General features: G+C 39.9%; 3 protein-coding genes across 5 annotated transcripts in view; 1 reads left to right on the forward strand and 2 right to left on the reverse strand.

Moving 5' to 3' along the window:
• The first annotated feature begins 8,091 nt into the window (after positions 1–8,091).
• On the forward strand, positions 8,092–68,776 carry LHCGR (luteinizing hormone/choriogonadotropin receptor). Of its 2 annotated transcripts, none has more exons than XM_028104057.2 (11): positions 8,092–8,246; positions 26,952–27,023; positions 29,152–29,226; positions 32,089–32,163; positions 34,421–34,495; positions 34,584–34,661; positions 43,980–44,048; positions 49,057–49,131; positions 52,606–52,791; positions 63,050–63,130; positions 67,636–68,776. In XM_028104057.2, exons 1-11 carry the CDS (start codon positions 8,092–8,094, stop codon positions 68,774–68,776), a joined length of 2,082 nt encoding a protein of 693 aa, XP_027959858.1. The 2 variants fall into 2 exon arrangements, with proteins under 2 accessions (XP_027959858.1, XP_087882332.1); XM_088026206.1 differs by having other exon boundaries at positions 67,902–67,944.
• A 9,377-nt stretch (positions 68,777–78,153) lies between these two features.
• On the reverse strand, positions 78,154–120,981 carry GTF2A1L (general transcription factor IIA subunit 1 like). 2 transcript variants are annotated; one of them, XM_028104014.2, is made up of 9 exons: positions 120,961–120,981; positions 118,391–118,492; positions 118,088–118,211; positions 109,094–109,149; positions 106,975–107,059; positions 105,340–105,926; positions 86,583–86,843; positions 85,567–85,656; positions 78,154–78,261 (listed from the first exon to the last, which is right to left on the reverse strand). In XM_028104014.2, the coding sequence occupies exons 1-9, from the start codon at positions 120,979–120,981 to the stop codon at positions 78,154–78,156; spliced, it is 1,434 nt and encodes a 477-aa protein (XP_027959815.1). The 2 variants fall into 2 exon arrangements, with proteins under 2 accessions (XP_027959815.1, XP_027959816.1); XM_028104015.1 differs by lacking the exon at positions 118,391–118,492.
• A 19,435-nt stretch (positions 120,982–140,416) lies between these two features.
• The window catches only part of STON1 (stonin 1), an 11,973-nt gene continuing 8,210 nt past the window's right edge, over positions 140,417–144,179 (reverse strand). Inside the window, exons 2-3 of the mRNA XM_028104013.1 lie at positions 142,874–143,076; positions 140,417–140,675 (exon numbers count right to left, since the gene is read on the reverse strand). Of these exons, the coding sequence (XP_027959814.1) occupies positions 140,601–140,675; positions 142,874–143,076 (278 nt within the window). The 3' untranslated portion in view covers positions 140,417–140,600. The remainder of the gene's footprint in view (positions 140,676–142,873; positions 143,077–144,179) is intronic.

Raw genomic sequence — 144,179 nt, forward strand, 5'->3', positions numbered from 1 at the left:
ATATCTGGATAGTTTTAGCAGTTTCTGATGCAAAAAGAAAATTTAAGTAAAACCTTAAACACGTTTTATGACTGTTCAGGTGGACGTTACTACCTGAGATTGGCTGAAACTGGGAAAGCCAGAGTCTAGGGGGAAGGTGAAAGCCAGGAGTGAGAGAGACCAGAGGCTGATATAAAGTACAGAGGACCACAGCTGGCATCCTAAGCTCCATAAAGAGCAAGGTTTGGAAGGAAGACTTGGAAACCAAACCAGTGAGGAGGGCTTTAGGATGTTTACAGAGCTACCCTGGCCACCTAAGAACCATGTAATGGCTCAGAACACCAACTGGTATCTGAGGCTTGCTTTAGATGTCACCAGGCACACGGAGCATGGCCCCAATTTAGAGGTACGGGCCTCAGACAGAAAACGTGTCTGTTCTTCTCTCCTCAAAGGAACATGTTTACATTACTGGACTTACAATGTAAACATTATCTTGTAGTCTCACTTTTTTATTTGACTTATCCAACTTTTCTATGTCTGTAAATTAGCCAAATTATTATAAATTATAGCATATTTCATTGAGTGAATCATAATTTATTTAAATCACTGTAATTTTGCTGAATATTTAGGTTCTCTTATAGAAATACTCCTATGTTGAACATCTTCATTCTCACAGCATTTTTATTCTGTTCAATATCTTCTTTGGAAAATTCTCAGTTCTAGAATCCCTGGATGGAGGGGTATGTATGTACATATGCCTGGTCTAGATGGGAATCACCATATTGCTTCCCAAAAGCCTTAAATCGTTTTAAATGTGTGAGCATATCTATTTTACAATTATTTCTCTACCATTTGGTGTTTCCTTTTAGTGACTTTTCTCTTGGCTAATTTGGTAGAAGTCAAGTCCTAAGTAGGATTTTCTTTAGGATTCCTATCTTTAATTTCAAGGAAGAATAGACTTTTCCTTTGTGTTGACCTATCCTTTGTCTTGTTGCTGGCATGGATGGTCTATTCCTTCCATTCTGCCTTCTGCCCACCTTTCCTGGAACCTGTCTGATGGCTCTCCTGATCCCTCCTCCTCCTCCCTGCGGTAGATATCCCCGGCTGTCCCCCTTCTCTTCCAACATCCTCTCCCTGGATCTCATCTGGAGCACTGCTTCTCCGAGGGTAGATTGGGGTCCCTTCTCAAAAGAAATCACTTGAGACACTTTGTTAAAATGCACATTTCCTGTGATGACACAAAATGTACAGAAGCAGAATCTCCCAAAGTTGTGCCCCTCCGAATCAGCTTCTTAAGCAAATTGTCACAAGTGAGTGTAAGTTTGACAACCCCTGGGGCACCTGGATAGCGCAGCTGGTTAAGCATCTGTTGGTTTCTGCTCAGGTTGTTTCTCAGGGTCGTGAGTTCAAGTCCCGTATCAGGCTCTGTGCTCAGCATGGAGTCTGCTTAAGATTCTCTCTCTCTCTCCTCTGCCCCTCCCCCACCCTCTGAAATAAATCTTAAAAAAAAAAAAAAGATTTTGACAACTGCTGATGTGGAACCCGCAAATGTGATTTCCCCCCCTTTCAGTTTCCCTTGCATGGCCCCAGGACAGTTAAGCTGCCTCCCAGGTCCCTCCAGCCAGATGTCCCTCAAACCCCATGCACCATCTTGCAGAGCACTCGCAGTACCTGCTGATCCCCTTTTGCTGAAATCCGTTCTTCTGGTCTGTCAGCCCCACGAGCACAATTCCCTACTGACAGCTCCTTCCAAACTAGTCTTTGGAGGAGATTCCCTTTCTGATACAGGCCTTGCAGGCCCTAGGGTAATGACTGACCTCTCTGTCTGCATGCCACATGATGTCCAGAAAGCATAATTCAGTGTGACAGATATTATCAGACAGATATTAGCAGCTACAGGCTGACAGACGTGCGTCTCTAATGGAGCCCTAACCAAGTCTCAGCGGGCCGGAGAGCCCCACACTGCACACCCCCGGGGGGCAGGATGAATGCGGGAAGGAAAGAGAAGGGGGCTGCTGCCTCCACTTAAAGCAGCCAGGAGGTTTTTTTCACCCTCCAGGTCCCCATCTCCGTGTTCTGAATGCATCTGAGGGCAAAGCCTACGGACGGATCCTGGCAGAGCTCTGATAGGAGGAAGCTTCCTGTGGAAACTCCCTCCCCTCAAACGAGCTGCATCTACCTCCTAAACTCTACACCTCTACACACCCTGGTTCTTCACACCACCCTGCACCTTCAGAAATTATTCTGGAAGTAAATAAGTCAGATGAAGATATAAGCAAATCAATGTGCTCCCTCCCTGTGCTGTATTTTCATTTTTTAAAATGGAGAGAGGGATATATTGATAACTTTGGGATTTATAGACCTTGAGTATCCACATGAAAGAACGGAGGGAGAAGAAGACAGATAAGGGCAATCTCTCCTCTCACCACCAAATTCACACATTATATCCATGCAAAGGTAGGTTCTGGCTTCCAGTTCAGTTGAAGGGGTTCTTTGCCATAAAAGTCAGACACCTGAAAATTTGTGAATAAATCAGCTGTCTCAAGGTGTATTCCCAAATCAGTATTCTCAAAGTGTGTCCTGAAGAAACATCTATCTACAGAGAAACATCACGTATACTCTGTAGCCCTCTTAGAGATTCAGAATGCGTGTTAAAAGTTCTGAGAAATCGTCTAGTACAAAATTTTGTTTAACTTTTTTAACCCAGTTTTTCCCAAATTTCTTCAGCTTTGATACCTTTTCCCTAAATACTGCCAATTAGCATGGCAGGCGACCAGTATCCTGTGGCATACACTTCGATAAATTCTACATCCATTTTTTAAAAAATCAAATCCTGTTTCCTTGTTGATTTATTTCATCATTTCAGAAAGTTTTATCTCTTTCCTCCTGTTGGCTCTACCTAATTTGATGTCTACACCAAGGTCACAAGTTTACTAGGAGGCCCTCTCTAAAATGGAAAGAAAATGTTTGGTGAATTATTTAGCAAAGTGCAGCTTCTCTAAAAAGAAGAAGAATGTGACTCTATGCCACTACCTCTTTGTTCACTCATTCATCATTCATTCATTTGCTCATTCACCCCCTCCACCAGTTTAGTCCCAGAAGTACATCGATAAATACTGTCAATGCAAAGGAGAAAAAATCCACTGTGTTTGTGATGAGTCCTATAACGGAGGTAAGAATAGAGAAACTCTATTTCTTTCCTATCTGAGAGCAGGTGGGGAAAGTAGTGGGTCAAAGAAAGGTCACACACAGTAGAGATAAAGAGGTTAGAAATTTTGGCGGCAATTGAAACTCAACTCCAACGAGCTTAATTAAGCAAAAGAGGAAATGTATTGGCTCATTACTTGGGAAGTCCAAGGGAGGTGCTGGCCTCAGATGGTTTGCCCCCATTGGTCTCTCATCTCTGTTTTTCTCTCTGTAGCTTTAGTCACTGTCAGAGCAGATGGGCTTTTTTCCTGAGACAAGGATGGCAACCGCCAATTCATTCACATCCTCGGGCAACATCATGACCAGAAAGTGTGTCAGCTTTAGAGAGGGAGTCTCAGGCCCCAGGAAGGTCTCACCCTCCACTCCCAGACCTACCCCCAGGACTAGGGCCCAGGCGCCCATTAGCCTGCAGCTTCTAGCTAGTTCCTCCTAAGGCCACAGAAGCCCCAAGAGCAGCGCTGGAGGTGGGCACAGCTGATCACATCTCTGATTTCACACTATGTAGACAGTGAAATGGAGAACGAAATTTCCAAGCAAACTGCACAAAATTTCCAAGTGTAACTTGCAGGGTTCACCTTTCTTGTTTTGTTTGGTTTTGTTCCAGATGGCAAGGTGAGAAGCTCACAGGGGTAACTGTATTTTTCTTTCCTTACACATTTTTTTTCCTCTGCCTACAATCACCTTTTCTTCTGAGGGACAGGTAAAACTACTGCTTTCAAGAGGAACAAATATCTGTTATGATACTAACAGGACATATGTTCAAGAATCAGAAAATTTTGCCTATTCTACTTGAGGTTTTTTTATTATTATTATTTTCCTGACTTCCTCCAACTCCAATGTCTTAGTGTGGCATCAAGTGCTACTGAGTTCTGATCTATTCAGGCATAAAGAAGAATAGGATTCCCCTCTAAAAAAAAAAGAAAGAAAGAAAGAAAGAAAGAGAAAGAAAAGAAAAATAGGATCCATAATCTTGTGAAATTGTTCACTCCCCCTCCCGACAAATTAAAATAAATTTAAATTTAAAAATTAAAATAAACTGATTGCTACTTTAAAAAAAATGCCTCAGCATTACAACCAATTGAGCAATTTTACACAAACGCACACTACTATTTATATACTTGTGCTTACATATGCCATGTTTCTTTAACAGTGCATCAAAATTCTTAGGCTTCATTCAGAGTCCTTAGTAAGGATTCTTGAGGCTTGTCTTCCCGAGGTAAATTTAATTCTAAAATTTCCATTTTAGTGTTTCACCAATTATGCTCTGGGTACCTCATGAATCTTAATTACATGGGGAGTTTGTTAAAACGCAGACTCCTTAGGGCCACCTGAGTGACTATTATATATATATATATATATATAATAGAACTGAGCCCAGCCTCCAGCTCCCTGCTCAGTGGGGAGTCTGCCTGATATTCTCTCTCTCTCCCTCTGCCCCTCCACCACCACCACCACCCCCACTCATGCTCTCTCTCTCTCTCAAATAAATAAATCTTTAAAAAATAAAATAAAATAAAATAAAATGCAGACTCCTGGGGGCACCTCTGTGACTCAGTCGATTAGGCAAGCGACTTTGGATTTCTGCTCAGGTCATGCTCTCAGGGTTGTGAAACTGAGCCCCTAGTTAGGCTCCATGATGAGTGTGGAGACTGCTCAAGGTTCTCTCTCTCTCTCTCCCGCCCTCTCCCTCTGCCCCACCCCCCCTTAAAAAATGCAGACTCCTGGGCCCCACTCCATACCAGCTGAATCAGAATTTCTCTGGGGAGAGTGTCCCAGGAGTGTTTGTCCTTAAAATTTCCCAAATGATACTTTGCATCCTAAAATATAAGAAGCCCCACTCTAGAATTTGGGAGAGTTTTATTAGGATTTCTGAGTTGTGGTGTCAGATATTTCTGTATCTCTAAGGCAGGATAAACTTCTTGTGAATTCCATGAACTTTAGTTTGTCAGTAAAATATAATAGCAATCCCTGTGGGTCATGCTCTTTTGAAGATCTGTAACAAAAGTAACTCTAAGCCGAGTTATCACAGAATCCCTTCAGATTTAAAAATGTCTCCTCTAAATAGGTCACATATTAATGAGTAGGAGAGGTAAATTCCATTGTAACAAACTTTTGTGATTATAACAAACAATTCAATGTAATTTTACACTTGATCTTAGCCAAAAGGCGGAGAAGCGATCACAATTCAATGTAATTTTGTTAAAATAGGTACTTAGGTACATTGCAAGAACGGACAACAATTAAAATCCAACTGAAACTAATCACAGATAGAAAAACTTTATGAAAACTCATTAAGGTTGTGAGTTCTCTTAGAAATGAACAACTTACCCTCTTGATAAACAGGATTTTACTTTCAATCCAAGACAAGCAATAAGAAGTCAACGTACACAGTCTGACTCTTTCTACCACTAATACTGTCCACAAAGACCTAGAAGAGCTTTAGGGATTGTGAACTCCAACCCCTCCTCTTAGATGAAGAAACCAAAGACCAAGTCACACAGTTGATGACAGAACAGGAAAAAAAAAAAAATCCAGATGCCATGATGGCCCAGTCCTTCTCCTATTGGAGTATAAGTAGCCCCCGAGGATACCCAAGCACAGAATCAAATGGTTCTTCCAGGGCAAGTGGAAGCAACCACTCTTTTTACATAACAGATATGCTGTGAAGGAAAAAGAAAAAGCCACATGAAATGTAAGATTTGAAATAAATACCACTCAGCCACGGTGAGTTATTCCTTCTCTCCTACAATTCAAGCTACATGGTGGAAAGATTTGAAAACCCCAGTGCTACTCCAACTTCCCTACCAAAATCTGACAAATTAAAGAGGAGAGAATATATGACCCAAAGTAGTCATGAGTAATTACCTGATACCTATCCAGATTGATCCAGTGGGGTTGAGAATAAATCAAGCAAGGCTGTTAAGTTCTTCTCAGATGATTTACTAAACATATGCTAGAGGTCTGCACTTGGGTTTCACTTTTTCATTCCGTTACTCAATAGATATAGACTGAGCACCTACTAGAAGCTAGAAGCTATGACATGTTCAAGCAATGTTAAGATCAATAGACAGGGGGAAGGAAGGAAAACTAAAGCCGTAATTACAATGTATTACATTACAGACTATAGAATCAGGTGTCACAGCCACAAACTCAGCTAGGTTGTGTCAGAGAGGGTATTACAGTGAAAATGACATTGAGCTCAGTCTTCAAAGAAAACCAGGAGTTTAACTAATGGGATATGGAAAAGGAAGAAAAAAATCATTCCAGGTAAATGAATAGCATATGCAGGGGCGCCTGGGTGGCTCAGTCATTAAGCATCTGCCTTCAGCTCAGGTCAGGATCCCAGGTCCAGCACCTAATCACATGGCATCGCTTTGGGCTCCCTGCTCAGCAGGAGGCCTCCTTCTCCCTCTCCCACTCCCCCTGCTTGTGTTCCCTCTCTCACTGTCTCTCTCTCTGTCAAATAAATAAATAAAATCTTTTTTAAAAATTTAAAAATGAATAGCATATGCAGAAGTATGAAAGGGTGAGATCAACTAAGCAGTTGGAGAGAGGCATTCGAAAAAGAAAGACAGTATTATAGACATAAGCTTTGTTTTTTGTGCTATCTAGCACAATACGCGGAAAGCCATTTTTTTAATAATAATTTTTAAAAATCTACCTTCCTTGGGCAAAAAAACTCACAAGCGACTACATACTGGTGACTGAGTCAGTATGACCTTGAGAGTTGGTTTCAAATAAGAAAGAAATAAATCTGTTCTTTCACTTCCTATCTGTAGAGTCTTGCCTTCTAGGCTCTCAAAGTCCACCTCTTCCAGCAAGACTTCCAGGATTTCCAGAGTCCAAACAGAGTCATTGTAAAGGCAGAAGGAAAAGCATTTTTATGATGAAACTGAATAGGGGAAATTATGCGTTCCCATAGTTAACCATAAAATTGTCTCCTTTCTAAAGGAGACATCCTTCATATGCAGATCACAGAGTGATTTTTTGCACCGGTAAGATAAAGTGGGTGATGGATGTAAGTTCAAACAGGTTTCCACTACTTAAGAACTGTGTGACTTTAGGGAAGTCACGTAACCTCTCCCGACATCATTTTTCTTGCTGCAAACGCCCCGGGAGTTTGCTGTGAAGTCTAGACATGACTGGAGGGGGGGAACCTGTCACAGGGTCTAGCCTGTAAGGGGCCTCTCCTTGGGGCAGTTGCTGTACATTATCATCACTCTTTCATTCATTCAACAAATCTTTATTAGAGACTTAACATATAGGAGCCAGGGATAGAAAAATAAATCTGAACTGGATTTTGCTCTCCAGGACAACACAATCTATAGTGGAGATAGAGAACAGACTCAAATAGCTATACCATGAGGAAAAAAAGTGGTTACTACCAAGAAAAATGCAGAGAAATTACTTGGGAAGTTGAGAGGACAGAGATCACTTGTGGGGAGGGAGTTGGTGGGCGAGAAGGAGGAAGGTTTTAGGGCTGAGAACCAAGGAGAGGAAAAGCATCGGTGCGGGGTAGAGTATTCGTCTGCTCCTCTCACAGATGAAATAAGAGAAGTTCCTGGAAGTGACAAATCTCACTCAACTTCACACTCGGTTGCAGCAGGGCCTGGGTGAGAATTCAGAACTCCCCAGCCCTCGTCCGAAGCATTCACCATTACCACACTCCCCTTCCTATAACTGGAGGGCAGGGCAGGCCAGGGAAAGCAGCAGAAAGGAGGAGATGGAGGGGTCGCTGGCCACTACCCCAGGTCGGGGCAGAACGGTCTCAGCAGCCGAGGGCGGCGGGCGGGCGCGGGAGATGGGGTGGGCAGGCCAAGGGGCGGGGAGAGGGGCGCGGGCGGCACTCCGGGGCTGGCCAGGGCACTGGCGCGGCCGCCAGAGCCCGCGCTCACGCTCGCTGCCATGGGGCGGCGGGTGCCGGCGCTGCGGCTGCTGCTGGCGCTGCTGCTGCTGCTGCTGCCGCGGGCGCTCCCCAGGGCGCACTGCCCGGAGCCCTGCCGCTGCCCGCCCGACGGCGCCCTGCGCTGCCCCGGCCCGCAGGCCGGCCTCACCCGACTGTGAGTACGCGGCGCCCCGGCCCGGCACCCTCGCTCGCTCCGGGCCACTTTGTCTCCCTACTCTTTGGCCCCCTTTACCTGGAAGCTTGGAGAAAACGGCTTCGCCCTATCAAATTCCACCTTTTAAAGTGGTGAGAAGGCAAAGCTTAGGGACTGTCTTTGCCATCCCGCGCCGCGCCTTGGGTGGGGGCCCCGCCTGCCGGCGCACCCTGCAGCCCCTGGCGACCCCAGGCCCGAGATTTCCCGATATCCCCCGTCGGGGCTGTGGCAAGGGGCGTGGAATTGCCCAGAAGCCACGGGGGAAGTCCTGCTCCCTGCCGCTGCTGGAAGGGGGCCGGGTGTGATGCTTCTCAATCAGCAGCTGTCTCCGTCTTTGACCCTTGCGCCAGCCAGCGCGGTGAAGGTTACTGTGGCCTTTGGCACCCTGCGCTCCTCTAGGCGTGGGGTGGCGCGCCCTATGGCAAGGGGTGACCTAGTCACTCAACCGGGATTGCTGGCTGGCCGCCTCTCCCAACCAGTGCCCAGGCGCCCCTTAGTAAGCATACGAGCCACTGCTCTGCCCCTTCCCAGACGCACTTGCAGTTCTATCTGGTTGTCTGATCAAGGTGTGCCTTGTGTCACACCTCCCACACACCACCCAGGCCTCCCGTTTACAGAGGTGATTAAAAGAATTGCATACATCAGCAAGCAGGTGGAGGAAGTTGTTTACTGACGTGATGGTGTGGAGAGACGAAGGGCCTTCAGTGCTAGTGTACCAGAGTGTCACCCTGGTCTCTTCTCTTCGATTTAGAAAAAGGTACCACACAATGGGGCGCCTGGGTGGCTCAGTCAGTCCAACGTCTGTCTTCCGCTCAGGTCATGATCTCAGGGTCCTGGGATCAAGCCCCGCATAGGGCTCCCATGGAAGGGGGGCTGTCTGGTTCTCCCTCTCCCTCTGCCCCTCCCCCCCACTTGTTCTCTCTCTCTCTCCCTCTCTCTCTCTCTCTACCTCCTTCCCTCTATCTCATGAATAAATAAAATCTTTAACAAAAAAAGAAGAGAAAAGGTACCACACATTATATGATTCTAATTTACATGAAATGTCCAGATAGAAAGCAGATTAGTAGCTGCCGGGTAGGGGTGAAGGCCCAATGACTGCTAACGGCTGTGGCTTCTGGGGATAACAAAAGTTGCTTAAAATTAGATAGTGGTGATGATTGCACAACTCCACGGACATACTAAAAACCATTGCACTGTACACTTTAAATGGGTGAATATTACGGCATATGAATTATATCTCAATAAAGTTGTTAAAAGAAAAGAAGAAAGAAAAGTACTGTAAAAGTATCCAAAAGGCACTAGGCTGGTGGGGGCTGTGGTTATATTCTAACCATTGGCAGTGATGAAATTCCATTCTTGGGGAGGAAAGAGGAAATCCCCCACCTCTCCTTGGGCCCCAGCAGTCAGTCAGGAGTCCACTTCATGAAGGGAGTTCCCCTCCCTCCTGAGGAGCTGAGCCTCTCCCCTCAAAAAGTTAGTGGTCTATGCTCATGGGGTGCCTGGGTGGCTCAGTCAGTTAAGCATCCCACTCTTGATTTCGGCTCAAGTCATGATCTCAGGGTTGAGAGAGCCAGCCCCACATCGGGCTCCAGTACTGGGTGTAGAGCTTGCTTAAGATTCTCTCTCTCCCTTGGGAGCGCCTGGGTGGCTCAGTCGGTTAAGCGCCTGCCTTCAGCTCAGGTCATGATCCCAGGGTCCTGGGATCGAGCCCTACATCGGGCTCCTTGCTCAGCGGGGATCCTGTTTCTCCCTCTGCCTGCCGCTCCCCCTGCTTGTGCTCGCTCTCTCTCATTCTCTCTCTCTCTCTGACAAATAAATAAAATAAATAAAATCTTTAAAGAAAGAGAGAGATTCTAAATAAATAAATAAATAAATAGATGAATAAAGTTAGTGGCCTTCAGGGAATGTTTGCAGTTGAGAGATACAGTTTAAAGATTGAGGGGTTTATATTAATTAGTTTCCATTAATTACCTTGTCAGCTCATTTCCCTGAAGGTGAGGACCATGCTGATAGAATTGGTTTCAATCAATCAACAAATTCATGGACCTGCCTTCCAAGTCCCAGCCCTTGTCCTTCCCTGACAAACCTCCCGTCTTGCTCTTATGAATGATTGTGCCACTAATAGCCTTTCTCACTCGCCCAGTACTTATCATACAGACTTCAAGAAACTGAGGTCCAAAGAATTGGAATAACCTGACCAAGGTCCCCTTTTGCTATTGAGTAGCAAAGACTGTTAATTGTGTTTTTATATTTGCTTGTCTTTGTAAGAAAATACCCTTTCCTAAGTATTTCCTAAGAAAATACCCCTGCCACTATCTTGGCATCCACACTAAGAGTATCTTCTAGACATTTAGACACCTTAGGTCAGCAAGCATGCTACCCCTCACAAGGTCAGGATTCCTGAACATCAGGTAATCCTCCTTTAGGTGAGAACCATCTTGGCACAATAAAGTGACCTCAACATCCATCCATATACCAAGAGAAATACATAAGAAGGGATAGGAGGGTAGTTCCTTTAAGGCAATGTTACTCAAAACGTGGTCCTAGACCAGCACCATTAGCATCACCTGGGAAATGTTAGAAAAGCACACTCTTGAGCCCACCCCCAATCTACTGAATCAGAAACTCTGAGGATGTGGTACAACAGCTGGTGTTTTAACAAGCTCCCCAAGTGGTTCTGATGCATGCTAAAGTTTGAGAACCAAGATATTACTCTCCATGAAGGATATAATCTTGTGGAAAGCAAGAGTATGTTTTCAACTTCCTTTGCCATATACTTTCCTTCCCCATGCCCCCTCAACACACACACACATACAAAATACCTATTTATTGCAAAAGGCAGCTATGATAAAATTAAAAGCCCAAACTCTGATACATATGGAAAATATGCAGGATTGAGAAAAGGTTTTGTTCGTTTTTGTCTTCAAGGAGGAATAAGGGAAGGAATGCATGGAGGACAGACTGAAGACAGGAGGGCTGGGGGAGAATATATTTGATGGAGTAAGATCTCTGTGAGGGTGGGAGAAGAGTGTCGTCTCAGATCACAGGGGAAGGGTTAATCTGAGAGAGGGATGCTTCTGAGTCCTGGGGGCATGGATGAAGGTATAACTTCACATTGAGGCAGAAGACAGGAAAAGTGAACAGCTTCATACTGAAATCCTCTTTCCTTGACGATGAATGAGTGAAATGGTAAACCATAATTACAAGATAGGAAAAAACTGTTATGAATAACAAATTATCAGGGGTTCGCCAGAAAAAGAAAGCTGAAATTATGAAAGAAGGCACCCAGAAGAAGAGAGATAGGGTCTTACACGAAGTCACGCACAGGATCTGACTCTGCAGAAAAAAGGACAGCACTCTTGTTTCTGGGGGTTGGAGGAGCCAAGTATTATTGCACAGCATTTTAGAATTCATCATTGCCTCTCAGTAGCTGCTAGCTTGTATTTTAATCTTCCAGGCCTTGGAAGTCTGCCTTGTAAGACTTCCATATAAAGTCCACTATTTGGTTTAAAGGGGGGAAAAAGGAATATGGATTACGATTGTCATTGACAAGCCTACTGTTTGCAAATTTGGAAAATGGCACTGTTCAATCATTCATATCTTTCTACCTCTTCCATGTTTTATTAAAAACTTAGGTATTTAAAATCTAAAATGTGATACAAAAAATAGCCTCCCACATGTTCATTCATTCTAATGAGGGGGGGAGTAAAAGAAAAAAATGATTTAAAACATTTCCTTTTCCTTTTCTTATTAGTTTCAGACAACTGGAAGGAGAGGGAAAAAAATGTTTTCACCTTGCCATGGTTATATAAAGATCTTTGTCTCTATGACAACAGAAAGGTTGATCTTCTTGATATGGGAACAGCTTCTGAAAAATCTGTTAGTTAGAAAATGCTAATAATAATAATGGCAATTTATTTTTTCCATGTCGTGCCTACTGAACAAAGATTAAACTTTAAACTTTATTATAAGACATAATCCATGGGCGCCTGGGTGGCTCATTTGGTTAAGCGACTGCCTTCAGCTCAGGTCATGATCCTGGAGTCCCAGGATCGAGTCCCACATCGGGCTCCCTGCTCAGCAGGGAGTCTGCTTCTCCCTCTGACCCTCTTCCCTCTCATGCTCTCTGTCTCTCATTCTCTCTCTCTCTCTCAAATAAATAAATAAAATCTTTAAAAAAAAGACATAATCCAAAGACTTTGGAAGGATAAAATGTGCTGTATCTATCAATCCAATGTTACAGGAAGATGTTAGTCTCCTGACATCTTTCCTGAATGTATTTCTCCTTCTTGTACCTTCTGTGAAAATCATTCAATGCTGTAGAGGGATGTACAGGTGGAGGGCAGGGTCCCAGTCCTCGAGGAGTCCACAATCTAGATAGAAACACACACAAGAGAGTGCTGTGGCCAGGGAGAGAGGCAACAAGGGTCTAGGAATTCAGAGAACAAAGTAATTACTACGGACTGAAATCTCCAAGGGAGGGCTTCACGTGCAAAGGGTTATGGGGCTGAACCTTGAAAGAGAGAAAGGAAGAAGAGTCCCAGTGGAAGAACACCAGGTTAGAGTAGATTCAGATTCCTTGCTGAGAAGCAAAGATTAAAGCTGAATGGATTTGAGCTTTTTAAGTCTCTCCCAGGCTCTTAGGGGAATTTTTTTAAAGGAAAATATAAAATCATCAGAAACATTTGCTTACATTACCCAGAGGGTTGTGCAAAAACAAAACAAAACAAAAATCCCAATATATAGTTCTTAACTAATAAATTTTCAATCAGAGTCATTCTTGGACAACTGATTACAAAGACATTAAGTAAAAATCATGACTTGGAGTCACTTCCCCATGAAGTTTTCTCCAATGTCTCCTCCTTCCCATACAGGCATCCTTTGATACCCTGTACTTACCTATATTTTTGCACATACCCTGCCATAATGTAACCATTTATTCAAAATAAGCCTCTTCTGCTAGAGCAGGGTTTCTTAACCTCAGCACAACTGACATTTGGAGCCTAATAATTGTTTATTGTGAAGGGCTGTTTTGTACACTATAAAATGTTTAGCAGCATCCCTGGCCTCCACCTACTAGATGCCGGTCATACTGTCTGTCCTCCGGAATTATGACAACCAAAAATGGCTCTAGACATTTACCCAATGCCCCATAGGGGGCAACATCCACCCCCACCCTTGGTTTTGAATCACTGTGCTAATGTAAGAACCACAACCACTTGAAGAGATCCTATTCCACTTAGGAATCCCAGAATTTTATGGGTATTATGATTCACATTCAGCACATATTCAACACACATTCAAGTGTTTATTGAACTACTATGATTATCAAACTGAGTAAACAGCTGAATAGGAACAATGAGCCAACACACACACACAAAAATGTATATTAGTTAGCATGTACTGCATCTAAACATCATTTTAAAAATCTCCATCCTACAGGATGGGGAGATGAGGAGGTGCTGTGGGTCATGGAGGGAGTTCTTTGTGTTGTGTCAACATCTAGGTTCTAGATTTCGCAGACCCCCAGTCTATCCTCTGAACAGGCAGAGTAAACATATCAGCTTCAAAGAAGCAAGACTATATGGCAAATGATGCCATCCAAACTGCTTTGATTTTTGTTATTTATTTATTTTAATTCACTTATTAGAGAAAAATCAATCCTCAGCCCAGGATCCATTAAAACCAACCAAAACAATCCCCTAGGAGCCCAGATTGAGACCAATGGGTTCCCAGTCCAGGGTGCAAGGTAAGAGTTTACAAGACATGGAGAAGCCTACCAAGTTCTTGCAAGTACAACAGCTTGGCCCTGCCCTCAGCTTCCATGTAGATGGGCCTGACCCGGGGAAAAAAAAAAAATCTCCAAATTCATAAAGCTCATGTCCCAGCTCCTAACATCACCGCCCCCACACACCCAATGAAAGCAAAGGCCCAAGGTAGAGGTTGATCTTGAACCTCAGTTCTAACTCAAGTCTCCCAGCCACACCTTCAAGGCAATTCTTAAACCTGGCTGTGCCTATAAACAGACTCCGTGGGGGAAGCTTTGCAAGGACCAGATTTTATTAGTTTAAAAATCATCCTTTTGGGGACAGTGAATGATGGCCCCTAGCAGGACACTAAAAAGGCAAGCAACAGAGTTCCCAAAATCTCATTGGAAGTGTAGAGCCAAAAAGGTTCACACACCAATTCCTTTGGCATCAGACCCAGCTCCCCTCTTGGAGAGCAACAATTCCTTGGGTTTTTTTTCCTGCCTTGTTCTTTTTTATTTCAAAAGCAGTAAGTCAGACTAATTCAGGGCTCGAGTTTTGCTCCTTTACCCCCCTCTATCTTCTTCCCAAGCCTCTCAGTTTGGCTTCTTTTCATGTCTTGAAATGAGGCACAAAAGCTTTTCTTCCAAAATGTAAATTATCAGAGTGGCTGCACCGGACGGTGTCTTGGCTGTGTGTAACTGTAATCTTACATACGGAACTTTAAAGTCAGGTGAGTCATGGTGGTGGAGAGAGACCCTGCTGCTCACTTTCAGACCCAAGGGGGCTGGCTCCACAGAAGCATATGTATTCTGTTCTGGGAGCTCCCCTTGGCGTGCGAAAAATCATATTTAATGCAGATTTTAGCAAATTTCTCACCAGCTATTTTTTTAAGAGAATTAAAATAATCCCACCCACCAGGCAGGTGGGCTCTCTGCCTTGGTGGGCAGCTCCTAACAGCTTCTCTCCATGGGCTTCATTTCCTCCCAGCTTCTGCCTCACAGGGAGAGGACACCCCCTCCCACTCAGCAAACCACTTACAGCTGTTCTCTGTGTGGTCCTGAACCACAGCTCTTTAATGCCACCTGAGCCAAATTCAGAAAAGCCCAATTTAAGTAAAACTCAACTTTCAGAATGAAGGGGTTTTTTTGGTTTTCTTCCCCCCTTGCTGCTGTGACATTTGTCCTTGACCCTGATGAAATGAGGTGACCCCTGGGTTCCTAATTCTACTTAAGGAGCCGCAACAGACAGGATTTCTGAGCCCACAGGGGTAAGGCTGCTCTAGTATGACAAGGTAGGGGCCAAGGCAGCCTTCTAAGTATCTGAATTGATCAACAAGACAAAGACTGGGCAGACCCGAGTTCTAGCACAAGTTCTCCCTCCCATAACTTGCACCGTGGGTTCGGGCCAGTGATAAAACCTCTGCACCGTCTATAAAAGGGGCGGGATGGTTCCTGCCCCTGAGCGGGGCAGACTGTAGTGAAGATAAATGAGCCAAGCCGGCAGAGCCAAAAGTACCGGGAAATAAAGGTTCCACATAACTACAAAGTGTGATTGTAACAATCTGATGGTACAGAGAAGACTGCAAACCCACAGCTGGGGTATGAGGTTGAACAGAAAATACCTCTCATCCAAGGGGCAAGCCTGGTGGAACAGTTTTGTTCCTGGGAGGTGTTAATTAGAGAAAATGACCTACTAGGTCTTCTCAACCTGGAGAATGAATAAGTTAGAATCTCAAAATAGCAGAGCTCATTATTGCCTGGTGTCTGATATGCTAGTCTTTTCAGCCCAGGCTGAGCTGCCTTTCAAACATGCCACCTAACACCTGATTAGAGGCTGTTTTCTATTGTTCAATTGGATTAGTCCTGTGTATCCAGCTAGAGCACCCGACCTATTCTGGATCCTTACTTTTCCCCATTCCCTATCCCAAGGCTCAGGCTGACACACAGAAGACCTTCAGGGCAGACCTGTAGACCATCTGGGAACTACAAACTGAAGCGTACAGGACAATGTGCAGAATCTGTAGACACTGCCCCTGCCCTCCAAGAGCTTCTAGTCTTCAGCCATAGGAGAGAGAGATGACTGCAGAGAAATGCAGAAGGTGGGGAAGGTTATAAACCAAGTCTGGTAGGAGTTCAGAAAAGGGGGCCAGCCCTTCTAGTCTGAGTAATGAAGAAACCTCGGTGGAGGCATCGCTTGAGCTGTAGTTCTCTGAGCCTCGATCTCTAGGGGGCAGCCAGACCAGTGTGGTCCTCCCAAAAGCTCAGTCCTGCTCTCTGACACCAGCTTGGAGAGGCCACCGGGGAATCACTATTCAGAGCCTTCTGCTCTCTCACTGACCACCAGCACACACCCCGCACTGTGGATCCTCAACGGAACAGAGCATTACTTCCCCCAGGAAAGGTCAGCGGGGCTCTGGTTAAGGCTTTTCTTATTTGTAAGCCCCGGAAATCAACTCTGACAAATTTAATCATCAGAGGTTAACTTGATAGACGAATAAGGAGGAAGGTAGAAGGATGTGGGCAAGATCCAGGAAGCATTTGGCATTTTCGCAGCAAGAGATCAATTCCCATTTCTCTGGATTCCACCTTTACAATGAGTCGGCTCCACAGAGTCCTGTCTATTACAAGTCTGAAATCCCCGAGAGAGAGAGAGAGAGAGAGAGAGAGAGAGAGAGAGAGAGAGGGAGAGAAAGAGAATCTGACTGCCTCAGGCCCCACCCCCAAGGCAAGAGCATAGGCTCACAGTCAATGAAATGCTCCCACAATGAGATGCTTCTAAAGAAGGGGCATTTTTGAGCAAGACAGCCACAAAAATTGGTGTCCACCAGAGCTGAGGAGTTAGTGAAAAGTGAAGGCACACATGCCAGTAATATCAGGCATTTTTTTTAAAGATTTTATTTATTTGAGAGAGAGAGAGAGCGAGCATGAGCAGGGTGAGGGCAGAGGGAGAAGCAAACTCCCTACTGAGCAGGGAGCCCGATGCGGGTCTTGATCCCACATGACCCAAGCCAAAGGCAGACACTTAACCAATTGAGCCACCCAGGTGCCCCATTTCACTCACCTTAAATCCATCCTCAGATTGATTAAAAGTATGTAGTATATCAGTTGCAACCAGCTTTTACAGGCTCACTTAAAAAAAAAAAAGTTTGTAAGTGTCTGGAACTGGAGCTTGCAATGAGTTTCCTGAAGCATATCTTCAGTATCACTGTCCTGACAACATAATATTCTCAGCTTCTAAAAAATACTTTTGAGAAATGATTGTAGATGATGCAGATGTTCCCTGAGGAGAATTCAACATGTAGTTTTATTTACCACAGTTATTCTTGTCATGTTATATTATTGCTAGAAGAATTCAGTTTAGGGGGTAAAGACTGGGTTATTTTGCTTTGTGTCTTTAGAAAACTTTAAATGGGTTTTGAGTAAGGGCTTAGATGTGTTTACCGTTTTCCTCGGAGGCTTTATATTTTTAATTTAGTTGTTGCACAAATGACTTGGAAAATCCATTATCCAGTCAATCTTCTTGAAAATTTTGGTTCACGGTATAATTCATAAGCTCCTCACAGTTTCTTGGGTGCTCTGGAAAGTCTGTCTTGGAGGAGAGTCACCCAAATTGTACTTCCCTATGGGAGGGTTCCAACTGACTGAACTTTTTAAAGTCAGTGAGCAAGTGAGAACTCTGCAGAGTGGTTCTCTAGGATTGTAACATTTAATGGAAAATTTTCTTTATCGTTTCTTAAAAGGGCTATCAGATGACACCTGAAGAGATACCTGAGCCCAAAAGAAAGGTACCAAGTGGGTGTATTTACCCTCCCTCTCGGTTGTCCTATCTATAATCAGCAGAAAGTTAAGAGTCAGGGACAAGTCACAGATATTTTATAGATTAAAGCATGACTCATGACAAATAGAAGAGTCCATTCCAATGTTCTGAACCCACCAGCCCCCACCCTCACTAAACCCCTCCCCTTGACAAGGAAGTTAGAGTTGATGCTAGAAGTAGCTGGGGTAGCTTGAATCCTTCACAGTAAGCAGCTGTGAATTAGAAGTACTTACTGTGCTCTTATCTTGTGTTAGATGCTGTATTAGTATTATATAAACATTTCCTTATTTAATCTCAAAAATCGCTGGGGTAGTTAGTATCATCAGTGTTTTATGAATGAAGCTGGGATTTGAATGCAGGCATTCTGGCTTCAGAGTCTATAGTCTTCACTGCCCCACGATGCTGCTTCCAGAGAGAAAGCATATGCAGTTGGTGATGATGGCATATTCTGGAAAGTACAGAGCACCTGAGAGAGAGACCTTTAACCAAAGGTAGGAGCTAACCAGCAGAGGAGGGAGGATGTGCCAGATGGTGGAGACCGTGTAAATGAAGGCAGAAAAGGGGGAGGCAAGTTCAGGAAGTACAATAGGCTGATTTGTCCAAGGTGGCACGGTCCAGCAAAAATATAACGTCAGGCGCCTGGGTGGCTCCGTGGGTTAAGCGTCTGCCTTCGGCTCAGGTCATGATCCTGGAGTCCCACGATCGAGTCCCACATCGGGCTCCCTGCTCAGCGGGGAGTCTGCTTCTCCCTCAGACCCTCCCCCCCTCATGCTCTCTCTCTCTCATTCTCTCTCTCTCAAATAAATAAAACCTTTAAAAATACATATATAATGTCAATCGTGTGTGTGATCTTCATTTTCTAATAGCCACATTTAAAAAGCTTTTAAAAGGTGAAATCAATTTCAGTGAAATATTTCATTTAATCCACATGTACAAAATATTATCATTTCAACATGTAATTAGTACAAAAGTTATTCATGAGATACTTTATTCCTTTTTTCTTGCCGAGTCTTTGACAGCTGGTATGTATGGAACACTTTACAGTGCATCTCGATTCGGACCGGCCGTGTTTCAAGTGCTCAATGGCCATGTGTGGCTGGTGGCTGCCTGATTGGGCAGCAAAAGTTTATTGTATGGGTTATGTGAGAGGAATAGTGGGTGACAGGACTAGCAAATGAGGTTTGAGCCTTTATTTGGAGGGCCTGCAGGCTGAGACATGCATAGATAGTAGGCAGGCCAAGGGGAGGCACAGAAGATAACTGAGTATGATAGTATCATGGTGGGAGTTATCAGGAAGATTAATCTAGACCTGTTAGGGGAAACCCAGGGTGGGTTGAGGGGAAACCAAGTCAAGGACTATTCGGGGTGGAGAAAAGAATGCCCAAGAAATTTGGCAGTGGGAAAGGAATAAAGGGGCTGGAAGCAAGAGACAGTTGTGAAGGCAGGGTCTGCCAGAGAATGGGCACGCAGTAGTGGAACAGAGGAAACAGTCATACGGGGTAACTGGTAAATTCTCAAATAACAGTACAGCAGGGAAAAAACTGAGTAGTCATTCTTGCTGAGGAGGATACGGGAAAGAGAGACAACCCAGTCTGGTAGGCTCATGGAGGAACAGGAATTTGAGCAGCATCTTTGGAGTTTAAGATTGTGAGCACATGGCCTCCAGAAGCTGACGGTTCTGTCAGAAGGCTAAGTTTTCACCCAAGAACCAAAGGATTGTGTAGCAGAGTGTATCAACAAAACCTCCAAAGGAACAGCACTGATGTGCTTTGATTAGTGAAGGACACAGCACAGGACCAGGAACGAAGTGACCTATGTTCTAGTTCAGATCTGCCACGGAATCACCACGTGGTTTCAGGGAAATCATTTCTCTTTTCCTAGCTGAAGATTCTTCGTCTATAAAATGAGGAGTTGGACCAAACCACTTGCAAGCAGCCCTTTCCTCTGATTCCTTGAGTCTAATACAGTTAAGTGTTTAAAGGAGTGGTCAATCAAAACCACCTGGATGTATTTTTAAGGAGCATTCCCCAAATTTTCAGATGTAAAACTTAACAAATTGAGTGTCCATCTATACTGACTTCATATTTCAGGTAACATTGACATCTCAGCTCCCTGTAGGTAAATGTGGAAGACAAGAGGCCAATAAATGAAGACACACCCAGTAATGAAGTTGCCAAGTAGATCAATGCATTTGAAAACGCAATGATTTAAAATCATCTGGAAAGGGGGAAGCCATTTTTATTTCATTCCAAGATGAAAGCAAGTTTATTATAATTACTGAGCCACCTTGAAAAGAACACATTCTTAAGTCTCTGTTGAATTTAGATCAAGTTCTTATAAATACAAAAACATTAACATTCTGTTAAATAAGGTAATGCTTTCCCCTCCCATTTCGACGAGTTCATTAGGCAAAAAGGCTTTGAGCATCTCTGATTTCTGTCCTTTTTCCTCCCTCTAATTTGGTAGCATTTTAAAATTCAGGGTGTATAGCTCTAGCAATAAACTAATTGTCTGTGAAAGATGCATGGATGTTTGTAGCTTTCTTAAATCGATAATATAGATGGCTTTTCTAAATAATTAGAAGGAAGTGAATAAAAAATATTTCATTTCTGCTGTGCTGGGCAGGTAAAGGCTCTGACCAGATACCTAGGACTCCACCCAGTCTTTGGGGACTCTGTTTGGTGCAGGACTTTTTCCCTGGCTCTCATCTTCCTCTGGCCCTGCTCAGCCCATGCGCTTCGGTAGGTGGTCCTGCCCCGGAAACCCTGATGCAATCCAAGCTCTTAAAGACCAAAGGGAGGTGGGGAACCTACAGTTGTCATTGACTTCATGCAATACCTGTCTTTAAAAGGAGAGAGTGTGTCAATTGGAACTATATTTTCCATTCACCTAGGGAGTTTGCTATTTAAAGGAACCGTCCATGGAATCCTTTTGTAAAACAAAGAACCCTTTGATAATGCAAATGTATCCCATTGATAGGTTTTTATGAGCAAGGATTTCTAAATCCTGGATTTCACTAAGGCGGGGAGGAGGACAGCCCTCCTGACTCTGAAATTCTGCCAGCGAACATTTTCTTGAGGGTTCGTTAACCAGCCAGTGAGCTAGACAAACTGGCTCCTTCCAAGGTTTTCTGTGTCCTTAAACTCCGAAGAAAAAAGTAAGAGGTGTTCAAGCCCCACGCTTGAGTATTCAGGAGACATTAGGAACAATTAAGGAGGACCTGATAATGTGCCATCATCCTTTTCAAGGTGATTGAGTTTATGTAAATGCTAGTTGCTTATCTGTAAATTGTCCCCTGGTGCTGAGTTCTGACACAAAATGCACTGGTGGCCTGGCAATTGGGGTTGGCTGGGAAGGGGAGTGAGTCTGGGGCCCAGGTGAAAGAGTAGATGGGAAGGAGCTCTGAAGGTGGGATCACCCTTCTGACGAGTCCCACCTTGAGGCAAAGGGGCCAGGCCCTCACCCTGCATTGACCAGTCATTGGATACATGCTGCCCAGGAGAGAAGATGTGATCTTGGATGAGGTGGCGATTTTAGGCTGAGGGTAATTCCAGGAGAACAACTATTTAGGGGCTTCAGCTGCCCCCTCTCCCAGCCTCTGGGGGGATGAGTGCCTCAGTCCTGAAGGATGATTTTGGCAGCCCACCACAGCATCCTCTACAGGAGCTAACCCAACTGGGTAGCCCCAGCAAAGAGTCTCTATCTGTGCCAGGGGCCCAGTTTGAAAGTCAGAACCCAGCAGTGAGAGATACTAGGTTGAACCTAACCAGAGAGCAAGTAGGAACTGTTCCAGGTCAGAAATGTTTTTTAAGAAGCAGAGATATAGGGATCAGGATCTGGTGACTGAAGAGAAAGATGGAAGGGGCTCCACTCCTAGGTGGACTCTGGGGAGACCAGGCAGGCTACAGGATAAGGACTCAAGGCAAAAACAAGCACCAACATGGCGTCAGGGGAAGCAAGTGTAACTCAAGACACTGCAGGTGTACTCCTGCCCTCCAAATATTGTTAGGCTTAGTGTAGACAATGCAGAAAGACACAGGACTCCACCTGAGTCACGACCAATCACAGCATCCCAGAACTAGGGTGAGTGCTTAGTTCCAATCCTAAAGGGGTAAAGGATGCTTCTACAACAACTTTAGCCCATAACTGGAAAGGCTGGGGACTTGCAGACAGGATTCAGGAATAAATGGAGTTTTCATACTTGATGAAAATAAGGCAGACTCTGTCATCCTGTTTTTGTTTCAACATCTGTGGCACAGGCACTTGGGCAAAGTGGGATTTGGCCATAATCCAGGTGTCACCCGTGTTGTATCATCCATTCATTTAAAAACAAAGTGTCATATGGGAAAAGGTCTCGTCTTTTCAAAGAGAAAAGAGAAAAGAAAAAAGAAAAGAAAAGAAAAAAGAAAAGGAGAAGGAGGGAGGGAGGGGGGAGAAAGGAAGGAAGGAAGGAAGAGAGAGAAAGGGCGGAGGGAGGGAAAAGGAAGAGAAAAGAAAAGAAAAGAAGGAGGGAGGGAGGGAGGGAGGCAGGAAGGAGGGAAGGAGGGGGGGAGGGCAAGGGAGGGGAAAGAAAAAGAAAAGAGCTGTGAAATGTAATAAAAATAGTTGGAGCATCCCCCCACCATGGACTTCCGTAACCATCTCGCTATTTAGGAGGCAGAGAGAACTTTCCACCCTGCAAGCTCAACTTCACGTTTGCCCAGTAGCCTGGCTCTTTACCACCGTCTGAGCTGCATGGTTTGGGACTGTCACACTCTTGTCTGAGACAGAAAAGGCTCTGTCCCTCTTTTATTTGTCTTTGCTTTATGCATAGCTTTCATTCCTTTTTTGACCCTGGACAGCAGAGCCACTGAACTGTCCTTGCCCTTGATCTTTTGTCCCCAGTTCTCTTTGGCTGCTGCTTTGTAGCAAATGATATTGCTAGGCTTTTCCACAGGAGTTCCTCAAGTTCACACAATTCTTGGAATACACATAGGCCTAATTTCAAAACCAGAAAAGAAGGAAGGAGGGAGGGAAGGAAAGCAGGGGAGGACTCAATACATCAAAACAAAACTTTCTTTTTCTTTTTTGTCTCTCAGATTCAGAGGGCTAGGTCAATCACACTTCCTCATGCAAGCAACATCATCTCTAGTCCATTCAAAGTCGCTCTGCTTTTAGTTATTTATTTTATCCCCTTCTGTCACTTCCTTTCAACTTGCCATAGGCAACCATCCTAATATGTGCTTAGGTGTTTCCATTAAAATATCTAATGTTTTGTGTGCATGTATTTTAATTCTGCAAGTAGGATTTTATATCATCAATTTCTTACTTGTTGCTCTCGCTACCATGACTCTAAGATCCACAGAGGCTGCTCTGTGTGCCTTTAGACTCTTGCTTCTAGCTGCTGACCTATTAGTTAGGTATGTACTGTCCACACTACCATTCTCCCACTCAGTAATGGACACTCAGTTTGCATCCAACCCCCCCTGCTGCCACAATGCCTTGAAGAAAATCCTTACACAGGTTCCCTTAAGTATCAGTGTCAGAATTTCTCTGGGATGTATACAGAAGTAGAATCACAGGGTGGATTTGGAGACAGTTGTTCACGTTGCTAAAAATTTCTGGCCTCATAAAAGCACCCATCAGAGAAGGGAGCACCTTCAAAGGGAGTACGTTCAAATGGTTATTGGCAAATCTGCTTAGAAACTGCTGCCAATTGAAGATGAATCAGGAAAGAAGACATGACATTTCTAAAATAAAAATATAAGTCAGTGGGAAAAACAGCTTTGGATTCATAGAACCACATTCTGCACCTCACTTCATGAGAATACATCTAGTGGCAAAAGCTTGGTACACCTGCCTCACCCACCTGTCTCCCCATTCTCTGGCTCCCAGGCCTCGTCCTTGCCCCAGCCACATCCACAAAGCTACCTGCTATTTGCTCAGTGGCTCCTTTATGGTAAGAACTTTATTTTTATTCTCATTACTCCTGCCTTTCCTGATCTGCAGCATCAACATCAGCTGCAAAATTTCATCTTGCACTAGGGCTGTTCTGTAGTCACTGGGGACAGCCAGGGCATGATCTACAGCTTCTCTCACTTCTATCCAACCTTTGCTCCTCATCCCTCATCCCTACATCAATCAAAAGCTCAGGCAACCTCCCTGGTCAAACCTGAGCCAAACTGCTCTCCTGGGAGCCACACTATGCTCGCTTTTGGAGGAGGAGGCTGCTTGCTGAGAGGCTCCAGCTTCTGGGTTCCATTTGCATGAATAAACAGCTCTGAAGGGTTCGTTTTAAGCTTTTATGTAAACACTCTCCAAAATATGTTCTGTACTGCATTATCCCCAGCAATAAAGATTCTGGAATCAGAATTTGGCTGTCAGTTTTATTGATGTTGCATGGGGTACAGTAGAATACAGCTTTCTCTTCTGGAAATTTATTGACTTGGCAGTGCAGAGAGCAATAAAACTGTGTTTTTAATCAGTAAGCCAAGCAGACATGATTCCAGAAGAAATATAAGAAGCAAATGTGCCATCGTAAGATTTCTCCCCGCACTGTCCCTGTTCTTCTTGGATGCCCTGTTAAATAAGTTTGGGTATTGAACAATGTGCTTGGTGGGACTGTCTTCAGAAATAAAATCAGAGGACCAAGTTTGGATTACTTCCTCTAGGTTGTACCATCTCTAAGAGACTGTTGAGTAAAAGCATTTCTCTGAAATGAAATTTCTTTGCATTAGCCCCTAGAGAAGAACTGTTGGTAAGCAGCTCTGCAGGAGAAATTGCAAGAGTGCAGTATTTCTCTTCTCAAGAGAAACAAGATTACAATGCCTGTCCCTCCACCTTGCTCACTGACAAGAGAGTGGGTTACCTGTATAGACCAGAAGGAAATGAAATCACTATCTCTAAGAGCTATCTGCAACCCATGTTCACTCCAGTAGTATTCAAAACAGCCAAGATATAGAAACCGAAGGGTCCTTCAATTGATGAATGAATTTTAAAAATGTGGTAAATACACACACACACACACACACACACACACACACACACTCACACACACACAGAGGAATATTTTTCAGCCATAAAAAAAGAAGGAAATCCTGCCATTTGTGATAGCATAGATGCATCTGGAGGGCATTATGCCAAGTGAAATAAGCCAGACAGAAAAAGACAAATACTATAAGGTATCACTTATACGTGGAATCTAAAAAAAGAAAAACAGCCAATTTCCTACAAACAGGGAAGAGAATCATGGGTGCCAGGGGCTGCGGGGAGGGGGATATGAGGAGCTATAGATCAAAGGGCACAAACTTTGAGTTATAAGACTATCTTCCAATGATCTAATGAGAGTAGATTTTAAATGTTCTCACCCTCCCCCAAAAAAGAGTTAACTATGTGAGGTGACAGGTGTTTCTTAATTTTTGTAATGATTCCACAACATATGTGTATATCAAATCACCACACTATACACTTTAAGTATATACAATTATGGAACGCCTGGGTGGCTCAGTTGGTTAAGCGTCTGCCTTTGGCTCAGGTCATGATCCCAGGGTCCTGGGATCAAGTCCCACGTCTGGCTCTCTGCTCAGCAGGGAGCCTGCTTCTCCCTCTGCCTGCTGCTCCCCCTGCTTGTGAGTGTGCGCACGCTCTTTCTCTCTCTCTGACAAATAAGTAAATATCTTAAAAAAATAAGTATACACAATTATATTTGTCATTATTCCTCAATAAAGTTTGGGGTGGGGGGAGAAAGAGACTGGGTTAGGAATCACATACTTTGGCCCAATATCACACCACAGAAAGACTATTTGGGCTCAGTCTGCTTGGTCATGTTACTTTGTTCAGGCTACCGAATCTCTTTGTGATCTAGTTCTTTTGCTATCAAAGGGAAATACCCACCTCACACCATCGTTGCGTGGATAAAATAAGGTTACAGGCGGGAGTGCACAACTTACATAGCACCTTACTCCAGTAAGGTTCTGAGACTGTAAAACATCTCCCTGATTCAAATACACTCCTGATGCCGAAGGTGTTCTTTCCTGGCAACCAAAACAGTCTGCTTTGTAGACACGTGAAAAGCAAGGCAGCATCTCCCACCTCTACTCTCAAATTTCTGATACTCACTTCCCACCTGAAACGTCCTCATCCACTCCCCTCCTCTCTGCCAGTATGTGGTCCAAAACCCTGAACCACTGTAGATGCTTGATAAATGTTGGTTGGACATTCATCCCTGCTTTGCAGATGCTTTCTTCTGAGTTATCTTAAGTCTATTTTCCTTTAGCAGGTGTTCATCATCCTGTTCTGCTTTTGCTATTGCTGAATTAATTGCTCTTCTCTCAACTTTTATGTAATGGATAACCTTTATCTCAATTCAAGAACACTTAGATTGTTCCTCTGAATATAGGTGAGTGCCTGAAAGAAATGTTCTATAGATATTCCCCCAAAATGGCATGAGATGCCCATGTAATTGAGCTATCATAGCAGCCATCTGGTCTGGTTGGGAAGATACTGAAATCAACTGTCTGGGGAAGATGGTATAGCTCAAAAGAGGAACATGTTCCTAGTGAATCTTCCCTTCTCCTGCCTCGTTTCCAATTGTATTTTCACCAGTCACTTCCCCACTTTACCCAAGACAGTTTCTTTTCCCTCTTCCCAACCAGGCCTATGCGGCCACTCTAGAACTATTTATCAACTATTTACTTGGTGCCAAGCCCTGTTCTTTACATGGCTTATCTTGATTAGTCATCATAACAACCCTGTGAAGCAGTTATTATTCCAATTTTATAGATGAAGATTTATAGATTTTATAGATGAAGAAATAGAGGGCCTACATACCATCCTCAGGATTACCTGACCAGGTAGTGAGAGAGTGGGGATTTGAACCCAGGTGTGTCTGAGCCCAAAGTTTGGGATCTTACTTACAAAATAACACACTCTTTGATAAACACCAAGTGTGAGTCATGGCACATCTCGTTATTGATGTAAGTTAGAATTCTCCACCGGAATTCAGTCGTTGGAATTCTGTATTCACACACATTTGCACGCGTGCACACACATTTTATTCATGAACTTAAAAGGTACCCAGTCTTAAATATTAAACTCTTGGCTTTCCTCTCTTCTTTTCTAGGTCACTCACCTATCTCCCTATCAAACTAATCCCATCTCAAGCTTTCAGAGGACTTAATGAAGTCATAAAAATGTAAGTAAGATACTGCATACCAAGACATTCGTAATTGGAATAATAAAATTTTTGTAAGGGAAAACATAGTTGAAAAGGGGTATTGTTTCTAGGAGAGAAACTGTGTTAAAGAAACCCCAGTATTTTTATCTTTATAATACAAATAAATATCTAGGGACCTTTGAAGAAAAGTATGATTTTCAAGAGTCATTAAATTCTGGATAATTAACCTTGCTTCAATGAACTGAATGCATTTTGATAAGTGATGATAAACTTCTCAAGTAGAAAAGAAAATAGATTCCAATCACAAAAATTCTCCTGCTAGAGCAGTTATTCCCTTGTGACACATTTTTAGATAACACCCACACAGAAGAAAATGTGTTGGAGGTTTATTGTACATCAGAAGATAATCTTTATATCTAAAATATAATAAGTGTATGACACACAGTATTTATAGCTGTATTGATAAAAGGACTTTATCAAAAGTGCAAAGCAACCCAATAATACAGCGTGATCTCACATTTGTGTCAGATGTAACTTCAATCCATTCTCCCTGGGTCTCAGCCTCCAGGGCGTAAGACACCATACATGAGAGAGAACTTTGTCAGGAGCCCAGTATTCCAGCATCCTTCTTAATGTTAGTCTGTGTGAAAGGACCTCAAAGGTCATTTAGTTCCTAGAGGGCATCTCTGATCTTAACAATCCATGGGGCTTTTGAAGCCAATTTACATCTCTAAAGATGCTGCATCATCAATCCTAGCTCCTTGGGGAGACTCTGACTGTTCTTTAGGGGATTAGCAAGCAATGAGGATATTAAAAATAATCCCCAAGAATTACAGAAATGTCAGTCTCCTTGAATCTAACCCTTATTCTTCTCTCAAGTTTAAATGTTGAGTTTTGATAACTTTTAATGCATTACACTTCCTCATGAGAAAAGTAGCCATAGCTAAAGAAACAAACCATTAGGTACAAATAAAATGAATCAGTCCAGGAACAATCCATTACTGTGTTGTTCATAAAAGACATTAATTGCCTTAGGCTCAGCCTTTCTGTGGGCTAAAGCTCTCAAGTCTGAAGGCTTCAGTGAATGTTAACCTTAGAAACACTCAAACGTACAATTTGTGAATTTGAGACTTTTTTCTCAGCTGGTAGCAAATGGTAGGTTATGTTGGTATTTTAGGGTAACATTGACATTACTTGCGTGCCTGGGATGGTATATGACAAAGCTGGTTCCTTTATGTTTGTGTCTTTTAAAAAAATCCATTCACAGGTGCCTGGGTGGCTCAGCTGGTTGGGCATCCGACTCTTGGTTTCAGCTCAGGTTGAGATCTCGGGGTCATGAGATCGAGCCTCACGTCAGGCTCTACCCTTGGCTTGGAGTCTGCTTGGGATTCTCTGTGTCTCCCTCTGCCCCTCCCCCCCATTCACTCTCTCTCTAAAATAAATAAATACATAAAATCTTAAAAAAAAAAAACTCCATTCATTAATCCATTCATTCATTCATACTCTGTGCACCAGGCAGTATGAAGTCACCACAGATTCAGAAGTGAACAGGATATACTCCTTGTCCTCAATTTGCTAAAAGAGAAAAATGGTCAAATAGACAGTTACAACCCAAAAAGTATACTATGTGCAGAAGTTGACCACCTTGCAATTGCCTCAGAGCAGGATTTTGGGAAAAGGAGAAAGAGTTATGAAACAATGAAAGCAACACAAATTAAAACCTCACCAGAGTGATGGAGTTGGGAATTCAGACATCCAGATCCTGGTCCTGAGCCTTCCCATAAGCACTTTTTGACTCTCCTCTGGAGACTCTCAAATTCCAAAGCTGATCTGACTAGATTTTCTAACAATCTAACTAGAACTTCTAACAATCTGTGACTCTGAGTCACAAGAAAAAAACCTGTCACATAAACAGGGGTTACTGAAACCTGCATTTCAACTGCACCTGGGTTATAGACGCCCATCAATGCTCCTAAAGGGAGACGGTGACACTTTATGATGTGAGGACAATGTGAGACATCCCTGTTCTTTTTTAAAAGGACACACTGGAGCCCCCAGTTGTTGGGTCACACACACAGCTTATTATGATGCATGCATGGTCATTTCTTTCATGTTTCTTCTTTTTTTCTCTCTCCCTCTCCCCTAGAGAAATCTCTCAGAGTGATTCTCTGGAAAAGGTAGAAGCTAATGCCTTTGACAACCTCCTCAATTTGTCTGAAATGTAAGCATCAGCTAATAGATAGTTTATTGCTGTACACTATTACCCTTGCTGGCTGGAGCCCACTCAGTATTTGTATTCAAGCAGCCACTGCTAGGAATCCAAGAGGAAAAGACTACAGCAATTACTAGGTCTGGGCAGGCACTAATTTCTCTCACTGCAGTGGCCTGAGGGTTGCCATGGTGACAACTGCTTCTCCCTGGGAGCTGTACAAACTCTGAAACATCACAACACAAAGTTGGAAATTAAAATTGACATTGTGGAGTCCTGCCAAGTAGCTCTTACCTTATGGAAGGGAGGGAATGAAGTCCCTGGGATAGTGGGGAAATTTGAAAGGGAGCTTAGAGATCATGAATTAGTTCATTGAAGACTGTTCATTTATTTAGTAAATGATTCTTGGAAATCTACCATGTAAAACCCTGTGCTGGACATGTGTATGCGGTTTGTCATTGTTATTGTGATGGTTTAGAATTGATTCTTAAAAACAGTCCCTTCCAAATTATTATTTTCCTCCAATATACAAAAAAGAGGGGTGAAGACTGGCTTGATTCAGTTTTCAGATGATGAACCTCAAACCCAAAGAGGTTAACTGACTTGCCTGATGACACACAGCAAGTCAGTGCTAGAGCTGAGGCTAGGAATTGGGTCGTGTGACTCCCAAACCAGGCTTCTTACTGCTGCCTTATTTGGTTCAAACCTGAGCTTCTAAAAATGTCACCTGCATGGGAGTTTTGAAAGTTAAGGGAAAGGGAAGGATATTAGCAACAAACATTTTCTGCACACTTGTGTCTGGCATTTATTTCCTCTAGGTTGTGTTAATCCTCACAGTTTCCCTGCAAAGTCGAGTAGTTCTCTCTTTTGTCCGAGGGAAGGAAGGGAGGCTCAGAGAGGTCAGTAACTGGACCAGTGTGGCATCGTAGACAATGGCAGGGCTGAGTTTCCACCCCTGCCTCTCTTTCTTCAAAGCTTGTGCATTTCCCACCACACCACAAGGCCTCCCTATGAATGGTCCAATTAGCAATTATCTAAAGAGAATAACTGATTGATAAGTATGTGAGTACCCACCACATGTCCAACCAAGGGTCAAGTGCTGCTGGAATACAGACGAGGTAAAATATAAATCTTCCCCAGAAGATGACAGTACACTCAGGGAGGTGAGACTACCTCACCAACTGATTATCAGGAAATCCAAAATAATGGGTATTCAAATGCAGATTATATAGTCTGGACTTGGCTATGAAGGAGAATTTGGGTAGGGAGGGGGAAGTGGAAGGGAGAGGAGGCCATCACCATTACAGATGACAGTACTATCCCAGACCTAGAAATCCGCCCAAGTGATGACGAAGCACAGCTTATACTGAGAACCACCAGAACAGCTTAAGATTACAGTGCTCATGATGCAACAGAAAGAAAAATAAAATGCTCTAAGGGAAGTTTATGGACTTTTCCAAAGGAAGGCCCTGAGACTAGGATGTTAGCTCCATACAGGCTCTCTTCATTCACAGCTGTAACCCCAGTACCTAGAACAATGCCTGGCACATGTAGGTGCTTAATAAATGTTTGTTGAGTGAGGGCATGTATGGATGAGTAGTTTAAGGTCAGACCCCAAAAGATCTTTAAAAGTTCCTTCCACCTACCTACATAATGCCTTATATGACCCATGATTGCTTGACTAAGTTGTTATAAAAATAATTACAACAAAACATCACTCACCTCTAAAGAATCAAAAGAACATAAAAGATGGAAATAGGCACAAATGGAACTGAGTTCACTTCCAAGTGGGGCTACTTCTCAGCTGTGTGACTAGAGACAAATTATTCAACATCCTGGTTTCATCAACTATGATAATAATTGTTAAGACTGGTTGAAGCCTTACTATGAGCCAGAAACACACTTTTACTTCTCAAAAACTACCCTATGAAGAAACAGAGCTTTAAATGATGTAACCAAGGTCATACAATTAGTAAAACCAAACTGACTGCAGAGCCCCTCTAACTTACCAATACACTATATTTTCTCTCTAGAACAAGAGTAACTATCATTTCTTCAGGTGGTTGTGGCATGGGGTAAGAGAGTCAAAGGCATTTGCTGGCCTTTTATTGAATCCAAAGTAGACAGGCAACTCTGGCTACTTCTTAAAGGGTCAAAGTCCCTGGAAAAGTAGGGAGAAGGGCAATCACACCACTGTGGAGTCATAGCTGTACTTTTATTACTATACAGAGCCCTGCCTCCGACATTATCTCTACCTATTCTATTACTCACTACATACCAACCTATGAGGTAGAAAGAGTGCATATTATTATTCCAAAATTATAGAAGGTCACACTAGCTCAGGGAAGTTAGGAGGCTGCACATCATCACACAACAAATTATCTATAACAGTGGGCATAAATCCCCCCAAATCCAAGCCCCCAGACTGATCCAAAGACTGAGTACCTGTCTGGATCATTGGTCAGTGTGGCTGCCAGCAGAGTATGAAGAAGTCCAGTTTGCCTATAAGGGAGAGTAGCCAATTTGCTCATCTACCCTGGGAGTGGAATCTCCCATCACCCTCAGTGTGTAGGCTCCATGGTGAGAGCCGGGAGTCCTGGAAGTTGGTGCTGCCTCACCGAGTGGGATGGAACAGATTCCCAGCTATGATGTTTATACCTGCCTCAGCAAGAGGTTGAGAGCAGAGCTTCCTGGCAAGAGCCAACTGGCTTTCACCATGCAGTTTTTATCCCCAGGCTCTCAAGAGCTCCCCTCCAGCATACGAAGTCCCTTGATTTTTGCTGATGCCATTTTCAGCCAGCATCCTCTGGTAATGATGGTCTTGTACATTCCAAACAATACACATTTCTTAAACTGCTCCTTCTCTCTTTACAGACTGATCCAGAACACCAAAAACCTGGTGTACATCGAGCCTGGAGCATTTAGAAATCTCCCCCGGTTAAAATACCTGTGAGGATTTTTCCTTTTTGAGCAACTGGGGAGGGAAATTGGGTATCTGATGAAAATCAAAACAATTAAAATGTTGGGAAGAATTTTTTAACTATATATTTAGCATTATTTGCACATCTGTCTTCAGCATTCTGATTAAAATTTAATCAGCATTTCTTGTCAGCCATGAGGCTGGGTGCTTTCAGAACCCGTGTAACTGGCTCCCAACATTTTCACTCTCCAGAAAGCACATGAGAAGAATATCACCCCCTTTGCAAGGATTTTCAAAACTGACAGTGGGAATGGTGAGGGGGGTCATGACACTTGAAAAAGGGTAAATTGGAATCTCTAAGGTGAGGTGGTGATACAGACAGAGCCCAGGTGAAAGTAGGAGAGGCAATTCTGATTCAACACCCATCCCTGGTTAAGAATTACTGATTTCCTTCATCTCATTTGTTCTTTATGCATTAAGTGAAAACTTTTTAAGTATTGCCTTGAGGTAGGCACTGGGCCATATAAACTAAATCACTGTTTTCTATTTCCCATTAAATCTTATTAAGTCTCCTAGTTAGAATTATAAGTTGAGTACCCACGGTAACCCAGCAGATTCATTGCCTTGCCAGCAAAACCAAAATTCCTGAAACTTGATACAATCTATAAACTGATCACTATGGATCTTCTTACAGGTCAAGGAGTCACTTATTCACACAGAAAAATTTAAATCCCTCTAACACAGACGTCATCTGTTCTTCCTGATAAGTTAAATTTCATAAAATCTCCAGAGGGTGGAAGTCCACAAACCCCACCACTTCAAAAAAAAAAAAGGAGACGGACAGGAGGACATCTGTCTGGGTGTGGTGTTTGGTGTCATCTGTACAGCCTTGCCCTGGGGCCTCCTACAGGAGCTGCTGCTGGCCCAACAAGCATAGCTCCTTTGGCAGCTCTAACACTGAACGCCTCCTAGTCCAGGTGTTTTGCTTTTCCAGGCCTCCGAGGCTGTGTAAGACATAAGCATAAGCATCTGCAGTGTCAACCACTTTCAAAAAATATAAAAAAAAAAGAAAAACATACGAAAATCCCAGAACCAAATTTGACCATTATAGTCCCTTGTTATCTAAGAATCATTGTCTCTATTAAATAACATTTTCACCCCCCAAACAAGTGATCATCCCCCAACCCCAATACACATTGCTGTCAAAGTTACAATGCCATCACCAGCCACAGAGAGGGCAAGGATTCACTGGGATCTGGAGTTACAGGTAAGAAGGAGCATCAGAACCAGGGGAGAACCCTGGCTTCCTTCTGTTGTCACCAGAGTGTGAGGAAGTTCATGTCAGTTTCTGCAGTCCTGCATAGGTGAATTTAAAACTTGGCTAGGGAAAATCCAGATGCCTGGACTCCTCTAAAGGAGTCCCATTCTTGTGTCATAAAATATCTTTCAATTTAACCTTATCATTGAAGCTTCTCTCTTCTTTGAAGCTTAAATAAAAGGTGGGAGGAAGAAGAGACCTGAGTAGCTCCAATAAGGAAAAGCATGTTCAATGATTTCAGTAAGTTATAAGGAAGAACTGCCTGAACCACAAGGTAGCTAAAGAAAGAAAGATTTTTAATAATGAGGGACATGGGCGCCTGGGTGGCTCAGTCGTCTGGCGTCTGCCTTCAGCTCAGGTCATGTTCCCGGGGTCCTGGGATCGAGCCCCACATCGGGCTCCCTGCTCAGCGGGAAGCCTGCTTCTCCCTCTCCCACTCCCCCTGCTTGTGTTCCCTCTCTCGCTGTCTCTCTCTGTCAAATAAATAAATAAAATATTTAAAAATAATAATAATGATGAGGGATATGGATTTCTCATATGGAGATTAATATACCTAAAGTGTTTGAGTTGAAACCTGTTCCAAAGTAGAGGGATGCCATCTAGAACTATCAAGAGCAAATTACTAAAAAGGAATAGGATAGAATACAACAGAAAAAACGCAATTGATACAATAGGACAAGACAGGCTGGAAACATAAATATAAATGAAAAAGACCTGAAAGTTTAGTCCCGGCCCCTAGATCTTTAAACAGGCATCTTTAGAGCAACTTCTTCCATACTGTTAGGGGCTTTAAAATTCTGACACTCTTCAACAGCTAAAAGTGCTACCAAAAAAGCCAAACTCAGTATTTTTTTAAATGTGAAGACAGTCTTCGCAAAGTGCCTTTCTATCGCGTTTATCTTTATGCCTTAATAACAATCACTTTTACTCACTCCCTGCCCACATCCCCACCCTGCCCCAAATCACAGAAGCATCTGTAACACAGGCATCCAAAAGCTTCCAGATGTTACAAAGATCTTCTCCTCTGAATTTAATTTCATTCTGTAAGTACCAGGCTGATTGCTATGCATAACAGTTTCCTATTTGCAGCTAAAATTTGGAAAGTAAATATTTCTCATTTTATTCCTCCAGGGAAATTTGTGATAACTTACACATAACCACCATACCAGGAAATGCTTTTCAAGGGATGAATAACGAATCCATAACACTGTAAGTAAAATCCCAGATTCATGTTCTGCCATTCAGGCTCCTGCTATTCTTGCTTCTTGCTTGAAGTGAGCTCTTATCTTTTACCACGTTCTCCATTCACTGGTAACATTCTTTATGACCTAAAATGCTACGGTGAGAGCAGTTGTGTGGGATTGCAGCTGTGTCATGTGTTCACACAACCACCAACTGACCCATTCGGTTTAAAATTAATCAGACGGGCCCTGAGGATTGACAGTGACCAAATTTCCAACTGATGAAATTGTTCACTGCATCAGTGGAATGCTTTGAAGCTGGGAAGAGACAGCCAGGAGGGAAATGGCTGCCCTGGTTCAAAGAGCACAGAAATTTCAAGTTTCAAATGAGAAGTCTGGAAAGATATTCTCCAAGTAGGTAGAACAGTTGATCGATAGAACCTGCATTCACTCGCTTACTCTCTCTGATTTTTTGCTTCTGAAGAGCACCATCTATGCCCATTCCCTACCTCCCTTAATACTTGAAAATAGTGTCTTTTTATTTGACAATCACTCATCAGGTTACCAGGCTCACAGGCCCTACCCCTTTTATGCTCTTTCCTAAGGCCTTGCTATTCAAAATATGGTCCATGGACCAGCATCTACTGTATCTTCTAAGAGCTGGTTAGACATGCAGACTCTTGGGACTCAGAACTACTGACTCAGAATCTGCAAGTTCCCAAGTGAGTCACATGCACATAAAGTTCACAGGGAACTGTACTAAGATAACCCAACCTAATCTCTTCACCATTCATCTACCTGACTTCCTTCCCTCTTGGGTCCCTGCCGTCTGCACATGGAGCACCTGCCTTTGCCCCACCATTCAGAAGGAGTGTTCTGGGCACCATGTCTCACTTGTATCCGAAGTCCAATGACCTATACTCAATTCTTTTCCCCATATCCATATCCCTCTCACTCTTTCTACTTTGGCTACAGCCCATGGCAGGGTTGTAATGAGTCAATAAATGAGCTTGTCCTTAAAGAAAGAGAGAGCACACACTGGATGACCCCAAAATGAGCAGATAGTTGTGAAGCAAGAGAAGAGACCATCTCAGAGGACTCTCTTTTCTATCATGGATTTTAAATATTGGTATCAATGTATATTGCATTTGAATAGTACTTTTTACTCTGTGTAGGTATAATTCCACACATTTAATTGTCATGTTACAAAACTGTAGCCCATGCAGACCCAGCTCAGAGTATTGCGATCAAGGGAATACAGAGCAGCAACCAAAAAAACATTTTTTTTCCGATAAATTCTTTACTTGCAGCTCTTAAACACCAGGAAAGATAAAGGAGATCCTAAAAAATCTTCTCTACAGTCTTTCTGCTCCTCTACTTGCCTTACACACTAAAGCTCTTCCAGCTGTATTTTATAAAGTATTTCCAACTCACCGTTGCATGTATCTAGAACTACTCATTTATCACACGCCGTCAGAAACAGGGCAAAGACTGCATGGGGAGGTACCACATACCTTAGGATTCTTTAGTGAGAACACAAAAGACATATGATCCATATCCCCAAGGAGTTCAGAATCTCAATTATGAGGAAATAGAGAAATTATGCGGGCAAACATGAAATTAATGAAAGAATAATACAAACCAGTAGATATTCACTGTGAAAGTTTGTGTTACACAGAAATGAGAAGTCTTAGAGAAGTCCTCTTGGGCTGGAGAAGTCAGAGGAGGCTGCACGGTGGAGCTGAGACTTGAGTTAGACCTCATAGTATCAGTAACATTGGTATGGGTAAATGTGATAATAGCAGCTAATATTTATACAGCACTTAGTAAATGCCTGCACTATTTTTAACTACTTTTTAAAAACTTGTTTACATCTCACAGCAACCCTATGAGGTAGGGACTGTCAGCCCCATTTTTAGATGAGGAAACCAAGGCACTACGGGGTTAAGTAATTTGCCCAGGGTCAGGATTTAGACTCCATCTGGCTCCAGAATCACAGTCTTAGCCATTATGTGGTACCACATGCCAAGAAAAGGGAAGCGAGTAGTCTAAGTGAGGGAACATCATGAGCAAAAGTATGGCTGTGGGAAAGAGGACAACAGGATATGTCTTACTTATTGGGGAGTACACACCCAGCTTAAGAAACAGGAAATAGGTTTAGATAAATGGCAGAGGTGGAAGGGACATTGGATTGCTGAGTCTTGAATGCTGGGATAAAGGATTAAAAGCTTAGACGTAACTGACAAAAGTAATAAGAAACCACCCAACAGAGTAGCCTTTATTCAAAGATCACAAATATCCAAGACTTCCTTTGATTTTGACCTAAATCTAAAAATAATCGGGACCCAAATGGTACTTGTCCCAGGTAAATGTACAGCCATAAGAATGAAGTGGAAATGGAATGAATGAAAGGACAGAAGATGTGGAGAACAGTCAACAAGAAAATGAGTGTTGGGATGATCCACAGGGCCCTCGTGAGCAACCAAGACTGGACCAACCCACCAAACTCAAGGAACAACAAAAGATTCCTTTCACACATCACATTTCAGCATGTGCACATGACAGCTGCACAGTATTTTTATTATGGGGCCATTAACTTATGTTAGTTATGATTTTAAGAAGAATAGTGCCTACCAGCAGGGCATAATTGCCCCACATCTGAAGTTAATGAGGATTGCAGATTCATCTTTCCTAGTGGGCCCAGGGGGCATTGGACTTCCATCCCCCTCCTCACTCTCAGCCCTTCATCTGGAGGGGGAGTGATTAGTCATTTGCTTGGCACTTGTTCTCAGCTGAATGGGCCCTTCTGTAAGTGAAGGATCCTGTGGAGCACCCTGTTGGAAAAAGAGTATTATAGTTAAAGAGGAAAGCTTTATTTTCTCAGCTGTAAAGTTCAACTTCCTAATTAGGAGCCTTCTCTCTTCATTATTAGTAGTATTGGAGATTTTGCTTTTTGTGGAACCTTTCCTGCCCTCCCCCCACCAAAATCTTTACCAACTGTGAGCTCATTTAATGAAAACAAAACACTTCACTTGATGCTGGAGAAGCTCAGTGGGGTTAATGCTAGAACTATGCATTATACTCTTAAGTCCCTTATAGCCACTTTGGCTTTTCATTAAATCTCCTCAAGAGGCTACCTTGAAATGTACCCCCTGAGGAAGCAGGATGTGGCTGCACCACCTTTAAAATATTCTAGATGACTGGTCATACCAGTCTCAAAAAAAGAGACAACTTTGATTCATGTCTGAACTCCACAAAGAGAAGGAAAGGTCGTGACAACTAATTCTCAGAGAAAGAATGCCTGGCAAAGGATGGCAAGCTTCCAGGCTGCACCTGTGATAAGCCACAATGAAGAGACTGCTGGGTGTTGAAACAGAAAGCCTGGGTTCTAATCCTGGCCCTGTGTCTAATGACCTCTAGTCAAGTTACACCACCCAGACGTGCCTCTGTCTCTGTGTATCCAATGGGATTATAAATACTTGTACAAATTCAACCACGTCGTGTCAACTACATGGCACCACCATGATTAAAAGCTAATATTCAGCAAGCCACTTGTTTTAGACCATCCTGAAAACACCATGTCTCATCATCTCTTTTTAAATATTTTTTATTTTAAAATTTTCAGTGGACAAGTGGAGTCGCTTTCCACTTGTCTTTCCAATAACACCCCTATACAACTTACCTAGATTTACCAACTATTAGCAGCTTGCTACACCCACCCCATCTCTATATGTGTAAGTATATGCAACATATTTCTTTTTGGCCAAACCATCCAAAAAAAGTTTATAGATATTATGACACTTCATACCTTAAATACTTCAGCATGTAACTCCCCAAAACAGGAACATTCTATGTAACTACACCATTATACACACACACCCCCAAAAAACAAACAAAAAAAAACATGAATTTAATGACATTGTCCAATCTACAGTCCCCATTCCAATGAAAATGTCTTTTATAGAATTTTTTGACTCAGAATCCAATCAAAATTTTATGCACTGCATTTTCACTATTATGTCCCTTAGTGCTCCCAATCTCACCTCCTACCCCACCCACGAAGATCTGCTCCCCGACTTTCCTCTGTTCTGTATGACAACAATTCCTTGAAGGAACCCAGGCCAGTTGTCTGGATTCATCTGACTATATTATCAGGATTAGATTCAGGTCAACATTTCTGCAAGAACACTGCAGAGGGCATGCTGTGCCTCTCCCAGTTCATCAAACCAGAAGGCACATCATGCCATGCCCCTTGGCCATTTGGTTAAAGTGTGACTGTCAGACATCTTCATTGTAAGGGCACATTTTTCCCTTTGTCATTAATAATAAGCGATAGTGGGATACTTTGAGTTGGTACAACTAGCCCATTGGCCAACAACTTTTCAGCTAATGGTTTCAGCATCAAATGATTATTCGGTTATTATGCAGGGAGTTACAAAATGGAAGTTTTAAATTTCATCATTCTTCTACATTTATTATCAGCACTCTTCTGTAAAAAAAAGAATCCTCTCCTTCTCTCTCGATCTCTCTCTTTTTTAAGTATCACTGTGGAAGTAGATTTTTTTTTAAATTTTATTCAATATATTATAATCCATTGCTGTAATCATTCTTTTGGATGCCTGACATCTTTTTGTTATTACATATGGTAAAGTCATATAAGATGACATGAACTTGGCTGAGGGAAACTTGAAGGAAAACATAACAACTCAGTGCTGCTGAAAGTCAGGAGGTATGCCCACATCAGAGAAAGGATTTCCTTGCCATTGAGTCTGTGAGCCCCACAGAAATGGGGGAATTCTGATGAACATTTAAAACTAGGGTCATGGCAGCATAAATAGATCAGCCAGGTGACAGTGAACTGGTGACAAGTTATTCATACAACCATGGCCAAGGCATCCACTCAAGAAGTGTCTTCATACACTTCATACACAGGAATTATTCAGGTATAAAAGGACTCCAGCAAAATACCACCGGAGAAGAACGTGATGAATTTAGGATCCCTGTTCTTTAGGTAGGTATCTGTATAGTCATTTGATAAAAATTTGCTTATAGATATATCACCATGGGGCATATTTTCTAAAATAGAAACCCTGAGGCCACTTTTTGAGACCCTGCAAATCTGCAAACACATATTAAGTTTTCTTCTTTAAAATCATCCAAAAACTAGATGGTTACATGATCCAAAAAGGAACCATGGCAGATCATCTAATACTGTTAATATAATCCCAGAAATGCTTTTAGAGCCCCAGGAATATTTGGAGTTGTTTCAAGGCAGCATTCAGAATGAGAGTCTCATCTGTGATTAAGTTCTAAAGCCTGAACCTTATTTTGAATAAAAAGGTGACATTCTCTCTTTCTGAATCACAATTACTGACATTTGAATAGAGAACATAGACAATGCTTTAAAGTAAGGTGCAGCTATTGTAATACAGGAGGTTGGGGGGGGGATTATTTCTGTGCTTGTGAAAGCATCCTCAAGGCAAAGGGAGCCATCCTCATTTAATTCTGACACCATGATGTTTTGGGAAAAAAGTTATCTGAAGTGACTCTCCAGATGTTTTAAGGGGCATTTTAAAGCATTGTATGGGCCTGACAGCAGGAGACCTCCCACTCACATTCGTAACTTCCCCAAAGTAAGGAAGCCAGTTTTAATTAAAACAAAGCAACACCTTCTATTGTGTGCAACTGGTAAGAACAAAGCTGAAGAGAAACAGCTGAAAAGGAAACAGTGAGCCCCATTCTTTGGAAAGTCGGGACAAACAGGACCCAGACTATTTTTTTAAAAAAGACCTGAAAAATGTCCCAATACAAGCATGTCAATGATGCTAACACAGACCAAAGATGTTTGAGGGCCTCTGGAGAGTGAGTACATCTGAGGCAGCCCAGGCCACTAAACTGACCTGCTCCACCAAGAACAGGAAGGCCCCTACCCCAGCGGACAACAGTTCAATTAAACAGACTGCTACAATTCATGGAACTCCTATCCAGAGCATGGCAAGGGAGACCCTTTCCCTCTATTCTCGTCAGAGAGATGTAGCTACTACAAAATATTATAAAATAATAATAATAATAATAATAATAATAATAATAATAATGGCAACACATTAAGCATTTACTGTGTTCCAGGACTTATTTCTAAGTGCTTCACATAGGTTTAGCATTTTAATCCACCCAATAGCCTTTTGAAGTCAATACTATTATTATCATCCCTATTTTCAGATTAGGAAATTAACACACAAAGAGGTTAAGTAACTGCCTAAAGTAACTCAGCTAATAAGTAGCGAGCAGTTGGGTTGAAGATGCAAATTTAACCACGAAGCTGCACTTAGAGCAATGGCATTGTAAGCCCCTCTTAAAAAAAAAAAAAGTATAAAATCCTAATTATGTATCAAAACTAGGATCAGGACAGCACATAAGGATGATGGGGAAATGGGCATCCAGACAAGTGCTGGCAGCTTTGCTTTGCTCAAAACAGAGTGGGAGCTACTCTGTCTTAATTCACTATGCATGTAACTCCATCGCTTACCAGGTAGGGAAAGCAGTAAGGGAATCAGACTCTGGACTAAGTTCTATCCAGCAGACCATCTGATCTGCATATGGAAATGATGAGAGCTATATCATCCCATGCTGTACCTTAGGGCAAGGGGCCCCAAGCTGGCATGCCCAAGCTCACTGGGAGAGCTTGTTATAAAAGTGCATATTCCTGAACACCACTACCACATTCTGATTCCATAGCTCTGCAGGGCACCTGCTCAGTGGGTTTGAGTCTGCATTTCCAGCAAGCAGCTCCAGTTGATTCTGAGTCAGTGGATGAAGGGGAATGCTTTGACAAACCCTGGCCGAGACTCTTAAGAAATCCAATTTCAAAGAAGTTCAAAGAAAAGTCCAATATGATTCCTTCATCTACAAGAGATTGCTATAAAGGAATTCAAACCCCCAAATGATAAGGGACTGCCAAAGAATAATAGTCTAAATGTAAAATTAAAAAAAGAATTCTAGGGGCGACTGGGTGGCCCAGATGGTTAGGTGTCTGCCTTCGGCTCAGGTCATGATCCCAGGGTCCTGGAATCGAGCCCCACATCGGGCTCCTGGCTCAGCAGGGAGCCTGCTTCTCCCTCGCCCTCTGCCTCTCCCCCTCCTCATGCTCTTTCTCTCTGTGTATCTCTGTGTCTCAAATGGATAAATAAAAAATCTTTTTAGAAAATGCTTTAAAAAGAAGAATTCTATTTTTGAGCTGCTAAGGAGACAAGAATGTTGTGCGTAATTACACAAGACAACAGAGATAAACCAAGTAATTATCCCCTCAAATTCTAGAAAACTAGTAAAAAATGGCACCCAAGAATCCCTTACAGAATACAGTTAAGAGCTCATAGGTGAAGTTGTAAATTCAAAATTCCAGAAGAAAGCACAGGAGAGCATGAGAAGACAGAGAAGCCTGTTCCTCAGGCTGGGCTCCTGTCAGGTAGCAAGCATCATGAGAGACCCAGGGGTTTTACAAAATGAGGTCACCCTGAACTCAAATTAATAAGGTTTTATGGATTATTTTGTAATCTCTATTTTCTGAATGCCAGTGTTCAAATATCATGCTTCAGCCCTGAGTCCTGCTTAGATTTATCTATACACTGTTTTGTCTCAGGTGTGCTATGGATTGATGTAAAGAGACCCCCCACACACATACACACTACACACCTACACATACACCACAAGACACAATTCCATGCTTGTTTTATTTAACAAAGTCTAGAGAACCCTTGCAGACAACAGCCACCTGGAACAGGAACAGCTGGGGAAGGTGTCTAAACTGTTTCTTAAGTCGCACACACCAGCCCATCCCTACATGGCCATGCAACTACCAGCAACCCTGTAAACGGAAGCTAGGGTCTTGCCAGGTGCTGGAGCTTAATTTTATGTTATACCATAGCCCTTTCTCACATTTTATCATGGTTCATGAAGAACTTACACAAATATTTCTAAGACTATGACTTTCAATCTTGCTTGGTTAACTATGATTTATAGTAAGAAATTCATCTTACATATATCCATTTGTTCATCCAATTCATTTAACATATATTTACTGTAATCCTCCCAAATGCCAGGCACTGTTCCAGATGCAGGGGATTCTGTAAGAAACAGAACAGTTTGAAATCCTTGCTCTCCTGAAGCTTACATTCTGCCGGGGAAGGCAGATGATGAACGAGTATGATATAATCACAGGTCAGATGCTGATAAAGCCACAGAGGAAACACAAATCCAAGAGGGGAGATGGGAATGTGGGAATGCTGGGGGAAGGGAGGATGGGAGTTTAAATGCGCAGCCAGGAAAGGCCGCACCAAGAACGTGACATCAAGCACAGCCCTGCAGGAGGAGGAAGAGGGGCCATGTGGATATCTCAGGGAAGAAAAGTGAAAACAACCAGTGAAAGGGATATACTGGAAATAGCCCAAGACAAAGTATGTTCTGGTCCCATTTCTGCCTATGCTGGGCTTTAGACAAGTCACTTTCCTTTCTGAGCCTCTTCCTTTCTTTGTAAAATGAAGGTGTGCCACTTGATCCTCTCCAAGCTCATTCCTGACTTCAACATTTCCCAACATCTGTCTTGGGGACCCTCTTAGGTCTTATTCTGGGCAGATGTATATGTATTATCTATATATGTGTATGTACACTTTTATGTACATAACATAGAAAAATGGTGGAACAAAATCCCATAAATGATACTACCCTAATTACATGAAACACACTTCAATATTTTCCATTTTGTCTTATTCTGTTCTATTTCATTTTGCTAAATGCTGATTGCACCCAACTAAACTGATTTCCCTATCCACTAATTGGTCTTAAAGAACCATTTACAGGCATTGAAATCTTCTTGGTTATGGAGCCAAATACGGCATTAGCAAAAACACATACTCATCCAAGGAAAAGAAAAGCTAACTCAGTACTGGAGTCTTCCTCTGCCCTGCACTTTCAGCCACCCGGAAAGCAGAGGCAACACAACAACACTGAGACTTAGATTTCTCATCAGCATAATGGAAATGACAATGAGGATTAAGTCACAAAATACATGTAGAATGACTGATCAAGTGCCTGGCACTTAATAAACACTTAATAATCAAACAAATTGGTGGTGATGCCACTGGTCGAAGTGAAGCCAAACTAGAATAGAAAGAAGAAGAAAAAAAAAACCAGCTCCATCTCATCAGGTCCTTAGAATTCAAAACGTTAGAGAAACAGAGCTAGATATTGTGAATGCCAGTAATTATCTTAGTAATAAATGTCACAGAAGGAAGAATGTGTGATTCCAAAATGTGCTTCTTTCACTGCTAAATCCTCTCTCCTCTCACTTCAGCAAACTATATGGAAATGGGTTTGAAGAAATACAAAGTCATGCCTTCAACGGGACAACGCTGATTTCCCTGTAAGTATGTGCTTATTTCCCCAGCTCATGAATAAAAATGAAGTATTACTCTAGCTACCAGATCACATTCAATCTTTAGCAACTAACGCAGGACAAAAATAAACTTTCAAGTGGTTAGTCCTCAGTGTTTCACTCATGTTACTAGGCAACTGGCTGGCTAGAAACCCCAGAGCACCTGATTTCAAAGATAGATGCAGCCTGGAGACATTAAAGTTGACAGTTTGCTAAAATATTCAACACCCTACTTTAGTCTCATCTCTCAGCCTCCCTCTCGAGCCCCCTCACTCAGGTTGATGGTGTGTTAGAAGCAGCAGGATTTCAGTGAAGAAATTCTTCCCCCAGCCCCACCGCAAAGAAATCGGGTAACCCCAGGTACCAGCCCAATCAGCCACAACAGGCCTACTCGCGGTCCCATCCCCCTACTGTTAGGGGGGATTATGGAGCACATTTTTCACAGAGTGAGGGGGCCTGGTGCTTTCACCATATCCTACCCTGGTCCCCAGGGTTCACAGCCTTTAACTCAAGGAGAGCATCCCTACCAACTGCTTCCTTCATTGTTCCCCACCTCTCTTTCCTTCAATGGTACCTTTTCTAAAAGAGTGGCTCATTCACTAAACCTGCTGGGCTGGGGCCATTGGAACCATAACACGTACAGAGTGAGGTGACAATCACCCTACAGTTGGGTATAATAAAAACTAAGAGCACCTGAAAAGCACAATTGAAGCCAAGATTAAGAAAAGGCTTTTATAATAAATTGTATAAACCACAGTCTATACCAGGACTTCTCAGACTTTAACACACATAGAATAACATGGAGATTGTTAAAACACAGATTCCTAGGCCCCACCCCCAGAGACTTTGCTTCAGTGGGTCTAGGGTAGGGCTTGAGAATTTGTAATTATAACAAGCCCCCAGGAGATGCTGATGTTGCCAGTCTCAAGTTGAGTAGCATGTCTATACAATAGACTATATAACTATACATATTAACCAAAGATTCTATTATATCCATACCGTGCTACAGAGCTTGGTGACGAAGAGAACAGAGCTAAGAGTCACCAATTGGGCTTCAAACTCCAATGCCAGTATTTATCAGCTTGACCTTGCGCAAGTGACTTAACCTATCCCAGCCACAGTGTTCTCAGCCATAAAATAGAGCCGCTAATGGGCTTGTTTATGAGGATATCCTCACCAAAAATGAAAAGGTCTGTTTTGAATCCTCAGTACTTAACACAGTGCCTCGCACAGAGTATGTGCTCATTTATTATTTATCACATTGCACAGTTCATTAACTACAAATGAACAAATGAATGATAAATAAGATTATATTTTTATAATCTTAGCCTGAGTCTGGCACATACCAAGTGCTCAAGAAATGGCACCTTGAACTCATGGAGTAAATTTTCCTTCATTTTCTCGTTGACTTGAATTTAACGAAGAGTTCACTCTAGCCAATTGAATCTGTTTCTGCCAAAATCAAATCATATCCTCTCCTGGCACAGTACTTTCAGATGCCTCATTCACTCAACAAGGGTCTGCCAAGCATCAGCTGTGTTTGAGGAACATGCTATATCTGGGGTGGAAATGAAGATGAATAAGCCCCAGTGTTTGCCCCACAGGAGCTTAGAGCCTAGGAAGAAGCATTGCCAAATGGTATATAAACTGTACACTAAGTAGTAACTAAAACAGAAGGCAAAGCATGATGCCTCCCCTGAGAGAAGTAAAGTCCTCTGGGCTTTCAAAGGCAGAAGAGAAGAAAATTAGAGAACGTCTCATGAGAGACATAGACTTTGAGCTGGGCCTAAGTCAGAGAGGCAAAGAGAGAAGGAAAATGCATTCCAAGCAGAGGATGACAAAGAGAATGGCCCAGAGGTGGAAGCATGTGTTCACAGAACAGGACACAGCACCTTTTAGAAAGTTCTAGGTGTGAGTTAGGGACAAAGCAGTAAGGGCCTCAGGTGCCACAGTAAAGAATTTGGACTCTCTTCTGTAAAAAATGAGAAGCTGTTGAAAGTTCTAGGATGCGAAGTGTGAGGGACACTTAAAGAAGGTTCATCTGCTAGCAGAAAGGACAGAAGTTGGGGGTGGGGGTGCAGGGCTAGCGAGAGACACCAGCTCTCTGAATACAGGGGGTGACTGAAGGCCTTCGTGGCTGAGGTCACCTGGACGAGGCAGGGAGCTAAGAGAACTGAATATAAAATTGGGGGACAACAAGAAAGGAGGAGAAGCCAGAGCAAAAGCAAACAGAGTGGGAGGGACACCAGCAGAGGACATCTTCAGGAAGTCAGGGACAACAGGACTTTGGGAAGGAGGGCCTTGGTCAGCAGTGTCCCAGCTGCTTCAATGATGCCTAAATGAGTGTGAACTTCAAAAAGTCCAACTAGTCAAGATTCTGTATCTTCCATACTTCACTGTTGCAAGAAAGAGGAAGCCAAGAACACAAATCAGTTTGCCAAGAATCAATTTCATTCATTTATTTATCCAATAACATTTATTAAGAATCACCAATATATTAGGCACCACGTTAGGAGCTGGGTCTGAGACGGCAGAGTGGAAAGAGTCCCTGCCCTCATGAAGTTTCTCTTCTAGCAGAAGACACAGACAAAAAGACAAGTAAATAAATGAAGTTATTGCAGATAGGGATATATCCTATGAAGGAAATAATCCATTACTGAGATCTGCGAGAGTACAGGGCCTGACTGACTTTAGGTTAGGTGCCCAGGGATAGCTTCACCACAGACATGAAATTTAGGCTGAGCCTAGAGGATGACAAAGAGTCAACCATGGCCATAGTGAGGGGAAGTACATCACAGGAAGAGGAAGTAGGATGTGCAAAGAAAAGAAGTTGTAAGCTCCAAGAATCGAGAGGAGGACAGTGTGGCTAGAGGGTCATCAGCAAGGGGAAATGGGTATGAGACAAACCTGGACATGGAGCAGGAACAAATCATGCAGAACTCAGAGGCAATGGAAAAGAGTCTGAATTCTCTTCCACGGGCAAGGAGGCCCATTGAAGGATCAAAGCAGGGAAGGGGAGGTAGGTTTTAAAACGGCCAAGCAAAATTTTCAAACTATACATTCAACCCAGTTTCTGACACCTTCCTCATACGTGGGCCTGTTCTAAGTTGTTCAGAATGATGACACCAAGGCCCTGCAAAGTTCTCAAACTTCCTATTTATTAAGGCAAGATAGGGTGGAGAGAAGCAGCACCAGGGGGTTGCCCTCAGACACCTCCAGGGTTCTGAGAGTCAGTCCCTACCATTCCCAGAGCACCCCACTTATGAATGTTTTGGGTGGAGTTTGGAGGTTCTCCCACTGTGCTTCAAGAGGTTATCCTGCCTGTGCTTCTCATACCTGGAGGGCTGTGTCACTTGGGAACATGAAAGTGACCCCCAGGAAAACGTGGTAGACAAATTTATTTTTAACTGAGTTACATGATGCAGAATTATCAGTACACGGAAAGATCTGAGTTTTAATAAAACATGTGAAATGCTCTGTCATGAAATTTGAACAATTAATTTGACCTGGCTGACATGAGGATTATTTGCTCACAGAGCCCCGTTTCAATGATTTATGACCATAACAGAACATAATTAAAACAAACCAAATCAGGAAGAAGAGCCATGGAGGTTTGGAAAAGAAATTTTCTTTTGATTTAGATTTTAAACAGCAATTGACTCTGACAACCTCATCTCTTTGAAAGTGGAAATATACCCAGGGGATGGAACTATATGAGACTGACAGGTACCTTCTGATGGAAGGGCTGAGGATTTCCAAGGAAAACGCTTAGTAGAAGCATGTGGAAAACAGCCGCCCAGGGAACAAGATACAGGGGGTTTTGTAGTTTTTAAATGGCAGCCCGTGATGTGGAGACATGCAGAAAGACAACAAAGAAGATGTAAAGCTATGAGATGAGCCATGATACCTAAGCATCCTGCAGGGGAGGGGAGAGCAGGTGTCGGTCTATTTGTTCTGCTATCCAACACTGTAATGGTGATGCAGAAGAATCATGCTCTCATGCTTGAAATCACCACACCAACAATGGAGGCATGTTCCAGAAGGCTCTTTGAGGCACCACTCTTCTCTTACAGAATGAAAGTGCTCAAAAGAAGGCCAGCAAGCCTGAGCGCAGGAACTCTTCTCTCTGCTCTCTCGTCCACCCAGAGAGGGGCCTGGGCTTGGAGACCCCAGTGTCAGGGCCCAGACAGGAGGCCGCTTGGCAGAGCCAGGCTGAGCTAGTTGATCCTGAGCAGTTCACCCTGAGCTGCTTGGAGCTCCACAGAACAGAAGCGTCAGGTAGCTACTGCATAGCAGCACTTGGTTATGCCACAGCTTTAACTACAGTAGCCCTCAACCCTTTTGTTTCCACAACATGCATACTGGCGACAATCATATACCCAGCACAGGACGCCATGTGGGGCATGCAGGGTGTGGGGCAATTTTCTACACAGGCTGTTCTTCCTCCCCTTTCCTACCCACAGAGAATGCATGCCCGAAAAAAAAAAAAAAGGTACAATTCCCATGATGAAAGGGCTATCTTTGAGTGGACCCAACTTTTTCTTTTCAAGTAAAGTATTAGCAAACTTCAGTAGATGACTGTTAGCCAACTCTGAGACCTCCATGGTCAGGGCGGCAGAGTGCAGGACACAGAGCAGGCTGCACCTCAGCCCTTCAGCCTTGAACACTGGAGCAGCAGTTTCATCCTGGCACAGCTGCACGGCGGCCAACTGTCCTAACTCCAGGCCAGGAGGGGTGAGCACTTTGAAGCCGTAGGACAACACATTCTACCTAGTGAGGGGGACCCTGCAGGGGAAAGGTGGGGCCAGACACACACTCCAGCAACTAGACAGTTTGCCCGGCACTGGCATGTCTTTTTCTGCTTTCCCTACCGTCCCCCCTTTCCCTCTAGCGCTGAGCACCACTCAGGCAGGCTGCTCCAAACGTGTGTCCGTGCCGCTGTGACTGGTAACACATGACAGTACAAACTCCGCTAAGGACACTTCCTTCCCCACAGGGAGCTCAAGGAAAATGCACACCTGGAGAAGATGCACAATGGAGCCTTCCGGGGGGCCACAGGACCTAGCATCTTGTGAGTACAGGGGTGCTGCCTTCCCTCCCCATCCAGGCCTGCTTAGGGTGTCCAGCCACACTGTCCCCAGGCTGGTTTGTGGAGACTCAGCCTCTGCATGTGAAAGGGCTGCCATCAACCAATAACACAAACTGGGAGGGCTAATGTGATGGAAACTGCATTCTAGAGCCTAGAAGTCTGAACCCAAGGTGTCAGCAGGCTTATTCCTCCTGAGGGCTGTGAAGGCGGGATCTATTCCAGGCCTCCCTCCTTGCTGCTTGTTGTGCCTTCTGGTTGTGACAACAGAACTCTCGCCTTCACATGGCATTCTCTGTGTGGATCTGCCTGTCTCTGAATTGCCCTCTTTTTATAAGGACACCAGTCATACTGGATCTGGATCCATCCTAATGACCTCATTTTATCGTGATTACCTCTGTGAAGACCTCATGTCCATATAAGGTCAGATTCTGAGGTACTGGGGGCTTAGGACTGCCACATTTGAATTTGGGAGAGACACGATTCAACCTATAACACCAAGCATGCAGGGCTGTCTCACATGCTGACAGAGGGGAGGCTGCCTGCCTGGCATCCAGCCATGGACATGCAAAGGCCAAAGATCTGACTTACCCCTGGCACTTGTCCAGACAGAGCTGAGCTGCTCTGTCGGGCTCCCTGAGGGTGCAAGTAGAACCACTCTACTTCCAACCCTGCCACTGTCAACTTCTGACTGTGCCTAGTTCCCAGCCCCCACTGCAATCAACCCCCTGACTGTCTCTAGTTCCCAGCACCCCCTGCTATCAAACCCTGTCTCTAGTTCCCAGCCCCCACTTCTATCAACCCCCCTGACTGTGCCTAGTTCCCAGCCCCCACTACTATCCTGACTATCTCTAGTTCCCAGCCCCCACTGCTATCAACCACAACTGTCTCTAGTTCCCAGCCCCCGCTACTATCAAGCCCCAGACTATCTCTAGTTCCCAGCCCCCACTGCTATCAACCACAACTGTCTCTAGTTCCCAGCCCCCGCTACTATCAACCCCCCTGTGTCTAGTTCCCAGCCCCCACTACTATCAACCCTTCTATGTCTAGTTCCCTGCCCCCACTACTATCAAGCCCCCATCTCTAGTTCCCAGCCCCCACTACTATCAACCCTGTGTCTAGTTCCCAGCCCCCACTACTATCAAGCCCCAGACTATCTCTAGTTCCCAGCCCCCACTGCTATCAACCACAACTGTCTCTAGTTCCCAGCCCCCGCTACTATCAACCCCCCTGTGTCTAGTTCCCAGCCCCCACTACTATCAACCCTTCTGTGTCTAGTTCCCTGCCCCCACTACTATCAAGCCCCCATCTCTAGTTCCCAGCCCCCACTACTATCAACCCTCCTGTGTCTAGCTCCCAGCCCCCACTACTATCAACCCCCCTGTGTCTAGTTCCCAGCCCCCACTGCTGTCAGCCCCTCATTGTCTTTAGTTCTAGCCCCCATTACTGTCAACTCCCAATCCAGTCTAGTTCCTAGCCCCACTACAGTCAACCTCGAACTGTGCCCAGCTCTAGCCCCCACCACTGTCAACCCCTGACTTCACCTAGTCCCCAGCTCCTGCTGGTATCCATTCTGACTCTTCTTCTTAATTCCTGCAATCATCAACCCCTGACTCTGTTTACTTCCTAATTCCCACCACTAAAATTCCTGACCTTCTCAACTTCCTAACTTCTGCCACTCTCAATCCTAACGCTCTCTTTACTCTCCACTCAGCCTCATGACTTTTGCTTTTACTACCTCATGACTCCTGCCCACTGCTTTCTCTGCTGCGTCTCAGCTTCCGCCACCCTACCCCAAGGGTCCTTGTCTGTAAGTCTCATATTCATTGTACACCAGACTCACAATCATACAGGTTGGTTGAGACTCTGTAGTCTAGCACACCTTATAGGCAGAGCTCTTAGAGCAAGCTGGCTACTGACCCAGCCGCTGGACAGCCAGCCAAAGAGAGCTGCCTCTGGGTCAAAGTATATGATGAAGTTAGTGTGGTCACAAGACATCCTGCCTGATAGTCTTTGCCTGAAGAGCTGCTTGGTCCACTTGCTTAGAAATGACTGTGAGCAATAGAGACACCTGCACTGTCTTGTCCAGAACAGTCGGACCAGACCTAGTCTTATTTCACAAGCAGCAGTTCTCATTACACCCTTAGAATCAGTGGTGTCTAGAAGCACTCCTTCTACCCACAACTCAGAAACATTTCCCCCACTAGTCTTCCACTGAGACTGAAAATATATTTTCAGAGATTTACTCCTTTATAATGAGAACTTGCCTTTTCTAGAATCCTAATTTAAAATCCTAAATATCCTAATTTAAAATCCTAAGTATTAAAATCCTAAAATAAACCCCCAGCAAAACATACACACACACGTACACACACACACAAAACAAAAAACCCACCTGCAAAGAGTTGTGTGCTCTATCCCTAACATAACCAAGATACCTCCATAAAGCAGAATGAGAACACTGGTTACGTCAATCAACAAGGACAAAAAAGTAGCAGGAATCTGAAGCCCGTGAGGTAAATTCTGCCATCTTGGCTGGTCCACCAATGACCTACACTAGCCATCGCTCCATGTTGTCAAGTTCATCTGTCTATCGGTCATCTCTTGATCCCCTTCCATGTGCTGAGCACTAAGCACTAGGACAATTTGCCGAAGGGGACTGTGCCGCTGGAAAAGTTTCATGGGGCATCAGCAGCAACCACTTAGGAGATAGGCAGGATTTTAAATTTTCCACTTACTCATCTTCCTCCTCACATTGAACTTGTTTGGATTTTTCTCAGATATTGCCTCAAGTCTAGAAAAACCAAAGAGTTTGGGACCTTGTTTACAAAAACTAAGGTTTCCATACAGTACTCTTTCCATGCCCCATTGCTTGCTTGCTTTGGACTGATGATGAATCCAGTTTGCCTTTAGAGAACATGCAGTCTGCTTCCCAGGTAGATGATGGCTAAGGCCATACAGCAGCTCCTAATAGTATAACTGGCCTGTGCTTAGTGAAAACCTACCCTGCAGGGTTTGATCTGTCAAAGACAGAGGCATCTGAAGCTCTGAGTATCTCCCCCTGGGAGACAGCACAAAAGCCGTTGTCACTGCACGTGCCTGCTGTCTCATAAAGCAATAGCTATTTCATGTCTGCTAAGTGGAGAAAGGGAGCAGGACAGAGAGAGGGAGAAAGGGATGTGGGGGAAGGAAGAGAAATGCTAACGAACATATGGCAGGTATAAGGAGTTACACTCAACTTTGAAAGGAATAATGGGGTGCATATGAGGGGAAAAACACAGCATAGTTTTTGTTGTTGATCTTAATGAGAGTAACCGAATAGAGAATTAGGGGAAAGATAAGATGGAGAAAAGATTCCTCAGAACCTAGAACAATACTATTGTTGGGAAGGGGTTTCATCCTATGAATCAAATGTATAAAATATATAAACAAAAAGGCTTGCTCCCTTCTATTTTTCAGGGATATTTCTTCCACCAAATTGCAAGCCTTGCCTAGCTACGGGCTGGAGTCCATCCAGACACTCATCGCCACATCATCCTATTCTCTAAAAAAACTGCCATCGAGGGAAAAATTTACCAACCTCCTGGATGCCACACTGACTTACCCCAGCCACTGCTGTGCTTTTAGAAACTTGCCAACAAAAGAGTAAGTAAAAAACAAAAGGGAGAGCCTGCCAAGCTGTGGCAGAAACAGATTTCAAAACAGTCAACTGGTCAACAGCTTCCTGCCCCCTTCACTCCCTGCTCTAGATCAGCTCCATAGCCATGGGGTCACTTTCAGAGAGCCAAGAAGAAAATGAACCATCCTGTTTCCTCCTGAAAACTGATTCCAAACAGTTGATTCACGCTGCAGCTACAAGACCTTTGTAGCCTATTCTGGGCCAACTGAGTTATAACCTTAAATTAGGCTATAATTGCAGTTGCAAAATGGAGTACAAAACTGGCATCTTAAAGATCAGTTAGCTCTAATCCTTATCAGAGCACATTTTTAAAGAAGGAGGAAGTAGGCTCAAGAGAATAAATTTTACCTAATATCTTAATCTTTAATTTAAAAAAATGGACACAAATCTCTACACAAAGCTTTTTTTAAAGCTGTTTCTCTCCCAGCAAGAAGACCATCTTTCATTTCAGAACAAAATCCTACCTCCCAAAGGAGTAGCTTAGTGTCAGAACAAAAAGGGCATGAGCTCTTGGCTGGTTTGTGTCCAGTGGGGGCATCTTGCTGATTCCACTGATACACTACAATCCAGAATGGAAGGACAGTGTGTGCAGGATTTCATTCTTTCCTTAAAGATTGTTTTCCAGACTTCTTTTTGACTGAGATACATACTAATACCTTTTTTTACATCGCAAACCACCATACATGTCACATAGGTAACTTTTTTACATGTGTGATGTGCACATATTTTTCTTGTCTATTTTACTCTATTTTATTCCATGTGTGTTTGTGTTTTTAATACTAGTCTTGATGCACGCTACTGTTTTCATGACCCACTAATGGGTCACAACTCACAGCTGGGAAAACATTTGCCCAGAAGTGTTATTATGCAGGCTAAGATGTTCTCAATTAATTAGATGAGGTGCTAGAAGAGTGACACTAAGATGCTGCTGTCTTTGTTTGGAATCCACCTATTTATAATGAGTCAACCAACATGTATTATTATACATCTACTTTGTGCCTTGCAGAGGTGCATGAAGTGCTATCTGAAGTTTTGAGGTAACCAAAAAGAAGACAAAGCACTCGGAGAGCCATGCACCATTAACTGAGCTTCAAAGAATATTAACTGAGCACTTATCATTTCCAAACTGTACAAAAATCTGAAGATACAGAGATAACTAAGAGCTCATCCCACCCTCCGAGAGTCACAAACAGCTGTTTGGGGGCAACACACAAGAGACCAATGTTTAAGTACAATACAGCAAGGCTAATGGTAGAGCTAAGAACAGAACAGAATGTCCTGGGAACACAGAAGAAGAGCTTCTAAACAGCAATAGGACTTACAGAAGGCTTCCTGAGGAAGTGACTTCTGCTGAGCTTTGGAGAAGGGGTAGGGGTTGGCTAGGGAAGAGTGAGTGAAACCATGCCAAGAAGACAAAGTAGCTGGTGTGAAGGCACAAAGGCAAGAGACAAAGGATGGAAGTCCTTTGGGAAAACTGGAGCAAGATGCTTTGTGGGTACACAGATGAAACAGGGAGAGGTGTATTGTGATGGGCTCTGAGTGCCAGGCCAGGCTGCTCAGAGGATGGGGAACCACTGAAGAACTCAAAGCAAAATTACTCAGATTTGCTTTTGTAAAATAACACTCGGGCACCTCTGGAGATGGCTTGGACGTGAGTAAAGCTGGTGAGAGACTAATTTGAAGAACAATACAGACAGTGGTTTATGAGAAAGCTAATTCTGGACACCTCAACTTTAGAGGCAAAGTGGTCACATCCCTTCTGAAATTACTGACATGTAAAAACAGTAGTTCAAGGGCTTTTTATTCCAGCAAATGAAAGAGACTGCCTCTGGGTAAAAAAGGGGGAGGACAGGCTTATGCAGTTGTAGGCCAGTATCAAAGTACAATGGGAATATAGTCACACAGAGGGTATCTTGCTTGGGATTATAAGCTTTAACTGACTCCCTCTGTCTCCATAAAGCTTGAAACCTTGGATGTTAGTGAGGCTGGAAAGCCTGAAGCTTGGCCAGTGGAATGTTGATGCAAACTCTGAGCCACCCCTCTGCCCTGCAGCTGCTGGGCCTGGATAACACACACAGCTGCCTAGGCATATGGCCCCAAAGACCTCCTTCGTATCTATGATTAAAATTGCAAAAAAGAGTAGATGGAACCCAGGGCTATGAGCTGAAGGCTAAGAACAACCACATTTCCTGTTAACTATAGACTGGTTCACACACAGTATCTGTAAGAGTCAGATACGGAGCCAGCATCAAACACACACGCGTGCGCGCATACTTTGATCCAAATTTGAGGACTTATAAGCCTGACCCAAAATAACAAGCTGATTAATTTTTGGAATTGTGTCCAGTAGGTCAAATAGTTCTGCTATATTATCCACCTTCCTGCTTTGTATACAAAGTTATTTGTACAAGGAATTGTCTTGTTAATATTGGAGAAGAATAGATAGAAATTTCTAGTCTCAGTTGCCTCGTATCTCCTTCCTCCTTGGGAAAGGTTGAGTTCTGCACCACCTTTTCTCTTTCCCTCTATTTCTTCATCTAGTTTTTTTTTGTGCCTCCCTTTGGTCTCATCTTAGGAATATAAGTACAAGTTTCCTTTAATATCTTGATACTTCTCTCCTTTCCATTAGGCTAAACTTCTTGGAATGATGGAGGAGTAGGGAGTACCCACATATATTTCTGCACATAAGGAAAAAGGGTAGGTAGAGCAAGATGGCGGAGGAGTAGGAGACCTAGATTTCGTCTGGTCTCAGGAATTCAGCTGAATAGGGATCAAACCATTCTGAACACCTACGAACTCAACAGGAGATCAAAGAGGAGAGTAGCAACAACTACCTGAACAGAGAAGCGACCACTTACTGGAAGGTAGGACGTGCGGAGAGGTGAATCCGAGGCGATATTCGGGAGGATAGACGGCGGGGGAGGGGCCTCCGCCGGCCGCTTCTGGCAAGTGCTAGAGCCGTGGAGCACAAAATCGGACCTTTTAGAAGTCAGCTCCGCTGAGGGACGTCGCTGCAGTGGCTAGGCAGAGGGTGGAATCCTCCCGGGACAGTGTGGTCTCAGGACCCTTGGGGTCACAAAAAGACTGGGGGTGCCTGAGTGCGGCAGAGCTCCCGGGTATCGGAGCAGGGAAGCCGGCTGCAGAGACGGAGCCGAGGGGCAGGCTCTCAGCTCGGGGTGGCCATAAACTGTGATCCGCGGCCCAGTCGGGCCACTGCTCCTGCAGCAGGGACCCAACAAGTGGCAGATCCGGGGAGACTCCCCTTCCTTCCCGGGGAGGAGCGGCGCGGTAATGCACCGCAGGGATCTGCTGGGTTTGGAAACTCCACACGGGGTCGGGTGCCAGAGATAGCAACGCTCGGTCACAGGCCGGGTGAGCACGGAGAGCGGCCGGAGACCGGGGACACGGGAGTGACTGCTTTTCTCTGGGGGCGCACTGAGGAGTGGGGCCCCGAGTTCTCGGCTCCTCCGGGTGGAGATTGGGAGGCCACCATTTTTGCCCTGGTCCTCCAAGGCTGTACGGAGAGCTTGCAGGGAACAAAAGCTCCTGAGATCAAACCCCAGCACCTTGCTTAGCCCGGACCGACAAGGGCGGGGCAATTCAGCCTCCGGCAAAGACATTTGGAAACCACAGCAACAGGCCCCTCCCCCAGAAGATCAGCACGAACAGCCAGCAAGCCAAGACCAAGTTTACCAATCAAGGAGAACGGGAGAACTCCAGCGCTAGGGGAATACTGCACATAGAATTCATGGCTTTTTTTTTACCATGATTCATTAGTTCATCAAAGTTAATTTTTGTTAACTGTTTTTTTTTCTTTTTTCTTTTTCCCTTTTTCAACCAACATCTTATCAATCTCTTTTTAAAAAAAAAAAAACATTTTTTATTTTTCATTTTTAGAGTCATATTTTATCCCTTCATAGTAGTTACCCTTATTTTTTGGCATATATATATAAGTTCTCTCTTTAAAATTTTGAGATACAGTTTCTTCTAACAGATCAAAATATACCCTAAATCACTAGTGTATGGCTCTGTTCTAGTCTCCTGCCTGATCACATTCTCTCCCTTTTTTTTTCTTTTTTTTTAAATCTTTTCTTTTTCAAACTTCTTATCAAGTCCTTTTATAAAATCTTTTATAATTTTCATCTTTACAGTCATCTTCTATCCCTTCATTGTATCAACCCTTATTTTGTACATATATGTCTTTCTTCCTTTAAAATTTTAGGAGGCACTTTTTTCTAACAGACCAAAATACGCCCAAAATCTAGTGTGTGGCACTGATCTATGCACTAGCCTGATCATATTTGATCACATTCTGCTTTTTTTGTATTGCTCTGTTTTGGTTTTTATCTTTTTTTTTTTTCTTCTCTTTTTTTCTTTCTTTCCCTTTCTTTTCCCCTGGTTTCAGGTCTTTTCTGATTTGTACACAGTATATTTGCTGGGGACGTTGTAAACCTGTTAGCATTTTGTTCTCTCAGTCATCTGTTCTCCTCTGGACAAAATGACAAGACGAAAGAAATCACCTCAGCAAAAAGAACAAGAGGTAGTACCGTCAGCCAGGGACCTACTCAATGAGGACATTAGTACGATGTCGGACCTAGAGTTCAGAATCATGACTTTAAAGATACTAGCTGGGCTTGAAAAAAACGTGGAAGTTATTAGAGAAACCCTTTCTGGAGAAATAAAAGAACTAAAATCTAACCAAGTCGAAATCGAAAAGGCTATTGATGAGGTGCAATCAAAAATGGGGGCACTAACTGCTAGGATAAATGAGGCAGAAGAGAGAATCAGTGATATAGAAGACCAAATGATGGAAAATAAAGAGGCTGAGAAAAAGAGGGAGAAACAAATACAGGATCATGAGGGCAGAATTCGAGAGATAAGTGATACGATAAGACGAAACAACATTAGAATAATTGGGATCCCAGAAGAAGAAGAAAGAGAGAGAGGGGCAGAAGGTATATTGGAGCAAATAATAGCAGAGAACTTCCCTAATGTGAGGAAGGAAACAGGCATCAAAATCCAGGAGGCACAGAGAACCCCTCTCAAAATCAATAATAATAGGTCAACACCCCGACATCTAATAGTAAAACTTACGAGTCTCAGAGACAAAGAAAAAATCCTGAAAGCAGCTCGGGAGAAGAGATACGTAACCTACAATGGTAAAAATATTAGATTGGCAACAGACCTATCCACAGAGACCTGGCAGGCCAGAAAGGACTGGCAAGATATCTTCAGAGCACTAAATGAGAAAAATATGCAGCCAAGAATACTATATCCAGCTAGGCTGTCATTGAAAATAGAAGGAGAGATAAAAAGCTTCCAGAACAAACAAAAACTAAAGGAATTTGCAAACACGAAACCAGCCCTCCAAGAAATATTGAAAGGGGTCCTCTAAGCAAAGAGAGAGCCTAAAAGCAACAAAGATCAGAAAGGAACAGAGACAATACACAGTAACAGTCACCTTACAGGCAATACAATGGCACTAAATTCATACCTTTCAATAGTTACCCTGAATGTAAATGGGCTAAATGCCCCAATCAAAAGACACAGGCTATCAGATTGGATTAAAAAACAAGACCCATCCATATGCTGTCTGCAAGAGACTCATTTTAGACCCAAAGACACCCCCAGATTGAAAGTGAGGGGGTGGAAAACCATTTACCATGCTAATGAACACCAAAAGAAAGCTGGGGTGGCAATCCTTATATCAGACAAACTAGATTTTAAAACAAAGACTGTAATAAGAGATGAGGAAGGACACTATATCCTACTTAAAGGGTCTATCCAACAAGAAGATCTAACAATTGTAAATATCTATGCCCCGAACATGGGAGCAGCCAACTATATAAGGCAATTAATAACAAAAGCAAAGAAACACATTGACAACAATACAATAATAGTGGGGGATTTTAACACCCCCCTGACTGAAATGGACAGATCATCTAAGCAAAAGATCAACAAGGAAATAAAGGCTATAAATGACACACTGGACCAAATGGACTTCACAGACATATTCAGAACATTCCATCCCAAAGCAACGGAATACACATTCTTCTCTAGTGCCCATGGAACATTCTCCAGAACTGATCACATCCTAGGTCACAAATCAGGTCTCAACCAGTACCAAAAGATTGGGATCATTCCCCGCATATTTTCAGACCACAATGCTTTGAAACTAGAACTCAATCACAAGAGGAAAGTCGGAAAGAACTCAAATCCATGGAGGCTAAAGAGCATCCTACTAAAGAATGAATGGGTCAACCAGGAAATTAAAGAAGAATTTAAAAAATTCATGGAAACCAATGAAAATGAAAACACAACTGTCCAAAATCTTTGGGATACAGCAAAGGCAGTCCTGAGAGGAAAGTATATAGCAATACAAGCCTTTCTCAAGAAACAAGAAAGGTCTCAAATACACAACCTAACCCTACACCTAAAGGAGCTGGAGAAAGAACAGCAAATAAAGCCTAAACCCAGCAGGAGAAGAGAAATAATAAAGATCAGAGCAGAAATCAATGAAATAGAAACCAAAAGAACAGTAGAACAAATCAACGAAACTAGGAGCTGGTTCTTTGAAAGAATTAACAAGATTGATAAACCCCTGGCCAGACTGATCAAAAAGAAAAGAGAAATGACCCAAATCAACAAAATCATGAATGAAAGAGGAGAGATCACAACCAACACCAAAGAAATACAAACAATTATAAGAACATACTATGAGCAACTCTATGCCAGCAAATTAGATAACCTGGAAGAAATGGGTGCATTCCTAGAGATGTATCAACTACCAAAACTGAACCAGGAAGAAATAGAAAACCTGAACAGACCTATAACCACTAAGGAAATTGAAGCAGTCATCAATAATCTCCCAATAAACAAAAGCCCAGGGCCAGATGGCTTCCCAGAGGAATTCTATCAGACATTTAAAGAAGAATTAATACCTATTCTCCTGAAACTGTTCCAAAAAATAGAAATGGAAGGAAAACTTCCAAATTCATTTTATGAGGCCACCATTACCTTGATTCCAAAACCAGACAAAGATCCCATCAAAAAGGAGAATTACAGACCAATATCCTTGATGAACATGGATGCAAACATTCTCACCAAAATACTAGCCAATAGGATCCAACAGTACATTAAAAGGATTATTCACCATGACCAAGTGGGATTTATCCCTGGGCTGCAAGGCTGGTTCAACATCCGCAAATCAATCAACGTGATACAATACATTAACAAAAGAAAGAACAAGAATCATATGATCCTCTCAACAGATGCAGAGAAAGCATTTGACAAAGTACAGCATCCTTTCTTGATCAAAACTCTTCAGAGTATAGGGATAGAGGGTACATACCTCAATATCATAAAAGCCATCTACGAAAAACCTACAGCGAATATCGTTCTCAATGGGGAAAAGCTGAGAGCTTTTCCCCTAAGGTCAGGAACGCGGCAGGGATGTCCACTCTCACCACTGCTATTCAACATAGTATTAGAAGTCCTAGCCACAGCAATCAGACAACAAAAAGAAATCAAAGGCATCCAAATCGGCAAAGAGGAAGTCAAACTCTCACTCTTTGCAGATAATATGATACTTTATGTGGAAAACCCAAAAGACTCCACCCCAAAACTGCTAGAACTCATACAGGAATTCAGTCAAGTAGCAGGCTATAAAATCAATGCACAGAAATCAGTGGCATTCCTATACACCAACAACAAGACAGAAGAGAGACAAATCAAGGAGTCGATCCCATTCACAATTGCACCCAAAACCATAAGATACCTAGGAATAAATTTAACCAAAGAGGCAAAGGATCTGTACTCAGAAAACTATAAAATACTCATGAAAGAAATTGAAGAAGACACAAAGAAATGGAAAAACGTTCCATGCTCATGGATTGGGAGAACCAACATTGTGAAGATGTCAATGCTACGTAGAGCAATCTACACATTCAATGCAATCCCCATCAAAATACCATCCACTTTTTTCAAAGAAATGGAACAAATAATCCTAAAATTTGTATGGAACCAGAAGAGACCCCGAATAGCCAGAGGAATCTTGAAAAAGAAAAGCAAAGCTGGCGGCATCACAATTCCGGACTTCCAGCTCTATTACAAAGCTGTCATCATCAAGACAGTATGGTACTGGCACAAAAACAGACACATAGATCAATGGAACAGAATCGAGAGCCCAGAAATGGACCCTCAACTCTATGGTCAACTTATCTTTGACAAAGCAGGAAAGAATGTCCAATGGAAAAAAGACAGTCTCTTCAACAAATGGTGTTGGGAAAATTGGACAGCCACATGCAGAAGAATGAAACTGGACCATTTCCTTACACCACACACAAAAATAGACTCCAAATGGTTGAAAGACCTAAACGTGAGACAGGAGTCCATCAAAATACTAAAGGAGAACACAGGTAGCAACCTCTTCGACCTCAGCCGCAGCAACTTCTTCCTAGAAACATCACCAAAGGCAAGGGAAACAAGGGCAAAAATGAACTATTGGGATTTCATCGAGATAAAAAGCTTTTGCACAGCAAAAGAAAAGTCCACAAAACCAAAAGACAACCGACAGAATGGGAGAAAATATTTGCAAATGACATATCAGATAAAGGGCTAGTATCCAAAATCTATAAAGAACTTATCAAACTCAACACCCAAAGAACAAATAATCCAATCAAGAAATGGGCAGAAGACATGAACAGACATTTTTCCAAAGAAGATATCCAAATGGCCAACAGGCACATGAAAAAGTGCTCAACATCGCTCGGCATCAGGGAAATCCAAATCAAAACCTCAATGAGATACCACCTCACACCCGTCAGAATGGCTAAAATTAACAAGTCAGGGAACGACAGATGTTGGCGGGGATGTGGAGAAAGGGGAACCCTCCTACACTGTTGGTGGGAATGCAAGCTGGTGCAACCCCTCTGGAAAACAGTATGGAGGTTCCTCAAACAGTTGAAATTAGAGCTACCATTCGATCCAGCAAGTGCACTACTGGGTATTTACCCCAAAGATACAAATGTAGGGACCCGAAGGGGTACGTGCACCCCAATGTTTATAGCAGCAATGTCCACAATAGCCAAACTGTGGAAAGAGCCAAGATGTCCATCGACAGATGAATGGATAAAGAAGAGGTGGTATATATACACAATGGAATATTATGCAGCCATCAAAAGGAATGAGATCTTGCCATTTGCAACGACATGGATGGAACTGGAGGGTGTTATGCTGAGTGAAATAAGTCAATCAGAGAAAGACATGTATCATATGACCTCACTGATATGAGGGATTCTTAATCTCAGGAACAAACTGAGGGTTGCTGGAGTGGTCGGGGGTGGGAGGGATGGGGTGGCTGGGTGATAGACATTGGGGAGGGTATGTGCTATGGTGAGCGCTGTGAATTGTGCAAGACTGTTGAATCACAGATCTGTAATTCTGAAACAAATAACGCAACATATTTTAAGAAAAAAGAAAAAGAAGAAGATAGCAGGAGAGGAAGAATGAAGGGGAGTAAGTCAGAGGGGGAGACGAACCAGGAGAGATGATGGACTCTGAAAAACAAACAGGTTTCTAGAGGGGAGGAGGGTAGGGGGATGGGTTAGCCTGGTGATAGGTATTAAAGAGGGCACATTCTGCATGGAGCACTGGGTGTTATGAACAAACAATGAATCATGGAACACTGCACCAAAACAAATGATGTAATATATGGTGATTAACATAACAATAAAAAATTTTTTAAAAAAAGGGTAGAAAACTCACATCATAATGTGAAGTCCAGTATCTTCAAATCCTTACAAAACAGATTTCCCAGCTAGGATTCAAAGCCATGAATTCTGAATGGTTATTTGTTCATCAAGAGCAATGTGGTAAGGAGAGTGGTAAGGAGCAAACCCTAATATACCATAAAGGTAGTTTTTAATAAGCAGTGAAAAATCCATGATTCTACATGACCGATTTATCGGTCATCTTTTTCATCTCTAGAGCCCACACAAAACATTTAGCATTCAGGAGCATTTTATCTAAGCTGCAAGCACTCTAATGACAATTCTGAAGCCTTTACTCTCTCCCCAGGGAATGTTTCAGTTAGGACAATGGTGCAGAACATGACTGGTGTAATAGGTAAAGAATTTGGATGAACAAAGCATAAATAGACATGATCATGTTTAGTTTAAAGACCAAAAGCTCAACTGCTTTTTTTTTTAACCCCTTTTCTTTCAGGCAGAATTTTTCATTTTCCATTTTTGAAAACTTTTCCAAACAATGTGAAATCACAGCAAGGAGACCAAATAATGAAACGCTGTAAGTATTTGCATGCAAAGAAATTCAGGAAGCCATGTCTCGTTCTATGTGCACCTTATTATCAGTGCCAGTGGTTTTCTTCTGATAAAAGTCTTCATTGGGGGGATGTTTGCAAAGCACTTTTTAATAGATTTAAAATGGGAATTTTTTCTTTGCAAGTGGCATCCAGTTGATCAGACATCTCTTTTAACTGGTTAAAAAAAAAAAAACTCTTTAAAAAATGTATCTACATGTTCATTCTACAGTTAAATGATCCTCAGAAATTAAAATTTTATTTACAGGTATTTTGAGGTCACTCAGGGCTTGTTTAAACGATGGCTTAATTTGTAGGAATTTTCACTAGTCAGTGGTCAACAAAGATTAACACTGACTGCAGGTACAGCTTCTAAAAGTAGCCACTTCCCTTCAAAAAGACTCCGGCCACCTTGACCGCTATGCTCTGGAGCTTCAAATTATTCAACCTCAATGCTATCACTAATATACAATGCATGGGAGCTCCATTTCTATTCTACTGACTGATTTTTTTTTTAACATTCTTCCTGGCAGCCTTGGCATTTCACATATGTTCAAATGTAAAAGAGCATGCCTCAAAAGATAATCCCAGTGTCCCAATGCCACATTTACTGTGATTTATAAATCTTATTAGTTCCCCCCGTGTGTCCTTCAGGCTACAAAATCAGATGCCCTTCTAAGACACCTTACCATTCTCCATCCCCTCTTCATCTTTTTTTCTTTTCTCTTGTTTTTTTTCCCATCAATCTGCAGGTTATATAGAGGCAGCAGGGTGGTATGATTGAAGGACCCTGGGCTCTGGGGCTTCTCTGAGTTGGACATGAATCCTTGGCAGTGATGTTCCTGTAACAATGGGTATCCCTGGACAATACTTAGCTTTTTTGAGACATTTTTCCTCATCTGTAAGGGGCAGCAGGAATATCATTTGGCTTTCAGAACCATGAGAGTGAAGAGAGTTATTAAAGAATGTGACAGCATCTGGGGTACATTAGAAATATACTCTGTATCCTTCTTTTCTCTTTCATTTAGGTCCAACACCAAGTGTATTCCAATGTTCCTTTTCCTCATCATTCCTGCTCTTGTCTCGATAGTCCGTCAGTCACCTTCCCTGTAACTCTTTTGTAACCTATGGCTTTTTTCCTCAACAGGAAACACTTCTGGCTATAGTCAACGGTAGCATCAAGGGGTAGTTTGTGGGGACAGGAGACTTTAGCCCACTCTCAATAATCCTCATCAGCCCCGCCGCAAGCCTTCCCAAATAAGGCTACAATCTTGAGTTTGCTATACTAACACTGCTTTAAAACAAATCCCCTAATCTCCAGCATCCCCAAAACTATGTGAAATTAGTACATAATCTAGGTAAAAAGAATGTGCTCCCTGTGAAACCCCCTTCCCCCCTTCCTACCTTGCTATTCCTAAATCCCTGGAGTTTAGAAATTCTACAGCCAGCCACTAATCCTTACCTACTCTCGCCAAGATATCAGTGCCCTTGCTGTTACAGCTGGCCCCATCTTTCTCCTACAGTCCCATTCTTTCCTCCTCTCTTTGTTCATTATGACTGGAGTAGCCTCTCCTTCCTCTGACTCAGTGTTGTAGGCCTAGACGAGTCCATTCATACCCTTCAGTACTAAAGACAGCTCCCTGCTGGGTTTTGTCAATAAGCATGCTGCTGCCCTCAGGAGCCGTCCCAGGACACAAATGTAAGTAGCAGCAGGTAGGTATTTGGTCTAAAGACAAATCACGAAGGAGAAAAATCGCTAGACATATGCTCAGTAGGGCAAAAAAAGAAAGAAAGAAAGAAAGAAAGAAAGGGCAAAGGACCAGAGGAGAGAGAAAGAGAGCATGTTTGACCTCTTATTAACACAAATTTATTCAGAAATCATGGCAGAATTTTTAGAAGCTTCAAATTAGTGTTTCTGACATAGTTTTATTAGCAGCAGCTGAAGTAGTTTTTTTTTTTTTTAAAGATGGTATTTATTTATTTGAGAGAGAGAGCATGAGCACAGGGGAAAGGCAGAGGGAGAGGGAGAAGCAGGCTCCCCACTGAGCAGGGGGCCAACGCAGGGCTGGAGAAAAGCACTGACCTAGAGACAGTGACGTAGAGGAAAGGCCCCTGCACTAGGGATATGCAGACCTAGCACTACCACTACAGCCTAGTGCTGAGGGACTTTAGGCTAATCACCTACCTCCTTTAACCTTGGATTCCTCACCAATAAAATGAGGGGTTCAGTGAGATGGTCTCTCAGAACCTCTCTAATGCAAAGAAATAAACTATTTTCTTTAATCATTTTTATAACCACCACATCCCTTTAAAGATTAAAAAAAAAACCAGGTAATTCTATTAATGGGCATGAGATGAGGATAAACAAATGTACCTGTATTTAGTAATAAAGCAGGTGAGGTTCCTGTGCAATCTTCTATGCAGAGCAGCAATCCTTCACTCGTCCCAAAATGGTTTCTAAGAATTTCTAGCACCGTTTTGGAATTCACAGATCATAGATTTCTTTTTATTCCTTTTTTAATCTGTGTTATTTCCCTTCAGTAATTGTATTGCTCAAATATATCATTTCATCCACTCACAGAATCAAGTTCACACTTCCTTGTCTGGAACATGAGAAGCTAAGTTCTGAGAATAGAGAAAAATACTCTTTTAAAGGGTGAGAAATCCTAAGGTAAAATCCATATTTGTGATGGCCCTGACAGAAAAATCATGCCCATTCCTCCAGCTCCCAAGATTATATTAGCAGACGTAGCAAAGAGAAAATTTGTTGAGCCTACATACATCATACTATGCACACTCATTGTCCCTATATCCTTTCAATTCCTCTCAGAGCCAGGATCACCCTGGTTTACTCATTCCTCAAGCATTTATTGAATGGATACTCTGAGCCAAAACTGTGTGAGGCACTGAGAGTTCAGAAATAAATAAGACCTAGTCCCCTGCCTTCAAAGCTTTTAAAGAATAGCTTCACGGATTATTAAAGAATACATGCATCATCACAAAACAGCAGTACAGTTTGGTAATGACAAGAGTCCTTAAGGGCAGCCATGGCAGACAGAAGGGGTGATAAACTCCTTGGAGGTGTAGAAGCTAGAAAGGCTTCAAAGAGGAGCTTACCTTTAAGGATGAGGACGAATTCATCAGAGAGGTAAGGAAAGGAAGGGAAGAAGAAACAGCACATACAAAGACAGAGGGATGAAAGAGTAGATTCTGAGAGCCACAAGTCATTTCATGTAACCGAAGGGAAAGTTGCATGAGGGATGTGCAAGAGGTCATTATAAGCATCCCTAATTAGAGTCACTGGGCCCTTAATATGTGTCAGGCATTATTCTAAACATTCTATAGGTGTTAACACAGTTAATCCTTAGCACAACACTAACGAGGGAAGTATGATTTGTAGATCTATTTGGCAAATGAAGAGATTAAGGCACAGAGATAGTAACTCCCCCGCCCAGATTTACACAGCCTGTAAAGACTGGAACCCGGTCAGCTTTGTTCCAAAGCCCATGTTCTCAATTGTGCAGTACCACTGCTTCTCGGAATGAGACTGGTGGAAGAGGCAGAACCCAGATCATTTAGGACTTGGAGGTCATCACAAGGAGTCTGGATTTTATCCCATAGCCATTGAGAACCTAGCAAAAGTTTGAACAGATTTGTACTTAAGAAAAGCCATTCCAGGAGGAAGGTACAGATGGACTAGAAGAGGGCTAAAATTGGGGAAGGATGCTGGGGGAAAATAATGTAACTGTCTTGTAAGAGAGGATGAAAACCTGAACTTAATTAGTAGCAGTGGGCTTGGGAGGAAGGGAGTGCCAGAGGTGGGGCTGTTCCTTCACTAGAGACGGAGTTCCTCTTCATTCCACTCTCTGAATTTGATTCATACCCCTAAGGAGTATCTATTGTCCCTATTTCCCCAAGACAGACATTTCTCCCTGTTGTCCATGTCTATATTCATCTTCTGCTAGGTTTCCAGTAGTCCATCCTTGCTTTCCACTTCTCACCTGGGCTATGTGATTAGCCAAAGACCAATGTACAAGCTAGGCTACCCATAGCGGTAAGCCTTCAGCAGGGTGAGCCTTCCAATCCCATTTGTGTTCTACCACAGACACATGGCTTGATAGCAGTTTGGTTGGCAAGTAAATGAAATAAATACCTAAGAAAATGCCAAGAAAGGATTCTTTTAGACATAGCAAGCATATACTGTGTCTTTACATTTGTTTTCCAAAGAAAAATCATCCTCTGTAAACAGCTTCATTAAGTCTTTGCTTCAGTGATATACATACATATATAGTCCCTTAAGGAATTCCTATATCAACTCAGAGTTCTTGGATAATTTAACAAATAAACCTAAGACTGAGGCTGTTGTGGCTTTGTTTCCTTTTGTTTCATAGGATTTTTAAAAACCCTAAGGATTATTCTTCCATTTTTTTTAATATACAGAATCATAGAAAGTCTCTTGAGTTTACACTGAGACAAAATATTCTTCTTACAGTTATTCTGCCATCTTTGCTGAGAGTGAACTGAGTGACTGGGATTATGACTATGGTTTCTGCTCACCCAAGACACTCCGATGTGCTCCTGAACCAGATGCTTTTAATCCCTGTGAAGATATTATGGGCTACGACTTCCTTAGAGTCCTGATTTGGCTGATTAATATCCTAGCCATCATGGGAAATGTGACTGTTCTCTTTGTTCTCCTGACTAGTCGTTATAAACTGACAGTGCCCCGTTTTCTCATGTGCAATCTCTCTTTTGCAGACTTTTGCATGGGGCTCTATCTGCTGCTTATTGCCTCAGTTGATTCCCAAACCAAAGGCCAGTATTATAACCATGCCATAGACTGGCAGACAGGGAGGGGATGTAGTGCAGCTGGCTTTTTCACTATATTTTCAAGTGAGCTTTCTGTCTACACCCTCACAGTTATCACACTAGAAAGATGGCACACCATCACCTATGCTCTTCAGCTGGACCAAAAGCTACGTTTAAGACATGCCATTCCGATCATGCTTGGAGGATGGCTCTTTTCTACTCTAATTGCCACTCTGCCCCTTGTGGGTGTCAGCAATTACATGAAGGTCAGCATTTGCCTCCCCATGGATGTGGAAACCACTCTCTCACAAGTCTACATATTAACCATCCTGATACTCAATGTGGTGGCCTTCGTCATCATTTGTGCTTGCTACATTAAAATTTATTTTGCAGTTCAAAATCCAGAGCTGATGGCTACCAACAAAGATACAAAGATTGCCAAGAAAATGGCAGTCCTCATCTTCACTGATTTCACCTGCATGGCACCGATCTCTTTTTTTGCCATCTCAGCTGCCTTCAAAGTGCCCCTTATCACAGTAACCAACTCTAAAGTTTTACTGGTTCTTTTTTATCCTGTCAATTCTTGTGCCAATCCATTTCTGTATGCGATTTTCACAAAGGCATTCCAAAGAGATTTCTTTCTGTTGCTGAGCAAATTTGGCTGCTGTAAACGTCGGGCTGAATTGTATAGAAGGAAGGATTTTGTAGCTTATACCTCCAACTGCAAAAATGGCTTTACTGGATCAAATAAGCCTTCTCAGTCCACCCTGAAGTTGTCTCCTTTGCAGTGTCAATATACGACTGTCCCAGACAAGACTTGCTAATAGAGTGTTAACTGTTTTATCAGTAACCACATTATTGAATTGTGCTTAAAAATATAAAAAATGATCTGTACTAGTAATTTTAACAAAGACTTGGTTTTAGGAAATTATTTATTCTTAGGCACACTGGGCTAAAAAGAGATAGCTACCTAACTCAAAGTGTTGTCCATGACCATTGCCAGTCTAAAAATTATTTGTCATTGGTACATGACATAAAATACAGATGTTGAGAGTGTTTAGAAACACTTCTAGCAATTTTGACAGAATAATTTAATGTCTGTTGAATCTAAAATTTTCCAAATGAGGTGGTATTTTACATATCTTTGGGTTTTTTTTTCATTTCATTTTTGTAGTGATTTTTATTGCATTTTATAAAAATATTAGTCCATAACAGATTTGAAATTTAAAATAACTGGTCCTTTTCCTCACATAGTTTGAAAAACACCCTCCAGGGATGCACTGTCCAATCTGGTGGCCACTACCCACATGCAGCTAGGTTAAATTTAAAATTAAAATGTAGTCTCTCCCATGAAACCTCTAGAAGAAAATATAGACTGTAATTTATTTGACATCAGCCTTAGCAACATTTTTCTAGATAGTCTCCTTAGGCAAGGAAGGCAAAAGCAAAAATAAACTATTGGGACTATACCAAAATAAAAAGCTTTTGCACAGCTAAGGACATTATCAACCAAACAAAAAGGCAACCAACCTGGTAAACAGGAGAAGATACATGCAAATGACATATGTGATAAGGCATTGATATCCAAATATACATAAAGAACTCATACAACTCAACACCAAAATATCAAATAATCTGATTTAAAAATGGGCAAAGATGGGGCTGTTCCTTCTCTAGAGATGGAGTCCCTCTAAAATCCACTCTCTGAATAGACATTTCTCAAAGACCTACGGATGGCCAACAGACACATGAGAAGATGCTCAACATCACTCATCATCAGGAAAATGCAAATGAAAACCACAATAGGATACCACTTTACCCCTGTGAGAATGGCTGGACTCGAAAAGACAAGAAATAACAAGTGTTGGTAAGGATGTGGAGAAAAGGGAACACTTATGCACTGTTGGTGGGAATGTAAATTAGTGCAGCCATTATGGGAAAGAGTATGGAGTTTCCTCAAAAAAATCAAAATAGAAATATCATGCAACCCAATAATTCCCTTCTGGGTATTTGTCTGAAACAAATAAACAAACCCAAAAACATTAATTCGAAAAGACATATGACCCCTGTTTATTGCAGCATTACTTATAAGAGCCAAGATATGGAAAGCAACCCAAGGGTCCACAGACAGATGAATGGATAAAGAAGGTTTGGAAAATATATACACATACATACAAACAGACACACACACACACACACACACACACACACACACACACACACACACACACGCTGAAATACTATTCATCCATAAAAAAAGAGTGAAATCTTGCCATTCTTGAATGGATAGACCTAGAGGGTGTAAGTGAAATAAGTCAGTCAGAGAAAGAAATACTGTATGATTTCACTTACATGTAGAACCTAAAAACCAAAACAAACAAAAACTTCTTCATAAATACAAAGAACAAATTGGTTGTTGCCAGGGGAGAGAAGCGTAGGAGGACAGACAAAATAGGGAAAGAGGATTAAAAGGTACAAATTTCCAGTTATAAAATAAATATGTCACAGGGATGAAAAGTACAACATAGAGAATATAGTCAATAATATTTTAGTAAATTTGTATGGTGACAGATGGTAACTACACTCATGGTGGTAAGCATTTTGCAATATATATAGTTGTCAAATCACTGTTTTACACTTGAAACTAGTACAATATTATAGGGTCAACTATACTTCAATTAAAAATTTTAAAATTTAAGGGGTGCCCGGGTGGCTCAGTCGGTTAAGGGTCTGCTTTTGGCTCAAGTCATGATCCCAGGGTCCTGGGATTGAGCCCCACATTGGGTTCCCTGCTCTGCGGGAGGCCTGCTTCTCCCTCTCCCACTCCCCCTGCTTGTGTTCCCTCTCTCGCTGTGTCTCTCTGTCAAATAAATAAATAACATCTTTAAAATTTTTTTTAATTTTAAAATACTCTGTATGATACTATAATGGTGAATACATATCATTATATATTTATCCAAATCTATAGAATGTACACCAAGAGTGAGCTCTTACATAAACTACAGACTCTGAGGAGTCAATGTACATTCATCAGTCGTAGTGTATGTACCACCCTAGTAGGGAATATTGATAATGGGGGAGGCTGTGTGTTGTGTGGCAGGGTGACTAAGTAAATGGGAAATCTCTGTACCTTCCACTCTTGCTGTGAACCTAAAACTACCCCGACAACTCTGAGAAACAAACTGAAGGTTCCAGAGGGGAGAGGGGTAGGGGAATGGGTTAGCCTGGTGATGGGTATTAAAGAGGGCACGTACTGCATGGAGCACTGGGTGTTATACGCAAACAATGAATCATGGAACACTACATCAAAAACTAATGATGTAATGTATGGTGATTAACATAATAAAAATCAAAAAAATAAATAAAACTACCCTGATAAAGTCTATTAAAATTAAAAATTTTGAAAGCAAAAAAAAATTAGAAATGAAAAAATAAAGCAAGTTGCAGACATCAGTACTCATCAGCTCTAAACATTTCAAGCATGCTTATCACTAACCAAGGCTCAATATTTTACATTTTAGGTAAGACTTACATGGACAAGTAAAATGGACAAATACTAAACATACCGTTTAATGAGTTTTGAGAAATTCATATATCCATGTGACCCCAAACCTCTATGAAGACAAAGAACTCTATCACCCTCAGAAAATTCCCTCATGCCCCTTCCTAATTAACCGCTCACTCCCACCCCCCAAAGGTAACAATGGTTCTGATTTTTCCCCCATAGATGAGTTTTGCCTGTTCTAAAACTTCATATAAATAGAATCATACAGTATATACTCTTGTGCAAGGCTTCTCTAATTCAACACAATGTTTTTGCTATTCATCCAGGCTATTGCTTGAATCATTGTGGTAGTTAATTCCATTTCATTGCTGAGTTGTAGGGCTCTAACACTGTTTTCCATTCTCCTACTGATGGGTATCTGGGCTATTTCCAGTTTTTAGCTCTCCTTCAACATTTTATTAAATAAATGTATAGTCACAACTAGACTATGTATTTAATCTGCCTTCTACCTCTATGCCACTGTGCAAAGTGATTCAAAATAGCCTATAAAAGATCATAAGCTTTACAAAGTATCTCTTTTCTCTGTATGTTTTTCACATTTCTGACTTTTCCACTTAGAACTAGTTACTTCTCTTTACTCAGATGCAATCCTCTCTGGTAAGCTAGTGTTTTAGAAGCTGTCTCAGTGATCTGAGAGAATACTAATTAGTCATGTTGTTATATACATACATAATAAACTTTTTGATTAATTCATAAATCCCAGAACCAAAACAACTAAATAAGCAAAAAAGCAGAAAGTCAAAAAAAGTAAAATATATCATTGCAGAGAAATTCTATTTAAAGTATGTCTTCTTGGGGCACCTGGGTGGCTCAGATGGTTAAGCGTCTGCCTTCGGCTCAGTTCATGATCCCAGGGTCCTGGGATCGAGCCCTGCATCAGGCTCTCTGCTCAGTGGGGAGCCTGCTTCTCCCCTTCCTTCTGCTTCTCCCCCTGCTCATGTTCTCTCTCTCTCTCTGTGTCTTGAATGAATAAAAAATTCTTAAAAAAAAATATGTCTTCTTAAATATTGTTTGAGCCAAAGTACTTGTATATATCCTCTGAAAACAACTTTTGTGGCCTTATCCACAAATACTGATTTTTCTAAGTTTCAACATAGAGTTATAGTTTACTATCTCCCTTATCCTCATATCCTTTCATTCATGAAGACCTACCAGTTGTTGAGTGTCTTTGAATGTCTTCTATATCAAGTCTTTATTTTGCATTCCTGCTGCCACACCATCATTTCAGGCCATTCCCCCTTACCTCAGAAGTCCTATCATATCTCCCTCATTTTTATTCATATCCAATCTTTGCCATGTCCACACTCTCATACTCACCACTGATTAATCTTCCTAAAATCCTATTTCATCCTATTACATACATGCCAAAATCCTGAGCAGCACATCAGTACCTATAAATTTAAGTTTTAGCTCCTAGACTAACATTCAAAGAGCTCCAGAATCCATTCTCAAATCTGCTCACTTGGTCTCCTGCTGTTCTTCTGCATGAAACAAACTCTTCCACTTGCTTTTCCCTAGCCATGCCCCATGCATCTCTATTCTGGTGCCCGTGCCACTGTTACCGTCCAGAATACCTTCTTCCTTACCTGGCCTCCTCCTGCACCCCAGCCACAGGTTTAGCTTTGTTACCAAGCTCTCCTAATCCACCCCCTCCCTAATCCACCGAATTTAAGACACCTCCTTTACCCGAAATACAAAGGCATAAATAATAAATATGTGACCCACAACAATCTCTCTGGACTTCTTTTGCCTTGTCATCCCTATCACTCATCTGTCTTTTATGCTAAACACTGGGTATTATTATATAACACATATACCTCTTATTTCACCTATCTTATAAATTTCTTTAGTGATAAACTCATTTCTTTTACTTGATTTCTCCCACTATATCTATCCTCAAGTCTTATACATGGTACATGATTAATAATTTTTTCAGCTGATTCACTTTTATAACTAAAATGTAAGACAAATCCTTATGAAGAAGTATTTCCCTCATGAGATGGTCTCGTATATTCTTAACCTGTGTAATCCTTCATACATAAATGATAAAAACATCAAATGCTCAGGAAATTTCATTTCTGTCTTGTGGGTTTTTGTTTTTGTTTTTCTTTACCATGTTCGATATTATCACTGGCAGTTTGCAAAATGACGAAGAAAGATTAATCAGTCAAGAATCACTCATCTAGGGGCACCTAGGTGGCTCAGTGGTTAAGCGTCTGCCTTCGGCTCAGGTCATGATCCCAGGGTCCTGGGATCGAGCCCCACATTGGGCTCCCTGCTCTGCAGGAAGCCTGCTTCTCCCTCTCCCTCTCCCCCTACTTGTGTTCCCTCTCTCGCTGTGTCTCTGTCAAATAAATAAATAAAACCTTAAAAAAAAAAAAAGAAAAGAAAAGAATCACTCAGCTAAACTTACAAAATATTTTTAAAAGTTACTATGTCCTCCATTCCTAACATTTGCTGTCAAGGGCCTGGTTTTAGTTTCCTCAAAAATGTATTAAGTCCACATGTAAATTAAGAATCTTTATGTCACAAAGATTTCAATAAATGTGTTCCTAATTGGAATAATCTCTTCTTTGAAATGTGCAATATTTTTTATTAATATTGAATTTCTTCCTAAGAGTTATTACCATAGCCTTCCTATTTATAATTTAGTTTTCTAGTTATAAATCACAAAGTTCCCATGTGGCATATTACAGTATATTTACATGAAAACAGCATAATATTAACCTAATAACAGGAGTCAAAAGAAAATTCCCACTAAATTCCCCTGCTTACCACCCCAATTAACTGTTGCTATTCATTCTAAAGATACTCATTTTCCTACACAACTAAAATTATTGAAACTGAGTGCCTCAGCCAGACTTGGAACCTCATTGCCCTGTGGAGTCTGAGCTGTACAGATGATTAGTAACACATATTAAAGCACACTGAATAAAATAGGTAAAGAAGTATTCTAGGAAAGGTCAATCAGTCAGCCCCTAAGAGACTAACTGCAAATTCAGCAAGACCTCCTTAGACTGTAGGGAGAGGTGGGAAGTATGTAAGAAAGCACTGTAGGATGCAAGCATGAGAAAAAGTTTGAAATAGGAATTAGGATACATGATACTTTCACAAATTTCATTTAACATAGCAAATTGTAACCTCTATAATAGAGACAATTTCTCTACCTATAAAAGGGTGCAGGATGACATTTGCCAAGGTACTGTATTTACAACCTACCTTATGGAATTTTGTTATAATATACAAGAAATGCTCAACTTGGACATGATGAAGGGTTTCTGAAATTAAAAGTAATCCCATATCAAAGCCAAGGCTCAAACACCACCTTATAAGGTTTATAGAATAATTCTTTCTTTTAAAATGCACTAGTAAGATTTGTCTTGCTCTCTTTAGCACGAGTTGAAAATACTTTAACTATGAGTCATGACCCATCAGTAGGTAGTGATATCAATTTATAGCTCAAGACCATCAATTTTTAATGCAACAGAACAAAATCAAATAGAAAATATAGAAGGCCATCGTGTGCTAGAGGTAAGCATGATTTTCCAAAACTTTTATTTAACTTGTATTATCTGTATCTATGTACATGCAAACATATACTGGTTGTTAATTTCTTAGTGTAAATAGTAGCCAAAAAATTTTCAAAACCTCTGGTTTTGACAACTTTTCAGGAAGTAGGAATTTTTTTCCGGTGTTATTTGAAACTAATAAAAGGACACCAGATCCAAAATAATTTGGAGAATCTCTTAATTCTCTCTGCAGCCACTGCCAAAACTATCATTTATATGAGCATGCCAAGAATATTGTTGGCTTTATTCTATTTTGTGGTAAGCTTAGTTTTTAAATTGAGTTTCTGCAATTCTAAAAGATCAGGGGCATGAAGGCACGCAGACACACAAATGGAACAAGTGTGACTTTTTTCTCTAGTGATAAAAAAAAAAAGAGGACCACATAAATAAAGAGGACCAATATAATAGTATTTGTGATATGCCATTTTAAAAAAATCACTGAAACAAAGTGAGATTTTAAAAGCCACAGTGCATAAGAGGTAAGGAATTTTAGAAACAACTGTTATTGCCTCTGCCAAACATCTGAATCAATACATTAAACCCCAACACCCAAGTGAATGCATCTTCTCAATAAATTCAGCCCTTAATTTGCAGTTTGCTTAGGACAAATACAGAATGATTGGGCAACACTGGGAGGAAGAAGGCAAGAACAACACTAGAAGTATATACTCTTCAGTCCTGGATGAGGTACATTTTAAGAATAAACACAAGAAGTAAGTGTCGTCTTTTGCCTTCTGTGTAGAAAAGATGGACATTTCACGAAGGGCAACATTCATTAAGGGGACCCATAGCTCCTGGAAGTTCTCAAAAACCAGACAAGGATCCGGGACAGTGGGGGTCATAGGGAAAACGATAATACTCTGAGGATGAAGAGGGCATAGCTGGAGAATCTGGTTTAGGAGAGCAGCACATTCACTAGTATTAACTGAATCCTCTTGCAGCTGCCAACTTTAGGCCAAAGACAGTACCCCACAAATGTTGTCCAAGGCCCAGAAGAGATTAATCCAGATTTTGAAAAGATCTACTAGTAGCTGAGTCCTTTCGGGAGGACAGGACAAGTACTGGAATAAATTAAATTCTCCAAATGGGATTGTCTCTGAAAAAGAAATGAGGAATTAAGGGCACCTGGCTGGCTCAGTTGGTAGGGCATGCAACTCTTGATTTCAGGATCATCAGTTCAAGCCCCACATTGGGCATGGAGCCTACTTAAAAAAAAAAAAAAAAAAAAAAAAAAGTTGTATAAAAACAAACTATTAAATAAAAAAAAGAAATGAGGATTTCGCCTTGTGACCAGCCAAACCGAGGTATCTAATCCTTGGGGAGCTTTCCGAGACCATAACCCACTCATCTCAGCACTGTTTTGTCTATGAGAGTTACCATCCTAGAGAACACCATTCAGGGCTGAAAGTAGGATCTTAGAGACCATGTTTACTCTACCTGTTAAGAGAAGCAGAATGATAGGGAAAATGTTCCCTTGATGAATTTGAATCTACTAAGGAAAAAAGTATTACAGAACAGCATATTAATTTGTTTTTATTGCTGCAGGAAAATGAGAGTTATTTGTGTTTTGCACTTTGTTTTCTCTTCCTGATTTTAAGACAGTTATCTAGCTCTTCCTGTGTCAAATGAGATTGCCTAGCCAAAACAGAAGATTCCTGAAAAGGACATCTCTTCTTAACTTTTGCTTTAGAAAACCTCAATTCAGTGAGGCAATTCCCTGTGAGGGCAAAGGAAAAGAGATGGTGTCTTTCAGGGGAAAGAGACTGCAAAGGAATCTTCCACTGTTAAGAAAAATAGAAAAAAATGACAGATGAAGGAAAAACCCACCAGGACTAAAAAGACAGAAGTCTAAAGTTTCAAGAAATAGAATGGGAACCTAACCACTTCCTCACAATTCTCAGGGAGATAGCAGAATATGAAGAAGAATGGTCCAGTCACATGCTAAACCTAGAGAGGCTAATCCTAAGCTCTAGGGATCCTGGGCTCAACAGAGATTTCCATGTTCAAGTACAGTATGGTTTCAACAGATATCTGCTTCCAAGGGACCACTTGGACTTGCAAGGTCAGCCCATCACTAGTGATCAGTGTAGACTGAAGACCTAGAGAAGCCTTCTTGAATATCCCTCTAATTACAAAACTCTCCAGGATCTGTTGTAACATGGTTTGGGGAGAGATGGGAGGACAGCAGCCCCAATCTAATAACTGATACCGACCTTACCATGAAGGGGAATTGGAGTCTGATTTAAATTTTACCTCGAGATTAAAGAAACATAACATTTATTCATGTTCCATCACATCTGATTCATTTATGCTTCGTAATGCTATCAATAATGAGGGCTTTTAAAAAAAGAAACCCCACACAAGAATGAGAACTAGGTCCCTCTTCCATTATTCTGCTGAAATATTTCCAGTGGCTCCCACTGAATACTCGATAAAGTTCAAATCCCTTAGGTTGGCATTCACAGCTTTCCATATTCTGGCCCCAGCTTTATCTCTTCAAACTCAACTACTCACCATCTGAAAATGCCACTGAGAATCAGACATTCCATAAAAATGATTTTAAGGTTTTTCTATGGTGAAGTTAGGAACTGGTAATAAACCGTTTACATTTGTCTAGATGAAAATTCTGCAATACTACATTTTACACAACTAGTCAGCCTAAAAGTTGTTTCTTAAGGAAAATCTTTTGTCCCCCCAGAATAAATTACATTTAATTTCTTAACCTCTGAGACAATGTCAGTCTTGTCACCTGTGCTTTTGATAGCCAGAGCATGGGGATTTTTCTTCAGCAGCATAGATACTCCAGCCTTGAATGGACTATTGTCTAGCTCCTGTGAGAAACTTGACTAATAAATATTTATGGAAAAAAAAAAGAAACCCCATTAAAACAACAAATGAAAGAAATATAAAATTGGATATTTGTATCTGCATCTGAATTATAGTTTTATTAAGTTCCATACAGTGAACTAAAAATTTGAGCAGCTCTGTACTGGACTATATTTAAAATAAGTTTCACAGTATGTAATATAGTCCCACTGATGTTTATGGTGTATCAAACTCTTAAGTTTTACCACTCTGCATCACCAATGGCTTTTGCAAATACATAGTCTCTCCCTCCAAAACACATAACACCATCTTTCAAATAGAATTTCCATTTGTTCTTGCTTCGATGAATCTAGAGGGAGAAAAATAGTCTAAATTAATTAATTTCATAAGTTAAAGGATCATTTACGATTCTTTGCACATCATATGGGATTATTCTGACTCTAAATGGGAGTTCTTTAAAAATAAGACCTCCTCAAGATAGTTTGTTCATTCAACCAGCAAATATTTGAGTTCCTATGTGTCAGGTATTGTTTTAGGCACTGTAGATATATCAGTTTAAAATGTGTATGTACACACACACACACACACACACACATATATGTATATATATATGTACGTATTACTTTTTAAAAACTGGAAAAATTCCTGACTTTGAATGGTTTACATTTTAGAAAGGATGGGGGGAACAGAAACCTGATAAATACCTAAATTATAAAGAATATTAAAAGGTGCTAAATGCTATGAAAACTAGAGCAGGAAAAGGAAGATCACAAATACAGAGGTGGGTTATAATTTTAAATAAGGAAGTCAGGGTGGGCCTGACTTATGAGGTAACATTTGAGCAAAGACTTAAAGAAGGTAAGGGATAAAGCCAGGAAGATATTAACCACAGAGAGCATTCCAGGCAAAGGGAACAGAAGCACCAAAGTCCTAAGGAGGGGGATATCTGGATTGTTCAAGAAAAACAAAGAGTTCAGTATGTCTACAAAGGAATAAACAGAGAAGATGTAGTTAATATTATCAGGAATGAAAAAAAGTGGAATTTCATTTTGAAGGAGAAAGTTACAGTAAACTACTGAGCAAGGTCAGAAGATACAGCTTATTATCTATTAGATTCTACTGGAAGTTCCTTGGATTTAATAAATCAGTCTAAATACAGAGAAAATAAAAACTAGAAAATCCTACTACTTCAAGAGGTAAGAAATCATAAAATCATTGTTACCTCTGGGTAAACCACAAGTGACTATTTAAAATCCTTAGATATGTATGATCTGAAATCAAGGATAAAAATTAAACCCAGATGTTTACTGCAAACAGTCAAATCAAAGAAGAAAAACCTGTGACCAATATTCAGATTCATTTTGTGAAGCATAAGAAAATACAAATGATAAACCCCTATTTGTAAGGGGGGAAAGAAGTCCTAATAACAGAAAATTTCTTCTGAATTTGACTCTCAAATTTATACTTGGACATATCTTAAAAAGTCCCTGAGGAAAACAAAAATTAACTAAATTAAAAAAAAAAAAGTCCATGAGAGTATTCAGAATCCTGAACTCAGCATAGGTGATAAAATCTGACAACTAGAGGAGAACAACAGTAGCAACAGCAACTCATCCTAGTAATTTTATTCTAGAAATAGTGCATAAATAGTACATTTATTCTAAAAATTCAACAGTGGTTCAATATTAGGAATTTACTAATATAAAAAGAGTATTACTAGACTTATGGAGATAAATCATATAATAATCTCCAATGATGGTGAGAAAGCATTAAATAAATTAAAGAATTTTACATTTTTTTAACTCTATAAGAATCAAAGACTGCATCATAAACACACACACACACACACACACACACACATGTACCTAGCCTAAAAGCTGTCTTAGTGGTTAGTGGGGAACCCTAAAAGTATTCCCACTAAAATCAAGACATAGACAAGGATTATCCAAGTTTTTATGCTAGAGATCCTAGCCAATACAATTAGGTAAAAGAAAGTACAACTTGCACTGGACGATGCAAGTAAACAAGAAGAAAGAAGTAGAGGGGCTCCTGGGTGACTCAGTCATTGTCTGCCTTCTGCTCAGCAGGGTCCCGGGATGGAGCCCCGCATCGGGCTCTCTGCTTGGCAGGAAGCCTCCTTCTCCCTCTCCCACTCTCCCTGCCTGTGTTCCCTCTCTCGCTATCTCTCTGTCAAATAAATAAATAAAATCTTTTTTAAAAATAAAAATGAAAAAAAGAAGAGAGAAGTAGAGGTACAGAAGTTGGAAAGGATAAAGAATCGCAGATGCAATGACTGCATGTCTTAAAATTCTAAGATAATCAAGTAAAAAATTACTAAATAATGGGGCACCTGGGTGGCTCAGTCAGTTTAGCATCCAACTCTTGGTTTTGGCTCAGGTTGTGATCTCACAGGTTGTGGGATCAAGTCCCATTGAGGCTCCACACGCAGCATGCAGTCTGCTTGAGATTCCCTCTGCCTCCTTTCCACACTCACTAGTGCATGCGCGCACACTCTTTCTCAAATAAATCTTTTAAAGTATTACTAAATAATAATTCAGTATTGATACAAAATTAATATGCACAAATTCATACCCTTCATTTATATAAGCACTGATTAGAAGATACACTGAAAAAGCCCTTTTACCACAGCAACAAAAGAGATAAAATAGCTAGCAATAAATTTTTAAAATACTTGATCTACTGGCACCCTTCAACACTCTCTCCTCTTTGAAATATTTTCCTGACTTGGCTTCATGAAGAAGTACTAACTTTACCAGATATTAAAAACCTTAATAATTTTATCAATGTAGTATAGGCCAATGGACAAACCAATGGGACAAAAAAAATCAAGTAGACCCAAATATAGAGGTAAATGTAGTAGGTGATAAAGGAATCATTCTCTTATCAGTGTGAACAAAATAGACTTTTCAATAAGTGATGTTAGGAAAATTGGGTAGCCGCCTGGAAAAGAAAAATGAAAGAAACCAAAGAAATACTACAAGAAAACATGAGTAAATCCCTTTAAAATCTTAAGAGCTTTCTATTCATGACTCAAAATCAGAAGCCATAAAAATTAAGGTTGACAAATATAACATTTGCATGAAAGAAAAAGCACTGAAAGCAAAAAACTGAGGAAAACTATTTTTGCATATAAGGGCTAATCTCCCCCCAAACAATATAGAGCTCTTAGAAACTAGTAAATACACCAATAACCCAATCTTTAAGAAAATAAGACAAATATTATGAACAACCAGTTCACATAAAAATAGAAATAGTCCTTAAACACATGAAAAGTTAAAAATTTCACCAAGACATCATTTTTCACTTTTTATAATAGCAGAGATTCAAATATTTTATTACACTCCCTTGGCAAGGCTGTAAGAAAAGCAGCACTCTCAAATACTGTAATAGGAATATATACTGGAATATAGTCTAGGAGAGCAATATCCAGTAATCCCACTTCCCTAAAGATTTTATTTTTAAGTAATCTCCACACCCAATGTGGGGCTTGAATTTACAATAACTCCAAAATCAACGGTGGCAGGCTCTACTGACTGAGCCAGCCAGGAGTTCTGCTGGGGATTTTTTTAAATAGATATAACTACACACATATGAAATGTCTTGTGGATGTGGTCATTCAATAGCAAATGACTGAAATATAACTCAAATATTCATCAGTTGGGGATCAGTGAAATAAATTTTAATAACTCTGCAATGTAAAATTACACAACTATAAAAATATTAAGACAAAGATCTCCAAGATATATTGTCTTAAAAGACAAGGTGCAGAATACAGTGTTGACTATGCTATCTTTTAGGCTTGTACTTGAATGAAAAGACACTATAAATATATTAAGAAACTATTATAACTGGTTACATTTTTACACTCAAGGAAGAGACAGGGAGCTACTGGTAGGAAGCACAAACAGTGCAGGAGTAAGAACAAGACTTTTCATGGTGTATCTTTTATAGTGTTTTGATTTTTTACCAGGCATGTATGTAGTATCTATTTAGAAAACAAAGTGTGTGTGTGTGTGTGTGTGTGTGTGTATAAAGATACTGTTACACACCCAGCAATTGCTCATTGTACCAGCATCTAATAGACAAAGCCAACTATGAATACACTACTAAAGTTTTCTAACCTGTTACATGAAGATGCAACATATTCAAGTAGTTTTACATTCCACTACAGTGTCCACTTATGGCATAGAACACTCCCATCTATAGTAAAAGTTTGCATTTCACCATTAATCTTCCCTATAATAGCATTATTACTTTAACCTTTATATTAACCTTAGACATTCTCTAAGCCTCTGAAATAACATGATTATATCCTTTAATTCTCCACTCAGCATGCTGACCAATGACCTTCATTTAACCCTTTTTCATGGCACATCGTTTTTCCCCAATTGTTAATTTACAAATTTTAAAGGTAAATTCCATATGGTAATCAAAGCCAGATAAAATATATTAAAAAAAAAAAACATTTCTCAAAGTTTAATAACCATACAAATCACTGGTCTTGTTAAAATACACATTCTGATTCCATACTCTGGGGTAAAACTCAAAAGTCTACATTTGTAACACTTTCCCAGGCAAACTGAAGATACTGGCCTTCAAAACACACTGACTAGTAAAGCTCTTAAAAGATTACTGAAAACTCTTTCAATATACTTGAGTCTGGTTATATTAAGTACTACCTGGAATGAGCCAACCAATGCCCAAAACTGGGAAGTTATTCTCTCATAAAAATGACTTTATGGATACATTTTCTTTGCTACCTATCTTCTAACTTCATCAGCCCCTTTTAAAAACGATTCAATGGCTCCCTAATGCCTTGATTTAAAATGTTCAGTACTGTTTTTAAAATATTCATCAGAGGCGCCTGGGTGGCTCAGTCATTAAGTGTCTGCCTTGCGCTTGGGTCACGGTCCCAGGGTCCGGGAATCGAGCCCTGCATCAGGCTCCCTGCCTGCGTCTCCCTCTCCCACTCCCCCTGCTTGTGTTCCTGCTCTTGCTATCTCTCTTTCTGTCAAATAAATAAATAAAAATCTTTAAAAATAAAAAAAAATAAAATATTCATCAGAGAGGACTCTCAGACAACTAGATTTGTTAACACTATACACCTAATATCACTCCTTCTACCTGCCCTGTAAGAAGCAAAAGACAATGTATGAAAACACACTTGGAAAAATACAAAGCACTATGTAATTAATTACAAGCTATTTCCCACAATGCAATACAACAAAGGATACTATACCCATAATGGTCTAGAAAATTCTCTGTGACTCTATGGAATGTATACATAACTTACTGCTTTATAGTGTTTTCTTCACAGAAGGCAATATACTGTTTATACGAAGCTAACGTAAGTTTCAAACTAAGAATGGTCCCTTTTCTATTACCTATTCCTTCTTATGTTTATGTTTACCAGCATCTAAATTGCCATTTTCTAACTATATAAAATGTTATAGGAGAGAAAATGATCTTATTTTTAGAAAAAAAGGATTTATTTTTATAGCAATTCAAAACACCATCCTTTGTTTCTCCCCTATATTGAAATTGTTACTGAAAAAAAGGCAAAGATGTAAATCTGCATTAGTCATCAGGGAAATGCAAATCAAAATCACAATGGGATACCACTTCATACCAACTAGAATGGCTAGAATCAAAAAATCAGATAACAAGTGTTAGTGAGAACGTGAAGCAATCTAAACCCTCATACACTGCCAGGAGGAATGGAAAATGGTAGAGCCACTTTGGTAAACAGTCTGGTACTTCCTCAAACTATTACCATGTAACCCTGGAATTTCACTCCTTGGTATATACCAAGAGAAATGAAAATACATGTTCACACAAAAACCTGTACATGAATGTTTAAAGCAGCATTCTTCACACAAAAACCTGTACATGAATGTTTAAAGCAGCATTCTTCAGCATTCTTTCATAATAGCCAAAAAATGACAACAACCCAAACGTCTATCAACAGATGATTGGATAAACAAAATGCGGTACATCTATTCAATAGACTAGTATTCAGCAGTTGAAAAAATGAAGAACTGTTACATGCTATGACATGGATGCGTTTGAAACACTGTGTGAAGTAAAAGCAGGCAGGAACAACAACAACAAAAAAACACTTATTATATGATTCCTTTCATACAAAACTCCAGAACAGAGAAATGTAAAGAGACAGAAAGTAGATTAGTGGTTTCTTAGGCCTCGGGTGGGGATGGGAGGAAATGGGGAGATATAGGAGTGAGTACTAAAGGGAAATAGTGTTTCTTTTTGAGGTGATTAAATGCTCTAAAATGAACTATGTTAATGGCTGCACATATCCATGAACATACAAAACCACTGAATTGTATACTTTAAACGTGAGTTGTATAATATGTGAATTGTATCTCAAAGCTGCTAAAAACAAAGAAGTAAATATGCAGGAATTAAAGACAAAAGCTGAATACTCTACCACATAATCACAGATACAGTATTTAAAAAGAAGAAAAAGCAGTATTCTCTTTTAGTTGTAAAATTAAATTGCTTCTAACTTAATCTCTAGGTTTGAAAACTGACACACCTTCAACTATTTGTTTAAGTGGGCTCCATGCCCAGCATGGAATCCAGCGCAGGGCTTGAACTCACAACCCTGAGATCAAGACCTGAGCTGAGATCAAGAGTTGGACACCTAACAGACTGAGCCACCCAGGTGCCCCTCCACTCTCTTTGTCGATCATTCTCTAATGTCCAAATAATCACCAAGTCCCATTGATTCCTCCATCTCTCTTTCACGTTCCACGTTGCCATCCTCAGTCTGGGCTCTGGTTACTTCGTGTCTGCACTATCCCTGTTCTTACCATTTGCCTCTGCCTAATCAGCAAGTATAGCCAGTTTTAAACCCAATTATAGTTTACTCAGTAACATTTTCAGAATGCTAACGTCCTTCAAATCAAGTTTGAATTCTCCTACCAGGATTCTGGATTTTCCAGTCTGCTGCCAACTCTGTCCCCAACCCAACCTCATTTCCTAATAAATCCAAAAGAAGAATACTTCATTTAAGGCAGAGCTCTCTTCACTGCCCCCTTGTACATTCTACATGCTTTCATTTCTGTCTTGTATTAAGCTGTTCTACTCAAAATGTCTACTCTCCACACTTACCTATATCTTACAAATCGTTTAAGACCTATTTCAAAGCTCCACATCACCCATGAAGGATTTGTGGAGAACTCCAACTACAAATGATTTCTTGTATTTCCTAGCTACTTTTTGGACTTACTGTCTGTGCCACATATCTTAGCATTTGATTTACGTGCCACTCATCTTAGCATCTGATTTATATGCCATGTATTTTAGCATTTGATTTGCCTGTCACAGATTTTAGCTTCTGATTTACCTGCCATCTTATTGTATGCCATTCTTTTATTACATACAGAAACATCTTGTTTTAATAGGACTGTCACCTCCTTTAGATAAGAACTATCACTTTTTTGTATCACTGAGACCACACAACACAGCGTTAGATACAAAATATATGTAACTAGCTTTTTCAAGATTAACTATGAACTGTAGTTCACCATCGTAATTGTCCATCATTTTACATACCTTTCTACCATAAGTGCAATTAATAAACCCACAGTTTAAAAGGTGAATACAGTACCTTGTCATACTGGCATACGATTACATTATCCGTGTCAAACAGGTCTGGCACATCCTGCTCACTAACATCATCTCCAGAATTTAAAGGGTCCTAAAGATGAAATATGGTCACATTAAGGAATTTCACAATGCTCTGAATTTTTTAAAGACAGAGATACATATAGAAATAAAGGAACTTGGTGGGGTGCCTGGGTGGCTCAATCGGTTAAGTGTCTGCCTTCAGGTCACGATCTCAGGGTCCTGGGATCGACCCCGACATGGGGCTTCCTGCCCGCAGGGAATCTGCTTCTCCCTCTACTCCCTGTTTGTGCTCTCTCGTGTGTGCTCTCTCTCTCTCTCGAATAAATAAATAAAATCTTTAAAAAAAAAAAAAAGAAAAGAAAGGAAGGATCGAATGAACGAACTTGGAAAGAGAATAGTATTTTACTCAAGAGAATAACTTGAGTTTGAATCCCAGGTTGGACATTTAGTAACTACAACATTGACCTCCATCAATTTACTAAAACTCTTCATATCTCAGTTTTCTCATCTGTTAAATGAGGACAGTAATAAGATCCATAAGGCGGTGGGAATGTTAAATAACATAAAGCAAGTAAGATTTAGTATGATACCTGGCACATCTGTAAGGCCACCATAAGTGATAGTTAGTACTACTTACAACATTCCACAAAAATTTACTGCATTTATTAGAATCAGAACAGATACTGTATGCTTCTAACCTGCCTGCCTTCTGTACCTCCACTCCTGGCCTCTAAACCTCCCACTATCTCTAGTTAAGACCAACAAACATAGTAACCGATTCCCAAATACTTAATACTAGCTTGAATTACAGTTTAAGATTAAAAGTTTAAATACAAGGGTACAAATAAGTCTCATTTTAAAAGACTAAAGACAGGGTTAATCTTAATTGCGATTCCTCTTGATTAAAGTATGTTAAAGAACCAAGTATATTAGAAGGATATTAAAGTACATGTTATAAATTTAAAAAAAAAGTTTCAGCTCAAAAGTGATCCTCACCTCTTCTACAACGTCTATTTGAGGATCTTCATTATCACTACTGTTGGCAGTTGAATCTTCGTTTGATATACTGTCAGCTTCTTCTTCAAGTACCTTTAGGTCTCCTGCATCAATAATCCCTAGAAATTCATTCTCTTCTACATCTCTTGTACTTCCTATTTCATCATTGGAAGATGTATCACCAGTTCCATCTATTTGAATTATTTCATTAATATCATCATCCATTACCTGAATGCTTAAATCCATCTGAGAATTAGAATCCTAGAAAAAGAAAGAAATGCAATAGTTTTTCAAGTCAAAAAGCTGTATAAAACATTTTATCACACAAAATATAAACATTTCACAAGTGATCTTAAAATATATTTCTTTTCTATATTTTTTCCTTTCCTATGTATGTTCCCTAATTTTGTATTTTAGAACAATCCCAGCATTTCTGTGCAAAATGGGGTAAGTTTTAAACCATAAATAAAGTAAACCCACTTACACTCATACATAGACAACAGATGAGTTTACTAGTTTCAGGTATTAACTGTCTGTTTTTATATATACCACCTTAAATTTATACAGTACTTGTTAGGTTTTAACTCTTTCATTTTATTTTAAACAATAATTCAATGAAGCAGAAAGTAAAGTGATATCATGCTCAATGGATAAATAAAAACATAAAGGATTGTACTAGCTGAAATAAGCCAAGCACAAAAGAACAGAAAGAAATCAAAACTGAAAAAAAGTGAAAAGAGAAACAGACAAATCTATAATTATAGTTGGATAATTCAACATTCCTCTCACAGTGAACAATAGAAAACGTAGACTGAGGGCTCCTGGGTGGCTCAGTTGGTTAGGCGACTGCCTTCGGCTCAGGTCATGATCCTGGAGTCCCGGGATTGAGTCCTGCATCGGGCTCCCTGCTCGGCAGGGAGTCTGCTTCTCCCTCTGACCCTCCCCACTCTCATGCTCTATCTCATTCTCTCTCTCAAATAAATAAATAAAATCTTTAAAAAAAAAAAAAGAAAAAGTAGACTGAAATTTAGTAAGGATGTAAAAGACCTGAAAAACACAATCAAACAATTTAACCTAACTGACATTTACAGAATACTCCATCCCAAATTAGCAAAAGGCACACTTTTTTAAAGAGCACACATAATGTTCACCAAGATGGACCATATTCTGGGCTCTAAAACAAATCCTGACAAATTCAACACACACAAAGTATGTTCTCTAATCACAAAGGAATTAAACCAGAAATCAGTAACAGAAAGATCTGGAAAATCCTCTAGTATTTAAAAATTAACACATTTCTAAACACCCATGGATCAAAGAGTAAGCCATGAGGGAAAGCAGAACATAATTTTAATTGAATGCAAACAAAACATAACATTTCAAAACTTGTAAAATGTAGCTAAAGCAGTGCCTAGAGGGAAATTTACAGCATTACATGATTATATTCAAAAGGAAATCAAGTTTCAAATCAATGACCTAAAATTCTACCATAAGAAACTAAAAAGAGAAGACTGAATTAAGCTCCTGGCAAAAGAGAAAACAATAAAAAGAGAAATAAATGAAATTGGGAACAGGAAAAAATTGAGAAAGTTAGACCAAAAGTTCATTCTTTAAAAAGATCAATAAAATTGATAAGCCTCTAGCCAGACTGACAAAGAAAAAAGAGAAAGAGAAAAACAAATAAATACTATCAGGGATTAAAGAAGGGGTGTTGCCATAGATTCTGAAGATATTAAAAGGATAAGGAAATGGTCTTCATCCATTTGAGTTGCTATAACAAAATAACATAGACTAGGTAGCTTATAAACAATGGAAATTAATTTCTCACAGTTTTAGAGGTTGGGAAGTTCAAGATCAAGTCACCAGCAGATTCAGTATCTGGTGAGAGCCCACTTTCTGGTTCACAGGCAGTGCCTTCTCACTGTGTCTTCAATGTCAGAGAGGCTAGAGAATTCTGTAGGGTCTCTTTTATAAGGCAATTAGTCCCATTCATAAGGGTTCCACTCTGACCTAATCACTGCCAAAGACCCAACCTCCTAACTACCATCATCTTTGGGGGTTAGGATGTCAACATATGAATTGGGGGGGGTAGAGGAACACAAACATTCAGACTGATATAAGCCAGTTTACAAAAATTGTATAGTAGCAATCAATGATTGGAAACTGAAATTTTAAAAACAGCACTAATTAATTTAAACATTTACCTCAAATTTTAGAGAAGTTTCCAAAAGTTGCCCAGTTGGATTTAAGTGTTGTGGGTTTTTTAATTTTTTTTTTTTAATTCTACTCAGCATCTAGTGTACTACTGGTCTCAGGAGTAGAATTTAGTGATTCATCACTTACTTATAATACCCAGTGCTCATCATAAAAAAGTTGTCCAGTTTTTAAGAGTCTGCACATCCAGTAAATGGGAAGAAGTCTAATGAGCACTTGACCTCCTTGAAGAGATGAAGGGCTGCCTCCTCTGTGGAGAGGGAAGCTTTCTGAGAAGCTATGCTCATGCAATTGTAGTGCATTGCTTTCAGTCCTAATGGAAACTAGGAAATGCAGGGAAGTGTGATAAGGAAAACAGGAACAGGTGAGTGTGGAAATTAGCAGGCTTTTACCCCCCAAAAGTCTGTAAAAACAGACTAGCTTGAGTTAGGGGTGTGATTTCTGGGTTATATATGAAAAGAGGTGTCTTACAACTAACACCGTGAAACCAACAACGGAATATCCTTCACTTCCCTGTGACTCCAGGCATAAATTGCAAGAATGCTGCTTAAGAATGTCCACAATAGCCAAACTGTGGAAGGAGCCAAGATGCCCTTAAACAGATGAATGGATTAAGATGTTGTCTATATATAAAATGGAATATTATTCAACCCTCAAAAGGATGAATACCCTTCTGCATCAACATGGATGGAACTGGAGGGCATTATGCTAAGTGAAGTAAGTCAAGCAGAGAAAGACAATTATTATATGGTTTCACTCATATATGGAATATAAGCAATAGCACAGAGGACCATAGGGGAAGGGAGGGAAATCTGAAGGGGGAGAAATCAGAGAGGAAGATGAACCATGAAAGACTATGGACCCCGGGAAAGAGGTTCTCAGAGGGGAGGGGGATGGGAGGGAGGGGGTATTAAGGAGGGCATGTGTTATGATGTGAAATGGGTGTTATGTGTAATGATGAATCATTGAACACTACATCAAAAACTAGTGATGTACTATACAGTGGCTAACTGAAAAAAAAAAAAAAAAAAAAAAAAAAAGAATAAGCACAAGACTGTCCCAAAAGTAAAAATGCAGAGGTGAGGTTGGGGGTGGTAATTCATTAAAATCAGACCTAGTTCGTACAGTTTTGAGTGTTCTGTGAGTGTCTACGTGATTATCTAGCACAATGCCTACTTCACAGAAACAATAAATGGTCATTGGTGCAAAACAAATAATAATAAAAAATTTAAAATTAAAAAAAATAAAAACAGCACTAATTAAAGCAGCAACAGAAAAGAAACTCATCACATACAAGAGATCCTCAATAAGGTAACAAGCAGATTTCTCAGCAGAAACTTTGAAGGCCAGAAGGCAGTGGGATGATATATATTTAAAGTATTAAAAAAAAGACTGTCAACTGGGAATTCTCTATCTGGCAAAACTGTCCTGTAAAAATGAGTGAAAAATTAAAGGATTCTAAGATAAAGGCTGAAGAAGCTTATTATCACTAAACCTGTCCTACAAGACTCCCTAAAGGGAGTCTTTTAATTAAAATGAAAGGAAACCAGAACATAACTCAAAGCCATACAAAAATATAAAGTTTTCTGGTAAAAATACATAAAGAAATATAAAAACTGATATTATAATTTTGTTTGTAATTCACCTCCTTATTCCTGTACAAGATTTAAAAGACAAAAGCATAAAAACATGTATAATTATAAATCGATAATAAGGGGAACACAATTATAAAGATGTAATTTGGGATATTAACAAAGTAAGGAAGGGCAGAGCTGAAGAGCAGCACAATTTTTATAGGAGACTGCAGTTAAGTTGGTATCACTTCAAGACTATAATAACTTTAAGATGCCACGAGTAATCCCCATGGTAACCAAAAAGAAAGTATCTATAGAATATACACAAATGGATATGAAAAGGGAACTGAAATGTGTCACTACAAGAAAATCAACTAAACACAAAGGCTGGCAATAAGGGAGGAAATGTGGCACAAAAAAGCTAAAAGACACAGAGAAAACAAGTAACAAAATGACAAAAGTCCTACCCTATAAGTAATCACTTTAAATGTAAATGGATTAAACTCCTCATCAAAAGACGCAAATTGGAGGAATGGATTAAAAAACAGGATCTAACTATATGTTGTCTACAAGGGACTCACTTTAAATCTAAGGATACACATAGGTTGAAAGTAAAAGGATAGAAAAAAATACTTCATGCAAATAGTAACCAAAGAATTGGGATACACTACTATCGGACAAAATAGACTAAGTCAAACACATTAGAAGAAACAAAAGAAAACACCATACAATCAAAAAAAGAATCAATTCAACCAAGAAGATTTAACAGTTATAAACATATCAGCACCAAATTTAATAGCTCCTAAATACATGTAACATTGACAGAATTTGAGAAATAGATAGCTTTACGATAATAGTATGAAACTTCAATACCCCACTTTCAATAATGAATAGAACCAGACAAAATATCAATAAGGAAATAAAGAACTTGAATATTATAGGCTAGTTGGACCTAACAGACATATACAAAGCATGCCACCCAACAACAGCAGGATACACATTATTCTCAAGTGCACACAGAACATTCTCTAGGAAAGACCGTATGTTAGGCCACAAAACAAATCTTAATATTTAAAAAGACTGAAATCACACAAGATATCTTTTCTGATCATAATGGAGGAAAACACACAAGATGTGGAAATTAAACTACAGACTCAAAAAATGAATGGGTCAAAGAAGAAATTTTAAAAAATCCAAAAAAAAATCAATTTTGATCATATAGTTGTAGGTTTATTTCTATTCTGTTCCATTAATCTGTGTGTCTATTTTGGTGGCAGCACCATACTGTCTTGATCACCACAACTTTCTAATATAACTTGAAGTCCAGAATTGTGATGCCTCCAGCTTTACTTTTTCTTCTTCAAGACTGTTTTGGCTATTCGGGGTCTTTTGAGGTTCCATGAAAATTTTAGGATTGTTCTAGCTCTGTAAAAAATGCTGGTGACATTTTGATAGGGATTGCATTAAATGTGTAGATTGCTTTGGGTAGTATATATATTTTAACAATATTTGTCCTTCCAATCCATGAGCTTGGAATGTGTTTCCATTTCTTTGTGTCATCTTCAATTTTTTTTTTAAGTGTTTTATAGTTTTCAGAGTACAGATCTCTTACCTCTTTGTTTAGGTCTATTCCTAGGTATCTTATGGTTTTTGGTGCAACTACAAATGGAATTCCGTGATTTCTCTTTCTGCTCATTACTGGTGTATAGAAATGCAACAGATTTCTGCATATTGATTTTTGTATCCTACAACTTTGCTGAATTCATGTATCAGTTATAGCAATTTTCTGGTGGAGTCTTTTGGGTTTTCTATATAGAATATCATGTCATCTGCAAATAGTGAAACTGACTTCATTGTTGATTTGGATTCCTTTTCTTTTTGTCTGATTGCTGAGGCCAAAACTTCCAGTACTACATTAAATAACAGTGGTGAGAGTAGACATCCCTGTCTTATTCCTGACAACAGAGGCAAAGTTCTCAGTTTTTCCCCAGTGAGGATGATATTAGCTGTGGGTTTTTCATATATGCCCTTTATTATGTTGAGGTATGTTCCCTCTATCCCTACTTTGTTGAGAGTTTTTATCATGAATGGATATTGTACTTTGTCAAATGCTTTTTCTGCATATATTGAGAGGATCATATGGTTCTTATCCTTTCTTTTATTAATGTGGTGGTTTTCAACAAAGCAGGAAAGAATAACCAATGGAAAAAAAAGACAGTCTCTTCAACAAATGGTATTGGGAAAACTGCATGGCAACATGCAAAAAAAAAGAAACTGGACCACTTTCTTATACCATACACAAAAATAAATTCAAAATGGATGAAAGACCTAAATGTGAGACAGGAAACCATCAATATCCAGAGGAGAACACAGGCAGTAACCTCTTTGACATCAGCCATACCAACTTCTTATTAGATACATCTCCTGAAGCAAAAATAAATTATTGGGACTTCATCAAAATAAAAATCTTCTGCCCAGTGAAGGAAACAATCAACAAAGCTAAAAGGCAACCTACAGAATGGGAGAAGATACTTGCAAATGATGTATCTGATAATGGGTCAGTATCCCAAAATCTTTAAAGACTTATAAAACTCAATACCCAAAAACCAAATAATCCAGTTAAAAAATGGGCAGACATGGACATGGACATTTTTCCAAAGAAAACATACAGATGGCTAACCGACACAGGAAAAGATGCTCAATATCATTCATCAGGGAAATAAATCAAAACTACAATGAGATATCATCTCATACCTGTTAGAATGGCTAAAATTAACAACAGGAAACAACAGGTGTTGGTGAGGATGCAGAGAAAGGGGAACCCTCTTACACTGTTGATAGGAATGTAAACTGGTGCAGCCACTGGAAAACAGTATGGAGATTACTTGAAAAGGTAAAACTAGAACTACCCCACAATCCAGCAATTACACTACTAGGTATTTACCCAAAGAATACAAAAATACTGATTTGAAGGGACAGAAACACCCCAATGTTTATAGCAGAATTATCAACAATAGCCAAATTATGGAAAGAGCCCAAATGTCCATCACCTGATGAATGGGTCTTCTTTATCAATATATACATATATCCAGTGGAATATTACTCAGCCATTCAAAAGAATGAAATCTTGGTATGTGCAATGACATGAATGGAACTAGAGAGTATTATGCTAAGCAAAGTAAGTCAGAGAAAGAAATACCATATGATTTCACTCATATGTGGAATTTAAGAAACAAAACAGATGAACATGGGTTGGGGGGATAGAAAAAAATAGAGGCAAACCAGAAAACAGACTCTTAACTATAGGAAGCACATTGAGGGTTGCTGGAGGGGAGGTGGGCAGGGGGGATGGGTTAAATAGGTGATGGGTATTAAGGAGGACACTTGTGATAAGCACCGGATGTTGTATATTAAGTGATGAATTACTTAAATTCTATACCTGAAACTAGTATTACATTTTATGTTAACTGGAATTTAAATAAAAACTTGAAAAAGAAAAACAAAACAAAAACAAAAAATCTTTTATGAAAAGATAATATCTTAAGACAAATAAAAATGAAAATACAACATACCAAAACTAATGGGATGCAACAAAACCAGTGCTAAGAATGAGATTTATAGCTATAAATGTTCACATTAAAAAAGAAAAGATCTCAAATCAATAATCTAAATTTATACTGTAAGGAACTAGAAAAAGAAGAACAAATCCCAAAGCTAGTATAAGGAAGGAAATAATAACAATTAGGGCAGAGATAAAGTAAAGAATAGGGAAAAAAAATCAAGAGACAAAAATCAACAATATAATAATAATAAAAAAAGATCAACAAAACTAAGAATTGGTTCTTCAAAATAAATCAGCAAAATTGATAAACTTTTGGCTACAATGATTAAGAAAAAGCTAAGACTCAACTAAAAGCGAAATGAAACTTTACTACTGATTTTACGTAAAAATAATTATGAGAGAATACTATGAACTGTATATCAACAAATTGGATAACCTAAATGAATCAGACAAATTTCTAAAAACACACAACTTACCAAGAATGGATCATGAATAGAAAATCTGAATAGATCTATAAGGAGATAGAATTAGTCATCAAAAATCTCTCAACAAAGAAATGCCCAGAACCAGATGGCCCCACTGGAGAATTCTACCAAACATTTAAAGAAGAATTAACACCAATCCTCAAAAATCCTAAGCAAAATACTAACACAAACAGAATTCAACAGCACATTAAAAAGATCACACATCATGACCAAGTGGGACTTATTCCTGGGATGCAGGGATGATTGAACATATGAAAAATCAATCAATGTAATACAACCTATTAACATAATGAAGGGGGATACACACAGTCACCTGAATTGATGCAGAAAAAGCATCTGACAAAATTCAACACCATTTCATGATTTTTAAAAAACACTCTAACTAGGACTAGAAGGAAACTTCTTCACTATAATAAAGGCCATCTATGAGAAGCCCTCAGCTAACAGCATACTCAATGGTGAAAAACTCAAGGCTTTTCCTTTAAGATCAGGAACAAGGCAAGGTGACCACTCTTGCCACTCCTATTTAACAATGTACTGTAAGTCCTAGCTAGGGCAATTAGGCAAGATAGATAAATAAATGGCATCCAAACTGGAAAAGAAGAAGTAATATTACCTATTTGCATATAATACTATCTCATACATGTATAAAACCCAGAAGATTCCACACACATAAAAATGTCAGAACTAATGAATGAATTCAGCAAAATTGCAAAAGGCAAGAATTAACACACAATTATCAGTTGCATTTCTATACACGAATAATTAACAACCTGAAAAAAATGCAGAAAACAACTCCATTTAAAATACCATCAAGTAGAACAAAATACTTAGGAGTAAACATAACCAAAGAGTCCAAAGACTTGCTCACTGAAAACTATAAAACTTTCCTGAAAGAAATTAAAGAAGCCAGAAATAAATGGGAAGACATTCTGTGTTCATGAATTTAAAAGAATTAATATTGCAAATGGAGCACTAGGTGTTATATGCAAACAATGAATCATGGAACACTACAACAAAAACTAATAATGTAATGTATGGTGATTAACATAAAATAATAAAATAAAATTTAAAAAAAGAGTTAATATTGCTAATGCTACCCAAAGCCATCTACACAATTCATTACAATCCCTATCAAAACCCAAATCCCTATTTCTTTTTTTTTTTTTTAAGATGTTATTGGAGAAGGAGAGAGAAAGAGAGAGACAGAGAGAGCACAAGCAGGGGCAGAGGCAGAGGGAGAAGCAGGCTCCTGCTGAGCAAGGAGCCCAATGTGGGACTCCATCCCAGGACCCCAGGATCATGACCTGAGCTGAAAGCAGATGCTTAACCAACTGAGCCACCCAGGCACTCTCCCTATTTCTTTTGTAGAAATAGAATATCCATCTTAAAATTCATATTGAATCTTAAGGGACCTGAATAACCAAAACAATCTTGAAAAAGATGTAAGTTGGAGGTCTAACACATAATGATTTTAAAACTTACTACAAAACTACAGTAGTCAAAACAGTGTGGTGTTGGCATACAGACAGACAACAAACCAATGGAATAGCACAAAGAGCCCAGAAACAAATCCTCACATTATATGGTCAAATGATTTTTGTCAAGATGACAAGACCATTCAATGAGGAAAGGGCAGTCTTTTCAACAAATGGCAGTGGGAACAGTGGGTATCCACATGCAAAAGAATGAAGTTGGACCCTTACCTTACACCATATACAAAAATTAATTCAAAATGGATTAAAGATTTAAACCTAAGAACTAAAACTATAAAACTCAGAAAAAATCATAGGGGAAATCTTCATGACTTTGGATTCGAGAATTATTCCTTAAATAGGATACCAAAAGCACAGGCAAAAAAAAAGGGGGGGGCGGGGGATAGATAAAATGGTCTTCATCAAAAATTAAAAATCTTTATGTATCAAAGGACATTATGAACAGAGTGAAAAGGCAACCCACAAAATGAAAGAAAATGTCTGCAAGCCATATATGTAAGGAGTTAATATCCAAAATATATAAGAAATCCAACAACAAAAAACAACTTGATTTAAAAACATACAAAGGACTTGAATAGACATGTCTCCAAAGAAGATAGCCAGTAAGCACATTAAAAAAGTGTTCAGTATCACTAACAATTAGGGAAATGCAAATCAAAACCACAATAAGATACCACCTCACACCCATTAGAATGGCAATTATCAAAGGAATAAAACAACAGGAACTAACAAGTGCTAGTGAACCTGTGGAGAAATTGGAACCCTTGTGCACTGGTGAGAATGTAAAATGGTACAGCTGCTATGGAAAAACAGTACGGTAGTTCCTTAAAAAGTTTAAATAGAATTACCATATGATCCAGCAATTCCACATTTGGCTATATACCCCCCCCAAATAACTGAAAGCAGAGACTTGAAATATTTGTACACCCAAATTTACAGTAGCATTAGTCAAAATTGCCAAAGGGTATAAGCAACCCAAATGCCCATGGACAGATGATGAATGGATAAAATATGGTATGTACATAACACATAGTATTTAACCTTAAAAAAGAAGTTCTGACACATGCCTCAACATGAATAAACACTGAAAACATTGTATTAAGTGACAAGGGATACAAAAGGACAAATACTATCTCATTCCTCTTCTATGGGGTATCTGAAATAGTCAAATTCATAGAGATAGAAAACAGAATGGTGGCTGCCAGGGTTGGGGTGAGAGAAGGATGGGGAGTTATTTAACAGGCATAGAGTTTCAATTTGGGAACGCTAAAACGTTCTGAAGATGGACGGTGGTCATAGTTGCACAGCAAAGTGAATGCACTTACTGCCACCTAACTGTGCAGTTAAAAAGGGTTAAAATGGTAAAGGTTTACCATAATAGAAAAAATAGAACAAAACCAATGGTGATAATGAACTATCAAGTATGTAATAAAATACAGTGATACAGAGTGCTGGTAGCAGGAAAACTGGCACAACCTTTTGAAATTTACAATATATGTAAAGAAGCATGGAAATTTTTTTCTCAATAACCCTATCTTTGAAAATATATTTTTATAAGTAATGCAACTGAAGCATAAAATATGAATAAAGTTGTTCTTTATAGTGTCTTTTAGTACTATTTAGTACTTTTTAGTACTATCTTTTAGTACTATCTTTTGGTACTATTTAGTACTATTGCACCCAAAAACACAAAATACTTAGATAAAAAAATAACACGTGCATTCCGCGTATGTTGAGAACTACAAGGCATTAATGAGAAAAGTCAAAGATCTAAACAGAAAACGTGTCATATCTAAGAACTGGAAAACTCATCGTGATGATGTCAATTCTCCCCTTGACCTATGGACCCAACACAACTCAAATCAATGTCCTAGCAGTTTTTTTTAATCAACAAACGTATTCTCACATTTATATGGAAAACCAAAAGAATTAGAATAACCAAAACAACTTTGAAAAAGAACAAAGTTGAGAGACTTGTACTCTCTAATATCCAGATACACGATAAAACTACCACAATTAAGACAGTGTGGTATGACTGAAAAGATAGACACATGAATTCATCAAACTGTGAAAGTCCAGAAATAAACCAACACACATATGGTAACTGATTTTCTTTGAAGGTGAAGTGCTTCAGACACTCAATGAGCTTTAGACAACTCAGTGGAGACAGGCTAGTATTTTCCACAAGTGATACTAAAACAAATGAACATACACATGCAAAGAACAAAGAACCTAACCTTTTACTGTATACAAAAATTAACCCAGCATGGATCACAGCCCCAAATGTGAAACCTATAAAAATTTTTTAGATGTGTGAGATCTTTGCAACCTTTGGTTAGCTAAGATATATAAACAGAAATCAAAAGGAAAAAATAAGTAGACTTCATCAAAACCACAAACTTCTCTTCTCCAGAAAACAGTATGAAAGTAGCAAGAATATCAAGTAGCTGTAAATCTTATACATTGCTAAGAAAAATGAAAAATTCTACCATACTTTGCTGGTGGAAATATGATCACTTTGGAAATGTGTGGTGGTTTCTTATAAGCATACATGTATCATATGGCCTAGAAATCCCATTCCTAGGTATTTTTACTCAAAAGAAAAGAAAATCTGTGTCCACACCAAAATACAACAAACAACTGCATGCAAATGTTTTTAGAAGCTTTATTCACAAATGCCAAAAACTGGAAAGATTCCATATGTCCAAATGGTGAATGAATAAACTGTGGTACAATGGACTACTGATACATGCAACATGGATGAAACACAAAGTTACATGTTGCATTATTCCAGTTGTTTTGACATTCTGGAATAGGCAAGCCTATACCAAAAGAAAACAGATCACTGAGTGACTAACAGGGAATGGAGGCAGAGGGAGGATACTGACTACAAAAGGGCATGAGGAACCTCTTTGGGGTAACAGAAATGTTATGTATCTCAGCTTGGTACTGGTTATATAACTGCAAGTGTTTGTCAAAATTCATACTGTACACCTAAAAACTGGGTACCTAAAAAAGTATGAACTTCATCGTATGTAAATTCTACCTCAATAAATCTGATATAAATTATGATTAGGTTAGTCCTAGGCCTAAACCACAGGCTGGAATTGGCTCTTGGTTTTAATAGTGAGAAGTAGGGATGCCTGGGTGGCTCAGTCGGTTAAGCACCTGCCTTCAGCTCAGATCATGATCCCAGGGTCCTGGGATGGAGTCCCACATCGGGCTCCTTGAGCCTGCTTCTCCCTCTGCCTGCCTCTCTCCCTGCTTGTGCTCTCTCACTCTCTCTCTCAAATAAATAAAATCTTTAAAAAAATAAATAGTGGCAAGTACTGAAAACCTCAACCCAAAAGATGTTTTGTTGCAAAATTAATCTGAGCTCCCACAGTACTTTGCAAAAGTTTAAGCTTATTAAGGAATATTGAAGATTCCAGGACTCTTCTGATTAAATTCATGTAGCATCATCTTATCTTAAATCAGTAAGGTCCTGTTTACTTTGGGACAGGAGTAAAATTACAAATACAAATTTAATATCAGTAACTACAAGAGTTTTGTTGTTCTCAATTTCTTCAGAAACACTTCCACCAAGCACTGGTTAAGTTCATATGTTTATCTGACTCCAATCTTCTTCTAAGATGGTAATTTGACCAAAATAGCCAGCAGGTTTGCAGCAACATCCAAAACTGATACCACAGGATCATGAATACGAAGATTTAAGTCTTTCATATGGCCAAATAACCACTACATGATGTATCAATGGACTTCTCCCTGTCAAATTCTTATAAGGGGGTTTTCGTTCTCTCAAAAATAATCAATGTCTCCCCAACAATCAATTAGGAACTTCAAGCACTGTCCTTTGAAAAGCAAGAAAAATTCTGCATGAAGAACTTAACATTTTGCCCACATTTTTTGACAAATGTCTTGGAAAAGGCAATAATTCAATACTTTTGCTCTAATGTATCTGAGTTTCATGGCAGCCGATGAGACTTCTTTTAGAATTACTGGCTGTATCTTAGCATTAATGTATGCCATGTGCTGAAACATAGCAATGTTCTCTTTCCTGAAGCGGCAAAACCATTTGTTGCCAGCCATCTCAGAAGCTCCATCTCTACAGACAGGTACCAAGTTTTGCTAAGAAAAAATAATAAAAAGTTTCACAACATAGTAACTTTTTTGATGGTGCTAACATACAAATGATGATTAAAATCAAATGCTAGCTGCCCTGAGAAGCATTCATATTTTCATCCTGTTGAATGTTAAAGGAAAGTTACTGCTGATTCTTCTATGAATTCCAGCTGAGTGTGAAGATATGTCAACAATTCTAGTGCAGATGATGTCATCTGACAGAGGCCTACTTCAGTTTACTTTCTCTGCTCTAAAACAAGGCAGCTCAGTAATTTCCAAGATTCTCAGCTTCACCAAGGTCTCTTCAATTGTATATGGCTTCTGTGTTTGGGTAATACAATAAGCTAATGCACAGGAGGCTTCAAGATAAAGCTTTGTTTGCCAAATCCAGTTTCCAATCCTTTCAATTTAAGCTTTCTTTTAATTAAAGAACGGTGTTTTTCCAATGGCTAGTGAGAACTAACAGAACTTCACACCTATATGTGGGGATAAATATAAGAGAAACCTAAGCTATAACACCCTTTTTCACATTTTCTAACTAAACTGTAAAACTGAATTGCCTATAATCATAATGGCATCATACATCTGCATTCCTAACAGAAATTTAATCCACATATTTACCATAACATGAGTGGCAATAATGATTACCTATTACCTGACAATGTACAATTGCATCCCATGCCACTCCACTCTTACCTGGCATGAAATGTACCTTATTTTGACAAACACAAAATAGTATTTTGTTAAATTGGCTTTTTTCCTATAAAGAAAAATATCACATCTAGTTTAAAAATCTTTGATTTAGAAATATTTAGGAGCGACACACAGTGACTCAAAAAAATATTTGCTCAGTTAACTGAATTCTGAATTCAACTTACTATTGATATGACTGATCGTTTAGAGGAGTATCAGAATGGATTTGAAAGAAAAATTAAAGCTCTTGAAGTTATATATTCTCTTAACCCCTCACTCCATCCATTTTTCATTCATACATTGATCTAAGTCAGTGGTTCCTAACCTTAACTACGTTCTTACAAGTACCTCAGAAAACTCTTTAACACTAATGAGTGGACCCCATTCCAGACTAATTAGATCTAAATCTCTTGGGGGTAGACCGGAACTTTTTAATGCCCCAGCGATTTTTCTTTTTTTTTTTAGGATTTTACTTATTTGAGAGAGTGAGAAAGAGAGCACAAGTGGGGGAGGGGCAGAGAAAGTAGGCAAAGCAGACTCCCCACGGAGCAGGGAGCCCAAGGAGGGGGGGCCTCAGCTCAATCCCAGGACCTTAGGATCACAACCTGAACAGAAGGCAGACACCCAATGGACTGAGCCACCCAGGCGCCCCTAATGCCCGAATGACTGTAATACTTAGCCAGGATTGAGAACTACTGAGCCAAATAATTAATCATAGATCTTGTTCTTTAAAAGCTTACATTCTAGGGGTGCCTGGCATGTGACTCTGGATCTCAGAGTCGTGAGTTCAAGCCCCACCCTGGGCACAGTATATTCTAGTATACATGAATGTGTATATATTCTTAGGCGCTATGTATACAAAGATTAATGAAATGTACCTCTCAATGCAAACAGGACACTTTAATGTATCTTTTAACTACATGATGACACACACATGCTTAAGGTACAATGATAACACAGAAGATATAGCCAGTCCAAAAATGAAGGGGGGATAGATAGGCACTGAAGTAAAATTTCTGGAGGAAGTATTAAGTGGCTAAGAAGCAACTAGCCAGAGAGGAGGGTGGGGAGGATGGGAGGAGAAGATTCAGGCACCACGCAGAGGGAATAACAAAAGCAATAGAGGAGGATACACCAAGGTTAACGGAGAAGCACTCACAGTTTGGCATTCCCACTAAAGTAGTAGGCAAGAAATGAAGAAAAAGTAAGAAACTCTGGCAGAGAAAGAACATGGAGGTCCCTGCATGCCACATTAAGGAACTTGAACTTTACCTTCCAGGTGAATAACCGTCAGTGACCTGTTTAGCAGGCTGCATTCTGGGTAAATCTCTGGTAGCCGTCAGAAGCCCTGAGACAACAGCTAACACACTCTGAACTACCATGTGCTAGGTAGTGTGCTGCTGAGCACTTCCCCCTGATCATCTCCTGCAATCCTCCCACAGTGACTCACTGAGGGTACCATTACCCTTATTACATGTGAGGAGACAATAACTTGCCCAAGTCACATAGTTATTAAGGGATGCAGAAGGGATCAATAATTCTGATCCCTGAAGCCTAAGCCTTTAACCTCTAAATGGATGGACCAGGAGGAGTGGAGTGAAAAAAGCAGACTACAGGCTAATAAATTAGTTAGGAGACGATTATACTATCTTAAATGAGAGACAATGAGGACAACGGCAGGAGAGATGAAGAGGGAAGAAAGTCCCAAAATATTTAGTACTTAAGTTATGAATAAAGTTATCAAATGACATGATTCAGTCTTAAAAAGGAATGAAATTCTGACACATGCTATGACCTGGGTGAACCTTGAAAATCTTTTGCTAAGTGAAATAAGCCAGTCACGGAAGGATAAATATTTTATGATTCCAGTTAGGAGGTATCAAATTCATAGAGACAGAAAGTACAAGTTAGCAGGGGCTGAATGGAGGGGTAATGGGAAGTTATTATACAATGGGTACAGAGATTTGGCTTGCGACAATGAAAAAGTTCTAGAGATGGATAGTAGTAATGGTTGCACAACCATGAACGTACTTAATGCCACTAAACAGTACAGCTAAAAATGGTTAAAATGATAAACTGTATGTTGTATACACTCTACAGCAATTTTAAAGATAATTTTTAAAAAGCACATGATATAAGGAAAATAAGAGGGAAAGAGAGCCAAAAGTTAACTGTAAGTCCTTAGCGTGGGAAACCAGCTGGGCAGTGGTACCATGCAGTGCCTCTGCAGAGGACCAGTGAATTACTGTGACATTCAGGTAGCACTGTCTAGAAGGCGAACAGACGTGAGAATAAATCTCAAGGGAGTAATACAGTTAGAAACCTAGTCATCAACAAATAGGTGGTAGTTAAAACCGTAATAATCCATGAGGTCGCCCAAAGAAAACTTCAAGTAAGAAGAGAAACAGTCTGAGGACAGAACCTTTGGAAACAGGAGAGAGACATAAAAAGGAGCTCAGAAAGAAGGTAAGAGGTTGCAGTCAAGTAAAGAATTAAAAGATGAGGCAGCAGAAATGACAGTATTTGGAGGTGGGGCAATGACGATGATGGGGAGGGCAGACAAGAGATAAAAAATAGTTCAAGAAGATACATTACCATACCCCTTTCTCTCCTACTCCTACTTTTTGAGTTCAAATAAAAACCTGAGTTTCTAGTTCTCTGTAGCCTTCTAAGATTATAAAACAAAATTTCCACACATAAGAATAACCTAACATAGTAATACGTACTTTAAAATAGGAGCACATCAAAAATTGTCAGGAATATATTTTATGCAACAGTAAGAATGTTAAACCTACATAGAAACTAGATCTCTGGTAGTCTGCACAAGACAAGTAAACACGTACACTTAATTGTAACTTGCTTTAAGCAATAAGAATTACTGAAAAGCTGCTTAAAAAAAAAACCTATTTATAATTCTTTCGAAAATTTTATCAGCATAAATTTTACCAGATTACTACTATTTGAAAAGTCCCTGCTGTGTATTAATAAAAAAAAAAAAAAAAACACCTTATGAAGTAAATACTTTTGACTATTTGGATGTTTGTGTTTTAAACATAGCTCTATTTTAAAACTAACCAAAGAATTATACAAAAAGTTACCCAATTTATCTCCTGCCCATAAAGCGTAATAGCACTAATCTAAAGCTTAGAAGCTATTACAAACTCTATACAAATCATCTCTGATAATCCTAAAAATTATAGGGTTGGTTTCATGCCCAGTTTATAGACTTTAACTGAATTTCAGAGAGTAACATTACATAGCTTGTTTGTAAATGGTCAATCTGGAATTTGAACCTATTGCGGCTTCAACCTAAGTTCGTGACCAATATCCCCTAAACAATTCTTGATTAATCTCCCTTAACTAATCTATTTTGCCCTTTCAGAACAAAGTACAAGGTGACATCTCATAAGTAACAGCAGAATAAGTCCTTGAATCATCACACCAAAACTCTGCAAAGTTCATACAGAGTTCAGGAGAAAAATGCCTCCAAAAATTTTAAGTGATGAAAACACACACTTATTTTAAATTCACAGTTATTTTTTACCTCAAAAACAAATGTTTCCTAATTATGAGTTTAGCCTACATTTCTCAAATTTTATATATTATGCGGAAAATATAATGAAAAAATACTCAAAAAAGATTTTAATCTTTCTACTTTATACCAAAACTCAACTTGCTACAAGATTTTGAACAGGCTTCATCAAACATCAGAAACTTTCTAAAACAGGTCCAACAGTTTCTGACAGTCATTTTCTTCATTCATTACCCTTCACTGTACCCGGTACCTTTCCCTTCCATCTAGGAAAATGTTAAAGTAGCACTTAACTATCCACTGCTACATGTTTGTACAGCAGTTCTAGAGGACCACTAAACCATTAGCTAGACACATAAACGTTTAATTAGTTGTCATATGTGACTAAACTGTATAAATGGAGTTAGCTGTAAGACATATTTCACATATGTAAAAAGAATTCAGTATTTTTTCTAAATTTTACCATCCAAAATTCTCCATGAATCTGTCTGCCCTCACTATGAATTCCTTGGAAATTAATAATTCGAACCTATTTTCGATATGCAAAGTAATTAGAAGCTGTATTTTAGTAGTTTGAATTCCAAAAGACATTAACTCATATTTCAGGAAGCAAGGAGAAATAAAGTACTAGCAGGATAAGGGAAAGTTTTCTTATGGGAGTTTAGGAAAATTTTGTAGAGCAACTTTTAAAAAAATACTTTGGACCTCTTTTGCATATTAAGAATTACCTCAAAATATTCATTTATTTTCATTTAATTACTAGGATTGATTTCTGGGTCTTTTAAATTTATACGCAAACAAACATCCTCACAATGTAAGGGAGAGGTAAAATGGATTACTTTAAAACAAATCCATTTTCTTTGAAGACTCTTCTAATTCATTAACTGAAATTAAAAGTTTGAAATGCTGGGCATTTGTAAGAACTGATAGCTATATTAAAAACAGTAATAAATAATCTTCTAAAGGAAAAAACAGAACACTTATACTTCTGAGTACCTGACAGCTTAAAAAAACCTTAGGATGTCAAATCACCCGCCGCTGTCTGTCCCCTGATACCATTCACATCAACAGAGAACTACCTTCTCTGAGACAGGTAGGCTGCTGGGCTCCTCTGTATTTCTTGGCTGCTTTACAGAACCACATCCAAACATCCTATTTTTAAGAACACGAAGCTGAATATCAGACATGTGCTGGTGCTGGGCCCCCTGTCGGCCAGTGGAGAGGGGCCCACCATTCAGATTCTGAGTCATGCTGCCTGCAACACCAAGCACTGGCTCCCCATGCACGTGTGTCTGAGAGACCTGTGGAGGAAACACAACACCCGGAAGACGGATATACTGAGAGCTTTCCGGCTGACTCAACAAAGCTTCAGACATGATTTCATGCTCATTTCCAGGAGGTGCAAGTATATCACTGGTGGCATTTTCTAAATGTTTCCTATCCACTGTCCCAGAATGAAGAATTGTGGGTTGCTGGAGCACAGTTTCTATTCTCTTTGGTTTTTCAGCAGTCGCGTGGAGAGAACATGGGTTCAGTTGTGGAACACTGCTCTGGATTACTGAAGGCTGCCCAAGCTGCTGAAATACTTGCTGAATTGGATGGAGAATACTTGCTCTTCCAGAAGTCTGTGTCACCATAATTGGTACATTGACTTTATAAAGGTGACCTCAAAAAGGAGAAAACAATACCGTAAGTATGATAGAAACCTACTTTCCTCTAAAAAATAAAAAAGAAACCCTCAGGCACAAAGGCTGTCCAAAAACACATCAATATGCTCATAGTTATCTCCACGAGCTCTTATTTTATTCTTCAGATTGTGTTTTCGACAATAAATATGTACTATTCTATTCTTACCAGTGAAAGCCATCTCACTTGAACTCTAGCCTTTCCTTACTATTGCTCATATGGCACATTTTGAGGCCACCAATATTTACTCCATGGACCTATCCCATCGTTTGATAAATTACTATGTTACCAACCCAAATTGGGATTTTAATAAACATAATAATGGAGAATGTATTTCACATAAATTTAAAATCCAAGATACCATGTAACTACTGTAAGACAATGTTATCCAACAAGAGTTTAGTAATTTCAAAAGCTATCAAATCCCCTCCCCCACTTTTTTCCTTTAAAACAACACTAAAAAGGAGGAGGAAGAAATTTATTTTTTTGAGCACTGAGTTAGGTGCTTTAAACTTTGTAAAAACCTAAAGAATAGATAGGATTCTCTTTCAAATCAAGACACAGTACTCTGAAAAAGCAAAGTTTGGCTAATCTCTAAACTTGGATATTCTATTACATGATCTCCAGGAAGAAAGGAGGCAAAGGTTGATCAATGTCATCTTTAGTCTTTCTGGATTAGAGCTAGCAGGGACACAGGTATGTTATTTTGTATTTGTCAAAATTTAGATAATTGATTTGAATTAAAGAAACATACATAAAGCATCTTTTAAAATGCTGGGAAAGAGAAATGGGAATAAGTTACAGGACAGACCTAGAACAGTGTCTTTTATGGTAGGTTGCCTCCACAACAGGAATAACCACCATTTATTATTGTTTTTAAAATAAGTTGTATTAAAAGTTCCTGTAACTTCAGTAACTTCTGGTATACAGTTTATTAAAAATCATGAAAATTAACATCCAGCATTCAGTACCAATGCAAAAAAAAAAAAACAAAAACAAAAAGAATTTAATGGGGACTATACTCTTACCAGATGCAGTCTGTAGTGTCACACCTGCTGGTACATGAATAGGATAACCAGGAAAAGTGAAGCTTGCACTAGAGTTTGAGGTGCTCTAGATGTGAGAAATTTAATTAGAAAGTTAGAAAAAGGTTTTCTTTTTATCTTTTTTTCCTGATCTCACAGGGATTAAAAAAAAAAGTCTGATTCAGGACAACAGGACAATGGTTGGACATTTAACACTGGGGCTAAGTTTTTTGAACAAAACAGCTTTTCAATATTTGAGTTAGATCATCTCATTAAGGATAAAAAGAATTCTGTTCTACGGCTATTCACAATGAAGCCAGTAAAGTCTTAGTAAACAGTATGAACACTGATTCCTATAACTTCTCCACTACACAGCTTTGCCCGAGTCCGTGATCCTCAAATTGTCAGATACAAGAACCACAGCTGTTATAGGAGTCCTCTAATCCATAGGTTGATCGCTAATGGTACTTTAAATTAGTTAATACAATAGTGTACAATTTTTATTTTAGAATAATTAAACCTCAGGGGTGTCTGGGTGGCTCGGTCGGTTAAGCTCAGGTCATGATCCCGCGGTCCTGGGATCAAGCCCTGCTTTGGGCTCCCTGCTCCTTGGGGAGCCTGCTTCTCCCTCTGCCTGCCACTTCCCCTGCTTGTGCTCTCTCTCTCTCAAATAAATAAATAAAATCTTTAAAAAAAATTAAACCTCAGGGTTTTTAATTTTTTCAAATGCTAAGTCAAAAGACCAAAGTTTTTGCCTACCAGACCTACAAAAATTTCTAAGATTGATTAGTAACACCCAGTGTTGGTAAGGATGTGATAAAAACCAGTTTTCTCAGACCACTGCTTATATGAGTATGTATGCACCATCCTTTTGGAGGGCAATTATATTATAACCCAGCTGAAAACATGCATAATCTTTGACCCAGAAATTCCACTTCTAGGAATGTATCCTCATTACCTGATTATCACAAATACACAAAAACTTATTTACAAATATAATCAATTATATTAGGAAAAAAACTAAAAATAATTTAAATGTCCCTTAGTAAAATATCAGTTAATGAAACTGATATATCCACTAAGGTCAATATATAACTGGCAGTGAAAAGGATCCATCTGTATCACTAAGTAAAAACATTACAGAACCAGCACAGAGAATGAGCCTACTTTTACCCTGAAAATTAATGTAATTTTCACAAAAGAATGCTAGATGGATATACATCAAACAGTTAAAATAGTTATCTTTGGGGTACAATATTTCAGGGCTCTTTCACTTTTTACTTTATAATTTGTTTTTACTATTTAGAAGTGTATTATTTCTTTAACCAGGAGAAAAAGTAGTCCCTAGAATTTCAAAGGCAGATGTATTTTTCATTGGTCTCCTATCAAAAGCAACACCATTCTTTCCAAAAATCCTGGTAAGGGGTGTGGTTTTGTTTTTAATGAAGAAATGGAAATTAATGGCCCACCAAACCTTTTGGCCCAGAAAGTGGGCTGAAAGAAGATGAAAAACAATGGATTACATACCACTGAAGAAAGGTAAAAGAGGAAAAGTGCTATTTTTCCCCACCTGAAAACTACTCAATTTTCTATATACAAGTTGTAATTTTATTTTCTGCCCCAAATCTTTGGGGGGAAACCTATACTCTAAATCTCTACAACACAAAGATAAAAAAATGACCAAAATACTCCACTTAAATGAAAAGAAGTATTATGTGGCTCAACTTACTAAAAAAAAAAAAAAAAAAATCAGAAAGTATCAACATCATCTATTTAGGATCTACCTAGTATACAACATTATACCGTGTATTAAAACTCCATAGAATTTAACTTCAGAAATTTCCTGAACTTGTAGATACTAACAATAGTATTTATAGATACTACTGGCAGATGCTAACAACTGCTCTGGAAGACAGGAAAAGTTGGTAAAGAAAATGTCAATTCTGAAACTCCTCAGTTTTTGCAACATGTATGTTTTAGAAGTTATTCCTGTCTCCCCATCCCTTACTACATCTTCTCATTCAAATGGGGGATTACGAATTACATCTATGCCCAGCCTCCTGCTACCATTCGCTAAAAGTAAGGCATATACTTAAAAATATATATCAAATAGGCTACATACCAGTTCTGCTGTAGTAAAACTGGGAAGAGGTCTACCAGCAGGAATAACTAATGATGCTGTATAGAAAACAAAATAAACATTATACATTTGTTACAATTTGCCAGTTTAATAAAACTACTAAGTATAGCTTGGGTGTTACACACAAACAATGAATCATGGAACACTACATCAAAAACTAATAATGTAGGGGCACCTGGGTGGCTCAGTTGTTAAGCGTCTGCCTTTGGCTCAGGTCATGATCCCAGGGTCCTGGGACTGAGCCCCCCATCGAGCTCCCTGCTCAGCGGGAAGCCTGCTTCTCCCTCTCCCACTCCCCCTGCTTGTGTTCCCTCTCTTGCTGTCTCTCTGTCAAACAAATAAAATCTTAAAAAAAAAAAAACTAATGATGTATGGTGATTAACATAATAAAATAAAATTTAAAAAACTGTTTTCCATCACTAACATGTCTGACCATGGTGAATTCTAAACTTCCTAATTGCAAGTGAGATAAATGAATTTAATTATATTTTTTCCCAAAAACTTCAGATAAAGATTTTACAACTAATCTGTTTTAAGTACCAAAAGAAAATATTTCATTGTTACAAAGTATACCGTAGTATAGAAATCCATAAGAAAATACCTAGGTTATTTTTATTAAATAATGTAGCACTAGATGTCCATTATAACTTTTGATAGGGGAGAAAAAGTAGTATTTATTCAAGTAGCACATTTCCCAAAGACTGTACTATTGAGCAAAAAAAATGTAACCCAACATAAACCATTCTAAATTTTATAGGCGCAAAAGAATTTCCAATTCATTCATTGCATGAAAAGTTATTTACAATACTTCAGCCGACTAAGCCAGCACAACTACACAGTTTTAGGAATAAATGAGTAAGAACATGTCCTCACAAGTCTGTGCATGAAACAAGTATGACTACTAAAAAAAATACAAGAGAACAAATTCCTAGAAGACCACCCCAACCTGCATTAAAGTTGCAATCTCACATTATCTTTTCTTTATTACCTACCAACTTTCTATGCTATCTCTTTGTTTATAATACAGCTAAAATGTTGACCTAATGGTTAGAAAGGGAAGCATTAAAAAAATAAGTGTGAAGAACAGTAACTATAGTAGAAAGACCTCAGTTGATCAATGTAACCTTAAAGTTTACCTCAAGCTTCATTTTACCTAGCTGAACATGACTATGATAGTATCATTTTGCCTTTTAATAAAAAGAATGTTTTAGCGTGTTTATGCAGCAAATATTAAACATAATGTTTATTATGGTTTTTTTTTTTACATACCACATTAAAGTAAATTGTCCCAAAAATTTGCTTCTGACACTAAAATGGCTCCATCATGAACAAGTCACTCAGAAGACCAAATATTTTTTTTAAACTAACCACTCTTCCCACATTAGAACAACAGAAGTGAAGCTACAGAGATTGATGATTAATGTAGCAGAAAATTATTTTTATCCTCTGTTCATCTATGGCTTTGCTTATTAACAGGCATTCTTTTAGAAAGGCTAAATTAGAAAGAATTGGTGTGGCAGGAACACAAGGGTATTAGTCTTAATTAGCTGAAGTGAGCTAAGCCTAAGCTAGTACAGCTGAAGCCACAGCCTGAGAGGAAACAGAAATCTGTTAACACGCTGTCTAAAGCAATTAAATGAATTTCTTGAGGAAAAATAGCAACAATCCCCCTCTTTTAAATACCTTGCAATAAATCCTAAAGGATAATTCTCTAATCTTATATAAATCAAATAGAGCTATAAGAGTTTAAGAGTTTCTTTATAGTCATCAGAATAAAAGTATTGAACAGTTTTATAGTGAAGTTTCATGCAGCTCCTACTTAATTTTGATACTAGCTGCACCATTTGCATACTTTCACAAATTATATATACCATTATATGTGCCTGAAACATGCTTTTTAAAATATTCAAGATGGTTCCAATAACCAATTAAGTTTTAACTGAATATGTGTCTTTACTAGTTTAAGTAAAAATTCTAACACTCTTAAAGAGTGTTAGAATTTTGGTCTTCATGTATATATTCTAGAAATATTAAATTTCACAAACAATAGGCTTTACAATAAAGAATTCAATCCCACAAATGTAATTTAAGAAGTGTAAATTAAGAAAGAGATAATGTTACATAATAACATTTACAAGGCTATTTTTTTCCTATACAACAAGAAGTCTTTGCTACATTAAAGGCAGTTACTAACTTCACAATTCCGGGTCCTGCTTTAAACCATTCCAAATCTTAATATCCAAGGCATATGACTCAAGAGGTGCAAAGACTGGTCAATATTCTTTGTGACTACTCATTAACATATGCGCATCTCTCATAACCAAATTGAATATTCCTCAAATCACATCAAGAACCAACAGTATTGCTGAAATTTTCACCAGATCTAAATTCAGGAACAACTGGACATATAGTTTGTACCTGAAGGAGTTTGAATGCTCAAAGATGAAAGCTATCACAAACCTCTCAAAACTCCTATTCTTCCCTTTCTTGTTCCCACAATGACTGATGATAGTTTCATCAAAAAACTGTGTGACATGGAGGGCGCCTGGGTGGCTCAGTTGGTTAAGCGTCTGCCTTCGGCTCAGGTCATGATCCTGGAGTCCCGGGATTGAGTCCCACATCGGGCTTCCTGCTCAGCAGGGAGTCTGCTTCTCCCTCTGACCCTCTTCCCTCTCGTGCTTGCTATCTCTCATTCTCTCTAATAAATAAATAAAATCTAAAAAAAAAAACAAAAAACTATGTGATATGGAGACCAAACACAGATTTGAATTGCTCTAGAAATAGGACAATCATAGACAAAGTGACTCCATGTCCCAGTTAACCCAGGACAGTCCTAGTTTACACCTATTATTCTGAGGTTATTATTAATGAAATCCCATTTCTCTCTCAAAAGTGGATTATAGGCAAAAGACCCAGAAGAGCCAGTGTGATATTCAAGGAGGAAAAAGTTGGAGGACTGACACTACCCCACTTCAAGACTTACTAGAAAGCTGCAGTAATCAAGACAGTGTTACCAGGTGAAAAAACAGACAAATACATCAATGGAACAGAACAGAGAGCCAAGAAAGTGACCCACATAACATAGTCAAACTGATCTTTAACACAGAAACCAAGGCAATACAATGGCACAAAGATAGTCTCTTCAACAAATGGCTGAACTGGCTATCCAATGCAAAAAACATGAAACTAAACATAGACTTTACACCCTTCAAAAAAAAATGACTAAAAATAGATGAGACCTAAATGTAAAATGCAAAACTACAAAATTCCTAGAAGATAGAAGAAAATCTAGATGACCGTGAGTATGGCAATGACTTTAGATTCAACAGCAAAGGTACAATCCATGAAAGAAGTAACTGATAAGCTGGGTTTTATTAAAATTTAAAACTCCTTTGAAAAAACATCAGGATTGGGGCACCTGGGTGGCTCAGATGGTTAAGCATCTGCCTTTGGCTCGGGTCATGAACCCAGGGTCCTGGGATCGAGCCCCATATCGGGCTCCTGGCTCAGCGGGGAGCCTGCTTCTCCCTCTCCCTCTGTCTCTACCCCTGCTCATACTCTCTCTCTCTCTGTGTCTCAAATGAATAAAAAAATTTAAAAAAAAATCAGGATAATATGAAAAGACACAGGTTGGAAAAAAATGTTGCAAAAGACATATCTGATAATAGGCTGTTATCCAAAATACACAAAGAACTCTTAAAACTCAACCATAACAATCCAATTAAATAATGGGCCAAAGACCTTAAAAGACACTTCATCAAAGAAGATACAGATGGCAAATAATCATATAATATGCTCCACATCATAAGTCATCAAGAAAATGCAAATTAAAACAATGAGATACCACTACATCCCTATTAAAATGGACAAAATCCACAACACTGATAACACCTAATGTTGGCAAGGATGTGGAGCGACAGGAACTCTCACTCATTGCTGGTGGGAATGTGAAATGGTACAGTCACTTTTAAAGACAATTTGGTGGTTCCCTACAAAACTAAGCATACAACCCAGTAATCACTCTCCTTGGTAGTTGAAAACTTACATCCACACATAAACCTCCACATAGCAGCTTTATTCCTAATTGCCAAAACTTGGCAGCAACCAAGATGTGCTTCCGTAGGTGAACAATTAAATAAACTGGCACATCCAGACAATGGAATATTATTCAGTGTTGAAAAGAAATGAGCTATCAAGCCACAAAAAGACATGAGGGAATCCTAACACCATATTACTAAGTAAAATAAGCCAATCTGAAAAGGCTAGATACTACATGATTGATTCCAACTATAGGACATTCTGAAAAAAGTAAAACTATGGAGACAATAAAAATATCAATGGTTGCCCTGAGCTGGTGTGGTAGGAAAGAATGAATAGGAGGAGCACAGAAGATTTCTAGGACAATGAAAATACTCTGTATGATACCGTAATGATGGATACAAGTCATTATAAATTTGCATAAGCACATAGTATATACAACACCAAGAGCAATAACAAACTATGGACTTTGGGTGTTTACGGTATGTCAATGTAGGTTCATCAATTGTAACAAATGTACCCCTCTGGTGGGGGATGTTGATAACTGAAGAGACTATGCATGAATGGGGGCAAGAGGTATATGAGAAATCTTTGTACTTTCTCTTAAATTTGTTGTGAATGTAAAGTTCTAAAAACATTGTCTTTTTTAAAAAGTGGATTATAAACTATATACAATCACCCTAAGGATAGAATAGCAGTTCTTGCAAACCCGCAGGGGTCCATGAGACCCTTTCAACATGTTCACAAGGTCAAAATATTTTTTAATACCAAGACAAAAAATTTTTTTTTCATTTCTCAATTTTTTTGTTCACTTTTGACATTTGTGCTTACAGTGCAGAGCACTGATGAGTAAAAGTGAAGGCACCTTGGGGCGCCTGGGTGGCTCAATCGGTTAAGTCTCCAACTTCTTTTTTTTAAAGATTTTATTTTTTAGAGAGAGACTGCGTGTGCACCAGCAGGGGAAGGGGGAGAGGAAGAGAGACAATCTCAAGCAGACTCGCCACTGAGCACAGAGCCCGATGAAGGGCTCCATCCCAGGACCCCAAGATCATGACCTGAGCCGAAACCAAGAGTCGGAGGTTCAACAGACTGAGCCACCCAGGTGCCCTAAGCATCTGACTCTTGATCTCAGCTCAAGTCCTGATCTCAGGGCCATCAGTTCAAGCCCTGTGTTGGGCTCCATGCTGGGTGTAGAGCCTACTTTAAAAAAATTTTTTAAAAAGTGATTGGGGTACCTGGGTGGCTCAGGTCATGATCCCAGGGTCCTGGGATAGAGCCCCACATGGGGCTCCCTGCTCAGTGGGAAGCCTGTTTCTCCCCCTCTCCCTCCCACTCCCCCTCCCCCGCCTGTGTTCCCTCTCTTGCTGTCTCTCTGTCAAATAAATAAAATCTTTAAAAAAAAAAAAAAAAGTGAAGGCACCTTAGCATGAATTAAGGCAGTATTACCAAACCTGACTAGTGGTCACTTTATTTGTTCTCCATCACTGCTCACTCACAGCAAAAAAGAGAAAAAAAACAGTAACAATAAAACGGTTTCACTAAAGAAGTTCCTGAATGCTACCATAAAGAATTATTTTTATGAAATTTCAACCCTCCAGGATACTTCCTTTTAATATTCTGTGGGATGAAATGGGAAGAACACAAAGCATTTCTGCGGCATACAGATACACAAGGAAATATATGGAAAAGGACTGGTGCTGTTATTTAACTTGAGAGCTGATCTCACCTCTTCAAGAAACACTATTTTTACTTGAAAGAATAAGTGACACAAACTATGGTTATTCAGACATGTCTATTTGGCAGTCATTTTTTTTTTTTTTTAATGAACAAAGTGTGCCATCACTTCAAGAAAAACTGACAGTCTTTGTTTGGCAATGGTAAAATTCAAGCTTTCAACCAAAAATCTTAATTTTGTAAACTTTATATCCACCACAGTGAGCTTGACAGCTTTCCAATACTTTTCTGATGAAATGTGTGGTAATATTAATAGTATTTTTTTATCTTGTATAATGGAAGTGTCAAGTGCGCAACTCAGTGAAACAGTATTTTCCAAATAACTAACATATGTTACAAAATCACATACAGGTTAAGGAGTCCTTCGAAGTGCAGGACACACCAGTGAACTTTAACATTACAAAAAGTCCACTGATAAAGTTTCCCACCTTTATTTTTTTTTTAAAGATTTTATTTATTTATTTGAGAGAGAGAGAGAGACAATGAGAGAGAGAACACGAGAGGGGGGAGGGTCAGAGGGAGAAGCAGACTCCCCGCTGAGCAGGGAGCCCGATATGGGGCTCGATCCTGGGACTCCAGGATCATGACCTGAGCCGAAGGCAGACGCTTAACCAACTGAGCCACCCAGGCGCCTCAAGTTTCCCACCTTTAAACTAAGCTCTCAGAAACTACCAATTGTTGAGTTTTAGTATAGTATCAAGTTACCTGAAATTGCTATTAAAATACTCCTCTTTTTCCAATTAAACATCCGTGGAACGCTAGATTTTCTTCATATACTTTAGCCAAAACTACGTATCACAACAGATTGAATTTAGAAATAGTATGAGAACCCAGCTGCCTTGTATTAAGTCAGACATTAAAAAGATCTGCAGAAAAGTAAAACAATGCCATTCCTCTCATTAAATACTTTTTGTTCTGGAAAATACTTTTTTTTTTTTTTTTTGACAGAGAGAGACACAGCGAGAGAGGGAACACAAACAGGGGGAGTGGGAGAGGGAGAAGCAGGCTTCCCGCGGAGCAGGGAGCCCAGTGCGGGGCTCGATTCCAGGACCCTGGGACCATGACCTGAGCCAAAAGCAGACGCTTAATGACTGAGCCACCCAGGCACCCCTGGAAAATAGTTATTACTTTTAACAAATATATGTTATTATGTTAACATATAATGAATTTTTTTAATTTATAAAACATTTTTTAAATTTCTCAGCTTTAATCTCTAATATGATAAATAGATACTTAACAACCCACATAAAAGAAAGCTCTTCGAGGTCCTCAAGTTTTAAGAGTGTAAAGGGGTCCTGAGACCAAAAAAAAAAAAAAAAAAAGTTGACAACTGAAGATACAGGAAATTATTAAGCAAATGGATAATAGAGTCAAAAGAAATATGATAGGGCAAAAGCTTTAAAGATGGAACAAAGGCAAATAATTTACTACATTGTAGATTTAATTTGAATTTATCAAGAGATAAAAAGGTTGTAGAAGTAAGTTAGTTTAGGTTATTTTAATCAGGCTTTTAAAAGCCTACAATGAGAAGATATAATTAAGAAGTACTTCAATTTTATGAGGCTATTTACTTCAAGAATCTTATTGTAGGGAACCTAGAAATGAAGAGGGATAAAAACAAGGCCTGTAATGCGTTTTTTAAAGGATACATGTACTGCCTCCTAAAGCTTTTCATTATAAATGATGTAGAAAAGAATAAAAACTGTCTTGTTTAAATGTAATAATTTCTATTATTCTAACTTCCAAGAAAGAAAATAAGAATACAGTACAGAATGAAAGCCAGATAGACATATTAGTTGCAAGACTGTTTTGTGATTTAAATCACTGGTAATATTACCATCTTGCGGCAAAATCAAGTATTGCAATTTTGAATGACAAAGAACCTGAGAAGTGTTAACTGCTTTTGATAAAAAACAGTCTAGTCTTTCATTCCTCCACACTGGCCACCCTCCAAGTCACTCTGAGGTTTAAAAAAAAAAAAAAATTCTTTAAAGTTCTTCAATTAAAAAAATGTTATTTAAATAGAGAAATAAAAGGGATGACCTAATAAAATAGTTAAGTTAAAAACAAAAGCATAACCAAAACTCTAGAAACTGATGTAAAATGTTTCTATGTGTCAACTTAGTAATTAAAACTGCTGTGGCTAATTCTTATAGAGCAAAGTTATACTTTATAAGCACTAACATTAGATAAAAGTCTGGTAATTCAATATTCATTGTTAACTTATTTTTTAAGTTATAATTGCTGCCACACTTAAATTCTCCTTTTGTAATAAACAAGATACTAGCCTCCTTACTATTTTCTCTTCACCTTGGCCCATGTGATTTTCCTTTGAATTTTCCCAAGTGTGCAATGAACAGTCTAGTTATTACTGACAATCCAATCCAAAATCTAATCCAAAATCTGCTCTCACTTCTGGCAGACATTAATCTACTTCAACTAAACCAAATAAAACCTATGTGTGTGTGTGCTGGATGTAGACATACACATACACACACACACGCACACATTAGGATAGCATAAAAATTATAAGAATCAGAAAAGAAGGAATAAACGCTAGAATGATAGCACAGTATCATTTATCTTTTTAGCCACTTTTTTCCAGTTTAAATTGATACACATAAAATGGAAAATTATTTCCCTCAAAAGCAGAGGTTTCAAGTCCAAGAAATGAAGAAAAGTATGCAGGGTTAATTTCTAGTCATCATTATATACTATCCAAACCATGAAGCAGCCTGAATAATCTCCACATTCTTGTTAATTCTCCATTTTACTTCCAATACAATAGCAGATTTATAATATATACAACAAGCAAGAGAAAGATAAAGAAAGCACAAGCATGCAACCACCCATTTTTCCCTCTGCTTTTTCAGCAATGGTGGCTGGGTTACTCCTTGTCTCAACCCAATCACATTCTCTGAAATAACTAGTGGGTACTCCCAATAGCCCACAAACAATGTAACTTGTTCCTCGGAAGTAACACTTGGTCATCTTTGTGGACTTTAATATTTTGAAAAGCTAGCTTGAATAACCTAATTCTGTTGCCAATAATTATGGGATGATGGCTTATTCTGTGTTCATTTAATAGTAATGGTTTTGAGGTCCAAGCCCTCTCACCTTAACATTACCCTAATATAAAGCCACCACCAAATGAGAATTTGTTCTGAAGACCAAAATAGTACTAATTTACTAGCTATATCCAACCTGTTGATGACTGCAATGTTTGGTGCAAGCTGTTTGGCAACTGAAGGGTGAACAAAGGTGAATGGATGCTATTTCTGAAGAAGTCTTCCGTTGCTTTAGACTGCAAAACCTTTGTTTCCCAGAGCTGTGGAGAAAAAAATGTTAAAAAAAAAAATTGGGATACTTACGTCTTTAACTTTATAATAAGATGTCAGCTGATGGCACAATGGGTAAACATTAAATTATAATTAAGGGGTTAAAACTGAAATTTATCAGTTTTTTAAGAAGAAAAAACAAAAAGGGCAACTTGTATTGTCTACAAACCTGCTTCAAGTCTTTTAAAACTTGTTCCTCTATACCTTCTTCAGCAAATAGATCCCGCACTCCTTCAATTACATCTTCAATTACAGATCTGTAGAGTTTAGGCTACAAAAAAAGCAACTGTTAACATTTTAAACTCTCAAGCTTGAATGTATGGTTTCTTATGGTTTAAAGAAAAACCACCATAAGGATTTTTACTAAGTGCAATCTACTCCCAGTACAGTCTTAGCTGTCCATAAATTCTGACCCACAGTGTCAGGCTATTTACAAGGTTGACTTACAGAACTACAATCCAACATGAGATAATAATTCATCAAGATAGTAGGTTACAGTTACTTGGTTTTTCTGTCAGAATCTAACCTTCCAGGACGCCTGGGTGGCTCAGTCGTTGGGCGTCTGCCTTTGGCTCAGGTCATGATCCCAGAGTCCTGAGATCGAGCCCCACATCGGGCTCCCTGCTCAGCGGGGAGCCTGCTTCTCCCTCTCCCACTCCCCGCTTATGTTCCCTCTCTCACTGTCTCTGTGTCAAATAAATAAATAAAATCTTTAAAAAAAAAAAAGAATTTAACTTCCCCCTTTTATTTTTTATTTAAATTCAATTAACATATAATGTATTACTAGTTTCAGAGGTAGAGGTCAGTGATTCATCAGTTGCGTATCACACCCAGTGCTCACTATCACATGCCCTCCTTAATGTCCATCATCCAGTTACCCCATCCCCCACCCCTCCCCTCCAGCAACCCTCAGTTTGTTTCCTATGATTACGAGTCTCTTCTGGTTTGTCTCCCTCTCTGGTTTCATCTTGTTTTATTTTTTCCTCTTTTCCCCTCTGATGCTCTGTTTTGTTTCTTAAATTCCACATGAGTGAGATCATATGATAATTGTCTTTCTACTTATTTCGCTTAGAATAAATTCATTTAAGCCAGGTGGAAACGAACATACTGTCTTCAAGTTACTTTTTTCTCAAAGAGGCCAAAGGAGTTTTTAGAGTTCACTATATTACTTCCACATATGTGATTAAGTTGCAAGCCATAAGGTTGAGACAAGCACTTACAATAGAGTAACCAAAGACTATCCCCCTTCCAAAATACAGGTAGTCTTGTGAACCACTGCCAAGCAAAAGTACCACTGCACCAAAATGGATTCCTAACAGAACCTAACCAGAACATCAATGAACCATACCCTTCCACAAGATTTGGCAATAAAAACTGGCATTCTAGGACTGCCCTTTCATACTCCCCAGTAAATACTCTAAATACTCCTGCTCACACCAAGAGTAGTTAGGCTTATAACTAATCCCTCTGAAGATCCCGGGTAAGCTTCTGAATAGGCCAATCAGGAACACGTTATTCACAGGCCTATCCATTCAGCTTAAGTGCCCTAGATTAGTTGCTTCTTCTCAGTTTACCCTGATAAAGACATACTAAAGTGCTACTTCAGTGTTCATCCCAGCTAGTTGGATCACATTTACAGCAAGAGGAAAAAACTCCTAGGGCTAAAAACTTCCTTAAGATCCACCCTCAGAGTATAAAAGCAGCTGTCAAAAATAAAACATTAGAACACAATTTCTCAAAAACAAAATAGGTATTGAACATACTTTCTCTTCTGGAACTAAGGTTAGACTTTATACCCTCTCCCTGTTACCTTCATTAGAACTATGTATAGTCCAGAAAGTCCATCTTAACCTCTTAAAAGAAAATACACACAGCCCTCCGTAAAGTTCACTATCAGATAAAATGGTACACAGGGTAAGCTTATATTCAAGCCTGAGTATTTTACATATCTTAAAATACATTATCAAAAAAATGGATATACATTGAAATAACGTGTCTCTAAAAATGGACACTTTTATGCTGCCTATGTGTACATGGAACCCGTAAAATAACTGACCCGGACAAGCCCAGTGCCTTTCACCAAACATGAAGTTTGTTCAGGTGAACTGAAAATAAAGGTGACTCCTCGTTTTTCTCTTTAATTCAGCTTTTTAAAATTGATAGAGCGTTTCACAAGTGCCATTTTACCCTGTCAATTCTCACTGTAAGGGTAAGAGATCAAGGTTTGTGTTTAATTCCAATTGGATACTTAGGCATTCAGGATGGGGAAATGGGGGTAGAACTCAAAAAACATGCGTGGGGTCACACAAAGTATCACATCACTTGTTACTTCAGGTAAATAATATAGCTCCCAATCAACAATGGCCATACCGAAAGTAAGAATTACAATGGGAGTACAACTGAACTCGGGAATTTTCTAAACACACAGGAAACTGGGAGGGTTAACGTGAGCTCCAGCTCTAACCACCCTTCCCAGACAACCTCAAGGCGGTTGAAGAGCGCGCGGAGGCGGCTGTGGTTCCCCCAGCGAGCGGATCCCAACTTCCGGCTGAGCTACTACTGGTCCTCATCGGCTTCCTCCCACAGAGAACAGCCGGGGCCACTAAGGCCAGGGTTTCTGAAAGGCTGTAAAAGGCCAGGAGGGGAAAACGTGTGCGCAGGACTGGGCCGCCGTGACACCTGGACCAGCCCTCCCTCCACACAGAGCACAGGCCTAGAGGCCGGGCTGGTCCTCCTTACCACGGGGTTGACGCAGGCCATGACAGCGGCTCCGGCGCCCCTCCCTTCGCGCCTGCGCGACACGCGGTGCCCGACCGTGGCCTCCTCGCCGCTCGCTTTGAACGCCTTGCACGTTGCCTGTGCAATTACGCAGGGACGCTGGGGGCGGGGCAGGGGAGGAGAGAAAGGCTAGTGGGCTGAGCAGGGTTCCCTGGAGAGAGGGAAGAGGTTGGTGCGCATGAGCAAAGAAGCCTGCCAAACTGGGCTGATTAAGTGCGATCTAAACAGCTTTGGACCATTCAACAGAGCCCTAAGGAACTTTTATTTCCTCAGTCTGTTAAAAAATAAAGACTGAGAAAATAGGGGGGACGCGATGCAGTGGTAGATTCCAGTTCACCTTAAGCTTGGAAAGGGGTTGGGCCAGGGAAGTGGGGAGACTAGCGGCTTCTGTCCTCTCCTACCAATTTTCACCCCCCCCACTACGCCGCGCACAGCTGAGCTCCAGTAAAAATATAACAAAAGCCAAACTCATCTGTGATTGATTCTCAAAGTGTAGGACAGCAAATCAGCATCATCTGGGAACCTGTTAAAAATGCAAATTATTAGAGCCAACCCCACACCTACCTAATCAGAAACTCTAGGGATGGGGCCCAGCATTCTGTAATTTCAGCATGCTCTCCAGATGATTCTGATGGTCGCTGAAATGAGATTCACTGTCCCAAGACAGAGTCTCAGCTTTGGCCTTCCAGTAAAATCACCTGGAGAGTTTAATAAACTGGTAAGTCTTGCAGCAGAGACTCTGATTCTATTATGCAGCTTAGGTGGAGAACGACTGCTAAAATAAAGTCAGCACCAGGCACTACCCAGACTCCTTTTCCTCCTCAGGTAAAAATCACCATCTCTTGACCTGCAATAATTCCCTTCCCCCCTGAAAGGTAGAGCATTTAGGAGCATACCTTGACTAGGACTGAGAGTAAATCTAAGCGTAGATAATGTGCAGTCTTAAGAAAAAGTCATCTATTGTCACTATTTTGCCTTTTAAATAGCCTTTCTAGTCTGCAGATAGGTCCTGACTTAACCAGATGGCTAGGTTATTTAATGATTTAAAAATCATACTCAGTTTAAAATTGGCTGTTTATTTATTTGTATGTATAAATTCAGTAGAGTTCTTTATGCCCTACCACTCTGTATTTGCTTTGCCTGGGTCAGGTACCTTATGATTTGTGAGTTTCAAGCAGCTGATTTATATGAAACCCTTTAGAAGACTCTGAAATTAAAAACCATCTGAGATTTCCTTTACAAAATGCCAAGAATTTTATATAGTAACTTTTAATGATTGTACCTCTACCTGGCAATTTACTACCCAGAAGTATTCGAAGTGACTTATCTGTCACCCAAAATAGAAAAGCTAAAAGCAGTCATTGATTTCTACTGATATTATAAAATCCAATTAAATTATTCAAGCTGAGAAACAAGAAACCTGAAAGGTATCTTGTTTTCCAACTTTTCATAGTCAACTTTTAAGACCTTATTCTTACATGCATATGATTGGTAATCACCTAACAGCATATTGTTTTATATTACTTCTTCATATATTTTACCCTTCTCAAGGCTATACTGTAGATCATACATATTTTTTGAAATTAAATTTGGCCCTTAGTCCCCATAAAAAGTTTGACTTAGAATTGAATTAATGCTTTTGTATACTTAGTAGACTCAGGTCACAGAGAGGTTATGTAACTTTGGCAGAGAAATGTCAGCAGCTTTCCATTTGCCCCTTGTGGTCTCTCTGGATGGTCACCAGTAGACTCAGATATAATTTTTCCCCAATAATAAACAATGGCTTTTAGAGGAGGTATACTTTAACCGCTAGGTGAAATCTAGGTGAATCCAAGTTGTAAGTCTGCTCTGGACCTGTGGTTGCCACCATCCAAGATGGCCCACAATGATCCTCACCTCCTGGCATTCACAACCTTGTGTTGTCCCCTCCCACATTGTACTATGGTTTGTCTGGATGGCCAATAGAATAAAGTAGAAGTGATGTTGTATCACTTCTGAAATGAGGTTAAAACTGACTGTGGCTTCCTTCCCTGAGATTCCTTTGGATCACTCACTTTGGGAGACAACAGTGGTCATGTTGTGAGGACACCCAGGCACTCAGGTAGCGTGTGGAGAGGCCTGTGTGACAAGGCACTGAGACTCCAGCCCACAGCCAGCGAAGATCAGAAGTCTGTAGACAACTACACAAGTAAGCTTGGAAATCGATCCTTCCCCCTTTGGGTGATCAGATTATTTATTGCAGCCCTGACTGACAGCTCAGTTGCATTCCTTTGAGAGACCTTGAACTAGAACCACCCTCTGGGCATTTCATGATTGTCAATCCTGAGAAACTGTGTAAGATAATAAATGCATGCCAATTTAAGCAGTTAAATGTGGGGATAATTTGTTACACAGCATGAGATAACTAATATAGGACCCGTTGTCTGATTGGATTGTGACTAGCGAAGGTTTAGTTTTCCTCATTAAAATCTCAGCGTTTAAAGTTTTTTTGAATACCCTCATCAATCATAAGAGCATTTGAAAAGTATGTAAAAGAATTTTTAAAGACTGATATTTGGTGGCACTGACCCCAAGTTATCATCAAACAAGCAAACTCTTATATGATGGTCATATTTCTTTTGTCAACTTTTCAAACCCATCAGGGGAGTGTGTTGCATACACAAAACACTAAAATCGAAATTTCAAGATCCCCAAGTTTCAGTGAGGCAATCTTCAGTGACTATTTTTTATGTTAGTAAGTAGAAAATAAAAAAGGAATGCTGAGGCCTTGGTCCTTCCTTGAGCACTCAGTTCTTTGAAATTACACCTGCAGCAAAGCACAAAGCTCTTCCCTAGCTGCCCATCACAATTCAGAGCATCAGATTTTCATTTTCCTGTGCTTTGTTTACAGACTATAATATATAATATTTCATTTATAACACACACCAGTTTTGCAACATTTAAACAAATCTAATAATTGGATTAATTTCTTTGTATTCTGTATATTCTCATTATTTTTGCCTGGAGGTCTCAGTGATACTACTACATGAGTAAAGAAACAATTTCACTTTGCTTATTGTGAGAAAAGGCCAGATCTGTGAAGTCCTTTCTCTGAATAGGAATTTTTTTTTACAAAAGGTATTTTAGAGATAGACCATTACCTTTTACATATTAAATTCTACAGTCAAATTCAGGGCATTTCAGTAACTGTATAGACTCTAAATTATATATTTAATCTGTAATGAAAAATACAAGTTAGTCTATGAATTATATGGCTTGAGGGAGCAAATATTCATAATTAGTTTCTGAACATTTTGCAACCACTGCACTAAACTCAGCAGTATTGAGTTTCTCTGCCTGTTTCATCCTTCACATCTTCCAGGAAATGAAAATGCAGATAATCTCTGCCTCACCTTGTAACTTTGAAATGGTTACAATGTTGGTAGTTCTGATTTATTTACATTCTGTACTTTTGTAACATTTTCCATTTTGTAACCCAAAATCAACTTACATTATTTGAACATCAGATATTGCTTCACCATGATGAATTCCCCTTCCCACTCCAACAGGATTTCAGTTAAAATGACTGCGTCACAATGCTATGGCCATCTGGTGACCTTATCACCTGGTTGGACACTCTTAATGACCACATTACTGTCTCTTTCAAAATGTTTTACTATTAAAGAGATGTATACATTATGTACGTATGAAAACTAGTGATTATAATTAACTCACTGAAAGTGTGGAGGATGACTTCAAACACAATTTTCCCCATGGCTACTTTTTCAACATTCTCATCAGGGTCTGATAAGGATTCAGTAATTTCCTAGCTAACAAATGATTCCATTTTCATTCTTTAAGTCACAATGTGTATAATCATACATGAACATGAAATATTAGCAAGGATAATATCCATTGTCTGCAGTGAATTTTCCAACCTAAATTTCTACTTAGAGAAGATAGAAGTAAAGACGAATAAAGCTGAACTTAAGGCTGTGATTTGGTTAGAACAAACTAGCTTTGTTCCCACAATAATTGTACTTTTCTTCTTACCTAATTTGTCTCATTTTATAAGAGATAAATGGCAGCATCTTGAATGTTCTATATTGTTTCCTTAGGTGCTTCAAATATCAGGAGAGGCAGGGAAAACATGGAGTAGACATACTTCTTCCTATTCCTCCTGCTAAATATAGCTTAAAAAAAAAAACCTCTGGATATTATACATAAAACAAACATAAGAAGACCCTGAATGGTAGAGAGAAGAGCCCAGACCAGTTAGGGACTTTACAACCCAGAGAATGGCACGGTAGTGAATTCCCTGGCTTTCTTTTTGCCTCATGTATCCTAAACTGGGTGCTGGTGAAGTGGGCAAACCAGAAATACCAAAGGTCACAGACAAAAAAAGCACAAGACCCTTCTCTTTCTAGCCAAAGGACGAGGAAAGGGGCAACAAGACAGATAATTCTTAAACAACACTGTTCCACTGCAGTCAAACACATAGAAAAGATTGGCTCCACCCCACCCCTGTCAGTGAAGGCAAAGGAGGGAGTTTAGACTTCCACTCTTGCCCACAGGTAATGAGGTACAGCCATTCCCACAATGTCACTGGAGACCCCATGGGACGCTGGGACTTGCAGGCCACCCCGCTACAATGAGACATCCCTACCACCCATCGGGGTTGTGTCAGAGAAGGTTCTGCTAGCCATAGTGGGACCTGCCCCTTGCAGCACCAGTGAAGGCCCGGTGAGAAGGAGCAGTAAGGCACCACTCACTGTCTCAGCCAGGGTGATGTCAGTGGAAGCCTGGGGGGAACCTGAACTTCTCCCTGACCCAACAGTAATGAGAGCTCCTCCCTCCCCTGCGGTGTCCACAGAGGCTGAGAGGAGACTAGGCCCTTCCCCTCCACCTGGCAGTAGCAAGATGGCACTCTCACCTTCCCCCACTGACCCGGTGTCCTAGGAGACCTGCCAAAACAAATTTAAAGAGAAGATTCAGTCTCATAATAACCAAAATGTCCAGCAAGCAACTGCAAATCATCTGTCTTACCAAGAACCAGGAAAATCTCAACTTGAATGAGAAAAGACAATCAGGAGACACCAACATAGAGATGACTAAGGTGTTGGAATTTTCTGACAAGGATTTTAAAGCAGTCTTCCTAAAACTGCTTTGATGGGCAATTAAGCAAGCAATTTAATGACCACTTTGAAATGAAATGAAATGAATTTCACAAAACCAAAACATGGAAAGTCTCCACAAAGAAATAGAAGATATAAAGAAGAACCAAACAGAAATTTTATGACCAAAAAATAGAATAACCAAAATAAAAAATTCTATGGATGGGCTTGTTATGGGTTAATTATATCTCCCAAAAAAGTATGTGGAAGTCCAAACCCCAGTAACTCGGAATGTGACTTTATTTAGAAATAGAGTCATTGCAGATGGCTTAAGATCCTTTTTTTTTTTAAAGATTTTATTTATTTATTTGAGAGAGAGAGAAACAGCATGAGAGGGGAGAAGGTCAGAGGGAGAAGCAGGCTCCCCGCTGAGCCGGGAGCCTGATGTGGGACTCAATCCCAGGACTCTGGGATCATGACCTAAGCCGAAGGCAGTCACTTAACCAACTGAGCCACCCAGGCACCCAGCTTGATCCTTTAAGAGATATCCTTTTAAGAGAAGGACAAAGACACACAGAAAGAAAACAGTCACATGACAAGAGAGGCTGATAGTGGAGGGATGCACCTACAAACTAGGAACACCAAAGATTGTCAGCAAACACCAGAAGCTAGAAGAAGCAAGGAAGAAATTCTCCCATACAGGTTTCAGAGGGAGTATGGCTGTGTCAACACCCTGATTTCAAACTTCTAGCTAAACTTCAAACTAAAACACTTCATTCCTGTTATTTCAAGTTTCTCAATTCATAGGAGTCTGTTATGGCAGCCCTAGGAAACCAATCCAAGACTCAGCCCAATTTGAACAACAAAGAGAAAAACCGACAAATTGAAATATAAGTGTCTTTCTAGTCAGGAATCATAAAGGCCAGAAGGAAGTGGGCTGAAAGAACTCACTTTCTTTGTGAGTTCTTTGGGAGAGTTAACTCACTCTCCCAAACGCAGTGATAACGTCATTCAGGGGAAAAGAAAAAAATCAAAATATTCTCAAATGAAAAGAAACTAAGATTATTTATCACCAGCAAAACTACCCTAAAAGAATGGTTAAAGGAAGTTCTTGAAATAGAAAGGAAATGATAAAAGGAAGAATATAAGGAAGGAAGGAAGGAAGGGAGAGAAAAAGAAAGAAAGAAAGAAAGAAGAAAGAAAGGAAAGAAAGAGAAAGAGAAAGAGGAAAGAAAGAAAGAAAGAGAGAGAGAGAGAAAGAAAGAAAGAAAGAAAGAAAGAAAGAAAGAAAGAAAGAAAGAAAGAAAGAAGGAAAGAAAAAGAAAGAAAGGAGAGAGGAAGAAAGAAAGAAAACAAAAGTGAAAATGGTTAAATGTAATAGACTTTTCCTTCTCTGGGCTTTTTGAGTGTGTTGTGACAGTTGAGGCAAAAATTTTTACATTGCCTCATACTGTTCTCAAATTCTATTATCAATGGAGGAGGATAGAGGAAGATAAGTTTTCTTCAATTCACTGGAACTGGAAAAATGTTGACGGATAAGTTATGTATGTATAATATAATACCCAGAGCGACCACTCACAAAAGCTACACAAAGAAATACATTCAAAAACACTATAGACAAACCAAAACGGAATTCTAAAAAAAAAAAAAGCACAAGTAACCAACAGGAAGGCAGGAAAAGAAAAGAGAAATAAAGAACAGAGGGAAGAAACAGAAAAAGACAGGCACAGACTAGCGTTGGCAAGAAGGTGAAGAAGTGTAAATGGTGCAGCTACTTTGGAAAACAGCTTGGCAGTTTCTTGAAAAGTTAAATATAAATTTAAATATGACCCAGCCATTCCACTCATACCCTAGAGAAATGAAAATGTCCACACAAACACTGATACCTGAATGTTCACAGCAGCACTGTTGATAATAGCAAAAAAGTGGGGAAAACCCAAATGCCCATCAAATGAGAAATAGGTAGATAAAATGTGGTATAGCCATACAATGGAATACTATTTGACAATAAAAAGGAATGAAGCACTGATATGTGCATGAACCTGTGTGACCATAGATACACAGTATCGATGAGCCTCAAAAATGTGATACTAAGTTAAAGAAGCCAGAGACAAAAAACTTATATTGTTCAAACCTATTTATGTGAAATGTCCAGAAAAGGCAACTATACAGAGACAGAAATTAGACTAGTGGTTGCCTGGGGCTGGGACGAAAATAGGAAGTGACTGAAGGGACGCCTGGGTGGTCAGTCGGTTAAGCGTCTGCCTTTGGCTCAGGTCATGATCTCGTGGTCCTGAGATCGAGCCCTATGTTGGGCTCCGAGCTCAGCAGGGAGTCTACTTCTCCCTCTCCCCGCCCACCCCACCTCTTGTGCTCTCTCTTTCTCTTTCAAATAAAGAAATAAAAGAAAAAAGAAAAAGAGAACTGACTGAAGATGGGCTCAAGGAAGTTTTGGGGGGAGATGGAAATGTTCTAAAATTGATTGTGGGTGATGGTTATACAATGCTGTGAATGCACTAAAAATCTTTGAATTGTACACTTAGAACAGGTGAATTTTATGAGACCTAATCATCAAGAAAGCTGTTACAAGGGATCAAGGAATCAGGGGAGGCTCTCTTCTCTAGGGTGGACCTAATTTTTTTTAATTATGGTAAAACACACATACCATAAAATTTGCCATCTTAACCATTTTTTCAAAGATTTTATTTATTTATTTTAGAGAAGGAGAGAGAGAGAGAGCTCGGGTGAATGAGTGCGGGGGTGGCGCAGAGGGAGAGAATCTCAAGCGGATTCCCCATTGAGCACAGAGCCCGACGTGGGGCTTGATCACGTGACCCTGAGATCAGGACCTGAGCCAAAACCAAAAATCGTACACTTAACTGAGACCCCTGGGCGCCTCCTATCTTTACCATTTTTAAGTACACAGTTCAGTAGCATTAAGTCCATCCACATTGTTGTGCAACCATCGCCACCATCCCTCTCTCTTAAGTCTTTTCATACTGCAAAACTGAAACTCTGTACCCACCAAACAGTAACTCTTCATTTTAACTTAGAATTGCATTTTATCCTTATGGGGCAGGTCCAGGAAATTAAGTGCCTGGTGTTGTTTCAGATGCAGGAAAAAAACCTTCTGAAGCTACCAAATGGTTCCAAAATATGTTTAACAAAAGACAGATACACTCATTTCACACCCAAAAATACCACTTTATTGGATGTTGGGTATTAAATGAGAAAACACGACCCCTGGCACAGAGTAGATGTTAAAGCCTAAAGGTGCTTCCTCTTAATTTCCAGCGGCTTTTAAAAATAAGATTAAATCAAATTTTAAAACAAACACTTTTTCAACTCCTTGAAGATATGTCTATTATGAAAAAGTGTATTTGTAAGTGTGATAGATTTTAAATTTCTTGAGGACTGAAGCTGTGTATTATTATGCTTATATGCCCCCTGAGTTCCTAGCATAGTACTTCCACCGCAGAAAACATTAAATGTTATTGATTTGATTTTATCATTAAACTGCTATAAAACAGAATTTCTATCTTATTTGTAGGGGGAAAAAATAGGGACCAAAATGAACTATCCGTAGGAGAAGTAGTGATATCTCCATTCATTCATTCAATATTTTTTATTCGACAGAGAGGTCATAAACTCTGGCTAAGGGATCGACACCATAGCCTTGACATACAATCATCACCTACCACCACCCCTGTCTTTGGGCTTCTTCCCAGAAAATGGGAAATTACTATGGGCAGAGTCACCCCAATCAAAATCCCAGATGGGAAGAGATGAAAGAAAAATATGCAAGCAATTCCAATGTAATGAGACTAGGGGGCGCCTGGGTGGCTCAGTTGGTTAAGCGACTGCCTTCGGCTCAGGTCATGATCCTGGAGTCCCGGGATCGAGTCCCACATCGCGCTCCCTGCTCAGCAGGAAGTCTGCTTCTCCCTCTGACCCTTTCCCCTCTCGTGCTCTCTCTCTACCTCATTCTCTCTCTCAAATAAATAAATAAAATCTTTAAAAAAAAAAAAGTCCTTTAAAAAAAAAAAATGTAATGAGACTAGCATGAAAAATTACTTATGAGGAGCACCGAATGTGAACAGGGAGAATCAGGAAGGCTTCCTAGAGCAGGATCCCTCAACTTAGACTGTGGAACGAGCCAGGGATAAAGGAAGAGTACTTCGTGAGGGAGGACATGGTGGGTTTTGAGGAAATGAGAGCAGGTCGGTTTGGCCAGAGGACAGAGAATAAGCCAAGTTGAGGCCAAGCTAAGGCTGGCTGGTCAGTGTCAGACCGGGCGCTCCCCACTGACTGCAGCGTGGAGCCTGGACGGGAGGACAGCTACTAGAAGCAGAAGAGCAGTTAGTTACAAGTCTGTGAGGGAAGGAAGAATTGGGACGCCTGGGTGGTTCAGTCGGGAAAGCATCTGTCTTTAGCTGAGGCTGTAATCCCAGAGTCCTGGGATCGAGCCCCTGCTCGGCGGGGAGCCTGCTTCTCCCTCTGCCCCTCCCCCTGCTTGCGCTCTCTCTCTCTCTCTCTCTCTCTCTCTCTCGCTCTCAAATAAATAAAATCTTTAAAAAAAAAGAAAGAAAGAAAAGAAAAGCAAAGCCTGCAGCAGAGGTCGTGTCCATGGGAAGAACGAGATCGAAGTTACTGATGTGTACCCTTTCCCGGTGCTCAGTCACAGAAGACAAAGAGGGAGAGAGGAGGAAGACCCCAAGAGACTTCAGCAAGTTTACCGGAAGGGGATGGAGATGCACTGACAGGGAAAGGGCAATAAAAAGAGGGCGACAAACATCATCTCGTTCACAATTTTACCCAAGGCCACTTCTGGTCCCAGTGTGAGTTTAATATAGAATTTGTCCTTTTCCACAATGAGTACTTAGCAAAGCCTTTGAAAAGTGTTTCAGAAGGTCTCAAAATTATCCACTAGAGAGGCAGGCTCTTGGCATTTAACAATGCCACTGTTCAAAGATGCTCTTTCCTTGTCCTTTTCATGGCACTTGAGGACCTTTGGGTGGAATTCTCTCTGAACGGTGTGAAAATATCAAAATAAAGCCCCACAGAAAAGGCCAAGCGTGGCTGCTAGCGCCATCTCCCACCCCCACGCAGCCACTCACAGACCCCAGTGTCTCTCTCAGAGACAGGCAGCAGAAAAAGAGTAAATTCTACAATGTTCCCAGCTGGGTTTCCCCAATCAGAACAACTGTTCTGTTTGGGGGGTTAATAATCTTCAATTCCAAAATCACACGAATTTCCCCATTTGGGACAGTATAGTTGATATCCAAGCCTTACCACCAGTAAAGAACGCATAAATTGAAATATACAACCCAACTCTTCAGAAAATAAATTAAAGTCCCTCCTAAAGGGCCCTTAAAGGGAGTCAGAGACACCCACCCTCTGTGGGAGGGTGAAAAGCTTCTGAATGAAATTCCATTTCTGGAAAAGAAACTAAAAAATAAGAGGCCTGCTTGCATCTGTACCCATAAACTCTGCCTTCCCTCCAATTGCAATGGGTGAACTCTGTATGCCCTTATCCAAATCAGCCCCTCCCTCGCTAACACCTCAGAGCCCATTCCCTCTGTCTACTCAGGGATATGATCCTAGCAATTTCTCTCTCTCTCTCTCTCTCTCTCTCTCTCTCTCTGTCTTTGGCACCATCCATTTTCCTTTTGCTCCTGGATCACTGCCAACATACAGACATCCACCACCCACGGGTAGCCCAAGGGTGGGAGAGGGAGGGGGTCAGTCCCCAATGCAAGCAATGACATGTGCATTGTCTGTAGAAAATTTACAAACAATAATGAAAATGACTAAAAGTTGGTCTGCTTGCTCTTATCACCACGTGCTGGCAATCCAAAGCAATGTCTGAGATAAAATGCCCCCCCCAACTCTTTATGGGTATAGTGTTCTAAACAATTCCTGCAATTACTGTTGAGTTTTAATAATACATATGTAAACATCAAATCAGCACATACTAACTTCTTAGCATTTAATGAACATTGCAGTCTACATAGAAGTTAATTTGAAAAACCCCAAGTTATACAGTTGGACTCAGGCAGGACACATGTGGACTCAGATATCCATATTCATTTTGGGAATTCATAACGGTACAGAGTCATTCAAACTTGCTTCAGGTGCAGTTCGGGTCTTCATTCCCTTTGGTATTACAGATTCCTGGGTGTAAACCATCGATTCGCAATGAACAATGATCATAAAGATGAAGAAATAAAACTTGAGTTACTTCATTTTTGTCATTCTGTGTGACCATTTGCAGTTGCTATTTGTGTCTTTAAATTTAAAAGAGTAAAACAGTGACCCCCACCCCACCCCATTGGCTCAGTCAGAAGGGCATGAGACTCTTGATCTCAGGGTTGTGAGTTCGAGCCCCACGTGGAGTGTGGAGATTACTTAAAAATAAAGAAATAAACTTAGAAAATAAGTAAGTAAAAATAAAAGAGTGAAACAGAGTGTGTATGGCAAGATATAATATTTTTGCTTGGGAAGTTCTTGTTTGGTTACTTCACACATAAAATATTTATTGTATTTAAGTAATACGACCTTTAAAATGGAAGTTTATTCTTCTATCTTAATCATTATTTTAAAATTGAAGAAGGAATTAAGCAAATAAAACATTAAATTAGCAGTTGCCTAGATTGTACCTACTGCAGATATTTCTGTATTATTAAAATTCATGTATTAGTTACTGGACAACTATTTACATAGAATGTTATTACACCCGACTGTAACACAGAACCCAAGTACAAAATTGTTGGGTAAATATAAAAACTACTGAATAAATAGTTGTGTTGTTTTCATCCCGCAGGGAACTTGGAGGAATCTGGTGGGTGTTCACAAGATTGTGAAACGAGCAACTCGTTCATAATTGTTCTAAATTTCATAACAAAATCTGAAGTGAGATCTCCATACCAACATGAAATAACATTGGCTGGTGGAACCTAACTAAGAAAAATTTTACAGCAAAACAAGAGATGATTAAAGCAATGGTTGAATTTATTTTGAAATCTGTAATGCCTTCAACACCACACGCACAGTTAATGGAAACTCTGAAGAATGCAAGCGGGCACATCCAAAGCACCTGATTGAAACAACACAAGATTCAGATGACATGGGACCGAAGAGTTGACAAGGAATTATTTTCGAGAAGTACTGGCAATGAGGAAGAGAAGGGAAATTTTAGCAAGAGTCAACATCAATCAGATTTAAGAAAACAATGACGAAAAAGATGGAAACTACAGACACTACTAAGACCGAGGCCAAGACTTTGGTCTTAAGGGGGAGGGGTGTTAAAAAGATCTCATCCTCACCAGCTAATGTCCTATGGTTCCTATTTACAGCAAAGCTCCTCAAAAAAGCCAACTACTCACCGTCTCCACTCCTACTTGAGTTGTCTGTCAACGTCACCGATGATTTCCACGTTACTAAATTCAATGGCCAATTCTTACTCCTCAGCTTGTAAGATCAGCAGCATTTGAGGCAGCTGACTACACTTAGTCTAGCTAGCTCCTCTTCCTCCCTCCCCTTTACCGGATCATCCTCGTTTTTCTGACCTCTAAACTTTAGAGTCTAAAAGCCCACTGCTCAGGGCGCCTGGGTGGCTCAGTCGTTAAACGTCTGCCTTCGGCTCAAGTCATGATCCCAGGGTCCTGGAATCGAGCCCCGCATCGGGCTCCCTGCTCAGCGGGAAGCCTGCTTCTCCCTCTCCTGCTCCCCCTGCTTGTGTTCCTGCTCTCGCTGTGTCTCTGTCTGTCAAATAAATAAATAAAATCTTTAAAAAAAATAAAAGCCCACTGCTCAGACCGCTTCTACTCTTTATGCTCACTCTTAGGTGGTCTCACCCAGTCTCGCAGTTTTAAGTACTAGTGTCTCTAAACGTCCCATCTCTGGCCCGACCCTCTTTCCTGCCTGGTGTATCCACTTGGACGTCTGTCTGATAGGCATCTCAAAGTCAACACACCCAAACCTGCATTTATTTCTGATCTTTCTCCCCACACTTTCTCTGCTAACATTCTTCCTCTTCTCCATAAAAGACAGCTCCCTTTTTTTTAGTTGCTCAGGCCAAAAGTCCGGGAGTCAGTTTTGTTTCCTTCTTTCCCCCCGCACTGGGAGCCAGTCCAATCCATCAACACACACTGCTGGCTCTGTATTTCAGATGTGTCCAGTCATATTTCATCCCCCAAAACCACTCCCAGTCACCATCACCTCTCACCTGGGTTACTGCAATAGCCTCCCAACCACACGCTGCTTCTGTCACTACCCCCCGTCTACGTCCATGCAATCATCTTAACATGTAATTCAGTTCCTGTTGCTCATCTGCACAAACCTTCTAGTGTCTCCCGTCTCACTCAGAATAAAATCCCCAAGACCACAGAGCCCTGCGTGATCTGCTTCCCTCACCCACCCACCTCTCTGATCTCTCCCCCAACCATCCTCCTGTTCATCTGCTCTCACCACCCAGCAGCTATCTGCCCTCCTCAGTGTTTCTCTGATAGGCTAAGCACACTCAGATTTCAGTGCCTCTGCCCTGGCATTTCCCTCTGCTGGACACACCCTCCTCTGGGAGATCTTGGTGACTTGCCGCCTCACTTCTTTCAGGTCTCTGCTAGAATGTCATCTCATCAGAGAGGACCTCCCTGGCCAACCTATCTAAAACAGGTTTCCATTTTCTGCCACTCTGTTGCTTCGCGTGCCCCCCCCAGCAATGATTGCAGCACAATATCTGTACTGTTTATTGTCCAACCCCCCCCCAATTAAATACTCTCTACAGGAATTCGCTGTGTTGTGATTGCTTATCCCCAGGGCCTAGAAAAATGCAAGCACATAGTAAGCACACAATAAACATTAGAGTCAGCAAGACAATGAATTGGAACAATGGTCACATAGCTTTTTGAGGTGATTCAAAGCGACCACTTAACGCAGCCAAAGTCAAGCCAGTCTTCTGTACTTCAGAGTATGGAAGGCACCTTTGGGGACACCTGAAGTGTTTAGCCACATTCATTTATTTAGTCATGCTGTTAAGATTTTTGGAAATATATTGTTCTAACAGGCTTTATAAGAAAATGACAACACCCACCCAGAAAGATTTCTGAAAGACGGAGCCCATCTTATAAAGACAATGTTCATTACTGGTTTCTGAGAACTACACAAGGTGAAGGCTTATCCCTGAGATAAGGCAGTATGGAATATTCTCCTGAAAACATGTGTTTGCTTACCTCAGAACCTAAAAGTACAATCCTGGGCTAGAGCTTTTTACAGACCACATGCAAGTTGATATACATCCACTAAAAGCTCAGAAGTCAAACAGGATGGATTCATTGTAATATTTTATAAATATTTTAAAGTAAGCAGATTTAGAGTTTATTAACTCTCATTAAACAAAAATTGTTTGAAATCCGTTGAGAAGGAAGGCACCATTTTTCTGTGTCTTTAGTACTTAGAAATGTTTAGAGATAAGCATGGTATTTAAATCCCTGGGATGTGTAAAATTGTATTCAACAGCATTTTTATACAGGGCATTAAGAATACTTAAAGTGTTTGTCTTCTGCGTTAATTTTAATTACACTCCACTGGACTCACAATGCTTTGAAATGCTTTACAAAATGCCCCCAAGATCTTTTTATTAATCATAATACAAGCACCACCAAACTCAAACGCGGGTTCTTCTAACTCTGGGTAGCGGCAGCTTGCCTGCGAGCGCCCTCTTCTGTCTCAAAAGTATACCACAAGTTTCATTACGCGGAATTCACAGCAATTCTGGATAGAACAACATGGGCTTTTCAGGGAAATGTCAACACACACAATCATATTATTTAAATATGCTGTCCTCCCACCTGAGGTTTGTCAGGCTGTTCTGGAGCAGGGAGGAGGGGAAGATGAGGGGAAAGTTGCAACCCCAGATGTTAATGGCGATTTGCATTTCATTCTCGGGAAATCTCTGAGAAATAAACTTTAATCTTTTAAAAGATGGAGCAACTAACTAGTCTAATCCGTTTTCCTTTTCCTTATAGACAGAACATGATTTTAAAGGCAGAATAGTACCTGCAGCTTTTATGTAAGGCATTCTTTGCAACTCAACTATTTGCTTTCTGATTAGCAATGCTGTCTTGCTTTAAAAATTAATATACTATCAAAATATTAGGATGCCAGTTCTAAGCAGGAACGTATTAATACAATTATAATCAGAAAAATCTCGTTTCATGTAAACCAGGAAAATATGCAGGGAATGAGGTTGAGCCCCATGAAATTGCCATCGAGAATGGTTAAATATTGACCACTACACATCAAATACACCCAGCCCTGTGCTTTGGAAGCCTGGGTAAAAGCACTAAGAGGGTCTGAGAGAGACACAGCACAAGCTAGCGGAATCAGGGTGTGTCTACACACAAAGCGGGCAGGGTAGTCTGGGTGCAGTTGAGACAAAACAGGAAAGAATCGATTGATGGGAATTTGAGGAATTTGATTACAAATGTAATCAGTTTATGCCATTTGATTCTTTTGTTGTTCCTGCAGAACTAGAGCCAAAGCCTGTTCATTCCAGTAGTGGCTAACACGGTGCCCAATGACCTGGCTACCATCAAGTTTATTTCCTGATGCAGTTTTGAGATTTAACTTCTCTAGCTAGATAAAAATTGAATTTCAACACATGCAGCTTTCTTACAAAAAAGGCAGGTAGAGAGGTTGAGGTTGTTAAGTTGGTTTTAGCTGACACATTCTCCCATCTTTTATGGCCTCCCCCCGCCCCAACACACACCTTATCTGAAATATATTCTGTACAATTGCATAAAAATCATTTTCTAAACTGAAAAAAAATTGCATTAAATGAATATCATTTCTATAATACTAGTTGCCAATGTTTGAAAATTCCTTAGAATTGTCCTGTGGACAAAGTGTGTATGGCTGTCAGGAAAAAATGGGAAAGACTTTTGACAGCAGGTGCCCTATTAGCTCATTTTTTCAGGTTACCAACACCTTTCGTTTTATTTTCCAACTCTGTAAATTTTAGAAAACAGATATTAATGCACATGATCTTTGTCTATACAAATGCAAATAAATTGTGTGGGAGCAGGGTAAATTGATTATTGATTATTGCCCTATGGACAGATCCATTTTACATCTATTTGTAAATTGATTTCAGAATATTGCCTATAACTGTCTCTGCTCTTTGAATCGTCCTTGAAACCAGCTGTAAAATCTTACCAGTCCCCTCATTAGCTAATGAGTTAACTAAAACCTTGGGCACATACTCATATTATTTCTTTACGAGAGTAATGACTAGACCCACTTTTAAAAAATCATCCTTTAATGTCACAGATTGTAGTTTGACGGTGTTATTTTTCCAGGATGTGCCAAGATGTCACGTTCACGTGACTCCTTAATAATGAAGCCACATACATTTGCCTGAGAGTCAATTGTTTAAGATCCTTGAAATTGATTTCATACCTTAAAAAGAAAAAAAAATAGCCCAGACTTTGCAAAAAAAAAGATATAAGTCCATCGCACAGCAAGAACCATTTGAAATACATCTTTAATTTTAAAAAATCAATATGCAATCTACAAAATACTTTGTTACATGATTATTAAGGCTCAATCTGTTCTCTATTTGTATTGATATGACATAAAAATCATATTTTGAATAAGACATAATAATACTTAGTTATTATTAAGGAAGGCCTTCTAACTGAATTTATAAGAAAAAGGGCTGTATCATAAGTACAGCTCCAGAATGAAGAAAACTAAAACGCTATAACTGTCTAATGTATAAATCAGGTCAAAAATTCCAGCCTTCATTTATGGGCTGGAAAGGAATTATTTTTATACATCTTTAATGGATCAACTATTTGTATTCCCATAGAAAAATGAAATGTACTTAAATTCAGACCTGTACGACAGAGGAGGCAACCATCAAGCCATGAATTCATTTACATGGTTAATATGATCCTTTGACAAGTAAGGCAACCAGATCAGAACAAGGAGAGCAGAACAACTAGTCTCAGACTGGTAAACTCCTTGGAACTCCACCACGGTGTCTATCGAACAACTGACCCCCAAACGGTCAAACTGATCAAGGGTGGATCTAAAGTACTTAAATTAAAATGTTAGAAAGAAAGGAGTAGTTGTCTCCTTCACTCACATCCTTCCTCCCTTCCCAACCTCAAAAGCAGGGGTTTTGCGGTTGTTTTAAAGATTATCATTTACTTTCTGGCAAAGGTAATTTCACTTCTTAATTTGTAATTCTAAGTGAATCCTACCAGATTTTCACTTAGAGCACCATGGTCACAAATGACCTTCTGCCATTTCTGAGGTCAGAAGAATTGTATTAAAAAGCCTCTCCTCTCTTCACAGAATGTTAATTTAATGCTAAGTAATGAATATTTAAGGATCCTAATAGATGTGCAAATTAACAATTATGCTGTAGCACCCCGCTGTTCATGCTATCAACCTCTGCATTGCTGCAGAAACTCAATTTGGGCTTCAGTCAGCCTTTTGTTACTCTATTTTCAACACTGAATCTTGAGATGCTCCTGAAGGCTGGATGGCAGCTGGGTAAATGACCCGAGCAGTGAGGTACCCACCAATACCGGGCAACCTGTGGAACATGAGGGTTGATTCACTGGACCCTTTGCCGGAATTATTTGGAGGTGTAAATATTTATTAAGTTCATCTGAAGCAGGCTCTGAGTTCCTTATGGGTAGGATGCCATAAAACAGATTTAAAAGGAATGGCAGTTGTTAACCCAGCTGACTTCCTTAGGATCATGGAGCAGCATGGGGTCTAGCCTGACTCCATATTTGTTCTGAGCAGGACTGAAGTCACTCCAGAACGTGCCACACCAAATGATGAGGAAAGATAGTGGAATTTTTTTTTCTGAATGACACACACACAGATTCCATTTGCTACTGCATCCACAGTAAGTCTCAAACACATGACACTACGAGCAATGCATCAAGTGAAAAAGAGCAAGACCAATTCATTTGAACAACCAACTTTTGCATCCTTTGTCTTTAAGGTAAAATAACGAAGAGCAATAAAATCCACTGATTGATACAGACCATTAGATGTTTGTTTTCATCTGTTTTTGAACAGATTAAAATGAATGTAAATACAACATTAAATAAAACATATGACATCAAGTCTGTGGGCCAACAAATAAATGCTGTTTGGAAGAACATTGTGTCATCAGCTTTGACTCAAAACAAATCTGGTAAATAGAGAAATATGCCTCCTAATCACATTTAAGATTCAATACAAATTGAAGGTGTATTAATACCCCAAGGAGGACTTTGTTTTTCCAGACTAAAAAATACGTAGAATATAGAATTCATAAATTTTAAGTCTACCTTTCACTCTAAATATTGAAAGAATATTATAAACAGAATTATAACTGCTAATGCCATTGGCTTTTTATTAGAAACCAAGCATTTACCTGACTTTGAAGAATAGAAACGTCACCTCTTAAAAATCCAGGTAAAATAATCTAGTGTCTTTCATTTTCTTTATCTTTTAAAGAGAAATACTCTAAAGTAAGCAGAATTAGCATAAATAGCATGAAAGCAGAACCAGCATAAAATAATCATAATATGATTTAGACTTCTACTCAAGAGAGACTTGTGTTAATTACAAATAATACTTTTATCAAAAATACATTCTTAGAGTCTATACTTTTGGGAGATAATATTCATGAACTTTAAAAATTCATCTCTCATATACATAAATATTTTAACTAGTGTCCAACACCATTCCATTCTGAAAGGAATCTCTCCAAGCAAACGGTGGTATGCCTTAGTGACTTGTACTAAAATATGTATATCCACAGAAATAGCTTCTTTGCAACACACACCAGAACACAAATACAATTTGAAAATGCTAACACCATGGGGGAAAGGCAGGTACCAAATGCAGTCGATGATTACTCACCAATGTAGTAAGAGCACAGGAAGATAAATTACTCAAAATTACAGATACTTCCACATCTCCATTTTAGCCTGTGGTTTCGGCATCATCCCACACCTAGCCACATTCCAGAGATGAGCAAGAAGAAAGACTGAGCATTTCAGTTTATGTCTCCCTTGACTGCCTCGCCCTCCAGTAGAGGTGCTAACAGAGCAAGAAGAAATGGGGACCAGAAGACGATAAATATGGCCCCCAGGTGATCCAGAGTGCAAAACACTCAGCCACTGAGTCATTAAAAATCCAAAACCCTTTCGCCAAGCTGGCTGTCCAGTAACACATTAAAACTTTGAGTTTTAATGGGAAGCAAAAACATCATACAAATGTTAGACACATTTTAGATGAAACCCCTGGGGCACAAACATATCAAAAGCATAAAATATTGATTGTTCGGTTTCAGGTCTTCACTTCTCGAAACATGGCCACTGGACCTGTCCTAAGCCCTCTATTCAGAAGTCATTTCCAGTACACAGAAGCAGATCTTTGTGTGGTTTCTGTGAATTACATATTTGAAAAGTGGGTCATCATTTACTCTTGCTACTCCTACTGAGTTACACAGTCACCAGTTTTATCTGGGTCTTCTCCATCGATTTTAATCCTCTTCTTTTCTATTTCGACCTGTATGCAAAAGCAAAACATGACAGCATTAACCAACACGGCACTAACACTGCTCAGTCCTACTGCGCGCATGACGCAAGGACTGAAGCCACCTCATCCTCTGGACACAGACGCAGCGCCCCCACTGTCTCATGCTAGCTCCTAGTGAGGCAGCCTGCTCTCCTGTTGGTCAACAGAGCCCCCCAAATCCTTCCCTCTAGTGTCAAGTCTGGAAGAGGACTGAAACTCTCCTCCCTTCTAAGTCAGACAGAGGGTTTATAAAATATACACAGAATACATGTATTGATAAGACATTTAGGGTCTTGGCTAGACATGTGATCAATTATACCCCCAAGTATCATATCTGTAGCCTTTGGCCCTCGTGAGATTTATAACCCACCCCAAATCATCTCATTAAGATGAACTAATTTACAAGCTAGTAAACCAGCTGGACAGAACCATCTACCTGCTCCTCATCTTTTTCATCTCATCTCAAATGTCACCTCCTCACAGAGGCCCTGCTGGGCGCCACATGAAATAAGCAAGCCCTCCATCATCCTCTATCTTGTTCCCCTATTTTATCCTCTTAGAATCCATCCCTCTTGGAAACTCTTTATCTGTTTACAAATTATTTTTTGTTCCCACGCTAGAAGGTATGCTTCGCGAGGACAAGGACCTGTCTCTTGTTCACATTTGTGTCTCCAGTGTCCAGGGTGGTACCTGGCACTTTGAAATTGCTCAATAAATACGTATGGAATGGAAAGTAACATTTTGAAACTGAATGTCACCAAGTGACGAGCAATTAGGAAACGCTATTCAAGCGGCAGAGACTTGATTATGTAATTTTGAGCTGTCCTCTAAAACAAGAGGAAACTGGAACAAGCCATGCATAGGAAAATAGGTATAAATCAATTCTCCATTGTACTTGACCCGCATTTCAGTCACATGTAATACTTATATTCCTAGTGTGACCCGGTCAGGGTCTCCAAGAAGCAGTCTCTGAGATGGAGACTGGTGTGCAGAAAGTGTACTGGGGAGTGCTGTTGGGGTCCAAGCCTGTGGGGGAAGAAAGGGGAGGGAAGGAAGCACATGGAAGGAGTTGGGCTGCAATGCAGTCACTGGAAAGGCTTCAGCTGATCCCCAGGGTGAGCTGGAGCTAGGAGGGCTGCAGAGTTACCCCCAGCTGAAGCAAGAGGGTCTTGATACACCTGCATCCAAGGAAGGGGGTGTGACGTGGGGCAAGGCCACTTTCTTCAGCAGGGCAATTCCCAGCTGCTGGGAGAGTTAAGTCCTTCGGTCCCAAAGAGGCTGCACACAAGGGCACTCACCCATCATTAATTTTACTAATAGGGAAAAAAAATCACCGGACCCAAACACATAGGCTTATAAACAGATGGTCCAAAATAAAGAAAAAAAATCCCTGGCTTATACTACTATGTTATAAAACCACCAGTTGGTGTCAATGATGTCGTACATAATCACACCATTTCAAGATACTGTGGGAAATCTGTGCCAGAGGTTATCTCTATATTTATTAACTTCGAAGATGAGAAGGAAAAGCAAGTTTAGAAATAGGTGTAAATGTATGTCACTCTAACTCATCTAGCATAAAAATGCAGAAGAGCTGATGGTGAACATTTAAAATTGTTGTAATAGAATAACTCAGCATTTCCCAAAGGGTGCTCCACAGAATACTATTCCAGAAGATATTGATAGGTGTTCTACATACACGTGCCCATAGAGACAAGATTCTGTAATCAATGAGTTGGGAGAAACTGAGTTAAGTCTAACAAGTTTCCTTATTGCAGAACTTCTCAGAGCCTTTATTTAGCATTAACTTAGTGCACAGCATTCCCCAACTTATTTTCTTCTTGGATCACTATATGTCTCCCAGAGAACACACCTCGAGAAATGCCATTCTAACATAATTTTTATTATAAAGATGCTTCTGAAATGTGAATTCATTTTTAATGCCCTGTTTTTCACTGAGAGCAGAATTAAGTGGCACCGTGTGCTCAGGCTCCTGATTTCTAGAACTGAGAGAAACTTGGCTCACTGGTGACCATCAAGTTTCCATGACTGGGCCCTTTTCTAGGTCAAAGAAACACACCTATATATACACATACACGGTCACTGAAGAGGGCAAAACAGAGATCTAAAGCCCAATCAGGTCACAGCGCCAGAAACTTCAACTTGAACCAAAGGGTTTTGGGATATACCTGAATGTTGTAGCAAGCTCGCTGATGAACATGTTTCTGTGGCTGGACATCACTCTCCACCCCCAGAGACTTGACCTCTGTCCTCGAGGCACAGGTGTCCAGCATTCCAAACTGAACAGTAGCAAATGGATACCAATCAGAGGGAATTTCTTGGTCTGATCCAAGTTCTAGTTTGTATGACAAGCAATGGGGATGATCAGGACCTTGAAGAAAAGAAATCAAATGGTCAAAGTATTTTAATGGCCACTGAGCATTTCTCTTAAACATAAGTTCTCGTCCCTCTCTTTAATAAACAATTCCATTAGCACTGTGGCAGTGTAAGCTCTGTTTAAACAACATATCATCAAAATTCACAATTTTGCACCAACTAGGGGAAATCTATCTGTATTTTTTAAGTACTAGCTTTAAAATAAGCACAAGTTCATTACTATATATATGACATATTAACTCCTAAAGCGTTTTTAATTAAGAGTATGTTAACTTTCTTTAATTAAATAGGGTAATATTTGTATTAAGCATCATTAATTGGCTATAATGTACATAGGATGTGTTAGGAAAACCTATCCCTTAAGTAGACTGAATAAGCTCTTACAATAATTCTTACCTTATTAATTTCCTTACCATTCTGTCTCCTGATAGATAATGCAAAGGTAAACTTCAGCCCAATTTGGGTCACATTATTAAAAATTCTAATTTTTAAGTGAAACTTATTAAAATTTTATTACATTTTAGAAACTACTCTAGGCCAAGAATTCTTTCTTCAGTAGAACGGATGATTTCTTACTGCTGTAATTCTTGCTCACCCTCCAACCCCAAAAGCTTTGCCTGGAACAGATGTACAGTGTAGAGATGGGCATATTGCTTTCAGTGTTTTAATCTAATATTTGTTTCCACTTAATTCAATTTGCCACGTATTGAGCATCTACTCTATGCTAAGCCAGGCTCGGTGCCAGACCCAGGGATATTGGATATATACAAAGATTTTAAGTGGGGTCTTATAACATGTGTGTGCACGTGCACATGTTACAATGGAGTAAAAAATGTTTCCAACGCAACCACTGTAGTAAGTCCACAAAGTTCCATGATTCTGTTGCATTGTCCACAGCATCTACACATCTAATGCAGCCATCTTTATTTAAATAAATGTATGAGATGACAGTTATTTGAAAAGCCAGATTAAATTATTTTACCACTGACATACCTTGAGAAAGAACATTTCCATCAGAATATAGCTTTAGGCACAAAAAAACAAGAGTTTAAAGGATTTCACTTAATTCTTAAAAGATAAATTGTCTTTCACTCCTTA

This window comes from Eumetopias jubatus, unplaced genomic scaffold (assembly GCF_037043125.1).
Source record: "Eumetopias jubatus isolate StellerSeaLion01/CBP00866 unplaced genomic scaffold, mEumJub1_p1.0 scaffold_9, whole genome shotgun sequence".
In the NCBI taxonomy this organism is placed as follows: domain Eukaryota; kingdom Metazoa; phylum Chordata; class Mammalia; order Carnivora; family Otariidae; genus Eumetopias; species Eumetopias jubatus.

Excerpts from the sequence above, each read along its gene's own strand:
- GTF2A1L (XM_028104014.2), bottom strand. The coding sequence starts at position 120,981 with ATGGCCTGCGTCAACCCCGTG. Across the intron at positions 118,212-118,390 it reads TTTTAAAAGACTTGAAGCAG|CTCTGGGAAACAAAGGTTTT; the intron begins GTTTGTAGACAA and ends TTTTCTCCACAG. Across the intron at positions 78,262-85,566 it reads TCGTATGCCAGTATGACAAG|ATTCATCGAAGCAAGAACAA; the intron begins GTACTGTATTCA and ends TTCTCCCTCTAG.
- LHCGR (XM_028104057.2), top strand. The coding sequence starts at position 8,092 with ATGGGGCGGCGGGTGCCGGCGCTGCGGCTGCTGCTGGCGCTGCTGCTG. Across the intron at positions 34,662-43,979 it reads AATAACGAATCCATAACACT|CAAACTATATGGAAATGGGT; the intron begins GTAAGTAAAATC and ends CTCTCACTTCAG. Across the intron at positions 49,132-52,605 it reads GCCACAGGACCTAGCATCTT|GGATATTTCTTCCACCAAAT; the intron begins GTGAGTACAGGG and ends TCTATTTTTCAG.